This window comes from Gopherus evgoodei, chromosome 3 (genome assembly GCF_007399415.2).
Source record: "Gopherus evgoodei ecotype Sinaloan lineage chromosome 3, rGopEvg1_v1.p, whole genome shotgun sequence".
In the NCBI taxonomy this organism is placed as follows: domain Eukaryota; kingdom Metazoa; phylum Chordata; order Testudines; family Testudinidae; genus Gopherus; species Gopherus evgoodei.
In genome coordinates, this window is record NC_044324.1 from 212,590,789 (window position 1) to 212,734,967 (window position 144,179).

Here is a 144,179-nt window from a genome sequence, read left to right on the forward strand (position 1 = left end):
CTCTTTGTGCAGGAAAAGGCTTCTGTGGCGTGATATGATACACGATGAAAGGGGCGGTGGATGTAAAGCATAAAGAAGAATGGTCTGGATTCAGGGCCAGCAGATGCTGGCTAGATCAGATATTCACATTAAGGACCATCATAGAAGAATGGCGATAGGCATGATGGGGCACTACAGAAGTCCTGGCTATCCACTGCAGCTAAAGGAGCCTCCAGTTGTAACAGCCTTTGTGAATTAATCAGCAGCTCAGAGAATGGGATTGTCCCAGTGCAACGACTCTCCCATTTTAATTAACTTCATGCACACATCATGCATGCACATCTCTCTCTTCATGCACAGAAGAATTTATAGAATAGCAAGTTCGCATCTTCATCAATGTCACTGATTGTTTTTGAAAGGCATTCAACAGTGTGCACAGACAGACAGACGTAGAATATTCTTCAGTGCTACAGAACCCCAGCTAAAGTTGCCAACATCACTAAAGCCATCTTCAGAGATGCAAAGAGCTCTAAAAGGATGATCAACCAGCCATCAGAGTGGTTCAGTGTGGACACTGGCATGAAACTGGACTGCATTTTAACTCCTCCGTTGTTTGACATTGCCATAGACTGGATATTGAAGAAGTGTATTAGGAAAACAAAACAGGTGTAGAGTAGATAAATGGGAAGTGCACATCAGGGTTTAATACAGTTTAATTAATCCACTTTAAATTCACACTTTAGGTAATTTGGATTAATTTTCCTCAATGTCCCTGTGTAGACAAGTTCTTACTCAGGCCTGGTCTACACTTAAAACTAAGGCTCAGAGGTGTAAAATATCCTCACCCCAAGCACTGTAGCTACTGATCTAAGGGCTTGTGTAGCTGTAGCTAGGTCAATGGAAGAAGGCAACTGTTGGTCTAGCTACCATCATTGGGAGGTGGAGTTCCTACAATGCTGGAAAAACCCCTCCTGTTGTTATAGTCTATGTCTATACTATGAGGTTGCAGTCCATAGTTATGCTGCTGTACTGTTGTGTCAACGTGGCTTATAAGTAGTTTCTAGGAGTTACTTCCTACTTACCTCATTGAGATTATGTGGCTGAGATTTGTAGTTGTAGATGAAAGGGTGTGGGGAGATGGGAAGGGAATGTTAGAAGAAGATCATGTGAATTGCTCTAATATTTTTCATAGAGGAGATCGTAACATTAACATGAGTTAGACAAAATATTTTGTTTTTACTAGGCAAAGTGGTGGAACAACTTAAAGTGATAGGCCTAATTTCATGCACTTGACAACTTTTGAAATATTTAGATTTCCATGGTTTTCTTTAAACCCAAGTTTACGGCTGGAAAAAGTGAAATTTCCCCTTGAGGCAAGAACAAAATTTTGCTTCATCGGAGGCTTTTTGGATACTTACAAACTACTGAAAGCTGAGAGTTAGAACAGAAACTGGTACACAACCATATAACTAGAGGGGTTATTGCCAAGGCTGCGATAATAAGCAGCAAACTTTATATGAGGTCTGGGGTAAAATTAAAAAAGCACATAAATGATTTAGAAGCCTATATCTCATTTCCAAAAGTGACTTAGGTGTGTAGGCCCAGATCCACAAATGTTTTTTGGGTGCTATTGTAAATCAGAAGACTCTTGCTTGGCTGCCACTTGAACACATAGGTGCCTAAACTCTCTTATCACTTGAGTTTTTGCAGTAGAAGTTCGCTAGGTACTATGTTCCTGCCTCTGGGCACGTACACTAATGTCTCCCTGTAGGCATCTGGACACCTATATCTGACCTGAATCCCTAAATGCAATCCAGAAACTAAGGGAAGATAGGTAGAGGAGCACCTATCTTGTGTGTGGGGCCTGATCAGATGGGTGTGCTCAGAGCCATCTAACTCCACACAAAACAGCCTAGGGTGGGTTAGGGGGAAGGAGGAGTTGAACGTCCCTTATAATCTGTAGCCTACCAGGAGCTGGAAAAACACTTGTTCAGGTTCCTACCCCCACAACCTGCATCAAGAGAAGAGATATGAAAAGGGGTCTGCCACCTCTGTGGTGAGTGCCCTAACCAATGGGCTATAGTTTCTTTCTCTGTCCCAATTAATATTTAATTTATGCTGGCTTTGTAGATCCCATTCTAAGGCAACTATGTTCCCTGTTCATTGTATAGGGAGCCAAGGCACCTAACTTAGGCTATGTGGGTTACAATAGTGTTCCCGTTATTTTTCTAGACAGTGCAACACTCAGTGTTGCTCTGCCTCAGTCCCTTTGTGGATCTGGGCTTCAGAGTGGGACTCAAGGTCTTAAGTCCCCTAATGGAATTTTCCACCTTGAGTCTCCCCTATAAAATGCATGGGGAGACTTAGGCCTGGTCTACACTACGCGTTTAAACCGATTTTAGCAGCGTTAAACCGATTTAACGCAGTACCCATCCACACTATGAGGCCCTTTATATCGATATAAAGGGCTCTTTAAATCAGTTTCTGTACTCCTCCCCAACAGGAGGAGTAGCACTAAAATCGGTATTACCATATCGGATTAGGATTAGTGTGGCCGCAAATCGACAGTATTGGCCTCCGGGCGCTATCCCACAGTGCACCACTGTGACCGCTCTGGATAGCAATCTGAACTCGGATGCAGTGGCCAGGTAAACAGGAAAAGCCCCGCGAACTTTTGAATTTCATTTCCTGTTTGCCCAGCATGGAGCTCTGATCAGCACGGGTGGCGATGCAGTCCCAAATCCAAAAAGAGATCCAGCATGGACTGTACAGGTGACACTGGATCTGATCGCTGTATGGGAGATAAATCTGTTCTATCAGAGCTCCATTACAGAAGACAAAATGCCAAAGCATTTGAAAATAATCTCCAGGCTACACAGTGCTGCGTGACAAGCGTAACGGAAAGCCAAAGAATCAAATGGATGCTCATGGAGGGAGGGAGGGGGTATTGAGGACTCCAGCTATCCCACAGTCCACAGCAGTCTCCAAAAAATATTCACATTCTTGTCCGGCGTGGTTCAGGGTATAGCTCGACAATTTACTCCCTCTGCCCCCACATGAAAGAAATCGTTTCTTGACTTCTTTGAATGTCACCGTATGTCTACTGAATGCTGCTGGTAGACGTGATGCTGCAGCAGTGAAGAGCAATATCCGCTCCTCTCCCCTCCCTGGTGGCAGATGGTGCAGTAGGACTGCTAGCCGTCCTTGTCATGAGCCCGTGAGTGCTCTTGGCTGGCCTCAGGTGAGGCTGTCCGGGGGCGCCTGGGTAAAAATAGGAATGATTCCCGGTCATTCCCAGTAGATGGTACAGAACGGCTGGAAACCGTCCTCATCATAGCAACTGGGGGCTGAGCTCCATCAGCCCCCTTGCTTTCAGGTCTAAAGAAAAGATTCTGTACTGCCTGGACTATCATAGCAGCGGGATGCTGGGCTCCTCTCCCCCGCACGGCTTAATGTTCTGCTTTGACTGTCATAGCACCGGGAGGCTGCCTCCCCCTCATTTTATCTCACTAACAAGTCACAGTTTCTTATTCCTGCATTCTTTATAATTTCATGACACAAATGGGGGGGACACTGCCACAGTAGCTCAGGAAGGTTGGGGAAGGAGGGAAGCAACGGGTGGGGTTGTTGCAGGGGCACCCCCCCTTGAATGGCATGTAGCTCATCATTTCTGCAGGATCTGACACACAGCAGCTGTGCTCTCTGATACACAGGTTCTCTAGTACACTTGCCCCATATTCTAGGCAGGACTGACTCTATTTTTAGAAACCATAAAGGAGGGATTGACTAGGGGAGTCATTCCCAGTTTTGCCTTTGCGCCCCCGGCCGACCTCAGCCAGGAGCACCCATGATAGCAGCAGACAGTACAGAACGACTGATAACCATCATCTTACTGCCAGTTTACAATGGCAGCAGACAGTACAGAATGACTGATAACTGTCTCTGCAAACGAATGCTGCTGTGCGCTGCAGTAACGCCTCTGTTAGCGGCAACAAGTACACATACGGTGACAGTAACAAAAAGCTGAACGGGCTCCATGGTTGCCATGCTGTGGCATCTGCCAGGGCAATCCAGGGAAAAAGGGCGCGAAATGATTGTCTGATGTTGTTTTCCCAGAGGAAGGAATGAGTGACGACATTTATCCAGAACCACCCGTGACAATGATTTTTGCCCCATCAGCCACTGGGATCTCAACCCAGAATTCTAATGGGCGGGGGAGACTGAGGGAACTATGAGATAGCTACGGGATAGCTACCCACAGTGCAACGCTCCGGAAATCGATGCTAGTCTCGGACCATGGACGCACACTGCCGAATTAATGTGCTTAGTGTGGCCACGTGCACTCGACTTTATACAATCTGTTTTATAAAACCGGTTTATGTAAAATGGGAATAATCCCGTAGTGCAGATGTATCCTTAGGCACCTACGACTGGCATTCAGAAAAGTCAGCACACTACAGGCATAGCTGCCAAAATATAGGTGTCTTGGGGATATTAAGAGTGGAACTTAGGTGCCTAGGGACTTTAGGCTCCTACAGGGGTAGGCAGCAGCTGAGCAGGGGTTTTGAAAATGCCACTGGCACCTAAATGCTGAATTTAGCAACCTAATTGCCATATTAGGCACCTGAGGGTTCAATAGGTGGTTGAATCCTACTGGCTCTCTGAGACTTATGCTCAGAAGTTCCAAAGTTTTTGAAAAATGGGTCTTAGACCCCTAAGTCACTTTGACACTTCTGAAAATGCCACCTCTGGTCTCTTGTTTCCTGGGTCAGAGGAGAATGAATAATTTTCCCTCCAGCGGGGCCTCTGGCCTGAGCAACACAGATGGGCTCCAGAGGCCATTCCATCCAGCCCTACGTGGCCAAGAGGAAGCTGATTCCTGGAGGCCAGGTTGAGGAGGAGCTGTGCCACAGTAGGAATCTCCACAGACACATGGAATGTGGCACTTCAGGAGCTCAAAAAGAGGAGCATGTCAGCTGTTGTGCCACTGGCTGATCCACTGAGGATACCATTTTAGATGTTAGTAACGTGACCAGCTGCTAAGAGAAAGCATGCATCTGTAAGCTCCACCCAGGGGTACTTTACAGCATGGGTATGGACTCCATAAAACAGTGAAATATTAAAGACATGAGGCCTGGTTTACCATCATGTTACTCTGATTTTATGCCTGTGTAACACCACTGAGTCAGGTGGCAGGCCAGAAAGTGGGGACCTGCTTATTCCCTTCTAAGCTTAATTCCTAGCTTAGATCTTATCACGCTGCCACCAACCCAAAATATAGTGTTTGGGTACACTCTCTGTCCCCCAAAACCTTTCCTGGGGAACCCAAGACCCAAGTCCCCTGGGTCTCAAAACAAAGGGAAATAAACCATTCCCCCGCCTTTCTTCCTCCCTATAAGGGTCCGGCGCTGGGGCTCGTCCCTCTCAGGCGCGGTGGGGAGCCAGGGCACCTCCCTACAGGCAGCTGTCCGTGTAGGCCGAACCCCTCAGCAGGGGCTGAGGGAATAGAGGGTCTGTAAACAAGGCAGAATCCCGGCCCTTCAGCAGGGTCGGGTACACACAAAGTTTATAAGCCCAGGCCCTTGGGCAGGGCGGGCAGGAGGGAGTCAGATTCAGGCCTTTCAGCGGGCTGAGCAACCACAAAGTCTATAAGTCCGGCCCTGGGGCAGGGCGGGGCAGTAACCAGTTCAGGCTCAGGCCTGTCAGCAGGCTGAGTGAACACGAAGTCTATAAGCCGGGCCCTGGGGCAGGGCGGGGCAGTAAGCAGTTCAAGCTCAGACTCTCAGGCAGGGGCTGAGCAGCAGTTTAAACTGTAAGTCTATGCAGAAGGCCTCCTCAGGCCAGGGAGAGGGGGAAGTCTGCCACCCTTGGAAGGGTGGCAGGGGGGACTCAGGCCCTCCCACTCCACTGCGTCCCAGCCCAGGGCCCTAGCAGCGGCAAGGGTTCCCTGCAGTCAGTGGGGAATCCTGGCCGAAACACACTGACATTGGTTCAGGGTCCACTGGAGCCAGACTGGGGTCAGCTACCCCCAGGCCACTTCCAGTCTCCCCCTCTCTAGGTACCTGTCCTCCGCTGGCGTTGTCCGTTGGGTCCCAGACCATGGGTTCCTCTGGATACTGGGAGGCGGGAAGCTCCGTCAGCTCCTCCGGGTACCAGGCACGAGGCAGGTCAGGCCAGTGCTCCTCCGGATACCGGGCACGAGGCAGGTCAGGCCAGCGTTCCTCTGGGTAGTGAACACGGGGCAGATTAGGCCAGCGCTCCTCCGGATACCGGGCACGAGGCAGGTCAGGCCGGCGCTCCTCCGGATACCGGGCACGAGGCAGGTCAGGCCGGCGCTCCTCCGGATACCGGGCACGAGGCAGGTCAGGCCGGCGCTCCTCCGGATACCGGGCACGAGGCAGGTCAGGCCGGCGCTCCTCCGGATACCGGGCACGAGGCAGGTCAGGCCGGCGCTCCTCCGGATACCGGGCACGAGGCAGGTCAGGCCGGCGCTCCTCCGGATACCGGGCACGAGGCAGGTCAGGCCGGCGCTCCTCCGGGTAGTGAGCACGGGGCAGGCTGGGCCTGGCGGGAGCTCGGGCACCAGCGTCTGTCCTCTCCAACAGCCTACGGCCAACTGAGCGCTGAGGCTGGGCTTTTATACTTCCTGTCCCGCCCCTTGACTTCCGGGGGGTGGGGACAGGCGGCGGTGACTCCGCCCACTGAGGCACCTGCTCTGGCTCGTCCCTGTCAGGTGCGGCGGGGAGCCAGGGCGCCTCCCTACACTCCCAGATTCTCCCCTCCCTGGGTTCCACTGGGAGATCACTGTGATTCAAACTCCTTGAATCTTAAAACAGAGAGGAAATTCACCTTCCCCCCCTTCTCTCCCCGTCCCAGACTCTCCCTGAGAGAGAGACACTGATCCTAACACAGAGATAAATTAACCTTTCCCTCCCCCTTCTCTCCTTTCCCCCACCAATCCCTGTTCTTACACAAGAATAAAAAAAAATCAATCAGGTTCTTAAAAAGAAAAGCTTTTAATTAAAGAAAGAAAAAAGTGAAAATTATCTCTGTAAACTCAAGATGGAAAAATGTTACAGGGTCTTGCAGCTTCACCTAGACCAGAGGGATTTCCCCTCCCAGCCTAAGTATACAAATTACAGCAAATAGAGTTAAAATCCTTCCAGCAAAATACACATTTGCAATAAAGAAAACAAACAAATGCCTAATCCGCCTGCTATCTAGTACTTACGGTATTGAATAGAAGAGACTTTTTCAGACAGATTGGAGAGCATGTCTGGTCCTTCTCAGACCCCAGAGAGAACAAAAAACAGGACAAAAAGCACAAAACAAAGACTTCCCTCCATCAAGATTTGAAAGTATCTTGTCTCTCGATTGGTCCTTTGGTCAGGTGTCAGCCAGGTTTACTGAGTTCGTTAACCCTTTACAGGTAACAGAGACATTAACCCTTAACTATCTGTTTATGACAGACCAGCTGTGAGGAGAAAGCGGGCATCTGTAAGCTCCACCCAGAGGTACTTTACAGCACGGGTATGGACTCCATAAAGCAGTGAAATATTAAAGACATGAGGCCTGGTTTACTGTCATGTTACTTTGATTTTATGTCTGTGTAACACCACTGAGTCAGATGGCAGGAAGGATCTGGATTCAGGCTATAGCTGTCTAGATAAGGATTTGCTGGGGTGGGGGAAGCTTTCAGGTGTCACAAAGTCAGTGGAGCTGGCTTCTGTTGTAGCATTCCCCCCCTCTCCTCCCCCGCCATGGGATTGGGGATCACGGTAGGGCAGAAAAGGTGGCTGCTGGAGGTGGGCATGGGCGTGATGAGGGCTAATTCTCCTTAGGTTTGCTCTCACTGCAGGGCCAGCTCAGCCTGGCCCAAAGAACCCGGGAGCCATAACTGGCTTCCCAATGCCTCCCTCCCTTCTCATATGCAAAAGGTAATTTAAGGACACAATCCTGCGCTCATGCCATTGGCCTCAACAGGAGCTGGATCAGGCCCTGTCTCTCTACTCTGCCTAAGCCTCTTTGTATAATTGGGGGGAAAAACTAAATGTTTATCCCAGCCTCCCAAGCGAGGCCAGCAGATTCCATCCTCCGATAGCATATCTGATTTCTGCTTGGGTGCCTTAGCATAGAGAAGACTGACCCACTTTTACAGGAAAACAGAGTGTCCACTCAAAACTGAAGCCTCACAGATTTCTGAGGAGGCCTGGTAGGCATAAGGATGGCGATTAAAGGGAAAGCAAGGAGAAGTTAGCAGTTGTAACAACATTGAGGAAGGAGAAAGGACAGTATGACTATCACTGAGGTACAACCTTCCAATGGATGCATCTGATTCCAGTCTGACCATTCCTGCTCTTTCTTCTTGAGCGAAATATATTCTTCTGAAACATTAGCCTGTCTTTGATACTAAAGATCTCTGAAATCAGACCCTTAATTATAGAGGAATAAGAGAGCCTGAATGCTGAGATCACATTAGGAGAAATCAAGCAGGAGAACAGTTCTTTGATTACTGATCTTTCTTAACAGATCCCCTATAACAGCCCTGCACAACATGCGGCCCGCGTGGGCTCACTGTGTGGCCCACAGGGGGTAAGTAGGTGGACTCACTGTGCGGCCCATGGAGGGTGAGTAGGCAAGCGGCGGGTGAGGGAGGGGGGCTGAAGAGGCAAGCGAACAGTGGGGGGGTGAGGAGTCTAGCTGGGGGGAGTGGGGGGGCTGAGGAGGCGAGTGGGTAGGCGGGCAGTGGCGGGGGCTGAGGAGGCGAGCCGCGAGGGGTGGGGGGCTGAGGAGGTGAGTGGGTGGGCAATGGTGTGGGATGAGGAGGCGAACCGGGAGGTGGGAGGCTGAGGAGGCAAGTGAGGAGTCACTGGCTGACCTGCTCTACTGATCTGGTCTGGCTCCCAGCCCCTCTCCAAGGATTGCAGCTGTCTGGAGGTGCCTGCCTTTCACGCCATCCTCATTCACACCTCATTTATTCAACAGGGCAGTTAGGGGAAGATCTTATTCTACTTCTAGCAAAAAGGCATTTTTATTTTACCTTAATTATACTACCTTAGGGGCCTGCTATAACATATTACCCAGGTTCAATACCGCTGTTTTGGTGGGGCAGTGCTGGGGAAGGAGGATTTGTTTTAGCGGGGTTGGTGGTGCTGGGGGGGGTTGTTGTGTTTCAGGGGGGGCTTGGCAGCGCTGGAGGGGTTGGTGGCGCTGGGGGGCGGTTCGGCCCTCAGCTGTTTTCTTTGGAGTAATATGGCCCTCGCCGCTTGACGAGTTGTGCAGGCCTACCCTATAGATTTCCACTAAACATACAGTAGATTCAGCTGCTTGCCCCAGTTCTTGTGAATACAGACCTAGTCAGAATAAGGGATCCCTCCTTGCCATCTTTGTTAGGGGTATGTCATATCCGTTTTCTTAGAACGTTCGTTTCCTTTCATCAGGAAGAATGGTTTTCACAGATACAATCTTTACATGGACAGAGAGGGTCAAACTCTGTGCATTTTCCCTAAATCCAGACTTTCCCTACTTTCAGCAGTACAAAACTACATAATTACAGAACAGCTCAGCTCTGCTTTTAGGGTTGGATGCAATCTCAGCTTTTTCTTTTAAGAATAACTCTCTTTCTCAATATTACGTAGGTGGAATTGTCCTACAGACATTAATGAATATTCAGAGGCCCAGCTCCTCAGCTGGGGTGAATAAAACTGTATAAAAAGTAGTGAGAGAGGAAAATCCAACCCTTAGATGTTGTTCCAGCAATTGGATCTACATGGGCCTGTGTGGAGTGCCACTGGCTTCACAGAGGTGCAGCGTTCCAACTGCAGAGTCAGAGTTTCCTTGTGAATAAATTTATGTCCTTTAGTTATGAAAGTCTCGTTTGTGCCTTACCTGATGACTCTGCTTGTATTGGGCTCTCCCTGCACCCACTGAAGCGTCTCTATCACTCTTGCTCAATCTTGTTGTGGGAAGACCACCTGTGTGGAAGCGAGAACAGTTCAGTGAATTGACCCCATACAGTTCTTGGCTTCTCCGCTAAGATTGCAAATGAGGACAGCTAGTTAGCACCAGATGTAATGTGCTCTCCGATCCATTAGGGATCAGGCTGAGATACCCACCTTCTTCACACATATGCATCAGCATCATCAAACATGCACAGTCTACTGAGGACCATTGCGCCAGCCAGAGTGACTATGGTTGACAGCATTGCACCAAGCATTGTGTAGTTGAGTTCCCAGATTTGTCTCAGCCCTGTGAATCCACAAATTTCTGGGGCAGCGCCATGGGCAGCACCAGGTAGGGTCAAGGTGTACTCCTCTTCATGCATCAATGGAGAGGTTGAGAGCATGGTGTGCTGAGGTGTTTTTGTCCACCCTGTTGATGTGGCTGAAGAGCATGCAGTGCTGCTTTTGAATATAATGAGAGAGTGGAGGAAGGCCAGATCTCTGTGAGAGTGTGTCAATTGGCACAAAGCCAGACCAGTTTATGCCCAGGATTTGGTGCTGACAGCACATGTAGAATACCTCTAGCCGCTCCAAGTCTGTCTAAACCAGGGGTCGGTAATCTTTCAGAAGTGGTGTGCCGAGTCTTTGTTTATTCACTCTAATTTAAGGTTTTGCGTGCCAGTAATACATTTTAACATTTTTAGAAGGTGTTTTTCTATAAGTCTATAATATATAACTAAACTATTGTTGTATTTAAAGTAAATAAGGTTTTAAAAATGTTTAAGAAGCTTTATTTAAAATTAAATGAAAATGCAGAGCCCCCTGACAGGTGGCCAGGACCCGGGCAATGTGAGTGCCACTGAAAATCAGCTCACATGCCGCCTTTGGCACGCGTGCCATAGGTTGCCTACCCCTGGTCTAAACGAGGGTCCAGGTTTCTGACTTGTCTACCAATACAGGTAGTATGCAGGTTTGATAGATCCTGATCTCTGTCTCAATGCAAAATCTGGACTTCAAGCAGGAAACAGTGAGACCTATTCATCAAATAACAACCAGTTTGCTGTGACCTTTTGGACTCTGCCTGCAGCCTAGGTAGATGAACCTGTAATGCTTTCCACAGTACTCAACCCCACCTGGCTCAGCTGTGAGGTTCTGGACCTTGGTCTTCTGCCATGAGACATATATGATATAATTAAGTGAAACCATTAAGATTTGGTCACCATAAGAGCTTACTCCTGAAAGCATAGAAATCCACTGAAAATTCATCTGTTTAATGTGGGCAACTGGAGTAGTGCTGATATTTCAAATCTTTCAGTCCTTGTTTGCTTTGCTTCCCCTACACGTAGGATGTGGCTCTGTTTCTGTCCACACGTGCATGTCCAGTAAAGCAGCAAATGGCAGTGCAGTTTATATGGGATATCAGAAAATAAGGGTATTTTCTAGGGCTGTCGATTAATCTCAGTTAACTCACACAATTAACTCAAAAAATTTAATTGTGATTTAAAAAATTAATTGTGATTAATTACAGTTTTAATCACACTTAAGCAATAGAATACCAATTCAAATTTATTAAATATTTTTGGATATTTCTCTATACTTTCAAATATATTGATTTCAATTACAACACATACAAAATGTACAGTACTCACTTTATATAGTTTTATTACAAATATTTGCACTGTAAAAATGATAAACAAAGGAAATATTTTTAAATTCACATCATACAAGTACCGTAGTGCAATCACTTTATCATGAAAATGCAACTTACAGTTATGTAACAGCACTCAAAAACAAAACAATGTAAAACTTCAGAGCCTACAAGTCTACTCGGTCCTACTTCTTGTTCAGCCAATCACTAAGACAAACAAGATTGTTTACATTTACGGGAGGTAGTGCTGCCGGCTTTTTATTTAACAATGTCACCTGAAAGTGAGAACAGGCATTCGCATGGCACTTTTGTAGCCGGTGTTGCAAGGTATTTACATCCCAGATATGCTGAACATTTGTATGCCTCTTCATGCTTCGGCCACCATTCCAGAGGACATGCTTCCATGCTGATGATGCTTGTTAAAAAAAAAAAAGCATTAATGAAATTTGTGACTGAACTCCTTGGGGGAGAGTTGTATGTCTCCTGCTCTGTTTTACCTGCATTCTGCCATATATTTCATGTTATAGCAATCTTGGATGATGACTCAGCACACGTTGTTTGTTTTAAGAACACTTTTCCTGGTGTTTTGGCAAAACACAAAGAAGATTTCTAAAGATAGCTACAGCACTCAACCCAAGATTTAAGGATCTGAAGTGCTGTTCAAAATCTGTGGGAGATAAGGTGTGGAACATGCTTTCAGAAGTCTTAAAAGAGTAGCACTCCGATGTGGAAACTACAGAACCTGAACCACCAAAAAGGAAAATCAGCCTTCTGCTGGTGGGATGTGATACAGATGATGAAAGTGAACATGCATCAGTTTGCACTGCTTTGGAGCGTTATCAAGCTGAACCCCTCATTAGCATGGACACATGTCCTTTGGAATGGTGGTTGAAGCATGAAGGGACATATGAATCTTTAACACACCTGGCATGTAAATATCTCGCAACACCAGCTAAAACAGTGCCATGTGAACATCTGTTCTCATTTTCAGGTGACATTGTAAACAAGAAGTGGGCAGCCTTATCTCCTGTTTGTCTGAGTGACTGGCTGAACAAGAAGTAGTGGACTGGACTGAGTGGACTTGTAGGCTCTAAAGTTTTACATTGTTTTATTTTTGAATGCAGTTATTTTTTGTACCTAATTCTACATTTGTAAGTTAAACTTTCATGATAAAGAGATTGCACTACAGTATTTGTATGAGGTGAATTGAAAAATACTGTTTCTTTTGTTTTTTTATAGAACAGATATTTGTAATCAAAAATAAATACAAAGTGAGCACTGTAGACTTTGTGTTCTGTGTTGTAATTGAAATCAATATATTAGAAAATGTAGAAAACTTCCACAAATATTTAAATAAATGGCATTCTATTATTGCTTATCAGTGCAATTAATCGTGCGATTAATCACGACTAATTTTTTTAATCGTTTGACGACCCTTGTATTTTCTTAACTGCTATGCTCCAGGAAGGAACAATAAAATAAACAAACTCAGATGAAAATCTAAGAATCCACTTTCTATTAAATAATCACTATTAACATTAGACTAGTGATGTCAAGTTCACCCTGGGTGTAACTCAGCTAACATCAAAAGAATCATTCCAGGAACTAATTTGTCCATGGGATCTAAATGAAGATATAACATGCTCTCACAAGAATGACCATCTTACACACTATGCAGAGAACCAATCTAAACAGACTGTGTTTTGTGCAATAAATATGCAACAGAAGTGTACAATGAGCAAACACGCTGGACAAAACATCAGCTGGTATAAATAGGCATAACTCCATTGATGTCAAGAGAGCTATTGCAATTTAAATCACCTGAGAATCTAGCCAGCTGCTCCTCCATCTCAAATGGGAGATCACAGAATACATTTTATTTAGCACCAACGTGATGCTCTACCCCCACCAATGTGCGAGTCCTTTGCTAATAAAACCGGAGAGAAAGCAACCGGAGTTAGAATTTGTATGAGAAGCCAGGTAACCAAAGATCTAAATCAAATGGCAGTATTAATGTGCTAATTCCTACCTCCTCCCCCATCTCCCTCGCTTTCCCACCCTCCAACGGGCTGCTGGGAGGCTTGTTAACTATTAAACAAGAAACACACAGCAAGATTGTTTGTTTCTGTAGAATGCCCGTCTGATTTAATTACAACATTGTACAAGTTTAGTGAATTTTCCCATCAATGCAAACTCCAAAATGGGATCATGTCATTAAAAAAAGGGCCTATTTGTCAGCTGGGACCTAAGAGTGTTATTGTCCCAAGCGTGTTATCTAATCCTTTGCTGAACATTCCTTTTGATTGTGAGCTACCGCACAGCCTCATTTCCATCAGGAAGCTTTTTTACTATGGCTACCTTAAACATGCCCTTGTTTAGTTTAAGGCCTATAAGTCTTGGGGGCAGATTTTAAAAGGTATTTAGTGGTCTAACCCCCAAAGATTTCAATGAGGCACCTAACTCCCATTGATTTATACAGTATCATCGCCCCCCCCCCCAAATCGAGATCTTTCTATGTTTTCTTTCTCCTGCACTGGCAATCCCTCTGCCTTTTGATACTACTTGACTATTTGATGAGCAGAACTCCTTATTTCAGTTTCCAGTTCATTTAGGTTAGGGAGGTGGCCAAGTACTGACTCTTGTGCATCTGCCCCCACCCCAGAGATTGGGAACTCTTCCCAGTCTGGGAATTAATAATTTGCCACAAGTCTTGTCCCTGATTTGGGGACCAAATTTAGATTTAGATTTTAACTGCTAGTCCATAGCTTGGTTCTCCTCTTTCTCCCTTTCTTCATGTCCCCTGTCCTCTCTCAGCTCCTTAAACAGGTTCCTGTGACCCTCCCCACCCCCCGTTAGTATTTGTTTTATGCATCAGAACCCATGCTGCTGTCCTTATTCTGTAACTTCAAAGGGAGTTTGGTCAGAAAAGGGATACAATTTGCTATTTAGTTTTATTTTATGACTCTTCCTTGTGGATTTACCTTTGATTTTAATCTGCAGTTGATTGGCCTGGTGCTAGCTAGACAAGGACTCTGGAAATATTATGCCCATTTTTAATAACGCTGTAACGAAGGAAACAATTTTTATTTCCTGAACAAATGGGGCCATTGTGAAAGATCTTTGGTTGGTGTGAACCAGCCTAGCACCATTGCAGCGACACCAGCTTATACCAGCTTGGGATCAAGTACCCATGGATCCAGTCCCATGGATCCTTTGAAAGCCAAAGTTCTGGGTGCCCTGAAATATCTGGCAATATATATAAATGTGTCAGTTCATTGGTTGCATTAGCTCTGGGGAGATGGTGAATTTCTGAGTATTCTCTGCTCCAGCTGAAGCTTTAGCTTCCTTTCCTTTAGAAAGATGAGAACAACATGATGACGACGAACTGGCTATATATGAGAATATACTCCATGTTGATCTATGTCACACAGAGGGGTGCACTGGAAAGGACATAAATAAAATCTTCACAGAGCAAGGCAAATATTTCCCCTTCAAGGACCTGGGGGTGAGGGAACCAAAGTCAATTTGCATCCGCATAGGGGTATTTAGAAGGATATTTGTAATTCGCCACATGGGCAGCCACACTGTCTGGTAACCCTTGAGATCATCTGCGGCAATGTACATGACATTAGATAGATGCTCACTGAAGTGAGAAAAAAACTCAGCCTTCCTTTTAAATGCTAATGGTTCCATATGGATGGGAACTAAACTTCTTTTTGCTGGTTGCAGTAACTGATAGTGTTGATAGAGGGAAAGAAATTGTGCACCTTATTGTTAACTCACACTCTAGTCCAGAAAAGCCTGCTTGTTAACAGTGGCCTAATTTTGTATGTAACAAATCTGACTGAAAAGATCTTCAAAGAGCTTTGGCTGGGTTACAACCCCATGAAAATAGTGAAGGATTATTCTGTCCTGGAGTGCCAGGCAATGGTTTATCATTTAAAATGAAATAGTCTAAGAAGGGTGTGAGAGATCTTGTTATTCATATTATCACCTGTTGGCTGAGTAAACACTCAGGGCTTGTCTACATGTGGATGCTCAAGAACGTTAATCTGAATTAACTAAAATATGTGGATTAGTTAAACTGCATTAAACCCATGAGTGGACACTTTCATTCAGAATTAAAGTGGCCTTAATTAATTTTAATTCTGAAAGAGAATGTCAACACAGAAGTTTCATGCAATTTAAGTTATCCACCTTGAATTCACACCTTTAATAATTCTGATTAATTTTTCTATCTCCATGTAGACAAGTCCTAATAGTAAACACCTGTTTTACGATTTGACTGCCAAACTTCTTCTGAGAAAGAAGGAGAAAAACATATTTCCTGAGCTCTGGTCTACACTAGGAAATTAGGTTGGTATAACTATGTTGCTCAGGAATGTGAAAAATCCACATCCTGTAAACCAACCTAATCCCTGCTGTAGATCCATCAACCTAGCTACTGCCTCTCTTGGAGAGGTGGATTATCTTTGTGGATGGGAAAAGCCCTCCTGTTGGCCTAGGTAGGGACTTCACTGAAGTGCTACAGCGGCTCAGATGCAGCGTTTTAAGTGTAGACAAGCCCTGAGATTCAGATGTAGGGCTCCAAGCTAAGACTCACTGGGTTTATATGCACATCTTGTTTTCCTCCAGTAAGTCTTGTTTTCCTCCAGTAAGTCTTCTGTGCAAATGGAAGGTATACTGGCTGCATAGTATTAACCCGAAGATTATTGGTAACATGATGCCAGTGCGGCAGAAAAAGTGAGCTTTGAGTCAAAGTGCATTCAAGTTTTGATCCTATTCAGCTGAATAGCAATGAGACAACGCACCTTTCAGAAAGAGACCACACCCCAAAGAGTGTTAGTGTAAGAAGAGTGATGGACAAAGTTTGGTATTCTGATCCAGAACAGATTTGGATTGGTCTGAATTAAGGCTCAGGTTAGGAGTCAACGGCACCAAAACTATGGGAGCTGTTCTCAGAAGATTTTGGCCCAAAGTGTCAGAAATCTTGTGAGATCAACTCATCTCATGTCACTTCTGTCATCAAAAAGTGTAGGAATCTTGACAGGAAGGTTGAGTGTAAAGTTTCAGGTGCATCCAAGCTAGAAAACTTTCCCGTCTTTTGATTTTGGATCCCAATCAGACACAAATCTCTTAAGGATGGGTTTGGATCTGGGGGTTCAGGAGAGAATGTGAAATATACACTGAAGCCAATAATACTAAATCTTTTAATAAAATCATAATTCAAGAAAAAATATGCACCTGGTAAATAAACCTTTTGGAGCTCTCAGCTGGGCAGTCCCTTCTCTTTCAGACACTAGGCAAGTCCTCCAGTACATATGCACAGGGGTAACAGAAGCTCCCTAAAAGTTGGGGGGGAAGGCACTGGTGCCTGAAACATGGCCCTGAAATCGTACCACCTATTCTTCTCAAGGCCCCATCATCACACCACCCGTTCCCCCTAGGTCGCGTCCCCTGCTCACTCCTCTCCATGCCTCCCCGCTGTCACTTGCCCTTAGGGCCAGTAAAAAGTGGGAGGGCATAGCCCTCTGACCTTTAAAAGTGATGGGGCCATGGCCCCCGGCCCAACCTGCTCCGGCGCCCTTGCATACATACTGAGGTTCTTTATGTATGATTCATACTCAGTTCTAGGAATGAGAACACAGACACCCCACATTTCAAGACTGTGGCTTTTTAAGAAGTCTAATGGAGTTGGCTATTGAAATTCCATGGGAATTGGTTGCCTAGATTTACAGTGTAGAATCCATCTTGGTCTGGAACAAAATTAGGCATCTGGGCCGATGAAGAGGCTACTGTCACATGCTGTTAAGCAATGACATGATATGCTCTGTTGTAGTTGGACATTTTATTGATTTATATTTGAAATTCTGGATGGGAATGTGCAGAGATGATGACATGTCAGGTTCAGATTTAATCTGTGTATTTCTACTTAAACTGTGATATAATTTGAACACCACTGTTTCAGGATTCTGCCTAAAGAGTAAAACTTTTCAAACTGCTACACTCTGGTTTGAATTAGCTCTTGGAAAAAATATTTTTAGCTTTGAAGACTGTGCTATAAAATCTTGAACATCGCATTAACAAACAGACAACAGACATTTAACAAATTGGAAAAAGGTTGGTTCCAAATCCTTTAAAAGATAAATTCATATGTTAAAAAGATTGAAATCTGATTGGCATTAAGTAGAAAGAACCGTACAAATATAGCAGAAAGCAAACTTTAAAAGTCAGTAAATTACAAAGTTTGTAATTAATCTCTATCATTATACTAGTTATTAGGTTTGGTATTCATAAACCAGGGGTCGGCAACCTTTCAGAAGTGGTGTCCCAAGTCTTCATTTATTCGCTCTAATTTAAGGTTTCGCGTGCCAGTAATACATTTTAACATTTTTAGAAGGTCTCTTTCTAGAAGTCTATAATATATAACTAAACTATTGTTGTATGTAAAGTAAATCGGTTTTTAAAATGTTTAAGAAGCTTCATTTAAAATTAAATGAAAATGCAGAGCCCTCCGGACCAGTGGCCAGGACCCAGGCAGTGTGAGTGCCATTATAATCAGCTCGCGTGCTGCCTTTGACACGCATGCCATAGGTTGCCTACCCTGGCATAAACTAAGCACTCTCCTAATACTTTTAAAAGAATAATGGACCAGTTCTGGGATCGATAAATGAAAAGACCAATTCAGATAATACCACCAAGTTTTTACATAGCGCTTTTCACCTGGAGATCTCAGAGCAATTTGCAAAAGAGGTCAGTAGCATTATCCCCATGTAGAGATGGGGAACAAGGGCACAGCAAGGTGAAGTGACTTGCTACCAGGGCCCATCACAGGGCTGGGACTAGAATCCAGCTCTATTGAGTCATAGGGTATGTCTATGCTTAAAATGCTACTGTGGCAGAGCTACAACACTGCAGCTGAATCGTTGTAGCGCATCAGTGTAGAATCACCCATGTTGACGGATGGAAAGGTTTATTTATCAGGTGCATTTTTTTTGGTTGAATTATTAAATGATTCAGTATAACTGACGTAAGTGTATGTATCACATTCTGTCCTGCAGCCCCCGATTCAAACCCATGCTTAGGGGGTTCATGTCCAAAACCAAAAGAAAGGATTTTTCACACCTCTGAGCGATGTAGCGATGCCAGTGTAAGTTCCCAGTGTAAACCAGCCCTAGTTAGCTCTATGCACTAGACAACACTACTGTGAAGAGACTATACACTGTGGCTGCTGGAGTGCGCATCGGGGTAGTCTGAACATTGGGAAATTTTAACCCTGAGCAGGTGGTCCAAGAGCTCTGACAATATCACCTCTATTCTGACTGCCCCAGCTGTAAATAGCAGAACCCTCAGTCTTAGGAATGATCAAAAGACAGCTTCCCCGAGATTAGAGTATCCAGCTACCATGGTGCCCACCAACGCCTGCACTAGTCAGGAGACCCATCTGGTGACCGTAGGGTAATTGTAAAACAGACATTGATCGAGGAAGCTTTGCCTTTGGAATGCATACACTCATCTCATTGGTCAGATGCCAGCTCAGAATAGTCGCTGGAGAGGAATTGTAGAGAAGGGATTTACTTCAGATCAGGAGCTATCACAGCATACCTTAACTGTCAAACAATGTCAGGAAACATCCTTTTACCTGGAGCTTTGCTTGGAACACTGGACACCAGCCCAAACCTCCATTACCTGCAGCTTTTTAGACCACTGGAGATCATACCCAAGCTGCAGGCATGTTACAGTCAGCTGTGATCTGCATATGGAATATAAGATGGGTAAGTTGCTCTCTGTGCTATGGGTGGGGTATGGAGAACCCCCTTTTGTCCTTGTTACAGGCACCAAAGGCAATAACCAGGGACAACACCTGCAGAGAACTCGACTGAATATTCCCCTTCTGCTAAAGATGCAATGAGTGACCAGACACATACGCCTCGGCTTTGTATAAAAGGAGGGTGCCAGCCTACTTTCATGGCTGAATTCAGTCAGGGGGCCTATTTCAGTGGGGGTTTCATGAGAAAGCAGGCTCCACTACCCAAATATTACACCGTTCCCCACCTCTACTCATCCTAATTCCTCAGCCCTAGGCCTGCATGTGTCAGAGAGCCAAGATCAATAGCCATTTATGTCACTGGCATTGCTTGTAGCCGAGTTACCTGTGAGCATCCATCTCCTCAGACTGGCTTCCACGTCTTGATTTTCCAGCTACATCTGGTTGATCTGGCCTCCTGGGGGATGGGGGACTCACTTGCTGGAGAGACATGCATGCAAAGTTTTCCTGAGAAAGGAAGATATTGTCATGCCACTACTGGAGCGAGTAGGTACAGCAGCTACTCCCAATACAGCACCATGCTAAACACACACTATTCTCACCCAGCCACAACAGATAATGTATTAAAACCCCTAGACTTACCCTACTTGCTTCCCAGGCAGGGGGACCCTACTGGAGATGAGGAGGCACTGGAGGCCACACTTCGAGGACCCAGTGACACTGCACAGCTGCTGGCCCGGGGGAAAACATATGATGCGAACTCTCTTGGCCAATTGCCAAAAGGAGAGGGTCTGTTGGTGTGTTAAGGAGATTTTAAGATGATTCCAGCCTGAAAAATCTTAATTGCACAGATTACATTTACCCGTTCATTGCTGGATGACACAAATGAGGAGGATATGATTGCTCTTTATAAATATATCAGAGGGATAAATATTAGGGAGGGAAAGGAATTATTTAAGCTTAGTACCAATGTGGACACAAGAACAAATGGATATAAACTGGACACTAGGAAGTTTAGACTTGAAATTAGACAAAGGTTTCTAACCATTAGAGGAGTGAAGTTCTGGAACAGCCTTTCAAGGGGAGTAGTGGGGGCAAAAGACATATCTGGCTTCAAGACTAAGTTTGATAAGTTTATGGAGGGGGTGGTATGATGGGATAGCCTAATTTTGGCAATTCATTTGGCAACTGATCTTTGATTATCAGCAGGTAAGTATGCCCAGTGGTCTTTGATGGGATGTTAGCTGGGACAGGATCTGAGTTACTACAGATAATTCTTTCCTGGGTGCTGGCCGGTGAGTCTTTCCCACATGTTCAGGATTTAACTGATCGCCATATTTGGGGTAAGGAAGGAATTTTCCTCCAGGGTAGATTGGCAGAAGCCCTGGGGTTTTTTTGCCTTCCTCTGCAGCACAGGGCATGGGTCACTTGCTGGAGGATTCTCTGCAGCGTGAGGTCTTCAAACCACGATTTGAGGACTTCAATAACTCAGACATAGGTTAGGGGTTTGTTATAGGAGTGGGTGGGTGAGATTCTGTGGCCTGCATTGTGCAGGAGGTCAGACTAGATGATCATAATGGTCCCTTCTGACCTTAAAGTCTATGAGTCCACATGGGAGCGGTGTGACCAAGGAGGTGCAACGAATGGTCATTGGTGCCAGTGTCCTTAGGGGTGCACACAGAATCTGCATCAGCCTCTATGGATGCTGGCAGACACTTGCTAGATCAGATGTTTCAGCAAACTCAGCTCAGTCTTTCCCAAATACTGAAGCATTAGAAACAGGTATATGCATGAAGCCATGACACCTGAGCAAAAGGAGGGCTGATTTTATGAAGGGTTATTGAGCTCACTAACATGACGACTTGTATGAGGTTGTGTCACATGACATCATGAACAATCTTTATTGATTATCCATAAAAGTAGGAAGAACTTCTATTAAAAGCTTAAAACTTCTATTAAAAAAACAACTCTAGATCTCCACCTATTCAGATAGAGAAATAAATCTCCCACAAACGTATACTCCTTCAAATGGAATACATTTGATGAATCATATATACCTCTACCCTGATACAACGCTGTCCTCGGGAGCCAAAAAATCTTACTGCGTTACAGGTGAAACCACATTGTATCGAACTTGCTTTGATTCGCCGGAGTGCACAGCCACCACCCCCACCCGGAGCACTGCTTTACTGCATTATATCCTAATTCGTGTTATATTGGGTCACATTATATTGGGGTAGAGGTGTACCAAAAATCTGTGATCATTATACTGGATGTGTTAATTTCCCAATAAATAACCCATCACACGATGACTTTTAAAAATGAAGTTAAGTGCCTTCATTACCAAGAGCTGGCCAAATTCTGATTTCACGCTGGTGTAAAGCTGGAATAACTCCACCCAGGTCACATTGGTAGAAAACTAGCGTGAGAGGCGAGTTTCCTGTGGGAAATTCTGGCCCCACTGAAGCAGATAGGAATTTTGCTATTAATAGCAATGGGGTTAGGATTTCACCCCAAGCGTTCAAAGCTGAATACTTATTCTAATATGCAAGATATGGAGGGAATCAAGGGAAAGCATATAATATTTATATATAAACTGACAACTCTGAAAAATAGAGGGCCTGTCTCCTTAATATGAGAGAGCGAGTGAGCAAAGAGTAATTTTTGAGGGCAGGAGGAATTTTGCTTTAGACAGACAACATTCCCCAATAGGATGAAAAGTGATCAGTCTCTAGCTTAATGAAACTCAGGCCTTGCTGAGAGAAATATAGCATGGGTTGTACCAGCACATGTAATGCTGTTTTCTGAAGTATAGTCTGTGACCATAAACTCTAAGATGGGAGGTCAGAAGTCAGCTATGCCAATTTACACTAGCGGAGGAACTGGCCACAGATGTCCAGGAGTGGAGAGCAAAACTTGATATATTAACTCAGTACGAAAGCACTCCAAGGCTGCAGGCTTTTCCCCATCCTTACAGAGTAGTGTTACGCACACACTCGCCCTACAGGCAAATTGCCTGGAAGCTGCATCTTGCGAATAGGTGGCTTAACAAAGAAACAAAAATCACATTAAATGTAAAAAAACCCAACCCAAGAACATTTTAAATATTTCTGCAGTGCATTTACCCTGATGCACAAACATCTTCTCCCTCGATCCTCTTTAGTGCTTCTCAAGCTCAGAGTGAACAATCATATGACACTATGTACTTCTCCTTGTTCCCCAATATACATGTTCTAAGCTGACCTCTGATGCGATGGAATGTTTTGTAATCAATTCTTAAAGTTATAGCACCACTGGATTTCATTAACTCGCATAACAACAACAAACAACAACAACAAAAAACCTAACAAAACCCAGGACCTCATAACTGATCAGCTTTGTTTTATCCTTAAAGCTGCTTTAACAAGCAGGGAGTAATATATTGCAATTGGTATGCCACAATTTAATTGTTCTGTTCTTAAATCTAATATTGCAGCTGTGGGTTAAGTTTACACCAGAGCTTTCAAGAACATGAAAGTGTGGTACATCTGTGCAACAGAAAGCTAAACATCTCTTGATCTGATGTGTTTACAATGACATTTGATATTGTGGAATGGTTTGGAGTTTGTTAAAGCTACAGAACCATTTTTAATTGGTGTCATACAACAACTATGGTCTGCAAAAATCTCCTCAAACTGCTCAGCCTGATGTGAGACAACTAAAGCTGAGGAGGATAATGTTTTCTCAAGAATCTTTGTAGATTTGTCTGATGCAATGGAAATGGAACTCTGACCATAACTTCTCTTTCCTACTGTGGGCCATATGCTCAATTATTTCAATCAAGCATTTGAAAAAATAAACACCATTTAAATAAAAACACCTGAATTCATCATAATAGCATAAAGAAGGAACACAATAGTTCAACGAATGATATTTAAATCAACTAGGGAAACTTAGTATATTCAGAAATCAAAAAGTCTTCAAGTTAACAGGTGGCAGAACTGTGTATGGTACCCCGGACTTCATATTCTGTATAACGAGCAACTTCAGCATTATTTACTAGTTAGTGCATTTATTAAGCTCATAAGTAGTTTGGGAGACTTGGAAGTGGGCTCATAAATGTCAGCTGCAGTTTGTGAACTGCAAGTATCTGAGTGTTTTGATCAATGGTTTTACAGGAAAGTTAAAGGGTTATTAAAAATGTTTACTACTGCTACATGAAAAGGGAACAAGCCTGCTGAGTAACTTCAGTGGCAATAAGATGCATAAGTCTGCAGCTTGAATGCTGTAGCAGAAAAGAATTTCCACCTTTAATGAAAAGATTCAATCCGCACACAACCTCCGAGTCCACACACTAGGAAGCCAGTTGTGTGTTCTTTCTTCACAATGAACGTATACAACTTTATGGTTGGTTGGTTGGTTGGTTGCAACATTAAGTGACCAAGAACACAGGTTTCTGTCAGAAATATTTAATATGAGTAGGTTTCTGTATAAACGTTTTCTCATGCGCTAGTATGTCCTTCTGACACTTGCTGTCCTTTGAGAACTCAAAATGTGGAAATTAGGTAAGAAGATCCTTATCTGCCATGTCCTCAGGGGCAGTTCACATTGACGAATTAGGTATTATCCAGTCTGACAGCTGAAATTCATGCAAGTTAACATACTACACTGGAATCCATTCAGGTTTCAAATTTATTATTTCAACCAGAATTACGAACTAGCCAAAGCCTCTTCACAAAAAGGCACCAAAGCTGCACAGTGGCAACTTGACCAATGGGACACAGTCTGCTTGCATAAAAAATACCTTAAAAAGCAAATAATTCCATGGGAGTAGATCTGTAGCCATAGTCTCTTGCACATGGAAATTTGATACAGTAAAACGCAACAACAGTGCCTCCCCTCAGTTCAATTAATTGAGAAATAAAAATTGCCCTTAGAAGGGAAGAAATGCATTCATATCTCTTAGGCTTTTTCTCTTTTTTGTAACATCATAATGTTCTTTTCACGGGTGGGAAACTCAATCTTCAAGTTCAAAGCTTGTTTCATCCTATAGTTCAGGACGAGATGACCTGGAATGCCGTGAATATTTCAGTTGCAGAAAATCTCCCAATTCATCAAGGGCATTCAGGACCTGCAAGATCATTACACTGTATCAGTTATCTTAAAACGATTTAAAGCTGTTCTCACTTCTGCTTTACATTTGAACAGCAAGTGACATGAAAACATATGTGGTTTTCACAGTGTAAAATCAAAGAAAAACGAATAAAGCCAAAGGGGTGAATTTTGCTGTCAGCTACACTGGTGAACCTCAGTGAAATCAACTGAGCTACACTAGATTTACATTAGAATCACTGAGAACAGAATTTGGCTCTATGGTAGGCTATGTTGCATTAGCCAATGGCAATATTTATTAGCCGACTGTTTGTAAATTGTGTGTATTTCTCAGACATGCAGGGAGAAAAATACTCCAACTAAGAATTCTCATTTTTACATGAAAAAGGCACATATATAACATAAGACAACATTGCGGTATCTGCATACATATCCCAAAGGCCAGTTTCACCACTGTATAACTCCAGTGGTGGACCAGGCCCAGATGTTTATCAGGGTCATTGTGAATATCTTGAACAAGATGATGTGGTTTGATAGCACATTTTCCAATTTTGCTTGTATTAATATCACAGCTGGCCTCATCCTATAATGTGAGTGGCTGCACATCCTCAACTCCTATTGGATTCAATAGAAAGCAAGGGCATTCAGAATCCCCCTGGAGAAGATCAGAACCCTGCAGCCTCAAACCCATGCTGAAGAGCAGATAATAGGTTGACATCAACTAAAAATATAGCACCTGTCCTTTCAATCCTGTTTCTGTTTACGCAGTAACATATGCTCAAGAATAGAAAAGTTCCTCTCTCCCCCGGTTTAAGAATGTGATAAAATGAGCTAAATAAAGAAGGACCTGCAAAGTAATTCAAAAAAATTACCAACCTTGGAAACTTTCCTATTTATGAGTCTTCCCCCTTATGTATTACTGCCAGTGGTTTAAGCCAATGGTCGTTGTGATGAGAAATGGCACAAGAGCTGTGTGTTTTTATTTTACACTGAATTTACAGCACATTCACGCAGTGGTTGTCCTTAAAAACATTTCAGCTGCCTGAGGTAACTAAACCACACTGAGGGTATGGCTACATTCGGAATTTCAAAGCACTGCCCTGGCAGCGCTGTGGGAGCGCTGCCGTGGCAGCGCTTTGAAGTGTGAGTGTAGTCAGAGCGGCAGCGCTGGGAGAGAGCTCTCCCAGCGCTGCACGTAAACCACATCACTTACGGGTGTAGTGTGCAGCGCTGGGAGCCGCGCTCCCAGCGCTGCTGCCCTGATTACACTAACGCTTTGCAGCGCTGTATCTTGCAGCGCTCAGGGGGGGTGTTTTTTCACACCCCAGTTGCAGCGCTGTAAAGTGTGAGTGTAGCCAAGGCCTAAGGGTATGGCTAGACTTGAAGTCGTACAGCGCTGCCGCGGAAGTGCTCCCGCAGCAGCACTTTGAAGAGCGAGTGTGTCGCAGCGCCAGCTCTCCCAGCACTGCAGGTACTCCACCTCCCCGTGGGGATTAGCTTACAGCACTGGGAGCCGCGCTCCCAGCGCTGGGGCACTGTTCACACTGGCGCTTTGCAACGCTGTAACTTGCTGCTCTCAGGGGGGTGTTTTTTCACACCCCTGAGCGAGAAAGTTGCAGCGCTGTAAAGCGCCAGTGTAGCCAAGACCTAAGAGTGTTTCCTATTCCCCACATAAGGCATAGGGAAGTTTAGATAGTGTTGCAAATACTATGACAACGATACCTAGCTGCAAAGGCAAAACCGGAACTTGTAAAAGGTGACTGCCGGGGAGCGGCATTCCAGGCCCCAATTTGCATACCGCGGTGAGATGAATTGCAAGATCAGTGCTTGAAAATTGTAACTTTCATGTGTTTAATGCTGCTGTTTTAAGGAAAGAAAACTTAAGCGAAATAAAGAGATTAAGCTCTTAATCTCCAGGGTGATTTCACTGTGTATTACTGCAGTTGCGTAATCAAAAGCTTATGCAACTCTGGAACTACAGAGCGAAATAACAGCCTACCTAACTACACCTCGGTAACTAAGCATTGAGATATATATATATCTTAATATATATATTAATTTTAACTCCGTGTTGAGTATTCCATTGTTCCTTATTGTAGTTTTAAGATTAGCAGGAACTTCCTACCGCACATGTGCAAACCAGATTTTTTCAGTTTTGTTTCGAAAATGGTCTAAATTGACCTGGAAACTAGTCTTGAGTATAGGGCTATGGTCTCAGTCCTCCATCTGTGTTTGTATCCATGCGCTCACATCAAGTCCCACTGAGGTCTGCGTGGGCACAGGGGCCAGTTGCAAGGAGTCAGAAGCAGGATCAGGGCTCTTCCCACTTGAAAACACTGAGTGTATAAAATGCATCAGTTTCTGAGAGTGATGCTCATGTAAAAAGAGCCTTAAAATCTGTTGGCAACCAAAAAAGTTCCACCCTTGCCTAACTCAAAAATGGATGACGGTATTTTATCCAAATTTGCTTCCTTACCCTTGGACTGCGAGGAAGATGGAAAATTTCAATCTTAAAAATACTTTTTTTAGAAAGTTATGAACAGATGGAAAGAGAAGTTTATAATGGACATCTCAACGTAAGCGTAACTGCCCTTCTGGAAGCAGTTAAAGATACAGGGATCAAACTGCTCATATTGCACCTTTTAGTCCTCTTATTAGATCCAAATAATTTCAAATATTGGACTGAAACTTCCACATGTATCAATACAAAACCCAAGATGGTGCCATATTTTGCTGCTGCAATGTAACTCACATAAATATGGAATTAAAATAAGGGCATAGAAACCCTTATATGCAATTATTACCACATCATTTAGGGTTTCCTGCCCAAGCAGTTAACTTTAGTCTTGGTGTGCTCCTCATGTAGGTTTTTATTAGTTAATACAGATTTGGCCACTCCTAGGAACAGGGGAATATAATACAGTTAATTGTATAACTTAATATTTTAAATAAAATATGTAATCATAAAGGCTTTAAATATCAAGTGACAAAGATCAAGAAAAACAAATGCAAAATGAATTATTGAGATTCAAAGTAACAGACTTGTAGCTTCTCCCAGCCCCTCTAGCATCTGATGTTAATTTCACCAGGACATCTGCTGTTCTTACCGTGTCTAACATCTCCCGTGTATGTGCAGCTGACACACAAAACCGAGCCCTCGATTCTGCGATAGGAGTAGCTGGAAATCCAACCACAACCACCCCAATATTTTTGGTTAACATGTGCCTTGCAAAAGCCCTGGGAAGGGGGAAAGAAGAAAACAAAAGTGAGTTATTGCCAATAAACTGAGCACAAAGGGAAAACACTCATGTGTCAAAAACAATGCTTAAAAATCCTGGTGCTACTGAAGTCAACAGGAGTTTTACCATCAACTCTGCACTGCCTTGCAGCTTGTGTAGTCATTTTCATCCCTGCAAAGCGACTGTCAAAGACAATCACTGATGTAAGTGAGCAGAGAATTCTGATTAGGATAATTTGCAATCACTGAGCACAGGTGCAAATGTCTATGTAAAGTGTAAGGCAGCAAGAATCAGGCAAATATTTAGACAAACAGATGGTAATAAATAAAAATTAATGCCATTTAGATCAAATTTCATTGAACAAGGCACTGAACATAAAGTAGAATGATGGTCTTGTCGCTGCAGCATGAGACTGGGATTTGGGAGACCTGGGGCTAATTCCTGGCTCTGCCAAAGATTCCCTGAATGAGTAGGTCATTTAACCTCTGTGTGTCATTTCCCCACCTGTTAAATGGGGGGGACAGCTACCTGTTTGGTGTCCCAAGGAGAAAATTGTTCATATTTGTGAGGTAAGTAATGCAGAGGGACATAGATCGGTTCATAACACTTAGCGTGGACTAATTAGCCTCAACTACAACCCATTCTACCAATCTGTGCAAACGGGTAGAGGAGACTGTGGTCACAAATAAACTGATCCAAAGGCGAAGCATGCATGAGCCACTGGGACAGCTACAGAGGGACTCTGACAAAGAACTTCATGAGGGAGTTCCAGAGATGGAGCCTCAATGCTGAGAAGTCTCTGCACCTTGACCAATCCACACTGAACTTCCGGATGGCAAGGGGAGACATCTTGGTTAATCTCCAATGCCTCAAGAGGGAAACAAGATGATTCTGCAACTAAGGATGTCTCCCATTTCCCCCCAGTACCCAGGCCAGCTATTAGGGTTGTGTTCTGGGCTGAGGATTTTCTATAGCTCATGATTATAAGACCTGCTTTCTGCCCATCAGATAGTCCTTGCAAGAGGGTTTGATAAATAGTTAAACTTCAGACTGAAAGGATCCTGGTGTAACTGGGAGACAGGAGCGTTCGCCATTCCCCACAGATCCTGAAGCGCTGATGGAAGGTTGGCCATAGAAGGGCACAAGTTCTCTGTGCAAGAGCTGGCCTGTGTTCACATCGGGATGAGTACGCAACTATCCTGATGGCTTTGCTGTTACCAGGTCTGATGGGCCAGCATAGGACCCATATTTACTGTATCTAAGAAACAAAGGCTCCTCCTGAGAGCTACTTTTGCAAAGACTCCAACTCCCCACATTCTGGGCCTTTGTTGATAAGCTAATAGGTTACTGCCAGTTTCACTTACATAAGTCAATCAAGAGATATCATCACATACCGTAAAATGGTGAAATGTATGTCAGTCTAAGACATGTCAAACAACGAAATATCTTCAAAATAATTACACAATGCACAGCTTTTAAATTATTATAATTTTTGCAAAACATCAATAGAAAGAGAAAGAAGAGTTTTGATTTTTTTAATAGTCTGTACACTCATTTAGTGTATGGAGAAGCTGGCTCCAAATTAAGGCCAGGATTCAATTTAAAGCTGCCAATGGCAAGTTCACCAAAAGGAAGAAATTTCTCACTTGCAACATCTCCAGCAAGTAGCCTGATTGAACAGTTTAAAACGTACCCTCCATATAATGTTAGTGTAGTTTGTTTGCCTACCAGGCACATTTCACCACTTACCCTATTTTACCAGGCATATAAAGGAGCAAGGGGACAACAGGGGAATCATCATTTCCATAAACAATGAAACCCAGTTCGTGCAGTCTCCGCCGGAAGTATCTTGTGTTTTCTCCTAGCTGGTGCACTCTCTGAAGCCCTGAAATGAGACAGTCACGAAATCAGTCAGGGCACAGATCCCAATGGGGCTTCTCTCCAGGAAAAACAAAAACAACAAAAAAAACAGGGACATGTAAGTTCCAGAACCATTTAGCTAACCACGTGATCCTTACGTAGCTATTGGAGCCACAAGAAAAATATTTAGCGAGTCCAACTGTTCAAGCCACGTAAATACAGAGGCACATACTGAACTTATGTAACAGTGCAACTCCACTGATTTCTGCTGAATTACACCTGACCAACATTGGTATGAAATGAAACTCAAACCTACTATATTCAGACACAAATGCTTATAGACAGGAGTATTCTCTCTCTGTCTCACTGGACATCAATTATAGTTCATACAGTTAAAAAGGACATGCTGGATGAAATATACTCATTGGTAGCATTGGTGGTCTGGTATGACAGTATCTGGTATTCATCCATCCAATTCTATTATTGTTCTTCCCTGATTAACAATGTCCTGCTATATCCTTGTGCTGGCAAGATGTGCAAATTCCATTCAAAATAGTTGCAGAGATTTTTCAGTCATAACCTATTTTCACAAGCTCTTGCTCAAGGAAACCCGATTCCACATGTCCCATGTCCGAATCGCACTGTAAATGCACAGACAAGGTTCAGGGTTTCATGGGTTTGCACCTGCACACATGAGCTGACCAAGAACAGAAGTGAAACTAGTAGCCATGGAAGAATGAAAGCAGAATTCATCTTGCTGCATTTGAGTACCATCCCTTCTGGAAGACAGAGATGTGTCCAAAGGCAGAGGCTGCTCACTTCCTACCCCGATATCACCCTCTCTTGTTAGCCTAGAGCTAGTGAAACATTTCTGGCTAAAGCAAACAAAGAACAATTAAAGAGAGGCTAGAAAGTCAGCTTTGTATTTTGTCACCTTTAAAAAAAATATTGTGCCCATCATTCTTTTTAAAACAAGGTTGAAGAAACCATTTTTTTCCACACATGCATCTTGAAGTCTTCTTCTCACCCACCTCACAATAAGTGCACAGGCACAGACTTTCTAATGTGCCAGGGGGTGCCTGACCCCTCGCTCTGCCCCAGACCCTGCCCCACCCCTTCCTCTAATGCTCCTCCCTTACTCCACTTCTTCCCCTTCCCCAGTGTGCCACGCCCTCGCTTCTCCCCCTCTCTCCCAAAGCCTCCTGCATGCTGCGAAACAGCTGACCATGGTGGCTGGGAGTGCGGGGAGGGACGGGGAGGCACTGATCAGCAGGGCCTGCTGGCGGGTGGCAAACACTGGCAGGCAGGGGGAGCTGATAGGGGGCTGCTGGTGGGTGCTCAGCACCCACCATTTTTTCCCCGTGGGTGCTCCGATGCCTATGATTAAGTGTACATATTTATAAGACCAGACAAATAAAAATGCTTTGCAACAGAAAATACAGAGATAGGGAAGGGGAAACCATTTTAAAAAAAATCTGTCAAAATCTTTACTTTGGAAAAAGGCAAACGAGTCCCACACAAATGCAGTTCCACACGCACTGTAACCAGAAAGGGTAAGGAATATCTGATATCAAACTACCTACAAGAGTGTAACATGAAAGCATTACATAAAGTCTTGGGCAGTGGTTAATAGTTCGTAGGAATACAGGAACTGCCAGCCTGGATTAGAGCCCAAAGGTCCATCAAGTCCAGTGTCCCATCTTGGACAGTGTCCAGCACCATTCTGCCGTCAGGTCTGAAGCAGGGTGCCGCGGTTTTTTTTGAAAAGCTATATGTGAAGACAAGGGGAGGAAAGCTGACTTCTAATTAGCCATCTGTCTCACTGCCCCGCCTCCTCTGGGGCAGAGCAACCAATCAGAGCTCAATCACCCTCTCTTCCCCACTCCGCTCCTGTGTGAGCGATGGGTCAGCTCCTTTGCCCCTCCTCTTCCCTCCCATAGCTGCTGGCTGGGGTGGGGAGACGTGGAAGAGCCCCTGGAGCTCGAGGTGTGCTGTGGCAGAGAAAAGGTTGGGAACCACTGCATTGGAGGAAGTTGTAAGAACCCTGCAGCAGACAGATGTGGGGTAATCTGCCCCCCATAGGGTATCAGCCTGGTCTCTAATAGTTAGGGATTGGCTTAAGCCCTTATGCCCAAGCTTTAATATCCCTTCTATGTTTTGCTGCTAGTAGTTATGATAATTCTGGATATTGCTGATATCCATATAAATATCAAATACATTTTTGGATCTCATTAACTTCTGGGCCTCAACAATGTCCTGTGGCAAGGTCAGGGCCATCTGCTTCCCTCTGCTCCAGGGAGGCACAAAAGAGAAAGAGCCAGTACCATGGCACGCTTCCTCCTTTCTCTCAACCCATGGCAGGCAGCTGATCACTAGTTCGGAAGGGGCAGGCTCAACAGCATTCTCTCACTCTCAAGCCACAGGAGAAAGCAACACAAGTTACAGCAAACAGAGCCTGTCCTCTGTGCTCCACTGGGGGAGAAGAGAGTGACAGGACCAGCAGTTGGCTGCCCAAGACAGTTACATAAGCTAAGTCAAGAATTCATCCTATCAGATATTGTCAGAGTTCAAGGATGACTTTTGATCATTGTAGATCATATGAAACTTGTGGAACTCCTTGCCTGAGGAGGTTGTGAAGGCTAGGACTATAACAGTATTTAAAAAAGAACTGGATAAATTCATGGAGGTTAAGTCCATTAGCCTGGATGGGTAAGGAATGGTGTCCCTAGCCTCTGTTTGTCAGAAGGTGGAGATGGATGGCAGGAGAGAGCTCACTTGATCATTACCTGTTAGTTTCAGTTCCTCTGGGGCACCTGGCATTGGCAACTGTCAGTAGACAGGATACTGAGCTAGACGGACCTTTGGTCTGACCCAGTACGGCTGTTCTTATGAAATGATTAAAGACACTTCAACAATATTTAAGATGTATTAATTTTCTTACTAAATGACATCCAGGGATGTCTGCATGACAAGAAATTGCATTAATATAATGTTTTTAGTTGCTTTGGAAAGCACTTTTACTTGTATCAATGTTGAACAGAAAACAGCAATACAGGTCAAACAAGTGTCTTGAAATTCATTCAGACATTTGAAATGTTACACAGTTGCTTTTATTTAATCTCACATATTATAGTCTATTAAAAATGATTTTCTACTCCTATTGTTTTGATGGAAGCCTAAGTTGAATGTATTTTTAAATAAATTGTTCTTTCCCCCGCTGTCAACCTTGTGAATAGATCAAACGCATGCAACATGTAATGCATGTGTAGTTACACTAAGGATGTATATAAGCAGTTCCATCCAATTCTAGAATAGCTATACAAGTCATAACATTATGTATATTACCCACATTAATTTGGAAAGTGAAATCCCCAGCTGATGATCAGTTTACACCCTGAAGCAAGAGGGCTGATAGACCTTGTCATTTTTTTAATGCTAGGTACTGGAACAGATGCTCTTCCAATTCATATAATTGTCCGATCCTTTGAGTCCTTCTGAACTCTGCATTTGTCCCAGTCATGTCCTGTAGCATTGATTATTGTGAAATAATTATATGCTGAATTAGAAAGTATTTCCTCGTATCTGTTCTAAATTTGTTGCCTTTCAATTGAGAGTGTCCATTTGTTTTTGTGTTATGGGAAAGGGGTAAATAGTGTTTAGAATAATAAAATATCAGGGTTGAAGGGACTTCAGGAGGTCACTATACTAGGCTGCTCATTGTTTTACAGACCTCCACCATATGCTCCCAGTCCAGAGGTGAAAGTAAGCGGGTACGGGCCGGTACAGAGGACCGGTAAGAAAAGGAGACTGACTGAGGAAGAGAGAGAGGGAAGCCTGCTCCCTGCATAAGAATAGTTTAAACTCAGCTGTTTCCTGATGGTTCAGTCCCCCGGGCTAGGTTTCTGGCATCCTTGTTAATTTCACTTACAGTAGCTCGGGGGAGGGGGTCGAGGGGAGGGTGTGTTTGACCACGGCAGGAGCAGTCCTTTTCTGCCCCTGGGGATGAGGGGATCTCTCAAATACTAATATATACAACAAATACAAGCATTTGGCTGCACAGCTTAAATCCAGAGTTAATAAAAGCAGGTGGAAGGGGAAAACTCACTGTCACATTGGTTTCTTGTCTCCGCCTTCCCCCTTCTCCAGCCAGGCTCTGCATTCCTTCCCATTCCCCCCGCCAGCAGAGGTTTTCCTCTAGGCTCTAGCCTGCAGTAGGGAGACTGGCTGAGATGCCTGCTGCTGCTGTCTGCAAAGGAACAGTTTAAACTCAGCTGTTCCCTGTGCAGTTCAGTGCCCAGAGTTAGGAGCCGTTTCTGGCATCCTTGTTAATTTCACTCCCAGTTGCTGTTGGGTGCGTGTGACTATGGCAGGGGCAGTTCTTTTCTGCCCCCAGGATGAGGGGATCTCCTAAACCCAATCAAAATCAGGAGCCATTTCCAAGTTCAAATCTATCCCATTCCCTCCCCAGCAGAGGATCATGGTTGTGATGTCCAAACTGCTTGCAGATCCTTTTTGAAATGTTACTGTTTAAAAAAAACAACACAAAAGAACATGGTGGAAAGACATGTCATGATGATTAGAGTTTATTTTGCTAAAGCAACTAAAGAGTCACAGGGAAAGCAAATAGCCTCCACAGACAAAACCACAGAGGGATTGGAGGGGAAAACTGAATATTCAGGGAAATTATTGTGCCTCCTTTGAAAGAAATAGTAGTTTTCATTCCACTCCACCCTCTTTATATATTGATTTAAACACCTGAAATGTCCTTAGGACACCAGGTGCATTCTCAGATCTCTTTCTGTTTTGTCCTGCCTGCAGAGTGCAGAGGCTGAAATTGACAAAACTGTCTCTAAATATCTTGTATATTTCATGAAGGCTATTCCAGTTGTCCTTCATTCACCCCTGACTTCCCCTCCCTCTCCCCGGTTCCCTCCCTGGCTGGCTGGCTGTGCTTCTTGCCTTGGTTACTTACTCCTCGGCAGACCCAGCCCAGCGGCACCTGCTGGCTCTCTGCAGGCAGCAGCCCACAGGGGCCAGTTGCTGGGGTCGCCACTGGTCGGTGGCAGGCTGCAGCTGCATTGTTTGTGACATATTCATACACATACACACAGTCAGAGGTGAAAGTAAGCTGGTCCGGTCCGGCGTACCAGCAAGAGCCAGTACGCTGTGCTGGACCGCATCGACTTCCATGGTGGGAATTGAAAGGACTCTGGGCTGCCCGTGGCTGCAGGCAGCCCTGAGCTCTTTAAATCCCGGCCGCAGCTAAGATTTAAGGGGCTCAGAGTTCCCCGCTGCTGCGCGCAGCCCAGAGCTCTTTGAATCCCGGCCATGGCTCTGGTGGCTGGGCTGGGGCCAGGATTTAAAGGGCTCGGGGCTCCCCTCAGTGGCAGGAGCTCTGGGCCCTTTAAATCCCTGCCCCAGCCCCGCAAAGCTCGGGGTTACCCCTGGCGGCCAGAGCCCTGGGCCTTTTAATTTGCCCCTGAGCCCTGGGGGTCTCCCAGTCACCTCTGCAGCTGGGAGCCCCTGGTTGATTTAAAGACCCTGGGTCTCCCAGCCACAGCTGGTTCCCCAGGGCCTTAAATCTTGAGAGGCCATGTCTCTTCCAGATGAGGCCACGCCCCCTCAGGACTCCAGCAGTACCGGAAGTCCTGTAAGTTACTTTCACCCCGTCCCAGTCTCATTTTTATTCTTTCCAAAGTAAATAATCCCTGTCTTTTTACACTATCCTTTACGCATCTTCTTCTAATACCTCTGATCTTTCTGGTTGCTACTTTTCTTCTGGTGATTCCACTAACTGAGGAGGTGGCTTGATACCATGTTCCAAGATGTATAATACCATTGTAGAAGTATCCATGTGCTTTATTCCCTAAATACTAGTCATACCCCCTGGCATGTTTCTGTCTCGCTTGGCCCCTGTCCTCCACAGCTCGGATGGTAGCAGGCCACCCCCGCCCCCTGGACTCTTCTGCCGGGACAGGGGCTGAGTGAGCTGGAGCCTCCTTCCCCTCATGGCATGCTGGGCTCCTGTCCCTGGCAGCTAAGCCTGGGGAGGGAGTGGGCTGCCACTCACTGCCTCCCAGCCAGGCTCTCTCAGGCAGAAGCGGTTACATCCCACTACCCGCCCAGTTGACAGAAAGAGCGGCGAATGTGCCAAGGGAAGGTGCAGGGAGAGAGGAGACAACTCCTCTCCTCACTGCCCCCAGCAGGCCAATCTAGGGGAGCACTTGACCCTCCATGCCCCCCCCCCCAACGTGTTGCCTCAATGTTTTCTGGAACTGTAACTCCCAGTGTATGGGAGCGGTTTATTTTATCCTGTGCACTGCTTTCCACGTGTCTGTTCTGATTTTCACCTGCCCTTGTCAGAAGCTCTGGGACTTCTCACAACTCTCGCTATTTTTGATTGGGAAGTTGAGTGAAGACCACATAGAATATAAGGGTTGGAAGAGACCTCAGGAGGTCATCTAGTCCAATCCACCTTTCAAAGCAGGACCAAGACTAGCAGAGTAGTACTGGCCTGTGAGGCACTCCAGCATAAGAATCAGATTGTCCTTGGTTCTTGCACAGAGGGAGAGAAGAAGGATGAGTTGTGCAAGGGCAGGGAGCACTGCAGTCACTGGGAGCATACAGAATGCTCCTTCCATTTGGTGCCAGGTGCATGGTCCACCCTAAAGGAGGCAGGGAGGAGACAAGGCCATGGAGCTGTCTGTACCATCAAATGAACAGTGTAGCTGTGTGATAAGGTACAATCCTTCTGGTGCGCCCCATAGGGCAGTGCATCTCCGTATCACACTCAGAGACAGTGGCTTAATGCCACAGTCCAGCCCTTAATCCTTTTCCACTGTAAAAATTGCCCATGTTTTACCGCCTGCATCTTGAACAGCCCATACTGCATGACAGGGCCTCGTCTCACAACTCTCGTTTCCTCAATAGCACTGCATAAAGGACTTTCAGTAACAGCTTCTGGAATGTGTAAACAAGTTATGTCCATGAGTTTCTTTGTTGTATGCAGTGTTGTTGTAGCCATGTCGGTACCAGGATATTAGAAAAACAAGGAGGATGAGATAAAAATAAAAAAATAAAAGAAATTACATCACCCACCTTGTCTCTCCATGAATTCCTTGTGCGATTATTTTGTGGGTGCTTTCAGAGAATACTTTTGCCACACTGATTTCTCCCCATCAATTTATACTCCCCTAAATTCTATATAACACAGTTTTCTCAGCAAGAAATCCCAGGACTCCTGGATTTACCCTTTCTATTTTTATTAAAAGTTGGCACCATAATTGGCCATCCTCCAGTCCTTTGCTTTAATAGTAGCCTACCCTTCAGTTCCTTTAGAACTCTGATGAGTACCATCTGGTCCTGGAGATTTATTGCCATCTAATCAGCTTTTTCATTTTTGATACCTTTATCTCCAACAGTACTTCATCTTTATTACCTGTGAAGGATAACCACAAATACACATTTTCCCCCCATTCCTGTCTTCCTGGTGGGGTGAAGACTGATGCAAAAAAATCCCACTTAGCTTCCTTGTTATCGCCTCCTTTATATCTAGCTAACCCTGGCTTCTTAATTCTGATGTACTTCATATATGTGTAATGTGTTTGGTCAACAGCTTTAGCTCTTTGTGCTTCAAATTTCCTCAGAATCACAATTTTGGCTTTCCTTGTAGTAATGTCACTTGAACTGAATTTGCATTATTAAGAGGATTCCTTTTTTTTTTTTTTTTTTGCCTGAATGAACTTTTACAAACCTGGGACTGAATTGTGGTATCCCATTCACAGGCAGGTGTAATTCATCACGTCCAGAGGGCCTGAACAAAGTTTATGTGCCACTCCAGTTCATTTACTCATATGATCAAGCCCATGGGCTTCACTGGGACTAATTGCATGAGCAAATGCTCACCGATGTAAGTAGAATTTCCATAGTTGGGCTCTTGCTAGTCAACTGTTGCCCTCCTCTTCTCTTGTTTTTGTTCTCAGGAATGCAGACTTTGTGCTTCTAATCAGGGAATTCTTTAGCAGTCTCCATTCGGATTCTATGGATTTTCATCTCCTAACTTTCCCCTTCAGGCTGTATCTAACTTCCTCTTTAAAAAGAAAATAAAATCCTTTTTTCTTGAAAGGTACCACCACAGTACTATCTCCTGGCATGGTCTCCTGCTCAGGTCATGTCAAATTGTATCCTTTTATGTCATTGGGCCACGAGGCAGTTAGAAAAAGGGCCATAGAATGGTGACGAGTATGGTAAGTTAAAAGTGATCTGCAAAATAAAAAAATGGGTTTCTACCCTTTTTGGTTTTAATAAGGTATAAAAAAAGATGTAAAGTGTTTTTATTTTCCAAGGTATTCTTTCCTGCTTGTTTCTTATCTTAGAAAAAAAGCAAGAATATTAAACCTAATCTTCCCACTTTAAACTGGGAGACTCATTGGAGGACTGGAGAACCGGAGTGAACTTCCTCAGCCATCACTTAAAGGGGAGTATTGCTGAATGTTTCAGAAAAAGAGCTTTTCTCGCAAGCCCTTGCCAGGAGTTACAATGAACAAACTCAGTCTATCTCTCACCTATTCCTTATGTGGCCCTGTTATCATGATCATTCCATGTTGATAACATTTAATAAAATAAAACCTAGATGAGCTCATTTATCTCTAAAAGTCTCTTCCCCTCTCATTTGCTCAAGTCCTCCAGCAAAAGCTGGGGAGTAGAGAATCAATATTTATGTTAAAAAAAGAAGTAGTGAAAAATCACTGATGTTTGAAAAACCTTTCAGTCCTTATTTCTACATTACAAGGAAGCAGATTTCTAGCAGATTTTGTTGCTTCCCGTATCTAACAACCTGATTGCACAACCATGTTTCCAGTAAGAGGCCCATATCGCATGCTTCATTACTTCATTTCTGTTTCTATAGATTCTACAGTGAATCCAGCTCTGGCTCATCCAGAATTTTTATTCAGATAGTCTACGAATTCCTTGTGGTTAGTGCCATTGCTCCATTGCTGCGAGTTAACCTTTTTTTTTTTTTATTTCCCCCCAGTAAATACAATAACCCATAGATTATTCTTATGTCACTATAGCTTCAGAAATTCTCATGTCTCCCAATACAAAGTATTTCAACTTCTCTCTTTTGTTTGTGAAGTGTACTTTATTGGTACTCGACATGAATATTTACAGTTTTTACTCTTAATACCTATTTTTATTTACTTCTTTCTGCTGACTCCATCCACGTACTGGATTGCTGTTCCTTGGTTCCCCATTGTCCTCCCTGGTCCAGCCGTGATTACTGTGCTAACCCCTATTACTAGCTAGGTACTGAGCAGATTTGCATTGTCAGACTACACTGTTTCTCAGCACCTGTTATCTTTCATTCTATTCCCTTTTGGTTAATGTGGGTATCACCAAACCTATGCAAGCCCTGTTCCTCTAATCATTTCCTACTGCTTAATACATTCTAGGTTTAACTAAGATCTATTGCTTCATCCCTTTTGTATCTCACCTAGTCAAGTCGCTCTCCTGACAAGCTTCTGGCTAGGAAATTTATAGGGAATCTGGGACTTGCTCTATAGTGATCAGTGTTTTGTTGAACAAATTAAAAGATCCCATAAAACCACTGCATTTGTAACTTCATGCACAAAACTGCCCACGCAGACAACTGGTTAGTTACAGTTTCTACCATTCAGTTTAAAACTTTCTGTGCAAGAAATCTGCTGGGTTAGTAGAGGCCACAAATAGTTTAACCATCTCTCCAGTGCTGCTAAAACAAAAACAGCTGTGCCAGAGCAAGGAAAACAAATGAAACACAAAAGCATCCTACTACAAAGCTTTCCAGTCTCTAATAAAAACAATAGTCGGTGGTATTTCCAAAAGTATTTTTGGTGTAGTAGCTCTCAAAAGAACCAGGAGGAAATATTGAGGGGCTGGGGCGGGGGACCATAGAATAGCTTGACTGAAATCTATAAAATGAAAATTCTCCCTTCATTTGAATATTAAACATGTTATTAGCACCTCTTAATACATAGAGAGAAGTGTGTGTGTGTGTGTGTGTGTGTGTGTCTTAAAGATTAAAAATAACTGTAGTATTTTAACACTACGCAATCTAATTCCTAAGCTCTCAGTCTGTGGCATTTGAAACTACTGACTTTTCAATTAGGGAAAGTTTTCATAGATGCAGATGTTGCTGGGGGATGTAGTTTAAGATGTCTCCTTTCTAGTCAGCTATTTACCATAACGCTGGAAAGAGAGTCTCAGCCATTCAGAATTCCAGGCTTTTCAATATTTATCAAACCATTGTATTGTTGCATAGAGCTGACCAAAAAAAAGAAAAAAGAAACAATTTAAGGTGCAGGTAATATTAGTTCCCTATTAAGGGAAAAATCCCACCTCTGAGCGATGTGGCTATACTGACATAAGTTGGTAGAATACCCTCAGACAAGCCCCTCAAAATAGAATATCCAACCACCCCAAATCTACATCCTTAGACAATTAGTTAAGTGTGGATGGAGGGAGAGTTCTCCTTTGGAGCATGCCCACAGGGCTCAATTCAGGACATTCAAATGCTGATGTAGGAATGCCTTTTAACATCATGATACTGGACAGTGTGACATCCCAGAACATTAGACTGAATGTTAACACTATTTTGTTGGGGGTGGAAAAAGCCTAGGAAAAGATCAGGAAATGCATGAATTCTGAATAGTAAGTTGATCTCTGCGGGAGAGAATACTGGAAGAGGATGGGCAGATGGGTGACCATTTCTCTACCAAGCCTCACCACTTTCCTTTCTGATGTTAAGTTTTTTGGTTAAAGACCATCTACATGCCTCATGCACATTGTCATATGATGTAGTACTGGTCCACTATTACCATATATAATCAGTTATTTATCTTATACGCTACAGTGATAGGTGCAGCAGAAAAACCTCAAGTTTGTAATTATATTTCAGAGCTCCTTTTGTTTTCAGTTTTACACCTCTCTTCACTACTAGATTTAAGGGTAGCTTTCGGTAAAGCACAGGCTTTCATTGAAGGGCCTAATTCCCCTCCCACATACCTGACCCCAATTTCTTCCCCAGGCTTGCTGGCTCTCTTTGCCAGCTGGCTGAATTGAGGAGGCAAAGCCTACTCTTTGCCCATGCCCATTTATTCCCCATCACATGTGGGGGGGGGAGCAATGGTTCTGTGGTGGCTGCCATCCCACCTGCATTGTGACCTGGAATATGGGTAATCAGTGCAAAGGGAGAGGAGGTGCCTAATGTCCTCTCACTGTCTTAAGTGAGCACATAAGGTAGCTCAGAGTTGAGCTCTCTGGGTACAAACCTGCTTTCATTGGAGTCCTGCAATGTTAATGTTGAATTCAATAGTCTAACAGTCTGAGGACTAGATTCTTAGCTGGCATAAATCATTGATTTCAATGGAACTAGGCTGATTTACACAAGCAAATTATCTTACCCCCGACTGCAAAATTATCATTCCTCTCAAGCAAAGTTTCTTTTACTCTTCCAAAGACATTTGTTTTTCACTTCTGAAAGCTTTTAACCAGCAAAGACTTGAGATGTGTCCAACTTCTGCGCAACATTTTACCTTTGAACTCCACATGAAGGTTTTGAACCTTGGAAATTCTTACTCAACATATTGAAACCAGGAACAAGCAACCTGTAGCCTTTAATGTTTATATCTCAGGTGTATATTCACTGAAAGAGGGTTATTTTTCCTGAACCTGTTCCAGAGAGGATAATCCTGCTCTTTGTACTTTTCCTCGGCATACAGTGGGCTAAGCAAGACACAAATCCACCTGCTTTAATCTTCTCCAGCTGTTCTTTTTATGGAGACTTTTCAGATAATTAGTTATCCAATCAAACGTCTACATACCAGTGTCAGACTGTCTCTTCAATCCATGTTCCTGAGATACAGAGCTTTACTCTCCTGCCTTCCTCTAGTAACAACTAGATAGTAAAATGAAAACTTTAATAGGCTGCAAAAAAATTTGGAAAACAATAGCTGTTCTTCTCCCCTAAACAGTTACAGATGGACTGATTTTCTTTCCTTCTCTGGTTCCACTATAGAAGTAACACATATGTACCTCCATGTGCACTAAATCACAAATAAAACACTGTAAAACCAGGGTGCCTAAAGGAAATGAACTCTAAGATAACAGTTCTGTATAAAAACAACTTTGTTATGGATTAGGGAGAAGCAAATGGATTTTCTTCTACACTAACACCATCTATAAATCAAATGATTTGGACTAATACTCCTGCTAAATAAGCCTTTAAGGACGAGAGTCAGTCTAATTTTAACTGTGAATTGCTGTAAAACACTTTTCAGAGAAAAAAGCAATGGTAATTTCAAATAAAGGGCAGAGAAGTGGAGGAATTGTACAAAATGCTGTTGATTTTTTTTATTGGCTAGGTATGCACAGGCACTTACACACAAATATTGATAATGCAGTATCACATATACTAAAAGCACCTTGCATGAAAACAGGGAGAGAGGGACAAGCTCTTGCAGTGCATATTACCAAACACAGGTGATTAATCACAAAGCATGTCAGTCCCTCAGCTGAAAGCCAGCCAGCACACATTGCACTACATCTGTAACATATTAGGTATTACTGAAATGCCAAGGATCTAAATGCATTTAGGAAAGGCAAGTCTCTCTTTTGTGTTCCTCAGACTGATTACCCACTGACAATTGGAGTAATAGGACAGCAGCAAGCTTCTTCTGGAACTGCCAGGGAATTAAAAGCTCTGCTGTCTGTAGAAGGAAGAAGGTACTCTGCCGTGCCATGGAATGCTGTATTATTGCCTATTGTAAAAATGAGGTTTTGCTTACTAAGTGCCAATTGTGAACCCCTTGCTCATGCTGAGTAATTCCTATTTCCTTGACTTCAGTACCACTACTGAAGGGAATAATTGCACACAAGTGTGTGCAAAGGAGTTCATAATCTGACTTCATAAGAATAACGGTGAGATTTATTCCGTGTTAGTCTGTGGATCTCTTTCACAAGCCCTTTCTCTAATGCTTAATTTGAGACTAAAGGGGAGATCATTATTGTGCAAGGGATTATCAAAAGCACCCAGCATTGGCCTCTGTCCAGGTATGCCAGAATGGGGGGAGGGCGGGAGCCATGGCCCCATCACTTTTAAAAGGGAGAGGGCTATTCCTTCCCACTTTTTACCATCTATAAGGGTGAGTGATGGGGGAGAGGGCATGGAGAAGTGCAAGTGAAGTGCGGGGTCAGGGAGGGGAAGGAATCATAGAATATCAGGGTTGGAAGGGACCTCAGGAGGTCATCTAGTCCAACCCCCTGCTCAAAGCAGGACCAAGCCCCAACTAAATCATCCCAGCCAGGGCTTTGTCAAGCCTGACCTTAAAAACCTCTAAGGAAGGAGATTCTACCACCTCTCTAGGTAACCCATTCCAGTACTCCACCACCCTCCTAGTGAAAAAGTTTTTCCTAATGTCCAACCTAAAGCTCCCCCACTGTAACTTGAGACCATTACTCCTTGTTCTGTCATCTGTTACCACTGAGAACAGTCTAGATCCATCCTCTTTGGAACCCTCTTCCAGGTAGTTGAAAGCAGATATCAAATCCCTCCTCATTCTTCTCTTCCGCAGACTAAACAATCCCAGTTCCCTCAGCCTCTTCTCGTAAGTCATGTGCTCCAGCTCCCTAATAATTTTTGCTGCCCTCTGCTAGACTCTTTTCAAATTTTCCACATCCTTCTTGTAGTGTGGAGCTCAAAACTGGACACAGTACTCCAGATGAGGCCTCACCAATGTCAAATAGAGGGGAATGATCACCTCCCTCCCTCTGCTTATATAGCCCAAAATGCTGTTAGCCTTCTTGGCAACAAGGGCACACTGTTGACTCCTATCCAGCTTCTCATCCACTGTAACCCCTAGGTCCTTTTCTGCAGAACTGCTGCCCAGCCATTCAGTTCCTAGTCTGTAGCAGTGCATGGGATTCTTCCGTCCTAAGTGCAGGTTCTTGTTGAACCTCATCAGGTTTCTTTTGGCCCAATCCTCTAATTTGTCTAGGTCCATCTGTATCCTATCTCTGCCCTCCAGCATATCTACCACTCCTCCCAGTTTAGTAGAGGCAGAGTGGGGACAAGTCCTTGGGAGAAGAGGTGGAGGAGGGGCAGAGCCTCAGAGGAAGAGGTGGTACAAGGGTGGGGGTTTGGAGAGAAGGGGCAGTGAGGGGGCAGGGCCTTGGGGGAAAAGGAGGTGTGGGGGCAAGGGGCAGTTGCCCCCACTTCAAGGGAGCTTCTGCCACTCCTGTCTCTGTCCCAGTGGTGGAATGAATGGAGGAAAGCAGGGGTGACTGCACCCCTAGCAGCCATTAAGTGTATGCGTGGCGCCTTTTGAGGCACAGAGAGTGAGTCTGCCCTACACTCACACTGTAGCGGTGGCTCCTGGCCTATGGAGGTAGGCCCAGCTTCCCACTCTGGGTATTGCAGCATGGTGCACGAGGTTGCATAGTGCCCAAACTGAAGTGTTGCCAGGTTGCAATGCCTGGAGGAGGGGGCTGGGCCTAGCCCTGCATGATGGGAGCCGCTTCTGCCAAGTGAATGAAGGGCAGGTTTGCTCTTCAGCTCACCCCCAATGAGCCATCACCCCACCCCCTGCCCTCCAGTGGCAAAACCTCACTCCACCACTGATCTATTCCCACTGATGTGAACAGAAAATCTTCCACTGACTTCAACTGGAGCAGCGTTATGCCAGCGTTGAGTACTTTTGAAAGCCTTACTCTATAAGCCTATTACTCAAGTTACCTTGCTTGTTAGAATCAATAGTCCATTGTTCTCTATGGGCGCAATTCTCCTACATATAGGGTGAGGAGTACCTTACTCTGCAGGTGGCCAGGGCTGGCGCAATCCATTAGGTGACCTAGGCGGTCGTCTAGGGCGCTAATGTTTGGGGGGTGGCGACCGCGGTGGCTGGATCTTCAGCCACCCCAGTCGTCAGCGGTATTTCGGGGGCAGGACCTTCCACAGCCTCTGCTGGGGGTGCCATTTCAGGGGCGGGACCTTCCACCGCCTAGGGTGCCAAAAAAGCTAGCAGTGCTCCTGCAGGTGGCGCCATTGAAATCAGCGCGATTACGTTCAGTGTTTGTTCTGCTTCAGCTTGAGTACGGGCGGCAGAATCCAACTTGCCTCATCATCTGCTGCTGAGAAAATGGCTGTGATGCAAGGCCCTGATCCAGCCAGGCACTTAAGCATTTTAAGCAGATCACACATGGGTAGTCTCATTGCATTTAATGAGAATATTCATAGGCTTAAAATTAAGCATGTCCTAAAGTGTTCTGCTGGATCAAGACCTAAGAGAAGCTATTGCAGTTCATAATAAAAGACAAAAAGAAAATCTTAGGGATTAGAAACTAATGTAGTTCATAATGGCTCCACTTGTGCAAGCTGTTGTGAGTGACTGCCCACACATCAGCTTGCAGCATTAAGGCCTCAGATTTTACAAGAGACACTGACAGCCATATTTAGTTTTACAAAACATTAAAGGCCAGATTTTCAAAAGAGCTCAGCTCCCATTTAGCACTGAGCTGTCAGGAGCTGAGCTCTTTTGAAAATCTGGTGCCAATTGTGGGTGCTGAGCATTTTTGAAAATCTGGTCTTATGTTTTTACAAAACCCAAGACAAATGTAAATGTTTCCAGGGATTCATCACCAATTTTAAAAATAAACCTTTAAAAAACAAAAACATATTCCCCTGCAGGTTTTGCAATCCAAATATGCCAGCTTTGATCTAGTACATGAGAAATCAATTCTGACTACAAACTACTAGTTCCATTTTCAATTTCCAAGCAGAGAGAGAAATTGTGATACAGAGTTAAACCAAAGACCATAAAAGTTATTTGCATTTTAAAAATATCCCATCTGTTTTAATAATCTTAGGTATTGTTTTGTAACATGCATGAGGACAGTAGCTTCTTAAGAATATATTTAAAATTTGACAGAGTTCCATAAAAGCATATAGTAAGGAATGCTACTTTATTGTTAATTAATTACCATATATTAAATAGAAAAAATATGACTTTTTAAATGCTTTATTAGCAAGTTACATCACTACATTGTATTCTTCGTCAGTATGGAAACTGCTTTTGTTTGTTAGCAGTCTTAAATCTGTCCACTTTGTGGTTCTGTTTTTTTACCTATCAAATTTAAGTGTAAAAATATGCTCGTGATGGTCTCAGTAAAAAAAGAAAAGGTCCAAGGTCACAGCTGGAAGGGGCTAGCATGGCTTTCTCAGACCTAATCCTAGCCGAGAAGCTCTGTCAGTGCCTTTACAGGCAAGTACACATAGTATAAGCTATCATTAAAAATCAGACAAAGTCCAAGTATTCTGAGCCAAGTGCAGGCTCATCTAGGGGCTAAAACTGCTAAGGCAGCTGTTGAGTTTCCTGAGGTATCTCCAGTGGTGTAATGAGAATCCATGAAGAGAAGGTATAAAGAATATATATATAATCCAAACTAAAAAGTGAATGTCATGGGAACTTCTGCTTCCCATATCTCATATGAATGAAAAAGGGTATATTTGAGATGAAAAGGCAATGCAAATTAAAAAGGGATAAAATGACTTACAAACAAACAAACAAAAAACACCGCAAACTATCCTATAGAATAGTATAGAATGCTGCATGGTATTAGTGAGGGATATAGTTACAGCTGTGAAAGGTTCATACAGGGATTAGACACTTGTATTCTATTAACAATTGTATTATATGAACGACAACAGAACATTTGCAGTTACTCTATCTAGGATAAAAATTGCAAATGCTATGAGTCTTCAAGCTTTAGTGCCTGAACTGACATACACTCAGGGAGAGGTTTCCTCCTCTTCAACTAAGGCCATGTCTACATCTAAAATTTTGCAGCGCTGGTTGTTACAGCTGTATTAGTACAGCTGTATAGGGCCAGCGCTGCAGAGTGGCCACACTTACAGCAACCAGAGCTGCAAGTGGTGTTAGATGTGGCCACACTGCAGCGCTGTTGGACGGCTTCAAGGGGGGTTCGGGGAACGCGAGAGCAAACCAGGAAAGGAGACCAGCTTCGCTGCGGTTTGCTCTCGCGTTCCCCGAACCACCCTGCAAACCGCAGGGAAGGAGACCTGCTTGCTCGGGGGTTCGGGGAACACGAGAGCAAACCGGGAAAGGAGACCAGCTTCGCCGTGGTTTGCTCTCGCGTTCCCCGAACCACCCTGCAAACCGCAGGGAAGGAGACCTGCTTGCTCGAGGGTTCGGGGAACGAGAGAGCAAACCGGGAAAGGAGACCAGCTTGATTACCAGAGGCTTCCTCAGGTATGCTGGGATACCTGCTTATTCCACGGAGGTCAAGAATAGCGCTGGTAAGTGTCTATACTTGATTACCAGCGCTGGATCACCAGCGCTGGATCCTCTACACCCGAGACAAAACGGGAGTACGGCCAGCGCTGCAAACAGGGAGTTGCAGCGCTGGTGGTGCCCTGCAGATGTGTACACCTCCTAAGTTGCAGCGCTGTAACTCCCTCACCAGCGCTGCAACTTTCTGATGTAGACAAGCCCTAAGAATGCTATAATACTGCACAAAAGGCCAGAGGCATTACGGAATTTTTCACCATTTTCTGAATCCCCTGACATAGGCCGTTGTGGAGGCAGAATACTTAACTAGATGTACCATTAATTAGAGTGAGCCTGGCATTTCCTGGTTTCGATTTGCTCAGTTAACAAGAGAAAACAAGGCAGAATGAAGGGTATGCAGTAATGTACTCATGGATTCTGTAAAATTGTTACAGGCCATCTAGCGTACATAAGATAGTCAAGAGATATTGGTGACATGATCATTAAATGATGTGTAATGGCTTCAGGACTCTATCACAAATTCTGCCAGGTATTCATTTGTAGATACATTTTGGGGGAGACCTTGTATTTCCTGCACCTCGTTTTAGTTATGTAATGTGGGAGTTTTTGAATGATAAAATGGAACATTCCACTGAAAGTAAAACACATTTTGCCAGTGGATTCACAGTTATTTGCTAACAGTAGAGGAATGGTGAGACTCAGGACTCCTGGGTTCTATTCCATGTTCTGAGAGGAGTATACCGTACTGTACTCCTGTCCCACCCAAGCCTGAAATCTTCTGCTCCTGCCCCTCCAATATATCCATGTCCCAGTTTTAGACCTTCCCCTCCCAATCCAAACTGCAACCCCTTCTTAGTCCCAATCTTCCCCTTTATCCCAATGTCCTTCAACTCCATCCCCTTATCTCAGTCCACTACCTTCCCACCAAACTCTAACAAGTCTCTACAGAACATGTGAAATGGAGATGTTTCAGATACTCACGTTTGGGTGGATTTTCACAAAGATGGCAAAAGGCCATCAGGATGACTTTGTGTCAAGTTTCAAAGCATGGAAGTGTTAGAGCCACTCAATGAAACATCTATACATTGTTTTGCCTGTGTTAAATATTCTTATGTTTCCCTAACTTTATTGAGAGAAACAACAGAACTTTTTTTGTTGAAATAAATAAATAAATAAATTTGGCTATAGGCAGACACCTGGCATCCATGGAAAATTTCAGCCTGAAAGGTTGAAGTTTGGCAAAGTTATAAAAAACTGAAAACAGGAGCTTATCATCGAAACTGTTGGGGAACACAGACTGCAGATATTGATACCTGCAATGCCTTTAATTAATTATATTAAATATATATATAAACAAGGAGTCCTTGTGGCGCCTTAGACTAACAAATTTATTTGGGCATAAGATTTCATGGGCTAGAGTCCACTTCATCACCACTACTGCACACATGTATCTACTCATACCCTCCAGTCATGCATCCGTTAATTAGGTCTTGGAAATTCAAACCTTGTTTTCCTTTTCAACCAAGCATAATCATGCTAAAGCAAAATAACTGCAGAAAAAACAACAGCAAATCGATCATTTTGATACATGAGAAGGTAAACACAAACACTGGCTGCATTTCTGGGCTTTGATTACATCCAATGTGTAAGCACATTTCTCTTGCTCTACTCCTAGTCAGATATTTACCAGATCAAGGCAGAGTTACTTTAACAACTAATGGAAGGCAGGGTGGAAGCCGTATAACTAACTTGGGAAATGTAGAACAAAACTGAGCAAAGCACTAGAAAATATACTACAGGGAATAACCTGGAAGTTGTAAGGGACTGACTAAATGATCAAATAGGTCTTACCCTGTCTGATTTCTGCACATCTATCATTCTAGGATCCAAAGATGAAGACAACTGTAAGAACGGGACAAATTTACTCATTTTCCACTAAGGTATTTCACTGTCTCTCTCTTTGTTAAGTTAACATGGAATAACTCACCAAGACTTATTTTCTTTCCTTTTCAAAATATTTAATACATGTGCTGGCAGTTTTCCTAGATATCTGAGAGTCAGCACCTCTCCACCTACAGGAATATCTGTTGGAGGGGAAACACTTTGTGAGGCTCTCCTTATAGAGATCCCCCCAAACGATTCTGTGGGGAATGGGAGCAGCTTTACTCCCATGCAATGAATTCCATTCTCACAATCCAACAGACCCTCAGGAAGAGGCCATCCCTCCTCACTCGCTCTGGGGTTCCAGACTCATCTCTGTTCCATGATAACACACAATTCATTGCAACTTGCCTACTGGGGCCTCCTCTGCCACTGGGACCTACCCTGAAATGGAGGTTTCCCCAGTACAGAGGAGTCTGTGAAAAAAGTAATATGGTCTGCAGCCATGTTATCTTTCCTGGGTAATCGTCACAGGGCTCTTGGAAGACCCACACCCAACTTTACCCATTCCTCATGAAGACCCCATTCTTCATAGAGTTTTCTGTGTGGTCCTTAATTTGGGGTTGGGAAGAGAAATGTGTGCATAGAGGTGGATTACTTAACCTTCTGCATGGGAAAGATAAACTCCATATGTCGATGGTTTCTTCTATTTTGGGATTTAGGGATGCCATTTTGTCTGAGTTGAGACTTTCCTGTCATGTGGCATATTGCCCCACAAGGATCATTCAAAAGTTAACAGCTGCTATTTTATATTATATCAGTGCACAAGGGCCCTGCTGTGATAGGTGCTAAGCGAACATCTAGGAAGATTCAGCCAGAGCACGCGCTCTCTCTCCCTCTCTTTCTTTTTACATTCTGAACCACAATCTCTGTTCCTGATGCCAATGCAGCATCAAAGCCTGATGACCTGATGCCCAATACATTTGTATTCTTTACAAGGCAAATTAAAATAAATTGCCAGAGTTAACAGATATGCGAAGCAACTCAGTTCATGTAAAAATACATTGTGTTACTAAACTACATTGCTGCTGACAGAACTTTTTCTGAAACTCTAATCCTCCAAATCACCTAAGGGTGGCCAGCTTTAAAGGCCCTCTCTTGAACCCAGATCTCCTATCCGAGTGCCCTACACTGTACAGAGAATCATGTTACCCCAAAGCCATTTGTAAACAGCTCTGAAAGGCTGAGATTAGAAATGCTCTACAGATATAATGCTTTACATACTATGGGTCTTAGGCCCTAAAGACATAACTCTTGAAAAGGGTTAGTACAATATTGCCCTCTGTTGGCGAGCATTTTTATAAACCTGATTCAGAGGATTATATAATGTGTCAGGACCATATGAATGTACAGGAGGTAAAATACAAGGAGTACATCAGAGTGAGTCTCTTATATCAGATTTTACTATCCCCAATCCATATCTTTCAAATCGGAGAGTATAACAACTTCTTTAATCCAGTTTGGATTATTTGCCTAAATGACTATATCCTTTCCCCAGCCTGCAGGCATCCCAATGGAATATTTCTAGATTCCAAGTAACCTTAATTTTTGCTAGTGCACTGAAGTGAATTTTGGTATTTTGGGCCAGATTCTCCATTCCTTCTTTTTTTGCACTGGCACCTTGCAAATGCTGGCCTGGACCAGAGGACCCATTGGCCCCTGGTGAAAATCTAAGTAGCCCCAGGCCTGCTCTAAATTGTACTGGTTTGCAACAGTGCTCTATGCGCCATTGCATCAGTAAAAAATAGTTGGAATGCAGTCTGATGTGGCCATGCCTCCATCACTCTCCATCCCCTGCTTGCCTCCAGGGCTGGTGCAACCATTTGGGCAACCTAGGCGGTCGCCTAGGGCGCTAGGATTTGGGGGGCGGCATTTTCTTCGGCAGTGACCGCGGCGGCCGGATCTTCGGCCGCCCCAGTCGCCACTGGCATTTAGGCGGAGGGAACTGGGGCAGGGGAGCGCGGGGAGGGCCACTGAAGCAAGTAAGGGAGGGGGGCGGCACGCAGGGGAACTCCCCGCCCCAGCTCACCCCTGCCCTGCCTCCTCCCCAAGCACACCGTGGCTGCTTCACTTCTCCTGCCTCCCAGGCCTGTGGCGCCAATCAGCTTAGGCGCCGCAAGCCTGGAAGGAAGAAGAAGTGAAGCAGCCACGGTGTGCTCGGGCTGCTTGTGCTCGTAGCAGGGGTGAGCTGGGGCAGGGGGTTGCCTTAGGGAGGAGGGTGGGGAGCTGTCGCGGGGGGCGCCTCAGGGAGGAGGTGGGGAGCTGCCGTGGGGTGGGGCGCAAGGTGGAAGTATCGCCTAGGGTGCGAAACATCCTTGCACTGGCTCTGTTTGCCCCACAACCCAGGACTATGAGGGAGGGCTACCAGCAAGTCATTGAGTAGCTCTTCTCTAGGCAGGGACACCTACTACAAGAAGATTCTACCTTCTTTATGCTGCTGAACCAGCATAAATGAGCTGCTGTTTGGGACACAGTCTGGCTCTTCAAGTGTATATGTTATACACAAAATTGCAAAATCCACATTATTCTCCCTGAACACCTCCAGAAAATTAAAATGCATTGGTACATCAGCTATTACCCCTGGGTTAGGATAAATGTAAGTCCTAGGAGCTTGGATATATGTCAGTAACATACTGCTTTAGTAGCAGATTGCTACATAACACAGTTGTTCTATAGTTTATGTAGTGTACATTATATAGAGACTCTGATCCTTGGCTACATTAAAGTAGATCCCCTATCACAGAAGGAATACAAATAAGACTTATCTTCCATAAATGACATCAACACACTTTTACTGCAGTTTCTCCAGAACTTGGGGACAAAGCATTATTTGAAAACAAATTTAACTTCAGGACACTGCAGTCTAGTTACAAACTGAAGTGTGACATTAATGTCATAATTTTAGTAGTACCATCATGTACAGTGTCACACCTGGGTAGACAGCCTATGGCATGGTTTCAACTGTTTGCTGTTTCAAACATTTACATTCATCAAGAACCTCATACAGCAACCCCTCTATTGAGACAAGGCTGAGCTTGAAACTCCAGGAATGGTCTCTAAGTAGTATTTTTATTGCAATATCTAAGCCCAACAAGATGATTAATGAGAGATCCTCAGCTTTAACTCTGAACTCATGCTGTGAAGTCAATCATAAGATTTAAAGAGTTTATATCCTTTTCATATACATTTTTTGGAAGCTATGTGGCCTAGTGGCTAGAAAAGGCAATTGAGAGCAAGGACTCCAGAGGGGCACTTCCATCTCTGCCACTGTCTTGCTCTGTGACCTCAAACATATCACCTAACCATAGGGTGACCGGACAGCAAATGTGAAAAATCGGGACAGGGGTGGGGGGTAATAGGAGCCTATATAAGAAAAAGACCCAAAAATTGGAACCGTACGTATACAATCGGGACATCTGGTCACCCTACCTAACCACTGCGTGCCTCAGTTTACTCAACAGCAAAACAGACATCTTCTTGCAGGAGTGTTGTGAAGCTTAGTTTGATAATGGTTTCCAGTATACTCTGAGGTCATTGATGAAACTGTGCATAAGTATGTAGAAGTATGATTAAAAACACCCAGGGGCATGCCAGGATGGATATGATAGACAGTGCAATTTGAATGCATTTACACTGCAGCTTTTACCATACTTTTCTACTGCCTTTGGGACCTTTGTTGTTGGAAGATATTTTTTGCTCCCTGTCAGTAAATGCTAAGATTATAAATAAAATGTGTGTAGTTAATAAAAGGGGTCTTACCTTGGGTTGTTCCGTCTAGTCCCATGACACATTTCATCGCCCGGATGATCTGCTCTGCTACAGGTGGACACATAGATGTGGCGTAAATAGCACTGTGGGAGTGAGTTCGTAAAAAATCCACAAGTTCCTTAAACAAGTGAAACAAAATTTGAATTAACTTTGAGTTGTCAGGAGAGCAGAACAGGGTCTTAACTACTGATACAGGTGAAATCATACGGCAATCAAGGATATTTGACCAAGACATTTCATGACTGATTTATTTTCTTAATTGTTATTAAAAATCTATGGTCTGAAGAAATACAGGTGATACTTGGCAAACGTAAATCCTTTAAAATCTGAGCTATGCACCCACAGCTGAAACAAAGCTACAAACGAGAATACTACCTGGCTTATATGATGAGAATCTTTACAGAAGTGGAGTGGAGCGGGGAGAGAGGAACCTGGCCTCACTGAGGGACTAATGAACAAGCTGCATTTAAGGGTACGTCTTTACTACCCGCCGTATCGGCGGGTAGCAATCGATTGCTCGGGGATCGATATATCGCGTCTCATCTAGACGCGATATATCGATCCCCGAACGCGCTTATATCGATTCCGTAACTCCACCAACCCGAATGGAGTTGCAGAATCGACAGGGGGAGCCGCGGACATCGATCCCGCACCCTGAGAACGGTGAGTAATTCTATCTTAGATACTTCGACTTCAGCTACGTTATTCATGTAGCTGAAGTTGCGTATCTAAGATCGATTTTCCCCCGTAGTGTAGACCAGCCCTAAAATACAGAATTGTCCCACCTTTCAGAAGGATGAATGTGATGTGCCAATGGCAAATAGTGCAGTTTGTCTCCCATTGGATTTAGCAGAAGAAAAGTAACCTAACTAGTGTCTGTATTCAACTTCACGATAGTCTTATTAGTTTGTCTTTAATATAAGGCTGAACAGGGCCGGCGCTTCCATTAGGTGACCCTAGGCGGTCGCCTAAGGCACCAGGATTTGGGGGGTGGCATTTTGTGCGCTCCCCACAGGGCGCACAGGAGCTTCCAGTTCCGCTCCTGTTGCGCCGCCAAAGAAGGACCTTTTGCCGACGTGCCGCGGAAAACAGCGACAGGCAATTGAGCAGCTCAATGACTGCCACTGTCGCCTGCGGCATTTCGATGGAGGGTCCTTCTTCGGCAGCACGATGGGAATGGAACCGGAAGCTCCCGCGCACCCGGTGGGGAGCGCACAAAATGCCGCCCCCAAAATTCTGTCTAGGGCGCCTGAAACCCTGGCACCACTCTTGAGGCTGAACCCTACCTAGTAGTTCCACCAAAATCCACGGCAACTCTCTATTGCGACGTGCTTCCCCACTTTAACGCACTCCTTAGTCCTTGACACATGCTTCTGCATAAGCTTAAAATGAAAACAGGCCCCAATCGTGCAATTGGATCCACCACCAGCCTGAACCCCAGCACCTGTGCAGATCACTACAGACTTAAATGGGACTCGATGTGGGCATGGGGATTTGTGCTAGTGGCTCCGAGTGCAATTCTTAGGCCCTGATGCTGCAGTGACACCTCCCCTGCTACTTACCTGAGCCAAAGGATTTTATACAAACTAGGAAAAGTCATAGGTAGGTGGGCCTAGTTACAGGACATAAAGCTTTAAGGCCTTGTGTGCACAGGAAAGTTTTACCAGTTGTACTGATATAGTTTACAGGTATAGTTATACCTAGCGTGACCACCTGTCCTGATTTTATAGGGACAGTTCCAATTTTTGGGTCTTTTTCTTATGTAGGCTCCTATTACCCCCCACCCCCGTCCCGATTTTTCACAATTGCTGTCTGGTCACCCTAGTTATACCAGCATAATCCCAAACTGGGCATGCAAATCTGTACATTGAAGTATATCTAGCCAAGCTCAGAGCTGGCTGAATATCCCCAAGACAATGAACAGCAGCATTATTTGTAAAGCTCTCCATCTAGGTTTGGGAAAAAAGTACCAATAGAACAGCAAATTACCTAATATGAATGTCAAACAAAAATAAGAAAACTGAGTATTTTACCCATTCCAACGTGCAGAATAGCTGAACAGTTCAATCATTCATTTGGGATCCAGACAGGAGCCGTGCATTCTCTCTAATAGCACTAGTAAATGGCAGATTGTATGGAAAGGCAGCTATATATGCCATGCACAGATAGGAAGCCATTTGTTTTGGTGTCAAACAGAGACTAGAAGTTTTGTATTTACCTTCTTGCCAGCTATGTATCCTCCAGCTGCTCCAAAGCTTTTGGTGAAGGTACCCATCAATACATCGACATCTTCAGGGTTCATTCCAAAATATTCCACGACTCCCCGGCCGGTGGGTCCCACAGCACCAATGCTGTGAGCTTCATCCAAGTAGAGGTAGGCTTTGTATCTCTTCTTCAAGGCGACTATCTCTGGCAGGCGCACAATGGAACCTTCCATGCTAGAGAATGAGAATTGCTAGTGAACCTTTTAATCCTCTGCTCTCTTTAAATATTAGCACTCTGGTACACATTATGGACCACAGGGTTACCCTGATACCAAAAAGGGCCTCTTTAAAGCTCAAACCAAATTCGTAGCTCAAAGAAAAACTGGGAAGTCTTTATGCCCATTGCTGAGCAGGCAGTCACTCACATGAGCAGTCCCAGTGACTTCCTTGGTCTTTTGCAACTTATCAGCCCTACTTCTGCATGCAGAAAAGAGAAGGGAAGGGTTCAAATGATATGCTGGACTTTATCCATCTTAGTGCATATAATTCATTACAACCCCCCCCCACAATTAGAAGGTATTTGCAACTCTGGCCCCCACTTATGTCTATATGCCACTCTGACAACATTTACAGGTTGTAAAGGCAACAAATCCAGACAGAATTCCCCCAGTGCAGAAGTCTAGGGTAGCACAGGTGGGAGCCAGGGACAGAAAGATTTATATAGATTAGCTTTAGAGCATCCCACAGGCACGTGTGGGGGAGGCTCCCTAACTTAGGGTAGACTTGGCTCTTGGAGAAGGAACAATCTGGGAGGCACAAAGGCGACTTAAAGTGATCTTTGATCCTTCGCTCCTAGTCTGTTTCTTTCAGGGGACATACATACAATCTAGCACTGTACAGGAAAAGATCCTTAATATTTTATGTTTTTTCTCTTTAAGAGAAGAGCAGAATTCAATATGCTGCATTGATACATTAACAGCATCTTGAGACTCCTAGGGAAAAAAAGGATAAGAAACCCAGTGCACTCTCAGTAGTTACCTCAAAAGGGTAGGTGAACAGCAGGAATTACCCTGCAAGACGAACTCCCCAGGAGACAAATTAGAAATCCTCTTTAATGCAAGGCAGTTTAGTTATCCATACCTTTGCTGCAGACACTATTATGCCTTGAAAACCTGGGTGAGATTACTAAGGAAGCTTATCACCAGATACCTTCAGATGCATTCAATAGTTTGTTTTTACAGTGAGTTAAACTTGTTCTCTTGCACTAGCTGTGGTGAGGGGAAAAAACATCTGAAAAGTGCTAACATATTTCATACCAAAAGCAAAGGTGCTGTGTGCCAAGCAAAACCTACATTCTGTGGGGAGGCCCCCTGCTCAGGTGGGTCAAATTGGAAATCTTGAGGCAGCTCCAGCTAAACTGAAAAATGGAGCCTGTTCCTGAATTAAATGTGCAAATGAGTAATACAGTCAGTATGGCCTCCCGGCATTATTTATCTCGATATCAGTTTCCAACTGTTTTATGCTACCCTCACAGATTTTAGTATTTGCAATATGTAGCTGCATTGTACAAGTTACAAGGGAGAAAATGGAGGTTTGGCAGTCAAGTAGGCGACAACAGGCTTTTGGCACAGGGGAGGCTTTTCATGATTTTGGCCTCTTTTCTTTCCCTCACTCTCATGGGCAGGGTTGTAGGTAACTTGAAAGTTTTGGGAGGGCTTGAACCTCTGCTCCCTAAATCTAGTTAACTCTTGACAATGAGAAGCCATTCCTCTCCCAATACCTGGCACTACAACCAATACATAATAATAATACAATGGACTTTGCATTACTTCCATGTTTCAGCTAAAACATCCAGCAATGTCATAGTATATTCACATAGCCCATGTTGATCAATGAGGGCAAATTACACCACTGTCTGAGTTATTGTTTCAGGGGGTCTGCAGATGCAGGAAGACTTTCTGCATTTGTTTACATTTGGAAGTTTATTTCCACAGCTAGAAGGGCTAAAATCTTAATTTACAGCAAAATCATGTGATTGCTCAATCCTGGAATACAGAGAGCTTAGTTAAATTCCCTCTCCTGATATATGACTGCCAGGAGATTTTAAATGTGAAGATAATTTGATGGAATTGTTTTCACACAGTATGACCTAATGATGTAAGTAGGAGTTAATTGTTTTTAGTCTAAATAGGGTAGTGAAACGAAGAACCTATTAGTGTTCTTGAAAGATGCTGGCTTCCTGGGATGGTGGCCAGAGGCTACCAGAACAACAAAAGGCCCAGTTCTTCCACAGAATGACCAAAACACAGGCAGCTTTACTGCAGGTTTCCCTGCATGCTGCCCTGCTAATGAGCCTCAACCATCCCTTGGTGGGACCAGCTCTAGAGACAAGAGACCAGTTTGGTTTCTGTGCCCATTCTGTCCTTGGCCTCTCTGCTGACCTTTGGTGATTGCGGAAGAAGGCTTGCAATGGGGACACATCTCTACTTAGAACTAGACTGAGACTAAACTCATTTAACATAGGCCACGGAGCAGCCCTTATGGAAGGTAAAACTTCCAGTAAATATTACCCTGGGCCGGAGTTAAACCAGGGACTTAAAGCTGAAATGAAATGTGTCTGTTTGTTTCATTTTGGTAGTGTCATTCTTACAAAACACTCAGGGCATTTCACAGCTCTGGAAGTCTGAAAGGAGGGAGCTTATGGAAGCTTTAACATCTTTTTGGAGCGGGGAGGGGGTTAAATTGTGTCATTGTGGCCTGACTGAGCAGTAGCATTAAGCTATGCCATCCACTGAGCAATTCAGGGAGGGATTGTGTATGGGGCCTATTCATTTAGTATGGTGCAGGCTGCTCCTCCTCACTCAACTGGTCTTTTCCTCTGTGAGGTAATGAGAAGGAAGTGAGTGAGGCCTTGATTCTGCTTCCTTCCTGTTCCTTTTGGGGCAGTGTGTGCCTTAGGAGAGTGCAAGGACTACAGCAGTGACAGAGGCCCTTACTTCAGCTTCGCAATCTCGTTGGGGAAGCAATCTGTGCACTCCAATTTCCCGCCTCTCTCTCAGGGCGTTCCCACCAGAATCTGGCCCCAAATTAATCTACGAAGCTGAACAATGGGTGCATGCTGTCACAGTCAGGGAAACAAGATTGGGGACAGAAGTCCGACATCGCTGTATTAGTGCCTCAAACCCAGCCCAACTGGAATTAGAGTTCAGACCTGGCCTGGTGAAGTTTTGTATGGTCCTTTCGGCCTATAACTTCTGAAGCTGTTTTCCCTCTGTCTGCAGCCCTCTGCTGTTTGCTCCACAGTGCATTGTAGGGCCAGCCTCCCGCACAAAAACAACCGTGACCTGTTCACAACACTGATGTCTCCTGACCCAGTTACAACAGTTCAGATCTGTACTGCAGACAGGATCTTAACTGTGTTCTGCACCAGGGCTGAAGTGTCGGTTACATACAAGGTTTTAGCTCTGCTGCATAAGTTGGTCACAACATGATTATGTCCCAGTTGCTCTACAATGCCAATGAAGTTTTAACAAGGCCATGAGACAAAAGTGTTAGAAAGAGATCCCCTGGCAAGGTTTGTACAGGACACAAATGATGTCGTTTCTGAATCACTGAGTTTAGGTCCTGATTCAAATCCTATCATAGTTAATGGGATTCTTTCCACTGGCTTCCATAAGCTTTGGAGCCTGAGAGATGGAAGATACATATCACTGTAGGTCAACTAATCCTCTTTGTCTGGTAATGCAGGTTTACTCTATACAGCACACTGACAGCATTTTATCCAGTTTCATTTTAGAATTCTCAGGCAACTGGACTTCTATCATTTTTCTTGGTAGACTGAGGCCTTTTCCATAGCCTTATTCATTGCACTGTCAAGAAGATTGATTTTGCTGATATTCAGACAGCCATTTCCCCTTCTTAATTTCATCACACAACTCCTAGATATGCCAGCGTGTAATACCCTTCCAATCTCTGCAGATTTACTCTAACCCTTCCAGTATTTGAAGACTTATCATATCCCTTTCTTCAGTCATTGCTCAGATTACATATAAATCTTTCCTTATAAGTCAATCCCTTTGGCCCCTTGATCATGTCTGTCATGGGTCTTTAAACTCCTTTCCTCTGATCTGATATACAACTAGATACACACAGTGTACTCATGTTGATCTTGATCTTCCAAAATACACACATTAAATCTTAATCTTTGCTTTTACCATTATTTTCTTTGGTAAACTTTGTCATAGTGTGGCATTTAGGAGACTTGACACAGACTTCTCTATTTTGTGGTTTACAGCAACAGTTTAAAAAGCCAAATAAATTACAGTATTTTGAAATGTTAGGAAGCAGCCATTGATTGATTAACCCCCTTTTGCTGGTCTCTTGCCAGTGACGTAAAATGTTACCCCTTTGGACTAAGGGGCTGGCAATCACCTAATAGCAGGATATAAAAAATTGCCCTAATAGGCTGCCTATAGTACTGGCACTGAATCACAAAAAAACCCTCAAGTATACATGAAAATGCTCTGGATAGTATCCAAGCGATCAGAGAAATACGACCAAGTCAAATTAAAATGAAAATGGAAAAAACCATCGGTTTTGACCATTGTATGTTGCCCCTCAATTGTTACCTTGGGCCTTGGCCCATCTGACTCATAAGTAAATATGTTACTAGGTAGTGAAAACCTACCAGAAACTGAGCAAGAATGCAGTAATTGACTGATCCTGAACCGAAAACAGTAGAAGCCAAGGAAAACACTAGCTAGAATTTAGATAATAGAGACATGATTTAGCAAGTCAATTTAATTCCTGCCATGGACCCTGCCAAAACTTATTCATGCTTTTGTACTGAGGATTGATGGCCATGTGGTCTCTCTCAGCTTGGACTGAATATGGAATAAATTTACTCTCAAACTAGTCCAAGTTATAAGCCAGCTTTCATTAATAGTTACATTTACCTGTGCTGAGCTTTCCTTTTCTGAATGTTAAATACATTTTAAAAACTGAAATGTTTTTTCACTGTTTATTTGACACCCAGCTTGGGTCCTTTATAACCTGTGGGCCAAATTCTGCATTTACTTATCCCCATGCAACTCAGTGGGCTATGGTTCTGAAACACCACTCTGATTTTTCAACACCACGCTGGCTCGCAGTAGCTCTTTTCAATTTTTGCCAGTTTGGTAAATCAAGGTTCATGTGCGGTGTTGATGAGTAGATAACTCTTTCACATACCCTTAACATACCAGTGAGCTTGCAGGAGTGAAAATGAAGGCAGAATTTGACCCTTAATGTTGATCTCATCAGTGTCATATATTGCCATCTTAAAAAAAAAAAAAAAAGGTGGAACGTTACATCCATGTAAAAAGATGCCAAGCCGAACTTGTAAATCAAGATACTTTAACTTGCATTATGGATCTTACCAAGTGATTTTAATTCTATATAATAGTTAGCAATGATGCTCTATTTCTTTAGAGACTCATTCAAGAAAGCAGCATATGACCTTACCAAGAAGGATACTTTAAAGAATTCTTCCCTCCTCCTCACTACTCTGTGTAAGAATGCTAATTTACCAACTGTCAAAACTAAAAAGAACTAAATCTAGCCTACTCAGGTAGTGGAAAGTCTTACTGCTACTTCAAAATCAGAGTCCAGGAAAGGAAAGGTCAGAATATTACCAATATACTGGATTGGTTTTGGTCTGCTAATCTGTACCTAGCAATATTAAATATATGGAGGCTACTTCCCTGTAACTGGATGTTCTTTGAGATGTGTGGTCCCTATCTATATTCCACGTGTGGGGATGCATGCACACCATGAGTCTGAATCTAAAGGTTTTTAGTAAAGAATATCCATTGGTCTGCACAAGCACAATTGTTCTCCTGGTACACAAGGGCAGTGCGGGCCAATATCTCTCCAATTCCTATATTACCAGGAATCCTTCATGATTTGCAGCAGAGGGCATGGAGGGTGGATAGTGAAATGCAGATAGGGACCCACACATCTCAAAGAACCTCTGATTACAGGTAAGTAACCTCCATTTCTTCTTCGAGTGATGGTCCCTATGTATATTCCATCCATGGGAGATTAGTAAACTGTAATCAAATGAGAGGTATGTGTGAGGATGCAGATGGTATGGATGTCTAGTCTTGCTATCCCCACAGCTGCACCTGCAGTAGAAGCCTGCAAAAATGCATAGTGTCATGTAAAGGCATGTATGGATTTCTAGGTAGCTGCCCCGTATATATCTGTAAGGATATATCTTACAGAGATGCTACAGAAGTTGGGGGGAATGTCAGCTAATTGGTAACAAAGGATGATGCAGCTTGGTGTCCATTTACAGAATCTCTGAGCAGATAGACCTTAACCTCTTGATCCCTCTGCTACGGTGACGATATGTTTAGGAGTTTTTCTGTTTGTTTTGCTTTCTAGATAAAATGTCTAGACCAGTGGTTCCCAAACTTGTTCTGCTGCTTGTTTAGGGAAAGCCCCTGGCAGCTTGGGCTGGTTTGTTTACCTGCCGCATGCACGGGTTTGGCCGATCGCAGCCCCCAGTGGCCGTGGTTTGCTGCTCCAAGCCAATGGGAGCTGCAGGAAGAGGTGCGGGCCGAGGGACGTACTGGCCGCCGCTTCCAGCAGCTCCCATTGGGGGGAGCAGCGAACCACGGCCACTGGGAGCCGCAACCGGCTGAACCTGGGGACGCAGCAGGTAAACAAACCAGCCCAGCCTGCCAGGGGCTGTCCCTGCACAAGTAGTGGAACAAGTTTGGGAACCACTGGTCTAGAAAGTTAAGCTGTCACTTCTCATCAGAAGCATGAGTTTCTGGAAAAAATACTGGGTAAGTGAATGGTTTGATTCATGTGAAACTCCAAAATTATTTTGGGAATGGATTTTGGGTGGAGGCGAAGAAAGACCATCTCTTTATGAAAGATAGTATATGCCAGGAGTGCTCTCAGCTTGCTCACCCTCCTGGGATAGAGAGTAGGAAGACAACTTTACCGAGAGATGCAACATTGAACCGGTTGCTAATGGTTCAGAGCGAGGTTTGGTGAGAAGTGAAAGGATGAGATTGAGACCCCATTGTGATGTTGGTCTCCCCACTGGTGGGGAAGCTTTAACAAGTCCTTTTAGGAATCTATTCATTGCAGGATGAGTAAAGATAGTATGGTTCTCAACTGAGGGATGAAAGGTGCTGATTGCTGCAAGATGGATCCATATGGAACTGATTGAGAGGCCCAATGCCTAGGGGCAAGTAGGTATTCCAGAATAACAAGAATCCTAGAGGACTCTGGAGATAGCTGGTGTAGTCATGACCAAAAGGAGAAATGCTTCCATTTGGCCAAGTAGCATCTCCTAGTAGAATCCTTCCTGCTTTGAGAATGGAGTGAACTGCCACTGAATACCTGTGCTCTATGTCAGATGCCCATCCAAATAGCAGGCCTGCAGGTGTAGTGATCCTTGAGAGTGCCTGATTGTACATTGTGTTGCAACAGCAGATCCGGATGCTGTAGGGGGGAGGGGGACCTGGCAGGGGGCAGGGAAGGTGGAAATCCACAGGAGGTCTCAGAACTGTATCTGCTAGTTGGGTGTAGTGAGGATGACCTGAGCCCTGTTGTGACAGATCTCTTGCAGAATTTGTGGTATTGGTAGGGTGAGAGGGAAGGCACACCTGAGGCGGTCTGCACAGGTAGCAGCTGGGCGTTGCCCTTCAGACCACGGCCATAGCTGCTCTGGAGCAGTATGGGGTAGTTTCTTGTTCCCTTGCAAGAAAGAAATCCCAAGATGGTGTTCCCCACTCGGTGAAGATTTCATTCAGAACAGAATTGCAATTCTCCCATTCATGGCCCGTGGAAAAGTGTCTGCTGAGGCTGTCTGCTAGAGAGTTGTGTGCACTTGGTAGTTATATTGCTGAGAGGGTTATATGGTTTATAATATGCCAGTTCCAGAGGATGACTGTCTACACTGAGGGGAGGGAGGAGATCTTGTTCCCATCCTTTCCCCCATTTATTTATGTAGAAGACAGCTGCTCATACTATCTGACACAACCTGGGTATGTGTGGATTGGAGGAGTGGAGGGAATGCATTGCGGGCCCAATAGATTGCCCTTAATTCCAGTAAATTGATATGGATTCTAGCCTCCCCTGGGATCCAGATGCCTTGTGCAGTGTGATTGTCAATATGGGCTCCCCAGCTTAAGAAAGAAACATCTGTGATGATAGTTGCCTCAGGTGTGTGTGTGTGTGAGGAAAGGAACTCCCAGTTGAACTTTCTCTGGATTTGTCCACCAGGCAAGAGAGGCCATAACTTTAGCTAGAATTGCTACTCTAGCACTGAGGTTATCTTTGGTGAGTAAATGGACTGAAGTCAGGTTTGTAAGCAGTGGAGAAGCCTGGTGAATGGTGTTACGTGGCCGCATAAGGCCATATGGCTTAGGAGGGAAAGAGAGGTTCTGACCATAGTCTGAGATGTGAGGGTGATCTATTTTATCAAATCACCCCTGGTATGGAAGCTTTCCAACAGGAAATAGACCCTTGCTGTAGTCAAGTCCAGAGTTGCACCTATGAAACCTATGGACCTCGTGAGAGTCAATGCAGAGTTTTTGTGGCTGACACAGGTTCCCAGGGAAGATAGTAGCTGGAGCAGGAATAGAGCACCAACTGGAATTTCCCACTGGATCTTCCTGTCTGGAGCCATTCATCAAGATATGAAAAGAAAATAAACCTGTGTCTTCTCATCCAAGCCATTACCATTGACAGGACTTTTGTAGAGACCCTGAGTGCAATAGCTAGTCCAAATGGGAGAACTCTGAATTGGAAGTGGTCTTTCTCAATAAGAAATATGAGGATTCTTCAGTGGGACAGGTGAATGTCTATGTGAAAGTAAGCATCTTTCATGTCGAGGGCCACAAACTATGTACCCCCTGTTCCAGGAAGGGAATTATTGATGCTAATGTGACCATATGGAATTTTACTTTTTGGAAGAATACATTTTGTTGGTGTAAATCATGAATTTGTCTCCAACCACCAGACTTCTTGGGGATCAAGACTTACAGGAGTAGAATCCCTTCCCTTGATGTTAGTGTGGCACTCATTCTATGGCTTCTTTCTGGAAGGAGAGACTTTACCTCATGGTGAAGAACTTCCTTGTGAGAGTGGGTTCCTGAGAAGGTGAGAGGTATTGTAGTGGAGAGATGAAATAAACTCAGTTGTTTAGCCGTGGTCTTGTTATTGCCCCTCAGTTGTGAGCGAAGTGCGTAAGGCAGCATAAGGCATGGCAACATAAGAGTTTCGGGGGGCAATAAGGCATGGCATCAACGTCGGTATGCATTCCTTCAGCATACCATCCAAATAACCCCTTGGACAGTGGGTGGGGTGGGGTAGCCATCACAGAGGTGGAAGAAGCCATGTATCTGGGTCTTTGCATACTGCCTTTTGTGTGATGGTTCATAAGGGCACTGGCAATTGAATGCTTGAGGTGAAGGTCTGGACTTGCAGGTTTGCTTCTGATGTTTCCTCTTCAGAGCAGGAGTGTAAATGCCCAGTGACTGGAGGGTTATCCAAGAGACTGTAGAAATGGTCTTTTCAGTAAAGAGTTTAGACGCATCAAAGAAAAGTTCCTTAATGGTTTTCTGGTCTCCTCTGGAGGAATCCAGAGATAGCAGCCACAATTCGTGCCTCATGATTATAGCTTGTGGCAATGGCTCTAGAAAGGGAGTGTCAGCTGCTTCTATTGCCACTTGGAGTGATGTATTGGCCATCAGCCCGCCTTCATCAATGAGGGCTTGGAACTGGGCCCTGTCTTCCTAAGGAAGTTGTCTTTAAAGTGTAGACATTTTGACTAATTCAAGAGATCATATTTTGCTAACAGCACCTAGTAGCTAGCAACTCTGAAGTGGACACTAGCTGATGAAAATATTTTCCTTCCCAAAAGGTGGAGGCATTTAGTCCCCTTGCAGTTGGGGTAATCATAGGGTGCTTTGTCCTGGACCTTTCTGTAGCCGCTTGTGCCATGAAAGCGTTGGGTACTAGATGAATGAATAAAAACTCTGCTCCTTTATCTGGCACAAAATATCATTTTTCGACCCCCTTCAAGGTAGGGGCAAAGGAGGCAGGGGTATGCTACATGGATCTCGCAGGTTGGCCTTTCTAGGGTGACCCATCCGGAGGGCTGGATGATATCCAGTAGGCCATTCTGCGTGTCCTGGACCTCCTCAACAGGTATCTGAAACTCAGTGGCTACTCTCTATAACTGCTCCTGGTACTGCTTGTGGTCACTGGGCAAGGAAGGGGATGATGGAGCAACTTCCTCCTCAGGTGAAGAGAATGACACACCCATCTGAACTGGCAGAACCAGTGGATCCAGCTCAGCTTCTTCCTCCACAAACTTGGATGGAGCTGGTTATTACTTGTTGGGAGAAGAGGGTCGGTCAGTGTGATTCTTGCACAGATCCAGTACATCTGTTATGCGGATCCCATTAGGCTAGTAGGAAGGATTGAGTGATGGGGGAGATCCCCAAGACATAGGGTACTAATGGTTCTCTGAATAGCCATAACCTGAAGAAAGTGGATGGTTCCAAAACCTCCTGTGGTTTCTGTCTGGAGCCTCAGATTTGTTTGACAAAATAATAGATTCCTGCTCTACTGGCGGTGCCATCTGTACCAGTGGTAGGATGCTCTGAGTTGTGGATGCAGTAGGGGGCGATCCTCTTCTTCTCAAAGTGATTTTTTGGGGCATAGGGATGTCTCTAAGCAGGACTGGGCCTGGTAGGAATATTCTACTGTGCGGTAAAGATTTTGGTTCTTCCTGATGTTTGGGGAGCCTCTGAGGAGGGGACTAGCGGATTCAGGGCCCGCAATGGGGTATTCAGAGAATGCCACATGGAGTGAGCTGAAACCATTGAATGGGGTCCCAGCATGGAGCTCTCAGACAGGCCTGGTGGGTACTGATCTTATGGTCTGGTGGATGAAGCCAGAATCAGTACTGTCGGATCCTTTTTCCTTTGCCTTCTTGAATGTCAGGTTTATGTGGAACTAACTCCTTGTGATCCATGTGATCCTTGTGATCCAAATGAGGCCTCATGACCTGCTCCATGAGGTGTTTCAGCAGGTGGAGCGCTTGTTTTTCACTAGTTTGGAGAGGGAAGGAACAGCAGATAATGCCTTTGGGTGAGGCAATAAAGGGCGTGCTGGTGGTCTTTTGCTGACAGAGAAGGAACAGGGGCAGGAGACACAATTCTCTTGGGACGCTTGGCATAGTTCCTCTTTACATGGAGAAGCTTCCCAGGGCATGGAGAACTAAGCTCACTATACTTACTATAAAACAACACTACATTAAACTTAAAAAAAAATCACAAACTATTTACAAATTGTTTTACTGATATTAAAATAGGAAGATTGAAGCAGAATTTTTATTCAGGCCATGAGGTGGTAAGAAGGAACTCAAGAGATGTTGGTTTGCCCTGCTCTTTATATCCTTACTTCAGAGCATGAGGAGAACCACCACACATGTGCGGACCAATGGACCCGGCTTACTGAAGTTCTCTAGACTCAGACACATGGTACGCGTGCATAGTCATGCATACAACACACATAGGGACCATCACTCAAGAAGAACCAGTCCTTCATGGACAGGTCAGCTCTCATCCAATATTGCGTCTAGCCAGTTATGCAATGATATATCACGGTGGCAATGCTGTAGGGATTCCTTCTTGACCCAGTACAGAACTGGCTTGCTATCTGAAGCATGAGCTTCGATTTCTTATTTGCCTACCTCATAAATATACAATAAAGATTTTAAAACTAGCTAATGTTTGGACTAGTTTCTGATGAGATGCTCTAAGAAAGCTAAGTATTATTACTACTTTTACTCTATGCTTTTTGCTTGCACAGATACAAAGGCTATTAGTGGAAATAAATGATCCAGCACTTAAAACAAAAAAACAAGAGATCCCAGGTACAGTATTTGACTCCATGTCCTCCTATGCAGACTTTCTTTGACAAACACTTAGCAGGCCCACACCGAGGTTAGGATTTTTAGTGGAGACTAAGGGAGATAGGTGCCCAAATCCCACTGAAAGTCAGTGGCTGCTGGGTGTCTAACTCCTATAGGCTGCTTTGAATTGGAGCTTTTGAATCAAACTCTCTCTCTGAAGTTTTACATGCTGTGATTGTGCATAACAAGAGAAAGTCACGTGGCTCTTCTGCTTTCTTCAGAAAGAAAATTCTCTGTGAATACTAGCTGCAGATCTAAGGAAAACTATTGCCCAGTGTCCCATTAAATTGGAGATTGATTAAGTGACAAATGCCAGAGCCAGTTGACATTATGGGTCTGTGCAACTGCTCACTTTAACCAATGCATCCATGACACAAAGGTGCCTTCACTTTCCCTTGTTGGTGCACATCCAAAGTAAAGGATTTAAAAACTGAACAAAGTACAGCAGCTAACGGGTTTTCTGTAGGCCATGTGACTGGCAGGCGTATTTGTCATTAAAATGTTGGTGGTCCACTTAATTTCTGCACGATCAAAGTCCTTAAAACGTAACTTTCTTTCAGCTGCACAGAGCTATGTTTATTTGCAGCTTTGTTCTGTTTATTCTGGTTAAAGGGAGATATTCAGCCTGCTTTGGATCAGCTGGTCTGCTGTTAAACTGTTCAGTCCTGAGTGACTAGTGTTTAGATGAGGGCTGACTTGTTCTCTGCAGCAACGTGCACAAGTTATGCAAAAAGAACATGCTGATGACTATGAATTTATGACGACATGAAAAAAGAAAAGGCATCACTATTAGAGCTGTGCAAGTAACTGATTTTTTTTTTTTGTGATTTGCTTGTGATCTGAAAAATTAAAAAAAAATCGTTTTGGGTCAACTTGAAACTGAATTTTTTCAGAAGTTCTGGAAAAACAAAAAGATCAAAAAATGTGTTTCAAGGTGTTTTGGCATTTTTAACTGTTTTTCTTTTCTAAAAAATAAACGCAAATCAACTCCCTTGTAAATCTAGTCAGAAAAAGCAAAACATTTCATTTCAGAAATGGCATAATGAACCATTTTAATATTTAAAATTTTTTTCCTCTCTTTTTTTCCCACTGAAACAATTTGCCAAAATTGACACAAATTTGTGAAATGTTGCGGTCAACCTGAATCTGCATTTTTCGGTGAAAAATTTGTCGGTCAAAATTTTTTGCCTAGTTCTAATCCTAATGAAAAAAAATCTTGCTCAGAATGACTAGCATTAATAAGTCAAAAACCATAAATTGCTGCAGTGGTGTATTTCAGTGATGGATAATGTGATCCTTGTGTGTAACTTTCAATATTGGTTTGTAAATCACTTTGGCATCCTTTGGGCTGAAAGGATGCTATATAAAAAAAAACAACTCTGCTATATAATTGCAAGGTGTTATTAGTATGCATCATACTAGACAGACTTCCAAAGTTGACTCGATTATGCATTGCCCTCTTATATTGGGATATGGATACCACTACTGTATAATACTTTAAATCCCAATTTTGTACCCACAACCTGAGTGCAACTCCATTGGACATTGATTACTGGAGATATGTTAGTTTCACTAAGGCTGAATTTGGTCCTAAATGTTTATACTCAATTGTTTGGGTATAAAACGGGCATGCAAAATGTATACAGTACCAGTACCTGTACCTTTTTTCAATTCATCAACACGTAACAGAACTCTAGAAAGCTGTTCCATTTAATCACCTTGAGGCAGATTGTCAACTGCTGTAAATTGTCACAGCTCCATTGACTTAAGTGAAGCTACAACAATTACACCAGCTGAAGATCTGCCCTTTGCATTTATATAACATACCCCACCCCAAAGGAAAGTGCTTTGCAAACCAATATTCAAAATCACATACAGGGACCATACTGGAGTTGCTTCTATTTACACTAGGGTTTAGACTGACCTTCAGGATTTATATATAAAACACCGAAACCGTCTTTACTGCCTTATTACTGTTAATATTGCAGGCCAACAATTTTTAGCAAGGCCACTGAAGATCCTACTTGAGCTGTGAAGCAATTAAAAAAATACACTGAATTTCTCAGGCAATCTCAGTGTTACGCCTATTAAATTCCTTTATAATACAAAGTACTCACATTTGTAAATGCCTACATACCTGTAAATGCCCTCTACTAGGATGAGAATTTTTTTCCATGCTCTCCGACTTCGAGGCTGCCCATATGCTACTGCATCCCTCAGTAATTTCTCTAGGCTCTGCATGTCTTTATTTAAAAATAAAAGAAAGGAAGAAAACAAAGTATTAACACAAGGGGCGTTAAAAGGAAGTTTTATTTTTTTTTTTAAATAAGAAATCAACAGTTAGAGAAATGTCTTCTAAATGCACACTTCAGTTGCACAAAGGCTACAGGCCTAATATTGGATTTAATTTGCCTGATTTTAATCTTGTGATAATATGACCAGAAGAGCTTTCTGCAACTATGCACCTCAACAGGGAAAAACTTTTCTTTTAACCATTAGAAACTCTCAGCTTCTCTATTTAAAAATAAAACTGAAACACTTGTGTCAGTTCCTGATTTTAACTGTCTATAATTTTTTAGTTGCACTGAAGAAATACACAGCATCCTGAACTTCACAGAAGATTTTCAAACGAGTCTAAGGGATATAAGAGCACAATCCCTACTGAAAGTCCGTGACACACGAAAATTTCCCCCTACAAGTGCAAGCTTGTTGTAATAAAATCTATGGGCTAGATCCTTAATTAGTATAAATCACCTTAGCTTCCTTGACTTCTATGGAGGACATTGATGGACACAAACTGAAAATCTAGTCTTACAGTTTTCTGATTATTACAATTCAGGACAAAAGAGGAGATTAAGTAGACAGATTATAATTCGTATGTATTTTGCTTCCCTCCATCAGCACCTTCCCCTTTCACTAAGGGCACGTCTACACTTACAGTGCTGCAGCTGACTGATGCTCTATGCTGATGAAAAAGAGCTCTCCCGTCAGCATAAAAGCCCACCCCTGGGAGTGGCAGAAGCTACGTTGGCAGGAATGGTGAGTACAAAAGAAAAAGAAAAGACTGTACAAAGATTAGGGCAGTACCAAAATGTGGCTCCCAACTGACAATTGACTGAAAACTGACCAATATTTGGGTTTGGATGAAACCTCTTTGAAGCTGATTACTTCCTGCAGTTTGTGAGAACCTGGAAGTACACATTCCAAAATGCCTCAAGACAGTACCCTGCATGGCATTTGGAAATGTGCAGTCCCAATTTCCTGACTGCTGCCAGAACTAGGATTGAGTTGGTGGTGGATACATGAGGGATGGGTCTATGTCTACTTCATTTGGCTGAACCCTTCTCTCTACCACTCTACTGTGGTTTAGATGTGGGTCCATATTCCTGGATCAGATCACCTTCAAGTTTGGGTGGGAAATTTGATTTCAGATTGTGAATGGTGATCTGATTTGCATTTCATAGGTGGCCTTTACCACTAAGAGAGGAGTCAGCCAGAATGTTAGATCTGAATACCTTTGAATTTGGGTGTTTGAAACACAGAGCTAGATCTCAATTCTGCAACTCAGGCTCAATGCTCTGTCTCATGTTGACCAAGCATTCTGGAGTGCTTGATGCCCATGAGCACAATGCAATTTGCAGTGCCTTAGAATTCAGTGACCACTGTAGAAGCACTGGTTGGCACTAGAGCATTAGGGCCCTGTGCTCTCCATTAAAGTGATTTGATAGTTTTACACCCATGAAAACAGTCCTGTGTGTCTGTGTTTGCAGGTTGGTGGCTAGGAGAAGACAATGATACCTTACAAACACTGCTGGCATGTTTTGTATGAACTAATTCCACATTTTCTGCAATAAAACTTGAATGCAGTGTTATTCTTTTAGCATTACGACATCTAATCTTGATCTTTATATTTCTAAGAAAATACAACCCTCCACTTTATGAAGATGCACTTCAGTCAATACCAACATATTTGAAACTATGCAGAGTAAATGAACTGTGTTTGTGCACCTTGTCCTTACACCAGGTTAGATTGGGGACCTTACTCAGTACCTTACTACGTGAATAGTCCCGTTGACTTGATAGCAAAAGGTATTATCCAGCGTCATTAACTATATTCCTCTTTAGCCCTTAGCAAAAAGTAGGTGCTTCCCTACAGGGCCGCCCGGGGGGGGGGGAAAGGGGCAATTTGCCCCAGGCCCCGGGCTCCGCAGGGGCCCCCACGAGAGTTTTTTGGGGCCCCTGGAGCGCGGTCCTTCACTCGCTCGGGGGCCCCAGAAAACTCTTGCGGGGCCGGGCCCCAGAGCTTCTTCCGCTCCCGGTCTTCGCTGGTGGGGGAGTCCTTCCGCTCCAGGGCAGAAAGACCCCCAGCCATCGCATTACCGCCGAAGTGGGACGTGCCGCCGAAGTGCAACCCGGTCTTCGGCGGTAATTCAGCCGCGGGGGGCCCTTCCGTTCAGGGACCCGCCACCGAAGTGCCCCGAAGACCCACGGCGGGGCCCCCCTGCCACTGAATTACCACCGAAGAGCGGGCTGCACTTCAGCGGCGGGTCCCGCTTCGGCGGTAATTCGCCGGCGGGGGGCCCCTGCCGCGGGTCTTCGGGGCACTTCAGCGGAGGGTCCCAGAATGGAAGGGCCCCCCGCCGCTGAACAGGGCCGGCTCTAGACATTTCGCCACGTGGGGGACCCCCTACCACTTGCTGGTCCCACGGCTCCAGTGGAGCTCCCGCAGGCATGGCTGCGGAGGGTCTGCTGGTCCCGCAGCTCCAGTGGACCTCCCGCAGGCGTGCCTGCGGATGCTCCACCGGAGCCGCGGGACCAGCGGACCCTCCGCAGGCACGCCTGCAGGAGGTCCACCGGAGCCGCCTGCCGCTGATGGCCCCAGGCCCCCGAAATCCTCTGGGCGGCCCTGCTTCCTCTTGAACTGAGCTGAGTGGTTTGTCAATTTATAAGGTAAGATATACTTATTATAAACTGCAACTTTTTTTAAATGGCTATTCAAGAGGAGTTAGAGAATACCAAATTACATTCTGAATGTAGCTGTGTCATTAGTACCCTCTTTTGCCATTACAAAAGATCTCTGCGTTTCCCCTCTATGCAGCCAATCACTGGCTGTATTTGCTGCCCTCTAAATGGAGGTTAGAGATAATACAAGGTTCTTCAACAGAAAGAGCAAGAGATTAATGAAACAAATTGACATAGTGTTAGGAGAGGAGTAGGAGTCAGATGGATCTGGGAAAAGATTATTCAGCCCTCCAGCCTTCGCTTCTGCAAGCCCCCAAAATATTAATTGCTTCACTTAAAAAACAACACCTTTCATTAGTCAGTGGTGGTTAGAAAAGGCAGAACAATAAAATAATACTCCAACAATGAGAGTAACTGTTGCTGGTGCAACCTGATGTTAGTTTCTCAGGAATATTCCTGTCCTACCGCTTTGAACCAATATGTTGTCCCATCTGCAAAGCCCAGGGCATCTGTATAGACTGAACACATCTGCTACTGCAAATATTCAAGGAAGAAAAAACCTGGTGTTTCCCTTTGTCGATTTGTGGCTCTGTCTCTGGGCACTGGCCATTTCACTACCATGTCTCCAACATGACCAATCCCTTCTTCCATAATTTCTAGGATGATTCCAGTACAATGCTGCTCCATGGCACAAAGAAAGATTGCAGTCTCCCTACATGGAATGTCCCTTGGCTTGCATTCTAACACAGCAAAACTAGGTTATTTTGAGTCTTGCATACCAGTGGAGAGAGTTCCAAATTTGCCACTTAGGGTGCAGGCAAATTGTGGCAACGATTGCTCACCCGGCTGAGTTCTGAGATTGTGATTGTCGCCCCGTGGGGAATAATGCAATGTAGACAGCACAGTTGGCCACTAGATGGCAATCAAGTAAATAAATTCTCCTGCTGTTTAAACTGATTTGCTTAGCAGCTATTCAGAGCACTCATTTGCAGCCTCACCAGAACAGCCAAGTGCTTTGCATATTTAGTGAGTGGAAGTTCTTCTTTTTTGCATTCTGCCTTATCCTATATCCAAACAAACCAAATCATTTAAGCTGAGGGGGGAGCAAAAACCCTTTCTCTAGGCTGGTGTCCGAATACCATTAGTATTTGTAAGGTAAAAGGACTCCAGGGAAGTGGGGCCAATAGAATATGTAAGTGGCTGCATGACATCAGCCTGACAATAAGGGGGGAGATTTTCAAAGACACAGAGGGGAACTTAGGCACCCAGTTCTCAAAGAAAATCAACGTGGGTTGGCCTGATGCCTCTTTGTGCTTTTGAAAATCTCCCCCAGAGTCTACAGGTTCTTTTGGTTTAGGAACTTACACTGTTAAACTGGACTACTGCTGGAATCTGTCTTAGGAAAAGGCTGTTTGCCCAAGCTCATGAGTTGGAGTTAAGGTTGGAAGGTCTGGTTGTCCTAACACCCACGGAGTTCGAGGGGGAGTGTGGAGAAGAGGGTTAGCAATCACTTGGGTGTGTCAACACTAGTGAAGAGGTAGATTGCAGAGTTAGGGGAGAACCTTTCTAAACCCTTGATTCTGCCAACCCTCACACACGTGTTCAACTTTGCTCAACACATGTGAGTAATCCTGCTCAAGTTAAAGTTAAGCACTAGTGTAAATGCTTGCAGAATCAGGGCTTAATCTATCTACCCCACACCTGTGACTGAGGTTGTAAGTCTACTTCATGGTGTGGGAGATGGTGAAGAAAAAAAAGCATTTAGATGCCCTGTATTTTAGAATGTTTGTTTACTGCATTATAGCATTGAAGGAGCTTATGTTTTAATCTTCTTATGCCTGCAAGCCTTTAGCCCATAAAGGTGTTACATGTGCAAATGAACTTAATTTCCCCCTTTCCCCCCTTCCTCTGCATCTCTTTAGGACATGGTGATCCAGAATGGGGTGAAGTCTAATACTGTCACCTTCAAAAACAGAACAGTTGCCACACTGACTCTGGTTCCCCACACTGATTCATGCTAAAGTTGATATTGGCTTTGGGTGCCCGAGATTGGAACTTTATAGAGATCAGAGCCTTTTGGGGGCATGTGCCCACCCCTATGACCTCACCTGTGGATGTGTAAAATTTCTGTTAGTATCAACTATTATAACTCTGAATATTCTTGTTATTCATTGCAATGGAACATGTCCCCCTCAACTTTTCATTACCTGGTTGATACACTGGAGCTACTGCTGGTGTGCTAGTAGTACTGGTAAGAACCCAGATAAAGACAAGGCTCCATTCAATGGTTTCTGGAGATTTTAACAAAGCCCTGGCTGGGATGATTTAGTTGGTGTTGGCCCTGCTTTGAGCAGGGGATTTGAATAGATGACCTCTTGAGGTCTCTTCCAACCCTAATCTTCTCTGACTCTATGATCAATTAAACCTGCTATAGGGCTGGACCAGAGGGACCACCAGTGGTCTAGGGTAGATACAAGTTGCGAGTATGTCTGTCTGAAAATAAGTTTGTAAATTAAAATATAATATTGAGGGGGAAAGGATTGCGTAGCATCAGCCAAAAGTTTGCAAGTTGCCCACACGTGTCTTATAAAGCATTTTCATCCAGCTAGATTTGGAGTCTCTCTCTCCCTCTCTCGTAGTGACATTTAGATTTCACTTTGCTCCATCTGAGTTTTGAAAGCATTTTATACTTCTTTAATTGTGGAATTAGAGGGAAACCATGGATTTGTCAAAAGACAGGATCTTCTGGATGCCTTCTACTATTTTACCTAGGGGAGGAGGGGGATCAACGTCCTAGCTTGCTGCCCTATTTGTACAATGCTAATCTTGATGGATAGGGTGGTTATGGAACACACCTTGCACATGTTTTCCCTATAGTAATTCAAGAAGTATGTGGCCCAGAAAACTTGCTGTTGATTCATGAAAGGGTAGTGTCAGTATTCCCCCTCATTTTAATAACCATTTCCAGCCGCCAACAAAACCATAACAGCAACACACTGTTTGCACCTTGCCCTTCTCTCCAATGTATCTTGTATACATATACAATCAAAGACGTCAGAGTGAAAGTAAATGAGATCTAAACAGTTTAATCAAGGCTGTTACGTTCCACGTAAAAGGAGAATGAACTAGACAGTAGGGAGCAGTCACTTTCTCCAACCTTCCTCATTCACATGTAGGCACTCTTTGGAAATGTCATTCACAAGGCTGCCAACCAATTTGGTTTTGTTCTGGCAACAAACAATACAGAAAGAATGTTTTCATCACTAGTTGAGTATTCTGTGGCAGTGGCACAAAGGTCTTTGACTTTTCATACCATGTTTACAATGCTGTAATACCAGGTTAAACACTATGCTGGTGTAAACTGGCTCAGCTCCAGTGGAACGGTGTCAGTTTATATCAGCAGAGAATTTGACTCCATTCTCATGTTTAATAAGTGACTTTTTTAGAGTGCCGTATTACAACCCATTGCTGTTTGCCTTCCTGGCTGACCTTATCTTTAGAGCTCTCCCAACTTCATAGCTGGATTCAATTCTACTCTTTGACCCTTGGCTTCCATGAATGGATTATTGTTCCAGCTATCCAGCAGAAAGTCCTTGACATGGTGACATCCTCCAACTGAAGGCAACTACCAGACCCCTTTCAGAGAGCTGTTTGCTCCCCTCATTAGCCATGACACAAACTAGTTCCCATTCCCTGCAGGTAATGAGTATCACCTACCTCCTGCTGAGGTTGTGGGATAGTGATTTTTTTTTTAAAAGGACAAAAATACTTTATAATGTTAGAGTCAAATTAATGCTCATTAAACACTCTGCATAGACTGTACTGGATGCAGAGTTTTCCTTTTATCCACAGAGCCGATACAGCACAGGGAGGCTTCCCCATACACCCAGCAATGTGACTTGGATAACAGGTAGATCAATTGACTATTTCCACTAAGTGTGAGAATGAAAACACATGTCTAACATTTGGCTTACGTGTGGCCAAGGAGCTTAGCAGTTCAAACATCAAGGCCCTGACCCAGCAAAGCACTTAAGCATGTGCATAACTGTAAACAAATGAGGAGTCTCATTAAAGTCAATCGGACTATTCATATACTTAAAGCTATGCACCTGCTTAAGTGCTGTGCAGTATTGAAGCTGAGGGCTGATATATCCAGACAAACTGGAACAATAGGTTCAAATATCTGAAAAAGACAGTGTCTGAGGCGGTTCAATGAAGAACCATTAAATTACTAAAGGCTTGTCTATACTTAAAATATTATAGCTCCACAACTGTGCTGCTGTAGCGGTTCACTGTAGACACTACCTACACCAAAGGGAGAGTTTGTCCCATCAGTGTATGTAATCCATCTCCCAAGAGGTGGTAGTTAAGTAGACTGAAGAATTCTTCTTTGGACCTGCCACTGTCTACACTGAGGGTTAGGTCAGTATATCTACATCTCTCAGGGGTGTGGATTTTTTTATACCCGAGAGACATAGCTAAACTGATGTAAATTCCTAGTGTAGACTAGTATAGCATGGATCTTTTGGGCAAGGCATTCCCTATATACACATTACAAATGTAAGGATGTTGGGGTAGCCAGCTACAATGCTACTGTCCTCGGACACAGTCCATTTTGCAACGTAAAGAGCACCTAAACATATTTTTTAAATGAAGTCAAAGCCCAGAACATACTGTTTTTAAAATTCACTTAAGTTGCATTTACAAAGCAAACCACAACTTGCTACAAGACAACTGCAATGGGTTTACAGTGTAGACGGGGCCTTCACAAAGGGGATTCTGTCTGTCCCGCTGGATGTGTGTCAATTAGCTGTCCAGCCATGCTGCATTTTGGTAACGTGTCACATGTACAGCTCTGAAAACCACTTGGGATCTTTTAGGATGAAAAAGTATTCCATGTGTGTAAAACTACCATTAGTAGTTATTGGGTGAGGAAAGTAAGTTGGTAGGCAGGTTCTGGATTTGATTTATGAAATCTGTTCATAAGAACACTCCAAAACAGTAGCTTTATGGCAAGGGTATTTATCTATATGGCTTCCTATATGGGAGTGGGTTGGGGGTTGAAAATCAGAAACTTAAAGTTTACAGAGTTTTACAAAATGTTCATACCGTTTCACAGTGAAAAGGGTTCTCTAGGTAGAATTCATGTTAAGATCCAGGCAGAATGGGGTTAACTCAGAAATTATATCTAATGCTCCAAAAGGTTCCCACCGTTTCATAATGATAAGCGTTGTCTTACTGTAATACTGGTTAAGGCGATAAGACTCAAAATGGTTAAATGAGTCAGCTTTTAAATAAAACTAGACTGGCTTTGGCAAATCAAATCCCTAATCTAGGGAACAATGAGTTACACAGAAAGAATCTGATGAGCTTCCAGTGGTGTTTGCTGAGGTGCTAAAGGGAATTACCTAATTTTCCATCTGCAGTTTGGTGTTTGTGGGACTAGTTAGTTATTGCTGTTAGTTTTGCTCCACATTCTTTACAGAGAATATCAGCTCTGGTTTATCATAAACCCCCAATGGCAGGCTGATTAGATGTTAGCTCACTGGGGTAAAGGAGGAGAATGTGTATGATGGCTCCTTGACAAGTGATCAGGCATGGAAGGAGTATTAATTTATCAACATATGGGTCAAAAATCAATGTGATGTCTTCAACATTCTTTTAGGAACTGTAATCTGAATCACATTCCCTGAATGGATATCTTCTTTCAAGTGCTATGGGAAATAGCACAAAATAATCAGGGGGTGAATATGGAGATGGTGTTGGTGGGGGAGTTGAGAGCCCTTGGGTTTTGGTGGTTAGAGGTCATCCTTCAAAATGTCATGCAGCAAAAAAAGTGTGACTGGGATAAGTTACTGAATAGAGCACAGTGCAATCTAAGGAAGAGGTCAGAGATCAGGAGAGACACAAATTTAAAAATACTGCCTAGTATGTCTAAATCTCTAAGGTCGGATCACTGAATGTTAGTAAGCGCATCAGATCGTAAATTTATAAATAGTTACTGTTGTAAAAACATTTTGAATCAGGCTTATTCATAAATGGTGCTTAATGAGGTCATGGAATTGCTTCTTGGCCAAATAAAATGACGCTAATATTGATACTGTATCTTATAATTATAGTGCACCTTTCATCATACGTTTTTATAAACATATACATAATTAAATGACTTCAATCACCTCTGGGAGGCAGTAAAGTAGTAACTGATTACACAGTACCTGTACATGGCATGATACAGAACTATGGAAAATAGAACTGAAATTGAAGGGAGTATTTAGGTAGACAATATGCAGTGATCGTGCGATAATCTTTACAATAGGGGTTTGCAAGTATAGCAAGTACCACAAATGCCACAGTGTCAGCAGCATTAATGAAGTAAAAGGCAATGTTGTCAATGTTTTAAAAGACCACGTAACAGGATGACTGGCCCTTTAAGGGGAGATGGGTCCAACCCCATCTGTGACACACTTATCTCAGCTGCCCAAGTGGAGAAAATGAGCCAAGTCACCTGATAGGCAAGTCATGTAGGGGAGAAATGCAACAGAAGCCTATGGATAGTCAAAGAGAGAGAAGGAAATACTCACACAGAAAGCCCAGGGAATTGATGCTCAACAGAAAGCAGGGAGAGGTTGAAATGAGCAGAAGGACTGCATGAACTGCTCCACATAGAAAGACTCTCCCTAGCTCCTACGCAGAAGGCCTGGGGATGCATGCCTACAGGGAGCAGAAGCTAGCTAGGGAAGCTAGAGTGTGGCGGGCAAGTCTGCTACAGCAAAATCTCAGCAAGGAAGGGATAGGCCTAAGAGCCCTACACCAAGGACTGTGAGCCAGCTAGGATGTTGGATGGGAGTTCTCAGGGCCGTCCTTAGGATTTATGGTGCCCTAGGCGGGATTATTAAACTGGTGCCCCAGTGCCTGTCTTGCTCTTAGCAACACGAACATAAGCTTACAGTATTGGAAAACGTGCCACATGCATGTTACTAAAACCAGTTTAACTTAATTAAGCACACTGTAATGCTGATGAACTAGCACTAAAAAGTAGCACTATAGAAGTAATTCTGATTTGACAGAATGATGCAAATAATATATTTTTTAGATTTGTCAACATTTTATTGGAAATGTATATGAAAAGGTATTGAAACAAGGATTAGTTTTTAATTAAAAGCAATCTTTCTGGCTTTTTTGGCTGCAAAATCAGTAATAATGTCATCGTATGACAAAGACAAAGTGATGTCTTGTTCGATTGCAAGAATAGCAAGACCAGTCAAGTGTTCCTGACTCATTGTAGAGTGGAGATAGTTTTTAATGAGCTTTAGTTTTGAGAAACTCCGTTATCCTGATGCTACTGTTACAGGAATTGTCAGTAGAATATGAGTGGCAAGTTTGCTGGTATGAATAAACTGTACAATGTCCATCATCAATTTTGCATGTGGCAACAACGCAATTCTTTGCACAGTTCAAGTCCATTTAAATCAAAATGATCACCATGCTTCAGGAGGCTCTCTAGGTCAGGGGTCCCCAACGTGGTGCCCACGGGCGCCATGGCGCCCACAGGGGCCTTTCAGTGCACCTGCGTACGGCCGGAGGACGAGCATCTGCCAAAATGTCACTGAAATTCGGCAGCATTTTGGCGCCGATGCCTCTGGATGACACTGCTTGCCGTCGAATTTCAACAGCATTTCAGCGGATGCTCGTCCGCCACCATGGTCCTTTGTCTGGCGCCTGCCAGACAAAAAAGGTTGGGGACCACTGCTCTAGGTTCCTGCACTTTGTCATTAGTGGCTCTTGTTTTCCTATTTCGTTGAATTTAGTCCTGCTCAGCCCGTTGCCAGCTGAGTGAATGGAACCCAGGCCGACAGCGGGTTGAGTGGCTCAGCCGGGGTCTCAGCCTCCGGCCTGCTCAGCCCGCTGGCAGCCTGGGGTTCCTTGGGGGTCTCCAGGCCAGCAGCGGGTGCTTAGTGGGGCTGGCAGCCGGGACCCCAGGTGCCAATGGGGCAGCAGCCGGAACCCCAGAGCAGCGATGGGCTGAGTCGATCAGCCCACCGCTGTGTGTCATCAAAAATCAGCTCATGTGCCACCTTTGGCACATGTGCCGTAGGTTGCCGACCCCTGCTCTATACACTAGTAAGGAGATGAGCATATTACAGTTGTTGGAGGGCTCTATTCAGGACTGGCGCTAGGGTTTCTCGCGCCCTAGGTGCATGGCCATTTCGCCGCCCCCCGCGCTGATCCCGTGGCTCCGGTGGAGCTGCCGCAGGCATTCCTGCGGAGGGTCCGTTGGTCCGTGGCTCCGGTGGAGCTGCCGCAGTCATGCCTGCGGGCGGTCCACCGGAGCCATGGGAGCAGCCAAGCATCCACAGGCATGACTGCGGCAGCTCCACTGGAGCCGCAGACCAGCGGACCCTCTGCAGGCATGCCTGTGGCAGGTCAACCGGAGTCGCCTGCTTCCCCCCCAGCAAAATGCCGCCCCCTCAATAATCTTGGTGTCCTAGGCAATTGCCTAGGCTGCCTAAATGGTAGCGCTGGCCCTGACTCTATTTAGCAGTAACAGGGCTATAGGAAAGTCAGTCAACATTTTTTGTTTCTCTGATGAAAACTGGCCCACTCCCTTCCCCATACCAAACTTATCACAAATAATTGTCAACAACTTAAGTTTCTGTTTTTGGCTAAGATATTGATTTTTTTTAAAAAAAAAATCTATTGAAATTGAATTCAGGATTGTTAGCAAGCATTTTTGGCAAACAAATTTGCTCAAAGACAATCAAAATGGCAACACAGTACTGCCTTCATGCTTGGCTCACCCCCCAGCCTGCTAGTTCAACAGCTGCAGTAGAAGAGGAGATAGGTGGAAAACTGGAGGACCCCAAAATCCACCTCTTGGGGTGCAGAGTGGCAACAGCAGCAGCAAACCCTCAGGTCCAATCACACACCAATGGGCACCACCGCCAGCCCAACAGACCATGGTAAAGTTAGCACAGCATCTGATCTCAGGGACGGGACACCCATGGCGCCACAGCAGCTCATCCTGCCCTGTGCAGCTCCCCCCGGATGAGATGGATCACTGCCAGTCCGGGGGAGAGATGCGCTGCCCAGCTAGGGGAGCGCATCTCTCTCCCGGACTGGCAGTGATCCAGATGTTCTGATTTTATAGGGTCAATCCCGATATTTGGGGCTGTGTCTTATATAGGCACCAATTACCCCCATCTAGGGTGACCAGACAGCAAGTGTGAAAAATCAGGAATGGAGGTGGGGGGCAATAGAAGCCTAAATAAGAAAAAGACCCAAAAATTGAGACTGTCCCTATAAAAGTGAGACATCTGTTCACCCTACCCCAACCCCCTGTCCTGATTTTTTGCACATGCTATCTGGCTATCCTCAGCCCAGCCATGTGTGACCATTCCAATCCTGGCTGCCGCAAGGAAGTGAGTTACTTTCACTGTCATTCCTCAGCAGGTAGGCAGCCAGCCTCACCTCCCCCTCAGCATCTCATCCAACACAGCCCTGACAGCCCTCACACTGGGGGAAAGAGTCACATTCACAGGTGAGTTCCTTCCCCCACCTCTTCCCAGAGACTTCCCAGCATCCAATCCCCTTCCTCAGACTGTGCTGCATTCGGCTCTCTCTAGGACTCAGCAGCCCTGCTCTTACATTTTCCACTGCTTCCCGTTTGTCTGGGCTCCCGGCAGGGTGGTGCCCCCAGACCTAGTGGTGCCCTAGGTGGCTGCCTGTTCTGCCTAGGGCTAAGGACGGCCCTGGGAGTTCTTATGTCTCCTTGTGAACTTTGTTAATAAATCTAGGACACAAGAAGGGGCGTTACTTGACACATGAAAGCCTATGTTGAAGTTACCGAGGAGTGGTTAGCCTGAAGCTATACCAGTAGGTGGTGCTGGTACAGACCGCTATGCAACAACAGAGTTATAATGTAGCATTAGTATCAGTCTTGTCCTAAAATCCTATTCTGGTGAAGTCAGTATGTGGGCAGATGCTTATATCCCAGCTTTCTGAATACTTGAAAAAACCTGCCAGAAATTTGGGGTGGGGTTTTCAAAAGTGCTCTGCATTAGCTTAACTCTGCTCTCACTGACTTCAGTGGTAACAGGGTTAGGCCAGTGCTGAACGCTTCTGAAACACCTTAGTCTTTTGTACTGCTATTCTGTTGCAATTGTAAATAAATCTTTCTAGCACCGTACAGAATCTCAGCAACACGCCAAGCCAAAAGGGGGGTTATGAGGAGAAATATTTTTGAAAATTAAGCTCCAACATGGCTAACCAGGGCACTGGTCATGGTCATGGTCTTTTGTCAACTGCAAACTGTCATTGTATGCATTTCATTTTTCTCTCTCCAAAACCAGAAATCATATACAGCTTTGAGAGACTAATCCCCTGCCCCTTATAAAATATTCTCAGATAGGTGATGGCAAAACTTGTAAAAGGAAAAATCAGTTTCACACATACAGAATGGAAAGAGACTGTCTAGGAAGGAGTAGGGCAGAAAGGAATATAGGGGTTATAGTGGACCACAAGCTAAATATGAGTCAACAGTGTGATGCTGTTGCAAAAAAAGCAAACGTGATTCTGGGATGCATTAACAGGTGTGTTGTGAGCAAACATGAGAAGTCATTCTTCTGCTCTACTCTGTGCTGGTTAGGCCTCAACTGGAGTATTGTGTCCAGTTCTGGGCACCGCATTTCAAGAACGATGTGGAGAAATTGGAGAGGGTCCAGAAAAGAGCAGCAAGAATGATTAAAGGTCTTGAGAACATGACCTATGAAGGAAGGCTGAAAGAATTGGGTTTGTTTAGTTTGGAAAAGAGAAGACTGAGAGGGGACATGATCGCAGTTTCAGGTATCTAAAAGGGTGTCATCAGGAGGAGGGAGAAAACTTGTTCACCTTAGCCTCTAGGGATAGAACAAGAAGCAATGGGCTTAAACTGCAGCAAGGGAGGTTTAAGTTAGACATTAGGAAAAACTTCCTAACTGTCAGGGTGGTTAAACACTGGAATAAATTGCCTAGGAAGGTTGTGGAATCTCCATCTCTAGAGATATTTAAGAGTAGGTTAGATAAATAATAATAAAATAATAATAATTGGAGATATACCAGTCTCCTAGAACTGGAAGAGACCTTGAAAGGTCATCAAGTCCACCCCTCTGCCTTCACTAGCAGGACCAATTTTTGTCCCAGACCACTAAGTGGCCCCCTCAAGGATTGAATGCACAACCCTGGGTTTAGCAGGCCAATGCTCAAACCACTGAGCTATCCATCCCCCCAGATGGTCTAGATAGCGTTTGGTCCTGCCATGAGGGCAGGGGACTGGACTCAATGACCTCTCGAGGTCCCTTCCAGTCCTAGAATCTATAAGCAGGCCTGGCTGGCTGGAACATCTCTGCCACCAAACATCTCCAGCATCAGTACTCACTGTTGTGTTTGAAGATTCTGATGGTAGCACCAGAAAGTCTTGCACCAAGAACAAGAGATGTGTGGTTCAACTCATCACTTAAAATGAGACAACCCTATGGAGAAGGATCACAATAAGTATCCACATATAAACCTTTAGAATATTCACAAGTTAATGCGAGTGTATAAATCACATAAGACCAACCAAAAACTGCAATGCTTAAATGTGACTTGGAAAATTTCTTAAGGCTAGGGGTATTTGGTCCCAATATTCTGCTTCAGAAACTAATATAAATCTTGGGGACAGATCCTGAATATTCCAAGGTGATGAAAGGAGGCCAGATATTGTCTCTAAGTAGCCAGCGGTGAATTACCCTGGTGGAGGGGAGCTTCTTTCTGCTTTAAACCCAGTGAACCTGGCACTGGCATTTACTGCTTCCTTTCCTCAGTGAGCTGTGGGCAGAGTGCAGCTCCACTGATCTTCCTTTGCTGTAAGATCCCTTAAGGACCATATGTCAGTGAGGTAAGTAAGTAACATTCTGGAGCTGGAGCTAGCACACTGGTCTTACAGAGTCAGGAGCTGTAACTGGCTTGTTGCATGACACCTGTGTTGTATCGGAGTGGTGCTTGGGCATGGGGGGAGATCTGTTTGTGTCTTTCACTCGCACACACTTCATCTTTAGTAACTTTTACAGTCACTAATTCCAGTAGTTAAAAACTTATTTTCCTTTCAAAAATCCTTAGTGAAATGCGTGAAAAACTAACGTTGCATCATCTGTTATATTAGCAAAAGCCATATTCAAACTGGAGCCTTCTCTTGCCCCTGCTTTAATCCTAAGCATTATTCTATGGTCTTTTGTTACCTAAGCACAATGCAATGCATCATTTTGCAAATATTTATTTTGCAAATACAGGTTAACTAAGTAGAGGTGGAGAAATATTTCACACATGGATGGTCTGAAATCTACCTTGAGCTATGCATGCAGAACTTACTCCGAAATTAATAGGAATTGTGCATATGTATTTGGAGGTCAGGATGAAGCTACTACATTAAATTATGGAGATAAATTAAATGAGAAGTTTCCATAATATAGGGCAATAATTCAACGTCAAGAACAGTCACTTACTCTGCTGTAACTGTGGTTCTTCAAGATGTTGTAGTCAGTCAATGTGGATCTCAATCCCCATGCACACGAGCTCTGAATTTTTGGCTTGGCAGGGACAAGCAGGGCCGCACATTCAGCCCCCTCATTGTTCTGTGCAAAAGCATAAAGGGTGGAGTGGCGCAGACACTTGCCCTCAGTTCCCTCTCAACATAAAGCCTATGTCAGCTGAGAACTCCAAAAGGGGTGGAGGGCAGGTCATGAGATCCACACGGACTACAACAGCTTGAAAAACCCCATTTAACATAGGGTAAGTAACCATTCTTTCTTCTTCGAGTATGTGTGGATCCCACTGTAGCAGAAGGCAAGCAATTTCTTCTACCAAAAGGAGGGCATGAGAAGCATTAGCTGCATCACTTGAATAGGGATTGGAGTACAGCTCTCCCAAATTTCATATCTGATCTGGTAGCCAAGTCCAGCAACATCTGATCTGGCTGCCAAGTGAATGGGTTTCTCTATGTAGCAGTCAGAACTGCATTGGCCAGTAGGGGCTAAAATGATGAGACTCATCTGGTCCCAGCTTACTTTGACGATCACTCTGGGATTGTTGAGAAGGTGTAAAAGCGACCTTGGGTTCATTGTAGAAGGGAGACATCTGGTAAAGGTCCTGGAATAGAAGTTCGAGCACTTTGCAATGTCTTGGATGGCGAACAAATCTCTCAATGGAGTGCCACACTGGAGAAATATTGAGTTGACGGTGGGTCTAATTTCGTTCCAATCTATGCCAGATGCATCCGTAACAATGGTCTGGCAAAAGATTCCAAGCTCATGCACACGAGATGCATGCGCACACACAATGGGATCCACTCTGACACGTACTTGAAGAAGACTACTAGAGATTCTGCTCCTTCCTTCCCATACAGTACCTCTGAGTATCCCAAAACTGCAACATGAAGCTCAGATTCTACAAATAAGGAACATCATTTTCCCATCATTGTGTCCCTGCACTGTACCCCACATTTCCCTCCACTAGATTGTTGGAGAAATATATTTTATTGAAATTTATATCTTTTCAAAAAAAAAAATCTTTTTCACAAATATGACTTATTTTATCCTAGGACATAGTTCTCTCCCTTCTCAGGTGCTCCAGGCACTTTGCTTTCAAACTCATGCTTCACAAGGCCCTTATCATTAATGTTCAAACATATACTACACTCTGGGATAGCAACAATCAGCTCCAAGAAGGATGCAATCTGTTGTTTCACAATCATGTCTAACTCAACTGAGGTTACAAATTTCCCCAACTAACAGCCCAAACATACTGTGGTTCATCAAGCCATTATTGGACCAACCTTTTGTAAGATAGTCTAAACTTTGTGCTTATGTTTATTGATAGCTTTCTTGCAGTGTTGGTCTCAGATTTATGTAATGTCAATATTCAGCCTCTCACAAAACATTTCTCATTTCCCAAAACGTAGCCCAATTCTCTTCTCATATCAGTTTTATGCTCGTGTGGCTCCACCAACATCAATGGATTTACACCTAAGTAAGCAGGAGGAGAATCTGTTCCACTATTTAATTCTTACAACAGCTCTCTGAGATGGGAGGCAAAAACTATTCACATTTTACAGAAGGGTAAACGGAGGGAAAGAGCCTAAGTACTTACACTGGTACATAAAAAACAAGGGTAGTAAGTGTCTTAGCAACACCCAGTAGTGACTGACAGAAAGTGTGATGAAATGGTGAACCCGAGGTGAAGAAGAGCATTAGTGTCAGAACTCAGAAGTTCCTGGTATCTAATCTTGTGTTCAGACCAAGCCTCACCATTTATTGCGTGTTTGAAGTAGTGTAACTGTTGGCAAAACAATTAGCATGCAATAGTCATACTCACCTTCCCAACTAGTGATGGAATATTCATAGAGTTAGTAGCAAAGCCCATGCCAAACACCATAGCCGCTTCCACATCAAGAAACTGGGCCACCAGGTTCTCTAGTTCTACGTGTTTGTCAAGGTTACCTGGATTAAGAATTATAAGCCATTTTAACATCTCATTACAATATAAAATGTATATAATTCAAAAGGAAGGAAAATAGAAAGCAAGAAAGATCTGGAAATATGCAGTTAATTTACATGGATGCGTCAGATCTGACAAAGATTTTCTATTTATATCTTGCACACCTGAGACAAAATGTAAAACAGAAGATTCAGACAAATTATAATTCAGCCAAAGAGGTGACCGACATCAATTGTTAAAGTAGCACAACACTTTTCTTGACAGTGTCCTATTTTCACATTCTAATAACTTTCTGAAATATTTATCACTTGGTCTTTATATTTTCCATGCTGTCTTTTTTAAAAAAAAAATCACCTTCAGAAAGAAAATTGTCCTTATTTTTGAGTTTTGTAAAACAGGAAACAAATGGACAACACCCTCCCCAACTTTTCCCACTATTAAAAAAAAGAGGGGGTAATTCTAACCATATTTTGGTAGCGAGAGATGAAGAAAAATGCTTGTCCTTCATCTTTTTCCATTTTGAAAGCTGTGAAGTGGCAAAAAACCTCTTCTGCCACTAATATTTAACTGAATAGCACGAACTCACCCCTTCACAATCCATTCATCTCAATTAGGTGTGAAAGGTCTCTTAGCAGGAAAACAGCCTTTATTATTATTTTGTATTGGTATAAGGATAGTGCCTCTAGGGATCCCAATCCAATATCAGGACCCAACTGTGCTACATGCTGTACAAACAAATAAAAATGAACATTTCTGCTCCAGGCCTAGTGTGACCCAGACGAAAAGGGACCCTGGTGGCTCCAGTCAGCACAACCAACCAGGCCATTAAAAGTCTGGTCGGTGGTGCTGCAGAGCTAAGGCAGGCTTCCTACCTGTCCTGGCACTGCACTGTGCTCCGGAAGTGGCCAGCAGCTCCAGCTCCTAGTCAGAGGTGGGAAGGGGCATGGTGCTCCGCACGCTGCCCCTGCCCCTGCCCCAAGCACCAGTTCACACTCCCCTTGGCCGGGTCCGCCTAGGAGCAGCACCGAGTCAGGACAGGTAGGAAGCCTGCCTTAGCCGCCCCTCTCTGCTGCGCCACTGACCAGGAGCTGCTGGAGGTAATCCTGTGCCCCAACTCCAAGACCCAACCTGCTGCCCCAGCCCTGAGCCCCCACCAAACCTAGAGCTCCCTCCTGCACCCTAAACCCCTCATCTCCCACCCCACCCTAGAGCCTGCACCCCGAGACAGAGGCCTCACCTCCTGCACCCCAACCCCCTTCCTCAACCCACAGCCCCCTCCCACACCGTGAACCCCTTATCCGCAGCCCCACTCCACAGCCCCTACCTTCCAACCAGAGCCCTCACCCCCTCCCATACCTCAACCTGCTACCCCGGTCCGGAGCCCCATCCCATACCTTGAACCCCTCATTCTAGCCCCACCCTGGAGCCTGCACCCCAAGTTAGAGCCCTCACCCCCTTCCAGCCCATTAAAAGTGAGTGAGGGTGGGAGACAGCAAATCACTGAGGGAGGGGGAATGTAGTGGCCTTGGGGAAGTGGCGGGAAAGTGGGTGCGGGAAAGGGTCAGGGCTAAGGTTTTCGGTTTTGTGCAATTAGAAAGTTGGCAACTCTACTCCAAACAGATCATATTCTTAGGATGATATCAAAAACAATAGGGAACAGACAAAAGAGTGTGGGGGAGGGGGATGGCAGGCTAAGATATGAAGCAACTTTGCATAAAAAACTAGTATTCTCAACTTGCTATCTGCCTAGCCGCTAGTGTGATAGCGTTCTGTAGGCACCATGGCAGAAATAAGTCTTAAGCAGCAATTTGATGGCAGAAGAGAGCTATTTTTATGGGTTTTGACAGTGTTTCCCCCAGGAATATGGTTAGGAAGCATAGGATAAAGTGTGACAATGCCGAAGGAACAAGTGGACCCATGCATGATAATGGCTTGTGTCACCAGAAGAGCAGAGGTGGAGTTGGTGTCATGACAGAAGAGTAGGTCTGGTAGGTGAGGCAGAGCTAAATGATGAAGGGAACTGAAGGTGAAGACAAGATTTTGTTTCATCTGGTGGAGACAGGTGAACAAATGGAGGGCTAATGAAAGCGGTGCGCCAGAAAGGTGATCTTACCTGTCATAATTAAAAACCAACCATAAAATGGCCTCATTATGGTTCCAGCAGCAATTAAAACTCAGATGGTTGTACTGAGGTAGTGTTTTCTATTCCTGTTTTTCTGTTCACGTATATACAGTAGCTTAAAGGAACATCATAAACTTAAAAAAATGCATATCTGCTGAAAAAAATTGTATGTCCATCTTTCCCAATCTGGTCAGTTGTCCTAACAGTAGTTCTTTCAGGTATGTTTTTGTCACTCTTAGATGGAACAGAAAAGGGCAGCATCTCTGGTATTTCTTTAACCTGTCTTTGTTGACTTTGCTAGGATGATAGACTGAACAATTTGAGATTCATCCATTACTATTTGTGAATGACAAATCCCAGCAATGGAAGCTAGGTACCAATAAAATGCAGTCACTCTATAGAACGATTGGATATAAATCCAAACCGCAGATCAGAACCATCCCTGAATTTGGTGAGTTTTGTTTTGCAAAACCCAAACCTGACTGACAAGGATTTACAACACCAGCCCTGGCTTTGCACATCTCTAATTATGATTAAACTACCGTAGGTGGTGGGTGAGGTGTTACGAAAGAAGTATGATGCATAGACCAGATCTTATCAATGAAAGGCTAGTGACAAAATCATACGGGGGTGGGAGGAACAGAGCTGATTCAGATTCAGCCTATCTAAGCTTCTTGGGTTTTAAAGCGAGAGGATGTTAAATGTATTAAAACCAGTCATTTAAGTATGTAGTCATATAGGAGGATTCCCCCAGCATGGGAAGGTCCCCATCTCCAGGTGCATACAACCAGCTACACCAGTTATACTTACCCTCACCCACTGGAATGGGGTTTGGCCAGCGTTCTGGCAATTCCCAGCTAGTGGAACTGTTGCTCCCAGAAGGTGCAAGTTATAGCAACCCTAAGACTGTTCTGTTTTGCTGGGGTTAGACTGGTCCCATGATCAGCACAAAGTCACCTTGATGTTACACTTCCCCTACATCCCACCAGACTCTGCATTGATTGCAGCCCAGCCTGACTGGAGAACTGGGGCCACAGAGCTGTCCCAATCAGGTGGCATAAACGGTCTACTTAATAAAAGGAGAAAAAACAGCCTCAGCAAATTGGAAAGGAAAACCCAAATAATTCCCTCCCATCCCTCTTCCCAGCTGTGAAGCAGTTATAGGATAGTGCGGGTTTGTTAGGTTGGTGTTTGAAAAAGACAAGGATATTATGGGAAATTCTGATAATCAAAGATTGTTATAAAAAATTGTGACTTTCATATTTTCAGCCTTCCACACCCACCAAATTAAGTCACCTTTACGTTAATGTCATCCCTCAGCTCACCTGGGTGTAGGGCATGTGAAGTGTACACTTCTACAGCATGTTGCCCAGGCTGACAAAATCCAGGCCCGGTGATTAAAAGTCACTGACAACTTATGAAATATTTAAACAAAGTTAAAAGTCCTTCTCCTTTCCATTATCTGTGTTAGCACAATGCTGTAATGTCTGATTTGCAAACCCTGGTGGGCAATATTTAATTTGTTTTTTAAATTAAATTATTTCCACTGGATTTAAAAAAAATAGTATGGAAAATTTTCTGTTACCATTGAATTTAATAAAAGCTGATTTTAAAACAAACAAATCCCTTAAATCTGGGGCCAAAATTGAACTGACGGAGTCCTAATAATCCTGACATTCCAATACAAGTCATAGGCCTAAATTTTCAAAAGTCAGTGGTACTTATGAGATTTCAACCTGAGTCACATGAAATAGTCCTGATTTTCAGACTTACCCACTCTCTGAAAATCAGGCCCTTTTTAAAGGCGGACACCCACAAATTGAGACACCCTAAATCATTAGTCACATCCGAAACTTCATGTCATAAATACTACAATCATTTCTAAGGGCTGGTCTACATCTACACTGGTGGGGGGGAGGAAGAAAGGGAGAGTTCAAACTAAGATATGCAACTTCAGCTATGCTATTTGCGTAGCTGAAGTTGAAGTATCTTAGTTTGACTTACCTGGCCGTCCTCACGGCGGCGAGTCGACTGCTGCGACACCCCTATCGACTGTGCTTACTCCTCCTGCCGAGGTGGAGTATGGGCATCGATTAGCGGATTGATTTATCGCGTCCAGACGAGGCGTGATAAATCGATCCCTGATACATTGAACACTATCCGCCGATCCGGCGGGTAGTATCGACATACCCTAAGAGTACAACTAAGTTCACATTAGCTTTAGTTTCTTATCACTATATCATCTTCAAGGCAGTAACCATCTCATCCTGTGTTTGTAGAACACCTGGGGCTATAGGACTTGATCCTGATTAGGACCTCTGGACACAATTTTAATATAAAAAATAAAATAAAAATAGTAACACAACCACCACCTCCTGCCAGAACATGCTGCTAAAATGTGACATGCAGCCCTAAAGCCTGAAAAAAGTAAAGCGCTATTGTAATTTAAATGTGGACATGGAAATTCAGATTTTCCCTGAACAATCAAAGAAATTAAAAGACCAATTAAATAATAATAAAAAACAGAACAAAATGACAACTGATTTTTGGTTGAGCACCAAAATTTAAACTCTCCCCACAACCCCCTCTGATACAACTCACACTCAACTTATTCTGTGTGTGCTAAATCTAGTCCTTTGCTCTTAGACTGAGTAGCAAGGGGAGAATTTCAAAAGGGGCTGGGAAAGAAATCCTGCATGGCTGCTACAGAGCCCTAATGATGCAGTAGACACTACTGCTTCTGGGTGCCACCTCCACAGGGTACAATGGCGAGTAGATCCATACATCAATAGAACCACCAAGTGTTTAAGTACAGAGTCCCCTGAGAGCTAAACTTTGTAGTGGGCAGGGGTGCAGATTCTTATTCAGGATGCACAGCTTTTTAAAACAGGAGGAAAATTCATGTTCAGATTGAAGGTCCCAAAAGCTTCCCATAGATTCAAAGATCCCAAAGCTGGTAGAGACCATTGTAATGATCTAGTCTGACATCCTATATAACACATATATAACATCCTATATATAACACAGGCCATAAAACTTCTCCAAGATAAGTGATAGAGTATATCATTTAGAAAAACTTCCAATCTTGATTCAAAAATGGTCAGTGACAGAGAATTCACCACAACCCTTGGTAAATTGGTCCAGTGGTTAGTTACTCTTACTGTTAAAATGTATGCCTTATTTCCAGTCTGAATTTTCTAGCTTCAACTCCCAGCCATTGGATTGTGTTATACCTTTTGCTGCTAGATTGAAGAGCCTATTTTTAAATATTTGTGCCCCAGGTAGATACTTATAGACTGTAATCAAGTCACCCCCTAATCTTCCCTGTGCCAAACTAAACAGATTGATCTCTTTGATTCTATCATTATAAGGCAGGGTTTCTAATCCTTTAATCATTCTCATGGCTTGTCTCTGAACCCCCTCCAGTTTCTCAACATCCTTCTTCAATTGTGGGCATCAGACCTGGACACAGCATTCCAGCCCGCCCCACTCTTCTGAAAACGTGAATGTGCTACTGGCCACAAAAAGGTTGGGGACCACTGAAGTAGACCATCATGGCAAACTTGGGTGTCAATCTACCCTGTACTAGCCTGCTCTGGATTAACTGTCCTTTTCCACCCTGCTAACGTGCATTAACAGTTCGTGAGAGTGCTTTGATCTAGTCCTCTTTGAATCAGGAGTAGCTCAAAGCGCATTAACAAACTGTTAACACATGACAGCAGGGTGGACAGGGACAGTTAGACTGTGGCAGGCTAGTGTAGGGTAGCTTCACACCCCAGTCATGGTCTAATTGTGTAGACAAGCCCTAAGTACTGTCTTTGGCAATATTCTGCCTTGATTCGAATTTCTTTTGTAAAATGCAGATGTCATTTTAAATATATAAATGGAAACATTAAAATTTCCATGTTAATCTATTTCCAAAGCCAAGCACCTGAAAAATACTCGCATTCTGATTCAGCAGCATCTTACATCTACCAGACACTCTTCACTACACAAGGCTGTGCAGATTCACGCCCAAGGTTTTATTATATTGTAGATTTTTATTTGGCATTTGTTTTTAAAATAATCATTTTACTTCTTCATTCTCCTCTCTCTTCACTACACTGCTCCAAGAAATGAAATATTCCCTTCATACCCAGACCTATCAATGCTTAGAAAGAACACTTATTAATAAGGCCCTGAACATACGAAGCACTTACAAATGTGTGTAACTTCAAAGGCACTATTTGTGCTCAGACATACTCACATGCTTATGGGCTTTCTTGGTCTGGGACTATAAAGAGTCTATAGCTTTAGCTATTATACCTCAATTTCCTAATACTTCAAGTACGTAAGTTCAGCCCAAATAAGTAGTTTTGAAAAAAAAGCTTCTTGCCCGGTCTTATTATGATGATGATAAAAAAAATAATATTTCACACAAAAAGTCAAACCAAAATAATACTCATCCCAAGCTTGTGAGTAAATAATTCAAGTTCTGTAAAGTTGCTTTAGTATTAACTAGCACAGAGTTAAAGCAGCATACAGATATAACACCAAATGATCTAAACCCATCCTTATACCTTCTCTTCCTACTTTTTTTTAACCCATTACCTCCTTCTGCTCACTGTAACTCTCCCTCTGAAAAACTACATTTTTGAGTAAAATATGAATTCAAGAGAGCTGGAATCCCTTTTAATTCTTACTTATTAAAAATAGCTAGAATCCATACAATCAAGTGCCTTATCTTCCCAGCCACCAGCATTTCCAACAGGAAAGAAATCGAAGATCATGTCACTATAGGACTGACTACAAGCTGTCACACTTTTAAATCCAAACTCTATGCATTTCCAATCGTTTTAGATGTGTGGAAGTCTACTGCAATAGGTTCCTTGGAGAAAAAAAGAAGAGAAACGTTTATAATTTAGGCCCTGATCCTGCAAAGACTTATGCAATTGCCTAACCTTACACACTGAGAGTAGTCCTAGTGTGACATCAATGGTGCATACAGTTAAGCATGTGTGTAAGTCTTTGCATCACTGGGGCCTAAAGAGCTTGTTATAACAATTTATTAAGTGCTGTAGATAAGCATTGTAGGCTATGCTAACAGTATAGGGCAGGGATCTGCAACCTTTGGCATGCTGCCTATCAGCGAAAGCCACTGGCAGGCCGGGCTGGTTTGTTTACCTGCAGTGTCCGCAGGTTCAGCCGATTGCAGCTCCCACTGGCCTCGGTTCTCTGTTCCAGGGCAATGGGGGCTGTGGGAAGTGGTATGGGCCGAGGGATGTGCTGGCTGCTGCTTCCCTCAGCCCCCATTGGCCTAGAATGGCAAATTGCAGCCAGTGGGAGCTGTGATTGGCCAAACCTGTGGATGCTGCAGGTAAACAAACCATCTACGCCCACCAGCCGATTTCCCTGACGGGCTGCATGCCAAAGGATGCCGATCCCTGGTATAGGGACAGTAGAGTGAGTGCAGCCTAGGGGCTGTTGATCAAGGTGTCCACTGTGTGACCTTTGTGTATCTGCACATGTGCAGATGGGACTCCTGGATGTAGAAGCACGGGTCTCAAAGTCCTGTTATGGTTATGATTCATGTGAAGAGTACTAGACTTACTTTGCCCTGCAACAGTTACTAGTTTACCTAGCAACAGTTCCTAATTTGTTAAGCTGTTTACCTGTCAATAACTTCATCATGTTCGTAGTGATTGTAAATCAGGTTGTTAATATATATACACTGTATATACTGTTACCAGTTCTTTGGCATTATCTGGCTAGGTATTTTCTGCTAGCTAGGTTCTGCCACTGTGAGGATGCCCAACAAACAGAGTTACAGTGTTTATGATTTCATTTCCATAATAAAAGCTATTGTTTAAATACTAACCAAAGACTCTGGAATGAGATATCTGAAACCAGGCGGGTAGCAGGAGGAACCCACCAAGGAGCCGTATTGCTTGGGAAGGGAAAGGCCTAGTACTGCCACCAACAAGCATGTTTTCCCCCTGCAGTCAGAAAATGAAATTGACAAGACTCTTGTAGGTGGAGAGCCATCATTTTGATTTTCCCAGTGGAAAATTGAAATTTGTCAGAAAAATTGATATTTTCCCACAATTTTTTTTGATTTTTTGCAAATAAATGAAATAAATAAAAAAGGCATTTTCCACTGAAAAATTATTCTGATAGAAAATTCCTTACCATTTCATAATCAGCAGGGACATTGAGCAGATCAAGAGAGTTCAGGTTCCCACGAACACACACTGCTAGTCAGGTTTCATAAAATTCTGTCCAATTTTTTTAGTATGATAACTATGACCATTAACAGAGATCTCCAGAGGAGATAACAACAACAACTGATACTAAAAGCTCTGGAGACTTGCAAGTTATACTATGTAAAGTTATGCAAGTTACTCAAATTAGTCAAAACAGCTTTGAAAAGACACTACAAACTCTCTTGCAATCACCAGTAGCTGACAGCAGAAATGTGTAAGGCTAGCATGCCTTAGTTCTATATTTTTGCACTACCCGCATCATACATAAAAGAGTTCCAGAAGACTATTCCTCCACAAGGAAAGAGCTTCTGAACAGCAATGCAATTTGAGTTGATTTCAGATGGAGACAGATGCACCTTTCTTGGATGGCAAGCTAGCATATGGGACAAAAATTGACTCAAGCTTTTTAACAATTACATAGTATTGAAAATTAATATTCCTTTTAATAGCCAAGCAAGAAATAGTTAACAAGCATACAATCTTACAAATATCCAGTTTCATCATGGCATCTATAAAACAACCCATTTAGCAACAGAAACCATAGCAGCAATTTAGCAGTTTACTCCACTTACCCATTTCCTGCCTGGTACTGCATACTCCTGTCCCATAGTTCTGTAATACATCTGCCACAGTTTTCAAAGCATTAGCTTCTGTTTCTGCAAAGCCGAGGTAGTTATAAGAGCCCATGTTGATTACATCCTTGATAGTTCTTCCAGTAAACCTACAATTAAAGCAGATTTTAAAGAAAGAGGCAATAAATAAATATTTATCCATCAAGTTTGGTTCTATTGCCATATTCCAATTTGGGAAATTACATTCTCTATACTTATAGTGCTACTGATAATTTCCAATTGTTTTCTACTTAACTGGGTCAAAAGAGGAGGTCACTTACTGTTACTGGAGGTTCTTCGAGATGTGTGGTCACTATCTGAGTTCCATATGTGGGTGCTCATGTGCGCCATGTGCCTGAATCTGGAAGGTTTTTCCAAGCAGTATCTGTTGGCCCGCACATGTGCAGTATGTCTCCTCGTGCTCCTGACCAGAGGTATAAGGGACAGTGTGGGTCGATACCACTCCCGTTCCTACTCTTACTGCAATGTGGTCAAGTCACAAGCAGAGGGGATGGAGGACAAGTAGTGGAACACAGATAGGGACCACATATCTCAAAGAACCTCCAGTTACAGTAAGTAACCTCCTACTCTTCTTGTTCTTCGAATGATTCCACATGTGGGTGACTTGTGATCAGTGTGATGGTGGATGCAAGGAGGCTACTGGCAGAGCCATTTGCAATACTGCTAATCCCACAGCTTTGTTCACAGCTATTGCATGATCGAGGACATAGCGCATTGTGAATGTGTGTATGGAATAACATGCTGCGTCTTTGCAGATGTTTTGTCACAGAATGTCCGCTAACGAAGCGGAGGAAGTGATTTGTGCCCATGTAGAACTGTAATGCCCCTGAGAGCAAGCTGTAATGCTCCCAGGAGAGGGGAGGTTTGATATATCTTGTAGCATTCCAGTATGCAGCATGAGACCCACTTGGAGATCCTCTGTGAGGATATGGTTTGGCCCCTTGATATTTTTGCTGGGCTACGAAGAGTGATGGAGACTTTTGAAAGAGTTAGTTCTTTGTAAGTAGAACACCAGGGCCTGACTGATATCAAGGGAGTGTAGTCTCTTGTCTGTAGCGGAGACATATGGTTTGGGGCAGAACACAGGCAAATGGATGGATTGGTTGAGATGGAATTCTGACACAATCTTAGGGAGAAATTTGGGGTGTAGCCTCAAGAAAACTTTGTCCTTATGGAATACCGTGTAGGGAGGGCCAGCCGTCATGGCTGCTAGTTTACTGATCCTTTGGACCCAACTTGGAATGCCACTTTTATGAAAAGGTGGGCCATGATATAGGTTCGAAAGGTAGTCTCATGAGGCCTGAGAAGACGAGGCTAAAGGTCCCCATGAGGTGTGGGTGTGGTGAATGGTTGGAAGGTTTTGAGCAGGTCTTTCATGAATCGTATCATTGTAGGGTATGTAAAGATGGAGCATCTGTCCACCGGGGGAAGGAAGGCCACCAAGATGTACATCAATAAAGCTGAGAGCCAAACCTAATGTTTTTAGGGAAAGGAAGTAATCTAGGACGACCAGAATGGTCACCCTGTCTGTTCAGTGGTGGTGGCAGCAGACCCACTCCAGGAAGTGAAACCACTTTGCTTGATAGCATGTTTTGGTTGATTCTTTTCTGCTCTGGTTAAGGATCTGCTGGACTGGTGTGGATCTGCTCTCTGTCAGATGCTCATCCAAACACCAGGGTGTGAGATGAAGATGCCCAGGCAGGGGTGTTTGAATCTGCCCTGATATTGTATGAGAAGATCTGGGGATAACCAGAGCCTGATTGGTGCATGGGTGAAGAGCTTCATGAGATCTGTGAACCAGAATGGTCAGGGACGGTAGGGTGCTGTGAGGATGATGGTGGCTCTGTCCCGACGCACCAGAGAACCTGAAGCAACAGGGGAATGGGGGGTGGACTATATTGGGGGTGACCCATCCATGGGAGCAGGAGAGCATTGCTCTGAGAGTCCTCTTCCCACAGTGCCCCTAGAGCAATACAGGGAGAGCTTCCAATCTGCATACGACTTGAAGAGATCCCAGTTGGGGGTACCCCACCATGTGTAGAGGTTGGTCAGTCCTGTAGTTCCCGTTCGGGATCAGTATGGGAAGTCCTGCTCAGTGTGTCTGCCAGGGAATTCTGGATGCCCAGGAGATACACAGCTTTTAAGGTCATCTGGTTTCTATTGCACAAATTCTACAGTCTGACCAACTCTGAGCAGAGGGAATGAGATCCAGCCCCTCCTTGTTTGTTGATGTATGCCACTTTGGCAATGTTGTCTGAAAGGATTTGTATGTGGAGAGCACGTAAGAGGGGAAGAAAGGCTTTGAAAGTTAGGTAGACTGCCCTGAGCTCCAGGACATGTGTGTGATTCCTGGATTCCCATGGTGTCCACCTGCCCTGCATTATTTGATGGTCCAGGTGGGCATCCCGACCCATAAGAGAGATGTCCGTCATGATGATGGCCTTAGGAGTGGGAGAGCTGTAGGGGGTCCCACTCATGACCTTGGATGGACTGGATCACCAAGCAAGAGGGATCAGAATGTCCGAGGGGACAATGACTCTGGATATGATGTGGTCCCTCTTTGGCTTATAGGTCAGGAGGAGCAGAGTCTGTAAGCACTGCATTTGGAGTCTCGCGAAGGGCATCATGTAGGTACAGGCTGTATTGTGCCCCAAAGGAAGATGCACTGGTGGACTGTTGTGTGGGGCTTGTGGCAGATGTAGGCATTTAGGGAGCTCATTGTGGCAAAGCCTTCTCCCAGGAGGAAGGCCCATGCAGCAACCAAGTCCAGTCTCATCTCTATAAAATTATACTCTGTGTAGGTGACAAAACGGACTTGTCTTCATTCATGTAGATTCCTAGGGAAGCCAAAAATCTTTGAAGAGATTGGGTCATGGAAACAACTTCTGTCATCATTGTCCGACTAGGAGCAAATTGTCTAGGTAAGGGAATACGGTGTGACCCTGGCATCTCATTTGAGCCGCTATGATTGTGAGTACTATGACAAAGTTCTGTCCTTGACTCTGTGGGTCCTGCTTTTCCTGGAGGATGTTTGCTAGCCTCAGAGGCTCCCTGTGACCCTCCACGTAGCCCTTCTTTCTCTAGAGGCAAGGGTCACAGCTTACTGAGCCATTTTCATCATAAGCCAACAACGGAGGTGAGGAGAAGCAATCCTCCCTCGCACAGTCTCTGTTGTCTCCCAGCATCAGTGATTAATTGGGGGGGCAGGGGGAGAGAGCATGGGCCCACCCTCTACTCCGGGCTCTAGCCCAGAGACTCTAAAATTAGCAGCTATGGTTGCTGGACTTTTTGGAAATAGGATATGTACAATTCCCTGGGCCACTTCCCCACAGCAGCTCCCACTCAATATCTCCTTCACCGTTACCTAAGGGCCTCCTTCCTTACACCTGATATGGATTTGTACTGCTTCGTTCCTCCAACAGCGCAGCTCCCTCCTATAGGTCCTGACACCCGTGCCTCACTGACTAACTGGAAGGCTTTTAACTAGTTCCAGCCAGCCCTTGATTGGCTTCAGGTGTCCCAATCAATCTAGCTATCTCCACTGCCTTCTAGAGGGATCTTAATTGGTCCCAGGTGTCTTGATTAACCTGGAGCAACTGCCATTTGGTTACCATGGTACCAGGGATTTGTTTAGCGTGGGGCTAAATATACCCGTTCCTCACTACTTTAATGTAGCCATCTGGCCTTGCCCCATCACAATACCTTTGTAAAGATCTGTGGCACCCACTATGCTGAAGGGAAGAAAACAAAATTGGAAATGTCAATGTCCCACCTTGAAACAAAAGAATTTCCTGTGGAACAGATGGATGTCTATATTGAGATATGCAGCTCTCATGTCAAGCTCCCTCGTGGAGAGAGGAAATTGATGCCAATATGATAATGCAGAATTTCAGCTTCCTGGGGTCCTGGATTTCCTCCAGTGGGATCTGTAAAGCAGTAGCCACTCGCTGCAGGAGTTCAGATATTCGTGTTGATCATCCTGTGGAGAAAGCAGCAGAGGGATGACAGCTTTATCCAGTGATAAGGAATAAGGAGACTCCAATCTAAATCAGCGGTACTGGTTCCACATCTTCCTCCTCATAAACCGACAGTTGGTTGATGCACAGGGAAGGAATGATAAGGAACAGTCAGGATCGATTTGTTGAGAACAAATCGTATCAAACCAACCTGATAGCTTTCTTTGACAGGCTAACAAGCCTTGTGGATGAGGAGGTAGCAGTAGACATGGTCTATGCTGAGTTTAATAAAGCTTGATACTGTCTTGCATGACCCAGATGCAATCTAGATAGAGCTACTATAAGGTGGGTGCAAAACTGGTTGGAAAACCACTCCCAGAGAGTAGTTATCAGTGGTTCACAGTCATACTGGAAGGGCATAATGAGTGGGGTCCCGCAGAGATCAGTTCTGGGTCCAGTTCTGTTCAATATCTTCATCAATGATTTAGATAATGGCATAGAAAGTACACTCTTATAAGGTTTGCGGACAATACCAAGATGGGATGGATTGCAAGAACTTTGGAGAATAGGATCAAAATTCAAAGTGATCTGTACAAACTGGAGAAATGGTCTGAAGTAAATAGGATGAAATTCAATGAGCACAAATGCAAAGTACTCCATTTAGGAAGGAACAGTCAGTTGCACACATACAAAATGGGAAATGACTGCCCAGGAATGAGTACTGAGGAAAGGGATCTGGGGGTTATAGTGGACCATAAACTAAATATGAATCAACAGTGTAACACTGTGGCAAAAAAAGCAAACATCATTTTGGGATGTATTAGCAGGAGTGTTGTAAGTGAGACAAGAACTAATTCTTCTGCTCCTCTGCTAATTAGCCCTCAACGGGAGTACTGTGTCCAGTTCTGGGCGCCACATTTCAGGAAAGATGTGGACAAATTGGAGCAAGTCCAGAGAAGTGCAACAAAAATTATTAAAAGGTCCAGAAAACATGACCTATGAAGATTGAAAAAATTGGGTTTGTTTAGTCTGGAAAAGAGAGGACTGAGAGGGGACATGATAACAGTTTTCAAATACATAAAAGGAGAAGATCCAAGGAGGAGGGAGAAAAATTATTCTTCTTAATCTCGGATAGGATAAGCAGCAATGGGTTTAAATTGCAGGAAGAGCGGTTTAGGTTGGACATTAGGAAAAACTTTCTAACTGTCAAGGTGGCGAAGCACTGGAATAAATTGCCTAGGGAGGTTGTGGAATCTCCATCATGGGAGATTTTTAAGAGCAGGTTAGACAAACACCTGTCAGGCATGGTCTAGATAATATGTAGTCCTGCCATGAGTTCAGGGGACTGGACTGGATGACCTCTCGAGGTCCCTTCCAGTCCTATGATAGGACTCTTGTGACAGTTCTGGGCATCTGTAGTATGAGTCACAGGTGGGCCCAAAAGGAAGTGGTACCAGGCTTCCTAGGAGGGGGTTATAGGCAGATGGGTAGGCATGCCTTGGCTTCCTGTCTGGGTTCTTGCGGTGCAGAGGTGAAACTTTCTGGACTATATCTTGGGACTCCTCAGAGCTGGATGATGATTTTGATGGAAGTGGTGGGCCCATTGGTACAGGAGGGCTCAGGTCCGATGAAAGGGGAAGGGGCCTTTCCTGAAGCAGAAAGAGCAGTACATCCCCTGGCACAGGGATGTCTCGGAGAATGGACGAGCTTGAGAGACGTGGAGACTGTGGGTATGGCAAGAACACCTCCTCTGGAGATAAGAATATCTTTGTATGTCTGAGTGTCTGCGGGGTGCCCATGGAGACTTCGGAGGGACCCGATTCCATAGTCGGGCCTCTTCTGTCTGCATGTTGTCGAGGTGTCACCGCTGGAGTATCCAAAGCCGCGCTCATAGACGGGCACTCTAAGAGTCCTTGTATCAGTCCTTGTACTGGCATTACTGATGGGTCCTGCTTTTCCTTTGCCTTATCGTTCAGATGGGATTGGTTCCGCGGGGTCCGGACATGACATCTCACCTGACTTGACATAACTTGAGGAGGGAATGCATCTCTTATGAACAGTACTCTGCATGGTTCTGCGTTTGTGCCCATGAGAGTGTTTTTTGCTCTCATGGTGGGACTTGTCCTTACTTTTCAGTGTGGCAGTTACACACTATGGCTTGTGCTTGGAGTGGCACTACCGGGTTGTGGAGGCTGCTGTACGGGGGGAGTCTCTGTAGTCAGGATCTAAGTGCATCCAGGACCTCATCATCTCTTTCATCAGGAACTTGCAGAGATGGAGCTCACAGGCCTTTCTGGTTCTGGCTGGGAAGGTAGATGGTACTCTTCACCAAGATGTGTGCTTCTCCCAGGCAGTATAGACACCATCACTGATAAAAAAGACAAAGAGGGCAGGAGATGCAGTTCTTGAAGCCTGGGATCTTAGACATAATCCATCAGTGTTGGGGGGTTGTGCCCCCTGACTGGCGAGTGGTTCTACTAAACTACAAACTATACCACAACTATATCAACTATATCAACTATCCTAACTAAGATATAAGAGTAAAATTAAGTCTAAATTATTTACAGTAGAGAAAGGCAAGTCTCTCATCTGCTAAGAGTGAAGGAGGATCAGGGGTTCCAACTCAGGCCATGTGGGAATAAGAGGGAACTGGAGTGGCATTGCCTAGTACTGCCCCGTATACCTTCAGTCAGGGCATGAGGAGATGTACCACGCATGTGCGGGTCAACAGACAGTGCGTGTGCACCCATGTGTGGAATACACACAAGGCTCATCACTCGAAGAAGAACTGTTTGCTTACACACAATGTTTGCCACAATGTTCCATCCTACAGGTGACTTCATTTCAGGGTCGAGTGAAACAATGCCTGTATATATTGTTTCAAAATTGCCTTAGGATCGTTCAGGAGGAACAATGTACATTTGACATATGCTTATCTGCTTCCAGACTCTGTTGGACCGTCAAAGGCATGGCTTCCATTAAGTTGTATTAAGAGAGCCATTACCAGAGGAACAACCGTGCATCATACATTGGAAAAAATAAGGACACATTTCAATAATTTGAAAAATAATCCATAAAACCCACATGCTGCAACACTCTCAATATCTTTCTAATTTGTGCATTTACTTTTTCAAAATATTTCAGCAACCACAGTATAAACAGAGACACTACATACACTTTCACTCTAGTGCTTTTCTACCTCAATTTCAATAGAATGACGTTGAGTGTATATAAAACCTTAGGTTCCAAGCTTGAAACTCAATACCAAAGAATCGGTGCACAGTGCTCGATCTTCAGCTGCTGTAGAGCCACTGAGTTTAATGGCTGAAGTGTTAAATGCTGTTGTTTGCCCTTTGTAGATGGATCAGAAATTATTTTTGTAACACCAGTAACCTACATTTAAAGCAGATTTTAGAGAAGGGGGCAATATATAAAACAAACAAATAAATATTTACCCATCAAGTTTTGTTCTGTTGCCATATTCTAACTTGAGAAATTACATTCTGCATACTTATATTCCCATTATAGTTTTCTATTTCCCTGATTAAAAAACAATTGCTTGCTACCTGTAGCCTGACCCACCTAAACGTCCAGTTGAAATCATCTGTAACACGTTCCATCAGGTCAAACTGTGGCCCTGGGACGCTGCAGATTGGACGATTCCAATTATCTCGTATTCTCATGTAGAGGTTTCTTGTGTAAAAGTTCTCAAAATCTTGATAAAGTGGCACAAAATCCTGGTTTGAAAACATGTACATGGTTACTTTTCTAGGAAAATCACCATCTTATGTACTTTATTTATTTAAATTAAAAAGACAGACTAATTCATTAAGAAACTGGTAGTAGTATACCTCTACCTCAATATAACGCTGTCCTCGGGAGCCCAAAAATCTTACCACGTTATAGGTAAAACCACGTTATATTGAACTTGCTTTGATCTGCCTGAGTGCGCAGCCTCGCCCCCTCGGAGCACTGCTTTAACGTATAATATCCGAATTCGTGTTCTATTGGGTCACGTTATATCGAGGTAGAGGTGTACAAACCTCACGTTCCTGTGCCATATTTAAACTCCCACATTTGCAGGTTTGCTTAGTTACCTAGATTACCATGTATGGCCCATTTATTTCTGCCTGGCAAGTAGAAGAGAACTCATGAAAGGGTCCAATCTTCTGAAAGCTCATACCAGGAGGAGTCATCATGCCAGATACACACTATGAAAGTTATTTTGAAATAGAGAGTTTCATTATAATGCAGAGCTGCTAGCAAATGTGGGATAAAAAGTCCATCATAATTCATAAGAAAACAGGTTCATTAGATATAACCTGAAAACCTACAGTGATTTATCTGGATATTTTCAGCCTAGACTAGAAGTTCCCACTTCAGTTTATACATGCCTTCTTCTTGTAGGGCATTGACTTTCATTGACAAATACTTAACCATGGATTATATATATGTTGCATCACAAATCATACTAGTTAGCAAATATATACACATGAAATATGAGAATTAGCAGAATACACAATGATGTGGTAAAAAGGTTTTATTGGAAAGTTTAGGATCATCATTATTCACAAGTGGCCAAATCACAGAGGACATATCAAAAGTGTGATAATGAAGTCTTTATATCCTGCTACTTCATTATATAGCTTATGCTGCTTTAAAAAAAAAAAACCTATAAAACCAAAAACACCCCGCCTCCTATTTTAGGAACAGTACCATCTTCCAGATTTTTTGAATGGAGTTGGTATTCTTTTTTGTATCATTCCTCCTGTGGCTCCAGGTCCCTTGACTCAAACTACAGAGGGCTCAGAAGGAAAAGGAAATTATAAACCAATCAATTTTAGAATCCATACAAATGATTATAAAATAGCTTTTCTGTGTATCACAATGCCATGACTTTAGGGTCCCATATCTTGGGCCTACCAGGGAAAGAAGCAATTCTTGGGTGTCTCATTGGAACATGAGGATCCCTCACTTATTTTTAGCCCTGATTGTGCATAGGACTTTGAGTGGTAAACCTGCCACCAGTTCAAAAATGAACCGGTCAGTCCTGGCCCTCAGACCAATGTAATTTTGGATTGGGGACAGATGAAGAAGGAAACGTTTGTGAGGTATATGGCCCATATTTGAAAGCTGCTCAGCGATTGTTAGAAATAGTGCCCCCATGGGAATTGCAGGGATCAAGCATGAATTGATCATCTATAGCTGCTTGGGATCATTCATGCTTCCACTTCCTCTGGCAGGTCTGCTTTAAATTGTCTGGATCAGTATCAAACAGACTGGTATTCGATACTGATATGGTCAATTTAAAGCAGGCCTGCCTGAGGAGATCGAAGCATGCATCTAAGGCAAACTGTTTTTGTTTTGTAGTTGGAGCAGAGGAATCGGACTAATTTATGATCTACTTGGCACACACACACTCTGGGATGGGAATCTGCCATAATACTCTCTGTGGAGTAGTGAGAGGGCAGCACGACAATGGTCTCCATTTTAAAAGGGGATAGTATCATAATATTGTCATTATTGTATGCTGTATATCAACAGGACTCCAGTGTATTCCCAAAAACTCTTCAGGGGCATCATTTATGCATGTGTTACTGTAATGGAATTAGGGCAACAGCAATCCCCAAATTATCCAGGAATAGTGCTCCAGTTTCCAACAATTGTTACAAATCAGGGTTTTATATTTTGGTATCACAGTTTATTTTCTGCTTGATGGTTACCCATGTGTGAACTTCATTTGTACTTACCGTCTCCTGTGTTTATAGGAAGAAAACAAGTCACTTTCTTAAAATAGCAGTCTGCAAAGAGTGTTATAAATAACATATTCTTAGGTTAAAAATGTTAATGACTAAGCTAAAGAATACCACATGCCTGAGCTTTGTTCTTTCAAGACATATTTTAGCTTTTAAGCAAATAAAAAGCTCTTGATTCTGTAAATTGCCACCTCCCTCTCCTTTTACTATTATGGGCTGTTACTAAGAAAATTTCCTTTTGGACGGACAGAAAAGGAAATCCAGCTCCTGGAGAGGCCAGATGGGTTTGTTAGTGTAATGAGAAAAGATAAGAAACAGAGCTCAAGTGTTGCTGGGTGTGCCAAGAAATAAATATATGAGCGTACACTTGGAGACTGCCTCGATTCCTGTCTCGAGGCAAGGTCAAGCAACCAGTCAGGAGGGACAAGGGGGTTGGGGCAAGGGAAGCATAAGACACTAAATGCCAAAGAAAAGCCTCACCTTGGCCAGAACACAGCCTTACTCTTTACTTTTCCAATGGGATACAAAAGAGGTGGTACCAAAGTGCCCAGACTCACGACCCACCAAAATGGAACATGACCATAAATTGTAAGGGGTGGGACCAGGGGCATATGTAACCCACAGCCCCCCTGGGTGTGGTGTTCTGTCCCATCTGGTGGCACCGAGACCACTAAGAGAGAGAGTTAAATGAGTCTGCTCTAGAGCCTTAGCTAAGAGCCAGTTGGCTTTTAGCTCATGCAGTAGAAACTCATGCTTTAAGCTCCAGAGGTCCCCAGTTCAATCCTGCCTGCTAATAACCAGGGTCTGCTGGCATTACAAGTAGGCAGACTCATTTTATCTCTCTCTTTAAGTGGTCTCAGTACCACCAGATGGGACAGAACACCACACCCAGGAGGCGTGTGGGTTACACATGCATTACAGATAGGGTGACCAGATGCCTCGATTTTACAGGGACAGTCCTGATTTTTGGGTCTTTTTCTTATATAGGCTCCTATTACCCCCCCACCCAGTCCCGATTTTTCACATTTGCTGTCTGGTCACCCTAATTACAGGTATAATTAAGCCTGGAAAGGAGGAGGAGGTGGGAAAAACAGAGACAGAAAAGGTTCTGTGGCGTACAGAGTTAAGGATATGCTTGCTTGCTTAACCCCAATAAACATCTAATTGTCTGCACATCAGATTTCTGCTCTTCTGCTTTCCATCTGCATGACAGGAACCAGGAGAGAGCGAAGGGAAAGCCCTTAACACAATACACAAACTTTTTTCATACATACTTTTTGTTCTTCTCTTTCTGCAGCAAGGTTACATCTTTCTAGTCCACAGGCTCTCAAAAAATCTCGCACATAGCCAAATATTGTTCCAACGCCAAAGCCCAAATAAGTCAAAACAGCAACATACATTGGTGCTTGTTCAAAGTGTTCATTAAATGGCCTTTTGTAGAGACCTCCATTTGATATGCCATTTTTCTGAAAATGCAAAATAAGAATTTGTGATTAAAACATTTCAACTGGCCTTAAAACCAAAAATAATTTGCTTCAAGACCTCAGTTTTTTAGACGCAATCTCTTCCTATAGAGTAGCAGAGGTATATCATCATAGCTTTAGACTCATTAAATACCCTAAATTTAAGGAGGATTACTTCTTATGCTGTAGTCATCGTTATAGGTTCTAGGAATAAGATAAGCAATAACAGGGGGTAACCTGGGCTTGTTCCTTGAGTTAGCTTACAAAATTGAGATTGCAGGACATGCCAGTGTTGAAATCAAGGGCTGTTATTTGTGTCCATTTAATAAAATTCAATTTTTCCTATGTATAGAAAAGATACTTCCACTGGATACTGATTGAAGGCTTTGCAGGCACCAAGAGAAAAGCATAGATCCACTTAAAAAAAATAGCGGAAAGGGCAAAAATCAATAATGGTGCTAATGCTGCTGATGCTCAATTTTATTTATGAAAATGTTATAATTTTTACTTGAAAGAGAGAGAGAGAGAGAGAGAGAATGAATTCTAGCTATACACACATATGCATATATTTTATATACACACACACGCAATGATTTGCTCTTGAGGAATTTGTCTCTACCTCATATTGGGATTGTAAGGTTACAATCCAATCCTTTGTTTATAAATGTAACAAATTTTGGGTCACAAGTCACTGAATTACTAAACATCCAAGATGAAGGTTTGACAGGCTAAATCAATACTAATCAAAATTGATGTAGAAACATGATCAGAAATATGGATCTTATCAATACCTACAGCATCTATCTGTGTTGCTAAGAGTATGGAAATTCAGAAGGATATTTAGCATGTAGTGTGGCAGTGTGACCTCCCTTCCAGCCAGAAGGGGAGGAACCACCCTCCGTGCACAAGTGGGCGGAACCAGGCCTGACTCGCTCCTCCCACCGGAAGTACATCACTGGGACAGGAAGTATAAAGGGCAGGGCTGCCCGCTCAGTTGGGGCCAAGACACCAAAGGAGGCAGCCCAACCCTGCTCGCTCCCAGACGCTGATCTGTTGCTGAACCCAGTGATGCCCTGCCCACTGGGGAGCCCGTTCCTGCCACGGACCTGCTGGGATTGCTACAGGCAACCTACCCAGAGGAGATGGAGGATGCCTGTTGTTCCACGTACACTCCAAGGGGAGGGGAGGAAGTGGCCCAAAGACAACTGACCTTAGATGGCTGCAGCTTTGCCTGAGGCATGGCAAACGTGTTACAGTTGGGATCCCCACTGACCCAGTGGCAGACCACTCCACCACTGTTAGGGCCCTGGGTTGGGATTCAGTGGAGTAGGGTAGGCCCAGACCCTACCAGCCACCCCACCCCTGGGGTGGCAGCCTCCCCTCACCAGGCCCAGTGGCCTGTGCCCATCGGTTGTCTGCTGGAGCCAGGATGTCCTACCCCTGGGGTTTCCCCTGGCTCTGCTACAAGAGCCCAGAACTGATTGACTACTGGGTTTGCTCAGTCTCTGCCTCCATAGGCCAGCGCTAATTGACTGGTGGGGTTGCTCTGCCCTGGGCCAAAGGGCTTGGAGTTACTTAATGCCAGTGTTGGCCCGAGCCCCTGCCCCAAGGGCCTCGAGGCCATAGACTAAGGTGGGTGCAGCCCCTGCTTGAAATGTCCAAAGGCCCTAGACGGTTGGCTGCACAACCCGTTAAAGTGGTCAGGACACTAATGTCTACGCTGATTCCCCTGATTCGAGGCGGTGGCCCCGATGACGAAGTGAGGCAGTGTAGCCTCCCTCCAACCCAGAGGGAGAGGGACAAATGCCCACCACTAAAAGCCTCAAAAATGTTTAGTGAACTGGAAGAATAAAAAAAACACGAACATAAAGCATATTCCCGCTCTGTCAGGTTTAAACGGTGCAAAGTGTTCTGCATTCTTCAATGTATGTAAAGTGTTTATTGTATCAGTCTTTGAGATGGGTTATTTGTTCCTCATCCCAGGATTACACATTGCCAATATTGTCTTATTCAGAACTGGATCATTTACTGCGTTGCAGTTCTCAACAGTAATCAAACAGAATCAGGTCTGTAGTTCTCTTATGATGGTTGAAGGTATTGTACCATGGTACCATCCACTCCAGTGTGGTCACATAAGTGAGTCAGCTGCACATTGTGATTAACTGTGTGAAAATTAAAGGACAAGTACTGAGGTTTGGCCTCCAACCATGAAGGTCAGCCTTTGCAACACCAGTGGAGATCTCCATGCCATGTCTTGACATTGATAAAGGCTACCACAAACTAAGGGGGCTACATGATGTGCACAGAAGATCTAAGTGAAAACATATTTCTATTATTGTCATCTTATATCCCAGAGCAGGGACACAAGGATAGCAGCTTTGAAGGAGCCATCTTCTCCTTCACCCACAGCTGTGGGATTATATTTAAAACAGTAGTGTGACAGTTCAGATCCAATGTCATGCAGCTTTTCACATCTCCAATTCTTTTCCTCTGTGCTGCAACTCCACTGCTTCATACTAGTCTGGGTCCCTCCAAAGTTGACCCATCTCCAAGCTGGCCTGAACACAATCACAAAATATGAAAGAGAAAACATCTAGGAGAAATGATCTAGTAGGAAATGGGAATATTCAGCCACTGGTAGAGAACACATTGACTAAAGCGCCAACCCAGAGGAGAAATGACCCAGGGTAGTCTTTCCTCAGTGGGGGTGAGGTCTTAGTGGCAATTTGTTTCTAATTTGCCTCCATCACAACACCTTTCACTAATTTAATAAAGAATTCTGCCCCCAAGCAAGTCCACTGTTGCTTCCAGGAGATCAGAGCTGTGAAGAAATGAAAAAGTTCCTGTCTCTTCTACTTATCTTGTGCAGTGTGCACTCCGAGTGAGAGATTGTTTTATAGACAGGTGTACCTCAGAGAGCCCAAGCAGTCTTGTCACAAGAAATCTGGTCCTTTTATCTGACTAGAGAGCTCCTACCCAGAGAGATTACATGCTCTGTAGTGGAGAACAACTTCAGGCAATCCACTGGGCAGCAGAGGCCCTATACGATCCATTCCTTGGAATCCCATTCATGCTGGTCAAACAAGCTCTGTTCAAATGGCTACATGCCATGAAGGGCTCTAACTGAGACATTACTTGAAATCAATAGGGCTGTGATGCCAGGTAGTTAAGCTGGACATCAGCCAGGAACATTGTCTTCTCCAAGTTCTTATGGCCTTCTGTTCCAAGGGTCACTGTGGTGGTTGGGGTTGGGATGGAATGTAAAACACTCAAATGGCAGGTAAGTATCTTCAGAGGCATCTCCAGCCACTTGGGCAGTGATGGGAGATTCCGACAGTGAGAGGCAAAGATTTTTCAGCATTCCTCAGATCTGCAGGTCCCCTGCTCTCTCATCCGGAATCCTCGACTTTCGTTTTCATTGTCCCCAACCCAAATGTCAGTCAGAGGCAGTCCTAATCTTTTCTCATGATACAGGAGTAGTGGCTCCTACAGAGCCCACTGTACTGTGGGCCCATGCACCACTAGTAATATTGGGGTTGGATTTATCTCGCCTGGCTTGTATCACACACATACACAAACAAAAGTTCATGGCTAAAAATTCAGGCCAGGTCCTCAGCTGTTGTAAATCAGCCTACCTCCTTTAAAGTCATGGAGCTAGTCTGATTTACATTAGCTGAGGATCTGGCCCTCATTCAATAGTTTCACACTATTCTTTGCTGCGAGTATAGTCTCAAACAAACATTACAATACAGGCATTAGACAAGCGCAGAGTTATGAAACCTTTTCTGCAATGTACGAACACAGCAAGGCTTGTAGAATTAGAAAGCTGTCAACATGGGCTTGTCTACATGGTGCGGCAAATCATGCCAGAGGGGAGTGATTTGTAAAGTGCATTAACGTGCTGTGCTCTAGCTGCCCCGTGTAGTTCCTGCTGGTGCACTCTAAATGATACTTCGTTCATGTAAATGTAGTCCTGTTTGAAACTGGGTACCTTTTAGAGTGTGCCAGCAGGGTCTACCAGGGGCTTTTAGAGCAGATGATGTTAGTGCTCTTTGCAAATCATATCCAGGGATGAAAGTAACTTACAGGACTTACCGGTACTGCCGGAGTCCTGAGGGGGGCATGGCCTCATCCGGAAGAGGCATGGCCTCTCAAGATTTAAAGGCCCTGGGGAGCCAGCTGTGGCTGGGAGACCCAGAGCCTTTAAATCAACCAGGGGCACCCAGCTGCAGAGTGGCTAGGAGTCCCCCAGGGCTCAGGGGCAACTTAAAGGGCCCAGGGCTCTGGCTGCCAGGGGGAACCCCGAGCTTTGCAGGGCCGGGGTAAGGATTTAAAGGGCCCAGAGCTCCTGCCACTCAGGGAAGCCCGGAGCTCTTTAAATCCTGGCCCCAGCCCGGCCACCAGAGCCGTGGCTGGGATTCAAAGGGCTCTGGGCTGCCTGCAGCGACAAGGAGTTCTGAACCCTTTAAATCCCAGCCCCAGCCCTGCTGCCGGAGCTGCGTCTGGGATTCAAAAGGCTCTGGGCTGCCTGCAGTGGCAGGGATCTCTGAGCCCTTTATATCTCAGCCGCGGCCAGGATTCAAAGGGCTCTGGGCTGCCCGCCCGCAGTGGCAGGGATCTCTGAGCCCTTTATATCTCAGCCGTGGCTGGGATTGAAAGGGCTCTGGGCTGCCCGCAGCCGTGGGCAGCCCAGAGCCCTTTCAATCCCCACTGTGGAATTCAATGCGGTCCAGCATGGCGTACTGGCTCTTGCTGGTACGCCGTACTGGACCGTACCGGCTTACTTTCACCTCTGATCACATCCCTTTGCAGTGCACTTTGCTGATGCCGGAGACAAGCCTTAATCCCTTCCTGCCTACTTTCATTTTGCATTTCTCACTTTATTTACCCATGCCTCACACAGCAGAGCAAAGTTCACATGATTCCCTCTCAGAGTAAGAACTGCTGGACTCTAACAATTACTTCTCTCCCACTCACTCCAAACAACAGCCTCAACTGCAGGTGTCTGCAGAATCACTTGACGCTAGGCCCATTCCTCATATGTTTTGAAACTTGTGATGCTTATTAAAGACAGAGAACATATTGTTGTGTAACTTTAAAAAAATCTCACTGGTGATTACATGAGAATCACAAAACTCTTGGTGTTTGCAAGCCGTTTCAAAATGACAGAGGTAAAAGAGCTGCATTCACAACTCCCCTACAGCAAACCTGAATTTCCCCCCACAAGTCTTGGGTAATTCATGGGAGCAGCTAAGCTATATATAAAAAAACCTTTCTAAAGTAAGAAACTTATACGACACAGTACTTCAGAGGCAAGCAAGCATCCACAATAAATGCAATCTCTCCTTTTCCTTCCATTTCAATTGCATTTTTCCAAATATTTTTATTGGATCGCAATGCATTTTTAGTGGCATGTGCCCTACCTATAAGAACACTTAAAAAAAGGAGAGACATCACATTTTGTCAGTATTTCTGCCTTTCGCAGACAGTATGCTATCTTGTTATGAACAGGTTTTATAAACCAGGGTTGTCATTTTATTTTGGATTAAAAACAATGCCCAAGAACCACCACCATCTTTAATACCAGAGAAGCTAATTCTCACACTATTGCAAGCGTTGCCTTTTCAACACTTCTGCCCCAGACCAAGCTGAAACCCGCTATATTGGCTAAGGATTAGCCTGCCCTTGGAAGACTAGATATTTTCAATTAATCTGTGCAAGGGATCTCTGTCATCTCTGCCAAGGCATTTTAATGCCACCCATAAATGCTACCAGTAGTATCCAGTCTACTAGTCAAATAGCCATTCGTTAGATTCACAAAGGCATGTACGTGTGGCAACACTGAACTTTGACATGTCTCTCTTTCAGCGACCTATAAAATCACTGCCATTCATGAAGCCTGAGATAAGCACTTAAGCTCTCTATACAATAAATGAGACAAGATAAGCACCTAAAGACTGGGATTCACAAAAGTCAGCATGCTACGGAGTTCCCAACTTAACTTAGCCAGTGGGAGATGCCAGCATGTCCTAAGCATTGCCCCCTGAAGGAATTCGTTGCCTATGTCTGGGATGGAGGGAGACACCTTAAGTGACACACAGTTAACAAAGGACAGGCATCACCAATCTTATAGGGCTTCATCAGCTTGGGTGAAGATAATAGACACAGATTACTTAAAGACAGCATCACTACGTAATTGAACCCTTTAAATAGTTTCTGTGCAACATCAATGTTAGTAATTCAACAAAGAAAGAGCAAAGCTACTGCACTGATGTTGGAACACATAAAATAATGGTTAAAGGAGGATTATTTTAGTCACAAAGTGGATTATGGCCTGGATTTGCTAATGCAAATCATTTTTCCTTAATTGATGCTAGACCTCCTGCATGGCTGTTGGCAGGTAGCTATACATGGAAAGATAATACAGTATTCATCTTACAAGCAAGGCATCATCATTTCAATGTTATGCTTTTGGACTTTGAAATGTTCCCAGCACATTTTATAATCTAATGAACGTTGTATTGGCATACCTGGTTTGAAAATTTCCTCTCATTTGTCTATTTGGTTGTAGGTTCTACAATGTTTGGTCAGCATTTGCAGAAGCAATGGGACCTCCTCTCCTCATACTGAAGGAAACAGGGCTGGTTATCACAACTCTAGTGTCATTTATGTAGATGAGAAAAAGAGCTCTCTGCAAACCATGTCTTGTTTAGAAGGGATACAATCTGATCCAAAAAGAGATGAAATACTCTAATTTCCCTCAACTGACAGATATAATGTAGATCTGCTAATTGCTAGGATCTGTTGGTTATTACAGGAAATTGATCAAAGACTATGTGAATCTGGTTGATCTATTTTTAGCTTTCAGTAGGGAGAACACAAAATTCAAGAGGGATCTGCAACATCAAGAAATATTTGATGAAAACAATAAATCACATGATTTCTATGTCTGTTCAGAATTTCACAGGTTTCAAGAAGTCATTCCAAATGCACAGACACCTATGACAGTGCATTCCTATGGTAGAAGGCTGATGAGAGAACAGTGATTATTACTGATGTAATCCAAATGCTATATGAGAGTGAGCTTTCTCAGTCAGAGGCAGAATACCTGGGGCTCAGATAGACATTTCCTCCCTAGCACTGAAGGAAAACATTTATAGCTCATCACTGTCTGAAGTGACTGATGATAGTTCTGTTCTGTAAGGAAAACCATCAAGATGCAGATTGAGTCTCAAGGAATTTGATGTGGATCTACTTAAATTTTCTAGGACAAAGGCCGCACCCAATACCTTCCCTAGAAACCTATTCCTTGATATCCTTAAGAAATAGTTTAGTTCCACAACAAGTAGGGATTGTAGGTCTGAATCTTACATGATCAGGCATTATCCTCCTTGAAAACAAAAGAAAACAAAAAACCTGAAATAACTTCAATCAGAAGACCCAATGAGTAAAACTGTTATTGACACAGCTCCACATGCTTCCATTGATCTCCACTAGTACTGCTTAAAAGATGAGGTATCTTTTACTGTAATGACATGGAATCATTTCTGATACAATTACCCAAGATGTCAGTTTAAATCAGATATGCCAGACTCTTTAACAGGAATACCATTAATAAGGCTATACACAACCGTGGGATCAACGCTGCTGCAATTGATGCACCTGGGGTTGATTTAGCAGGTCTAGTGAAGACCCGCTAAACCGATGGCAGAACGCTCTCTGGTTGACTCTAGTACTCCACTGGGAATGAGAGAAGTAAGTTAAGTTGATGGGAGAGCATCTACCATTGACCCAGGATGGTGTCGTCACTGCAGTAAGTCGACCTAAGCTACGTCAACTCTAGCTGCGTTATCATCATAGCTGGAGTAGTGTCATTTAGGTCAACTTCCCGCAGTAGTCTAGACATAGCCTAAATTAGGGATGATCATAGAACTGTTGTATCTACAAGTAGCCAAAACAAGAGTTACAGCAGCAGGTATTTTGACTAGGAACAAGAAAGTATCATTGACTCATGTCCTAGACAGCGAAGCTCAGTCAATAAAAAACAGATTCATATATGGTCACAGTATGTCTACAGTGCCCTTGACTGTAAGAGAACGGTCCCTGCTGAATGCTCAGAGAAAAAATATACCTAATAGAGAAATAGCCTATATAGACTAAGGGTAAAATTTTCAGAAGTGCCCAAGTGACTTAGGAGCCGAAAACATACATCAATACAGCAAAAAAAAGACCCGTGGCAGTGAGTATCGGAGCCTAGATCAACTGACTTGGTCTCGCACAGCAGGGCTGAATATAAGAGTGTAGATGTTCAGACTTGGGCTGGAGCCCAGGATTTCAAACCTCTTAAGGGAGACGATTTTGAGTCTGGGCTTCAGCCCAAACATCTAGATGGCTATTTTAGTCCTGCAGCATGAGCACTGTGAGCCTGAGTCAGGTTCTGAGACTCATTGCTGAGGGTTTTAATGAGATTTAGGAGCCTACCTCTCTTCAATAATTTTGAAAAATGTTACCCTAAGTGAACATTATTAATTGTTTGCTCTGGCGCATCAAGTTTCTGCAAGCAACTCTTCCTCTGAACGTCCCACAAGGACAAATTTCATACGGGAATACCCTTTGCTAGTGAACTTTAAATCAAACTACAGCCAAACTTCTGGACACACAGTACAAACTCATGAAAGCATATGCCTTCTGAGAAATCAGACAGAAAAGTGTGAATAGTACTTACACAGGGAATTGTCATATTAATCGGGACCTGTCATTTCTACAAATTGCTTTAGATTTCAACACTTTTCCATAGTCCTGCACAAATGATAATCCAGCATATCTACTATATGGTAGAATTATTCCAGATCCACTTAATTCAGTCTTGAGAAGTGTCCTGAACATGAACCATTCTACTTAATACTATGAACCTAGAGATGAATGACTATCATGCTAGAAATGTCTTGGACCAGTTCCAAATACAAAAGGTATCATTAGAATATGTATCCAGGAGAGAAGCTGTTTTGAGTGTAAATAACTCAGTATGAGGTATAACTTATTTCAACTCCAACACAGCTATGGTTGTACTGCAGCTCCCTTTCATGCCGTCACAAGTATTCTGCAGGACTGATTAAATTGAATAGTTACTTGAGTGAAGATGCTACTGTCTACAGAAAATGCTCGAGTATATAATACTGAATTTGGGACTTGGCACTTCTCCCAGTAAAATACATGGGAGTTTTGCCACCAACCCCATTGGGTGGAGGAGCAACCTCCTACTCTCTTACAACACTTTGCAATCTTCACAATGAGAGATTTGAGATTTTCCAGCCAGGAATAAGATAGCTGTATCTGTCAGAACAAGTGCCTTCGCTCTGTTGAAATGTACAGCTGAATTCAGACATGGAGACTCTATACTAAATTCATCAAAGTAACTGAGGAGGTAGCTCATGGAGCCTGTCCCCAAGCTTCTACCTAGTGCTTGCTAGTTAGAGTGGCCTTTCCCTCTCCTTGCATGGATTGCATCCTGGATTCTTTTTTGTGACACATTGTGCCTCCACCCAAGATGGTTCTTCACTGGACTGGAACACATGGGGTGCTGTGCTTTGGGAAAATGAATGATGCTGCTAATGGGCATGGGAGTATAAAAGCCAGCACAGAATGAAACTATGAAGTACATCAACAGAAACCCCAGCAAAGAAATGACACATCCAAAACTAACAATGCAACAAAGAGGGACTTTACTGGGAGCAGGAATATAGGACCTGGAAAGGAAAGGGTTAACTAATAAGTACTACAGCATCAACAAATCAATCAGTTTCCCACCTCACCACACTCACAATTCTTCCTGATCCCCAGCTGCCTCCTGGCTCCATTCCAGGCAGATAGTACATGAAGTATGATCTGCAGACAAGTGCACAAAGATCATTTGCCCCCACCCACCTATGGGGCCCCTCCCTTTGCTCTTCTCCTTCCTCACAAGGCCCTGTCTCCTGGCCTGGCAAGAAGGTAAAAGGCCATGGTAAGGGCTGTGCAGGGAGCCCAGGATACTGTGGAGAGCCCTGGATCCTCCACCTGTCCTGGGACACGGAGTGGGGGCTGCTCTTGGGCATCCCAGCCCTCTGACCAAGACATGTGCAGGGTCTGGGGCTCCCCACAGCTCTTACCATAACCTAGGGCAGTAGTGAACATTTGGAGGGGCATGGCAGGGTCCAGCATTGCTTTGCCTCCAGCTCTGCTCCAGCCCCAACCCAGCCCTGCCCACAGCCCCAGCTGTGACTCTGCTCCTGGCCACACCCCTACTCACCGCCCCGGCCCCATTCTTGGCCCCAGCTCATTTGTCTTGTTTGCTCCTGCCAGTTGATCACCAGTTGGCAAGAGCAAATGGGACAAATGCCCAGTCTTGCCAAAAAAGAGCTTGGGGTGGGGGTGAGTGGCAGGGCTCAGGCCAGCCCTATGTGGGAGAGGAAGGGGGCATCATCGAGTGGCTCAGTCAGACCTGCACTGGGGAGGGGAGAGGGCCAGCTCTGTGCGGGGGGAGGGAAGAGGGGCTTGGACCAGTTCCAGGGGGGAGGGGGAAGTGAGGGGTTCGATCCAGTCCGGCACAAGGCAGGGAGGGGGGCCCTCACTCCAGTACAGCCGGGGAAGGGAGAGGGCCCTCAGCTCAGCACAAGGGAGGGCCCTCAGTCTGGCATGGTGCGGTGTTCGAGTGATCAATTCAGCCAGCTCTCCCTAGGGATGGGAAGAATATTGCTCATGTTTCCACAGGCTTCTGGCTGGGCTGGAGCAGGGGCCTCAGAGGGAAAAGTTCCAGCCACTCCTATGGGGCCCTCGGGCATGGGCTCTTTTGGCCCATGCAGTAACCTGCCACTGTCTCTGAGTCAGGCTGATGGGCTGATCAGCTCTGGCTCATTACTGGCCCAGCAAACTGCTTGTCCAGGTTATCCCATGCAGAACCCTCCAATTTAAAAAAAAAAAGAAAAAAAAAAGGCTCCAAAGTTGATCCTGGCAATTACAGGCTGGTAAGCCTGACTTCAGTACCGGGCAAATTGGTTGAAACTATAGTAAAGAAACAAATTGTTAGATACAAAGATGAACATAAATTGTTGGGGGAAAGACAACATGGTTTTTGTAAAGGGAAATCATACATCACCCATCTGCTAGAATTCTTTGAGGGGGTCAACAAGCATGTAGACAAGGGGATCCAGTGGATAAAGGGTACTTAGATTTTCAGGAAGCCTTTGACAAGGTCCCTCACCAAAGGCTCTTAAGCAAAGTAAGCTGTCATGGGATAAGAGGGAAGGTTCTCTTGTGGATTGGTAACTGGTTAAAAGATAGGAAACAAAGGGTAGGAATAAATGCTCAGTTTTCAGAATGGAGAGAGGCGAATAGTGGTGTCCCCCAGGGGTCTGTACTGGGACCAGTCGCATTCAACATATTCATAAATGATCTTGAAAAAGGGGTAAACAGTGAGGTGGCAAAATTTGCAGATGATTCAAAACTACTCAAGATAGTTAAGTCCCAAGCAGACAGCAAAGACACTGAACAATAGTGACCAGTGGCGCTGGAACAGAGAAGGGAAAGTGGGGACTTGATACCAGTCAGCTCTGTGTTCTTGGAGAACCAGGGTGCAGTATCCAGCCTGACTCATGAAAGACACCCCTTGTCCCAGGTGACCAGATGTCCCGATTTTATAGGGACAGTCCCGATTTTTGGAGCTTTTTCTTAACATAGGCTCCTATTAACCCCTCCCCCCTGTCCTGATTTTTCCCGCTTGCTGTCTGGTCACCCTACCTCATGCCCAGCCTCTGCTGCCTTAAACAAAACCCATCAGAGGAAAAAACTTGCAGAGAGCAGTGAAGGATGTTGGGAGACACACCTAGACCCCTCCTGACAAGGGTGACAAGATTAAGACATCTCCATTAGCATACAGAATGAAGAACAGAGACAACTCCCCATGCCTCATCTGCATGAAAGATGGGACAGGGAGACATCTCAATTTGCATACAAAATGGATAACAGAGAACCGCACTGAACTCTGGGACCAGAAAAGCAGGGACACACTGCATCTTGGGAATCTCTGCTCCAGATGTTAATGAACTTATGCCTGCACATACCCAGCTCAACAGTTATCAGACCCCAATTCTAGTAATGAATCCTTGACTGATATCCAAAATTCTGAAGCAGCCTAGTTGCATTATGAGCTCCCTGGAAGAAAACACCATCTATAGCCAAGAGTGATCAGCTCCTATTGTCTAGCCTAAAGAAAACCCTTGAGTCATCAGTTTACCTATAAACAAATCTAGTGTTCTCCCTTGAACCATGGTATTTTCTCAGCAAAAATCCCTACTCACCCTCTAGTCAGGGTTCTGATGCTTAGATCCAAACTATGCGTCAGTTCTACTGGGACTCCATCTTCTCCTGACTGATTGTGCTGGAGGCTCTGCCTGTCTCCAGCACTCAGGACCATGACCTACCACCATCACCTGGGAACCCTGACCAGTTCAAGCCACATGGAGTGGTGAGAACTCCCTCTTTCTCTCCCTGTTTTCCATTCTCTGTTATGTTGGTTTAGCCCTCCTTGTGTAGCTATCACTATTATTCAATAAATAACTTTTATGATTAAGTTGGTTGCTTCTCTCTCTCTCTGAATTTTACTCTTGTGTTCTTAGCTTCCCCCATTCAGTGTGCAGCAATGCTTCTTTTACCTAAGCTAAAGATCCCTGCAGCATCCAAAATACTGTGGGGGTTTGCTCATCAAGTAGGTTACTTTCAGTACAATTGTGATGTGAGAGTGGGGATAGGGATGTGCTGAATAAGGGTAACAGCCTGAAAGTGCTGCTTGACCCAGTTCATCGAGCCCAGGGGCATATAAGGAGAGGCGGCTTGAAAGTGCAGCTTCCTCCAGCCCAGTGAGTCCAGAGACATAAGAGGTCAGCTTGACAGTGCGATTTGACCCGGTCCACTCAGACTTGCTCTGTTAATGTGTGTTTGTGTGTGTGTGTGTTCATCTGGTTCTGCGGCTGCAGGAACCCAGCCCTGTGGATCCTAGGGACTTGCAGAAGGGAGAAGTAGACCTTCATATGAAAACACAAGTGACACAAGCAGTACATTGATAGAATTACAGAACTCCCCACCCACCCCCAGAAGAATAACTTGAATAAACGAGCATATCCCAAAGTAACGGGCAAATCTGGTAACAGGCCTCGCCTGTTCACTTTTCACAAGAGTGGACCCCTCCTCATTCCCCTCTTCTTCCCCCCCGAGGCTCCACCTCCTTGCCAGGCCAGTGTGGAGCTCAGCCGGGGAGCCCAGGAAATTATTGGAGCCATGGCAGACCTTCTACCTGCCCGCAATGCAGGGGGTGGAGGGGGCTGAGATCCCCGCCATGCCCCTGCCCCCCAGGCTCTTCGCCCTCCTGGCAGGTGGAGGGTCCTCGACTCCATGCCAGCTCCCCACAGCTGCCCACACAGCTCTCCCCCAGGAGGGGCGCCAGGGTTTTTGGCGCCCTAGGTGGGGGTCCTTCCGAGCTCCCGGTCGTTGGCAGCAATTCTGCGGCGGGGGGGTCCTTCCGCGGCTCCGGTCTTCGGGGCACTTTGGCAGTGGGTCCCAGAGCGAGTGAAGGATCCTCCGCCGAATTGCCACCGAGGGTGGCAAAATGCTGCCACCCCAAATCCTAGTGCCCTAGGCGACTGCCTAGATCACCTAAATGGAAAAGCCAGCCCTGCTTTCCCCGACCCGGCTCTGGTGCGTGCGTGTGCGCGTGTGCCTCAGAGCCTCAGGCTGGCCATAGTAGAAGCCAGGCAGGCAGTTGTGAGGAACCATGGCTCAGATCTTCCACCTGTCCTGGGTGAGGGGTCTGGGGGGGCAGGGACACAGGCCGGGGGCTGCTCGGGTCCCCCACCCAGGGCAGGTGGAGGATCCGCTGTGGCTCCCCACAGCTTCATGCCCGGCTTTTATCAAGGCTGGGCTGGTGCTCCGAGCCCGCCTCCCTGTCCAGCTAAAGCCAGGTCAGGGAGAGCCGCGCTGGCAGCTGTGAGGAGCCTAGATCCCTCCACCTGCTCTGGTGAGTCTGTGCTACAGCTCCGGAGCCCTGCAGAGATACAAAATTTGTATCTGCATCCAGCTCCTATGTGCAAAAATGGTCCATAGATACCCGCAGATTTGCAGGGCTCTATAGATGGACCTTTGTTCTGACTCAGGGCTTGTCTACATCAGAAAGTTGCAGCGCTGGTGAGGGAGTTACAGCGCTGCAACTTTGAAGGTGTACAGATCTGCAGGGCACCACCAGCGCTGCAACTCCCTGTTTGCAGCGCTGGCCGTACTCCCGTTTTGTCTCGGGTGTAGAGGATCCAGCGCTGGTGATCCAGCGCTGGTAATCCAATGTAGACAGTTACCAGCGCTTTTCTTGACCTCCGTGGAAGGAGGAAGCCTCTGGTAATCAAGCTGGTTTCCTTTCCCGGTTTGCTCTCTCGGTCCCGGAGCCACCCAGCAAACCGCAGGGAAGGAGACCTGCTTGCTCGGGGTTCCGGGACCGAGAGAGCAAACCGGGAAAGGAGACCAGCTTCGCCGCGGTTTGCTCTCGCGTTCCCGGAGCCACCCTGCAAACCGCAGGGAAGGAGACCTGCTTGCTCGGGGTTCCGGGACCGTGAGAGCAAACCGGGAACGCCGCGGTTTGCTCTCTCGGTCCCGGAGCCACCCAGCAAACCGCAGGGATGGAGACCTGCTTGCTCGGGGTTCCGGGACCGAGAGAGCAAACCGCGGCGAAGCTGGTTTCCTTTCCCGGTTTGCTCTCTCGGTCCCGGAACCCCGAGCAAGCAGGTCTCCTTCCCTGCGGTTTGCTGGGTGGCTCCGGGACCGAGAGAGCAAACCGCGGCGTTCCCGGTTTGCTCTCTCGGTCCCGGAACCCCCCTTGAAGCCGCCCAACAGCGCTGCAGTGTGGCCACATCTAACACCACTTGCAGCGCTGGTTGCTGTAAGTGTGGCCACTCTGCAGCGCTGGCCCTATACAGCTGTACTAATACAGCTGTAACAACCAGCGCTGCAAAATTTTAGATGTAGACATGGCCTCAGTATGGCCGTTCTTATTCACCTTAATGGGAGTTTTTAGTTCATTCTGACTCCAAGCATGCTGAGAAATGGAGTCCGATGGTTCTGGTACCCATTACTGTTTTAGTCCATAGAGTAGGACCCCCTAGAGGCTCAATGCATTGTTCCTGAAGCTGGTAGACTAAGTAGGGGCTACCCTGACATTATGTCACTTGAACTTTTATTTGATGAATTTCCACTTTTAGAAACAGAAAAGATAAAAATTATTTTGGCATCAACCTTCATTTGTGATAGAATGACCTTATTATTGATGAGTCAGTGGAAATCCTAAAATTACAGAGGACGAGCAATCAGTTCAGAATCTGTTAAAAACTGAATATTTGAGGAGAACACAACATAAAGAAACATTGATCTCTGCCTTTGTGGAAGAGTAGTGGCATCATAACTCTTGTACCAGCTAAAACAAACTCCTACATTCCGTGCTGGAGGAATCCAAAAAACCCTACAACCCTCTATATCTACTAACAAAGACCCAGCAGGAATACTGCTGCGAATTGTAGCTATGTAATGCACTTTATTAGCCAAAAAGTAGGCAACTGAAACAAGAAAAAAAAATAGGTTTAGGAGAATTTACAGAACCTGTTTGATCTTCTAAATAATGCTATCTTACAGAATCATTTGCCTGCCAGAACCCTGCTTGTTACAGACATCGGCCTAAAATAAGATAAGATAACCAGGTTCATAAAGGTTATTACTCTCTGTGCTGTTTAGAACAAAATAAAGAGGAACCAATCCTGTCATTTTAAAATAGCAAGCATCTTTCTTTCCACTCAGTGGTCATTTGCAGTCTATTTCAGTCCTCATCCTCAGCAGCATTTTATCCTGGGAGCAATGTACCTCACATACAACATCACTGGGCTGGGTTCATTGCTATTATTTCCTCAAAGAAGTCTATTGTGTTACTACCAAAAGATTAAGAAGCTGCAAAATGAGTATCCGAAGGCCAGCATTGCAAATGACACCTCTTTTCAAGAGTATTATTAAGTCATCATAGTATAAGAAACACTTTGAAGAGGAAAGAGTTTGCATGCAAAAATCATATAGATTGCACCAGTAGCATTTATCAGGAGCATCTGCTATGTAGCCACCTTCATCAGATGAGATAGGAAATATTTGCCACCAAACAAACAGGGCCATTTCAGAAGAGGTTTCATTCCACAGAATGATGAAAGTTTGCCTTCTAGAAGGAGGACCAGAAATTATGTTTTTGAATGCAGAAGGCTGGAAGGGTAGAAGATATCTTCTTTCTTAATACTGTCTGAGTATAAATTGTATAGGCCAAAAGACAACAGTTGGTGGGGGAGAGGGGGAAGAAGCAGATTAAGCCCTATCACTCAAAAGGACTTCAGCTTGTTCAGTTCCGTGATGTGTGATATTGACATTATTATTCTCAGTTCAGAAAGTGTCTCCCAGAAATTCTGTCATTCAGGAAATTGTTATATCAGTTTTATGAGACATGCAATCTATGAAAAGTTGACATTTGATTTGGCAAGTTGCAGAATGTGACTGAATGGACAGACACTTTATGATGCTCTAATTCAGTGTTACTAAATGGGGACAGTCTGAATTCTCGACAAAGCCATGGCATGATCCACTAATTCAGTTACATGCAAGTTGCCAAGACGGCTAATGGCATCTTGGGCTGTATAAGTAGGAGCACTGCCAGCAGATCAAGGGACATGATCGTCCCCTCTATTAGGTATTGGTGAGGCATCATCTGGAGTACTTCTGTCCAGTATTGTCTAGTTTTGGGCCCCACACTACAAGGAGCACGTGGAAAAATTGGAAAGAATCCAGCAAAGGGCAACAAAAATGATTAGGGTGCTAGAGCACATGATTTATGAGGAGAAGCTGAGGGAACTGGGATTATTTAGTCTGCAGAAGAGAAGCATGAGGAGGGATTTGATAGCTGCTTTCAACTACCTGAAAGGGGGTTCCAAAGAGGGTGGATCCAGACTATTCACAGTGGTAGCAGATGACAGAACAAGGAGTAATGGTCTCAAGTTGCAGTGGGGGAAGTTTAGGTTGGATATTAGTAAAAACTTTTTCACTAGGAAGGTGGTGAAGCACTGGAATGGGTCAGCTAGGGAGGTGGTGGAATCTCCTTCCTTAGAGGTTTTTAAGGTCAGGCTTGACAAAGCCCTGGCTGGGATGATTCAGGATCCTTTGTCTCTCCAATGTTTAGTAACATATCATATCTGCTGTGCTTATATTTTCTCGAATAGAAAACAATTTATACTAATTATTCATCATAACATCAAGTACAACCAGAGTATTTCTGGCCCACAAATTATATAGAATTGCTCTGTGAACTGCTGAGCTCTTACCTTTTTGGTCCTGCTCTGAGCAAGGGGTTGGACTAGATGACCTCCTGATGTCCCTTCCAACCTTGATATTCTATGAAGTTAAGTCATTCTGACTCAGCAAAACACTTCACTTGGCCAGAGAATGCAGTAGTATAAAATGCAGCTCCTTACAGTGCTTTTTCCTCGAGGAGAAACTTTTACAGATTAAAAAAAATGATCCTACACAACAGGCTGGAATGGTTGAATCATCAGTGGATTCCAGGGCTTCACCCATGGTATTATGCATAGGCCTGAAACAGAGCCAAGATTCTGCACTGATGACAGGTAGAAAAATAGTTTAATGGTAACAGATGCATATGCTTTTCCAGGATGGATGTATCTCTGGAGTTCCTGGGGCATGGCAAATAGACATCACAATCTTCAATCTTGACAATTTAAAATTACAGAAGCCTTCTCAAGGTAGCATTTGTCACTGACAGAGTAAATAGCAATTTTGAGGAAAGTTAGCAGCAGCGCTTAATGCACCAGGAACATATATAGACTCACAGACCTCAACTATTCCCTTCACGTTGTCAATCTCATTTTTATGTTGGCATCAAAATAATTGGAACATCATTTTAGGGATCTGAGAGTCATGCATAGACTAAACAAAGCAGGAGTCACTGCAAAGCACCAATGATCATGGATTGTAATGCTCTACAATGACAACTGAGTAGGTTACTTTATTCTGGCCATCTTTAGTAATTTACTAGGACTCAAGATTCCACAGTGTTTATTGTGCAGTGCTACATAAATCCAGGAGTGTGAGCTTTGCTCCAGTTGTATTATCCAAAACACATAGCAAAAACTAGACTGGAAAAATCCACTCACCCATATGAGTATGAATCTTTTCTGGGCAAGTGCCATCAATTTTTGTGTGCTAGGACAGGGCTAATGGCACCAAAACATGAAATGCTGTCGAGAGCTCAGACAAATTCATTTATTGGGGATAAGGTCACTTAGCAGGGCAGAGCATTTTGAGAAAACTAACCCAAAATAGTAATTATGGGTTGCCTCAGCTATTCACATATGTATTGGTCATAGAGTATGTCACAATGGCACAAAGTTTAGAGAAGCATTTGCTCAACACCTTCAACAATTGCTTGTTGGAACAGCTAGTTCTGAAACACACAATAGGACCAAATTAAGAGCCACCTCTCATAAGTAAGAGACAGGAATTTGTTGAAACAGTACTGATAGTTGGGCAATTAAGTAACAACGCCTATAGCACAATTAAAGTTCATCATCCATGGAGGACACATCATACCAAGAACTATTTTAAGAAAAACCACCCTGGATACGTATCAGTGGTCCATTTAATATCCTGTCATCAGTAGTGGCCACTATCAGCTGTTTCAGACAGAGGTGCAAGAAATCCTGCTGTAGGTGGTTACTATAACAGCACTGGATATTCTTGTTCTCCATATAAATGTTTAATCATCAATGTTATCCTTTGTAAAGAGTTCCACAGGTTAATTTTGCATTTGTTAGACAATTTTTAAAAAACCTTTATATTAAGTCAAAGTTACAATAAAATATTAATATACTACATCATATATTACTTATTAAGGAACAAGTTAATAGTCCAAGAACCTGGTAAAGTTTCTGGCTTTCTGAATTTTTCACCTTTCAATTTCAATGGATGGCCTCCTGGTTTTATACTATGTGAAAGGGGTGAACAGAAATTAATTTCCTATACTGTTAATGATTTTGTATACATCTATTATGGCCTCTCTCTAAGTTAAACAGTTCCAATCTTTTCAATTGCTCTTTATCTAAGAGGGTTTTTTTCCACACCTCTAGACAGTCTTGTCACCTGTCTCCGAACCCCCTCCACTTCTGCTATGCCTTTTTTTGAGATGGGTTGACTAGGATTAATTGCTTTATCTCAGGCGATAATATAATTCCTTTTGCACTTTAGCATTTTATTTGCTTTTTTGATCGCTGCTGCACATTGGGCAGAGAACTTCATTGAGCTATCCATAAGGCAAAATTTGGAGATGATACAAAATTACTTAGGTTAGTTGAGATTACCGTAAACTGTAGAGAACTCTATTGGGATGTAATAAAGCTATGATAGGAGAATGAGCATGGCAAATGAAATTCATTGTTGACAAAAGCAAGGTAATACACATTGGAAGAAATAATTTGAACTCCTTATGATGCTTAGATTTTAAGGCCACAAGGGACCATCATGATCATCTAGTCTGACCTCCAGCACGTCATAGGCCACAGAACTTCACCCATCCACTCCTGCAATAGGCCTATAACCTCTGGCTGTGTTACTGAAGTCCTCAAATCTTGATTTAAAAGCTTCAAGTTACAGAAAAACCACCGTTTACTCTAGTTCAAACTAGCAAGTGAGCTATGCCCCCTGCTACAGAGGAAGACAAAAAAATTCTAGGGTCTCAATACACACTGTTGGGTCCTAAATGAATTGTAATCACTAAGGAATTTTTTTTTTTAAAGGCCTGGGTATTATTGTAAACAGCTCAGTTAAAACACCTGCTCAATACACAATGGTAGTCAAGAAAAGCAAACAAAATATTAAGATATTTTCTATCCAATTCTTTATATAGTATAAGAAAATTCCTGTATTAGAAGGTTAAACCATTAGGGGTTGCTTGCACTTTCTTTTCAGTCATATAATATGAGTAGGCCAGAATCAGGATAGGCAGAATTTTGGTGTAATACAATATAGCAGTACTTATATTACAATGCTAGCAGTTACATTTTTTGTGCAACTTCACTTTTTTGTACAAGTTTTGCTTCTTATTAATCATCATTTGAAACTTGTGTAGCAGAGGTACAACTTTGCATCCTAGTGGAAAACAGTTTCACATATTTTTTCTTCAGTTGAGGTTCATAAAGATTTGTTTGCTTAACTGACTTCAACAAAGTTCTTGTGGTCACTAAACTTTTTCTTAGATACAATAGTTAACAAGAAGATAATGTTAAGGGTAAGTTACAACACCATAGTAAATTCTGGTCTCATAGCTTCTCTGAAGACCTCATTCCTCTGAACCAACATATCAGGAAAATAGAACATGTAGTTAAATATAATCCTAATGCACGTTGGTAAATAGTTTATCTTGGTAGAAGCAGACAAAGAGTGTGAAATTAATTTTGAATGAGAGAGAATGTTGAGTTAAGACTCTACTATGGACTTGGAAAGCGGTCAGTGAACCTTCGGAGAAATCTAAGGCACAAAGTCTGATATTTTCTTTTATGCTTTATTGTTTGGTGATCTCCTAATGGAGAAATTCTATATAACTGAATAGGGATCAAATCTATAGGCTTCTTTAAATATTATTCTAACACCTTTGTGGCGAGGCACCTCCTTCACTTTGCCAGCCTCAGCTTTTCTTCTTGTGACTGTGGGGGCCTGGAGTAAATTAGTCCAACTCCGGTTTTTTTTTTTTTTTTTTCAATTTTTCACTTTGGTTTATTTTTCAACATTTACAAGAGGGGCCTCAGGGTAGGCTGAGTAGTTCTCTTAAGCAAAAAACCCAAACTCACAACACAAAGGAAATATATTTCCCTGCTCCCTCCCCAGGGCGTTGACTTATTACGCTGACTTCTGGATGCTAAGCTCACCCCTAAACAGAAGTAAACTTTATTATTTCCCCTATAGGGAGGAGAAGAATCTTCCACTTAAAAGAAACCTTTACAGCTTGTTTTTCATCCCTCCTCCTCTCTCATCAGAATAGGCAATTTTAAAGGCCATCAGCAGCCCTTAATTGCACTCAAGTGTGTCTGAATAACCTGAGGTAACCTCTTTTCATAGAGAAAAGGGCCTTCATTATTATAGGATTGATCTACCTGCCTTTCACAACTCTGATTTGTGACACCTTATAGAAATAATGATATCCCGTCAATAGTTACTTTTTGATTTTAAAACAAAATCCTGCAGAATTTTATGGTGCGGATATAATTCTGTATTAAATTTTGAAGGGTGCTCCAAAGGAACGATAGAAAGTTAGCTTTTATGAAATAAAAAAAAAAAAAAAAAAAAAAAAAAGGACTTTAACATGCTGATGTCTTTGAAACATACAGACAATACATCTTACTCCCATTTCACAAGGCCCCTCCGTGACTCAAGAGTCAGAATTCCAGAGCTGCACTGGTTTGTGGGGGAGATGCACAGTGGGGCCAGAAAGCTGTCACCCTGTGGTTCTCATGCAGATTTTCTGGTGTATTCAGCTACTACCCAAAACCTAGACCCCTAGATTTATTTAAAGTTACTGGACCATAAAAGCTCAGTGAAAATCATTAAGTTTTCCAGAAATTATTACCTCAGGTGGGATGGTTTAGGCAGGCATGGAGTGGGCCAGGAGTAGAACTTCACAACCCCACAGACCCTAGAGATCCACTGGGGAGCAGCATTAACTCCTAAAAGGATAACTGCATGGATAGCCAGAGACCAGCTGGAATGAAAGTAGCTGGCCCCAACTTCATCCTCTCCTGCCTCCAAATGCTATGGATCTCAATTCCTGCTATGCACTCACAGAGGGACTTCTGCAGGATACCACAGAGGGCTCATTAGTTCTACAGAAGAGGCACTACCTACTCCATGAGCGGAGTTTTCTATATTTGTGGAGACAGGGAGAATGATCTGGGCCTTACTAACTTCTGCTTGTGTCCATTTATTTGTAATACTTGAGTGAAAAACAATATTTATTAGCCATGACTAACCTCGAAGTAATTCACACAAAGTAATTCTTGCACTATGTCTCAATACTTCAAATTACTGTCCAAAGTTAGGTAAATCACAAGTAACTATTTTATGCAATCAATTAAGTAAAAATTGCTAAGTGACTATTTTGAGTTCAGTGCCAATGAATATGCTTTTAATAAGCTGCTCCAATAATTATGCAGGTTTCTACAACTACAAGAGTGACACTGGCATTCTCTTGCATACACCTCCAGCAATTACTACATTTAAAGAGACTAAACTTGAGTAAATATTCTGGGCAGGGCTACTCCACGGTAAACCTAGACTCCAGAGATGGAAATGAATTGGGCCACCACCCCAACATGTGCCCTGATTCATCTGGAGACCCCTTCCCAATCCATGGTCCCATGTCTGTGCAGAGCCCATGGCTTAAGGGTGGGGGAGAAGGTGGAGAGCTCTGTAAAAGCAGCTGCACAGCTGAAACCTAAGAGGCAGGTGTGTGCAAGGAGAGAAAGAGGAGGTGGAAGGAGAGGCTAGCTGAAGCATGTTGCTTTGGCCCATCCATGACACCCTTTTAAATATCCAGCATGAAGCAGAGTCTCTTGCACCTGCTATTGAATCCTTTACCAATTTTAGTGGTTTTCAATCCCATTTCTCCTCTTCTTCTACCCCAAAAATGCAGTTGCTGCACCTGGTGCTGTAAAAGAGGAAACTAACTTACTAAATAAAAGTTAAACAATGACCCTGACAACACACAACATGTTATTAAATGCACAAATAGGTTTATATTTAACACGTTAATTCTCTTTTATACATTAAAAAAAACCACAACTTTACAAGCCATAGCTTTAGTGCAAAGAGTTCTTACTTTGAGCATAACCAGCAGGAGCAATTTTCTTCTTATAAAAAGAACTTAACTTTTCAAATATACCTAGAGTAGCAAGCTGGCTGCCTCTCTGTAATTTTCTTTTAAATGAAATCTTCAGACGCGTAAAATGAAAGTCTGCTGTCCTAATTCTACTTGCTACTATTACTCAGGCTTTTCCCAGTGTCTCATCCCAGGAACTGTTTATTTGCCTATAGACTAAAATTTAGCATAACAGCTGTAGAAACTGCAGGGAAAATCATTGCTATTATGTTGATGTAATAAAATGAGTGGGTTATTAAGTTGTTTTTCTCAAATATCATTGATCTGGGCAGGGGAAGATTGGTTTTAGGGTCCATTCAATAAAAGACTGTCATTTTCAGGTCCTCCCCCCCCCCGCCACCTTCATCGAGGATCCTAAATTGAACTAAGATTCTTTCAAATGCCAATCTTGAGAGCTCTTCTTATCCAAAAATTATGAGATGACCAGTGAGTAAAGGTCAAAGATAAATCAACATTCACAGTATCTAGGTTGAAAGGGAACGTGCGAGATAAAGGACATAACACCAGGAGGAAGAATAGCCTCTTTTTGGATTAAATTCATACCAGTTCCAATGTGAGCTTTAACAACTATCCTTTCAGGTTAAAGCAACACAGAGGAAAGCTGATCTAATATAATATACTGCTGGAAGATTACAAATATGGGAACGGACTGATCAATTTTATAAAATTGGTCAGGTCTTTGTTGTGTTCTTCTTAGGAGTGTGTAGGAGGAAGATGAGAGGAAACAATAGATGAGTCTCTCTGACCCTACTGTAGGGTGTTAATGGGAGTATGATGGAACACCAGTCCCTTCTAGATACTTCTTAACATTCTAGGCACTTTGAGCTTGGAGTAAAGCACTGTGGGCTTTACAAATTTTAGCTCTTGGTGAGTTCCCACTAAACACACAAATACCACAATGATGGGCAACCACATAAGAACCTGAGAGACTTTCATAGTTTCTAAAGCCAGAAGGGACAATTACGATCACCCAGTGTGACCCCCTATATGACACAGACCAGAGAACTACCCCAAAATAATTCCTAGAGCAGATCTTTTAGAAAAGCATCCAGTCTTCATTTAAAAATGGTCAGTGATGGAAGATCCACCTCAACCCTTGGTAAATGGTTCCAGTGGTTAGTTACTCTCACTATTAAAAATGCACACCTTATTTCCAGTCTGAATATGTAGAGCTTCAATTTTCAGCCATTGGATCATGTTATACCTTTCTCTGCTAGTCTGAAGAGCCCATTATTAAATATTTGTTCCCCATCTAGATACTTATAGACTGTAACCAGGTCACCCCTTAATCTTCTCTCTCTTAAACTAGATAGATTGAGATCCTTGAGTCTACCATTATAAGGCAAGTTTTCTAATCTTTTACTCATTCTCATGGCTCTTCTCTAATCATTCTCCATTTATCAACATCCTTCTTGGATTGTGGGCACCAGAACCGGATACAGTATTCCACCAATGCCAAATACAGAGGTAAAATAATTTCTCTACACCTACTCGAGATTCCTCTGTTTATGCAGCCAAGGATCACATTAGCTTTTTTGGCCACAGTGTTACACTGGAAAGCTTATGTTCAGCTGTATATCCACCACAACCCCCAAATCTTTTTCAGAGTCACCGCTTCCCAGGATAGAGTCCCCCTTCCTGAATGTATAGTCTCCATTCTTTGTTCCTAGATGTACATATTTACATTTAGCTGTATTAAAATGCACGTTTGCTTGTGCAATTTACCAAGCGATCCAGAATGTTCTGAGTAAGTGACCTAATATCTTAATTATTATCCCCCAATTTTTGTGTCATCTGCAAATTATATCATTGATGATTTTATGTTTTCTCCCAGGCCATTGATAAAAATGTTAAATAGTGTAGGGCCAAGAACTGATCCCTGTAAACTCCACCATAAACAGACCCGCTTGATGACAATTCCCCTTTTACAGTTACGTTTGGAGACCTATTAATGAGCCAGTTTCTAATTGATTAAACTTTTCACCCCAGTTCCATTGTCAGTTTTTCTTCCCCAAGTATTTGTGACTTTTTCTCGAATAATAGGACCTCCAAATAAGAATATCATTCAAAACTTGTGGTGTTTCCCCATTATTATGAGTAACAGAAAAACAGCTGAGCAAAACCAAATGAACAATAATCACTTCAGACTTGACATGATGCAAGTTCTCAGTGAGGAGAGATATTTTGGAAGTTTGAGAAAATTTGTCTTTAAAAGTTGGACTAAATGTTTCCTGCTGAGTGTACATAGTACTTTCAAAATCAGACCATCAAGTCTTTAGAAAGGTGCTGAATACCTGCAGCTCACATTGACTTCACTCTGAAGGGCTGGAACTCTGTTTCTTTGAAAATCAAGCCTTTGAGACTCTAAGGAAGCATCACCCAATATATCATAGTTACTCAAGAGGTAAGAAGTCCCTGCAAGAAGCCATGGGGAAGGAGAACAGGGAAGGTTGCCATGGTTCTGCTTGGCTCAGTAAGGCAGAGCAGAACCTTTCTGCACTAAGGTCACACAGGAAACAGGTTGCTGGACAATAGCCCACATGGATCTGGTGAAGAAGTAGGGAAGTGGTTCTCAAAGAGGGGTCTGGAGCTCCCCGAGTGGCTGGGAGCAGGTTTCAGGGGGTCCACCAAGCATGACTAGCATTAGACTCGCTAGGGCTCAGGTCAGAAAGTCAAAGCCCCACCATACAGGACTGTATCCCAGGGCCCAGAGCCCTGCAATTGGGCTGAAGCTGAAGCCTGAGCAACTTAGCTTTGTGGGGCCCCCTGTAATGTGGTGCCCTGGGCAATTGCTCTGCTTGCTGCCTCCTAACCCCAACCCTGGCTTTTATATGCAGGCAAACAGTTGTGGCACAGTTGGGTTGTGGAGTTTTTATAGCACGTTGAGGGGGCCTCAGAAAGAAAAAGGTTGAGAACCCCTGCAGTAGGGGATCTCCAGCCTGTTTCTTCTGGTGAGCGTGTCTCCAGGTCTCACCCCAGCTGATTTATTTGAGGCACTGGTGCAGTTACACAAACCTGTTAGTACCTCAATTAATTGCATAGTCCAGGAAGTGCACAATTAGTCAGATGCCCTGGGGAATAACATTTGAATTATAGCAATACCCAGAGGCCCCAAACAAAATCAGGAGTACCATTGTGGTAGGTGCTGTAGAAATACATGAGATACAGTCCCTGCCCTGTAAACATTACAGTCTAAACAGACGAAAAGTAGGACTTTTGACTTTAGCAAAGCCTTTGATATGGTCTCCCACAGTATTCTTGCCAGCAAGTTAAAAAAGTATGGATTGGATGAATGGACTGTAAGGCGGATGGAAAGCTGGCTAGATTATTGGGCTCAATGGGTAGTGGGCTCAGCAGCTCGATGTCTAGTTGGTAGCCAGTATCAAGTGGAGTGCCCCAGGGGTTGGTCATGGGGCTCGTTTTGTTCAACATCTTCATTGATGATCTGGATGATGGATGGATTTCACCCTCAGCAAGTTGTGGATGACACTAAACTGGAGGGAGAAGTAAATACACTGGAGGCAGGTGCGGCTCTAGGCATTTTGCCACATCAAGCACGGCAGGCAGGCAGCCTTCGGTGGCATGCCTGCTGAGGATCCGCTGATCCCGCGGCTTCGGCAGACCTCCTGCAGGCACACCGAAGCCGCGGGACCAGCGGACCCTCCTCAGGCATGCTGCCAAAGGCAGCCTGCCTGTCATGTTGCGGCAACTGGCAGAGCTCCCCCAGTGGCTTGCCATCCCAAGCACGCGCTGGGCGTGCTGGTGCCTGGAGCCGTCCCTGACTGGAGGGTAGGGATATGGCCCAGAGTGACCCAGATGAATTGGAGGATTGGGCCAAAAGAAATCTGATGAGGTTCAACAAGGACAAGTACCGAGTCCTGCACTTAGGACAGAAGAATCCCATGCACTGTTACAGGCTGGGGACAGACTAGCTAAGCGGCAGTTCTGCAGAAAAGGTCTTATGAGAAGAAGCTGAGGGAACAAGGCTTATTTAGTCTGCAGAAGGGAAGAGTGTGTGTGTGTGTGTGTGTGTGTGGGATTTGATAGCAGCCTTTAATGTCCTGAAAGATAAGTTCCAAAAAGCATGGAGCTCAGCTGTTCTCAGTGGTGACAGATGACAGAACAAGGAGCAATGGTCTCAAGTTGCAGTGGGGTAGGTCTAGGTTGGATATTAGGAAAAACTGTTTCAGTAGGAGGGTGGTGAAGCACTGGAATGGGTTACCTAGGGAGGTGGTGGAATCTCCATCCTTAGAGGTTTTTAAGGCCCAGCTTGACACAGCCCTGGCTGGGATGATTTAGTGAGGCTGGTCCTGCTTTGAGCAGCGGGTTGGACTAGATGACCTCCTGAGGTCTCTTTGAACCCTAATCTTCAATGATTCTACGACAAAGGAAGAGTTGGGGATCTGAGTTCAGAGAGATGCAGTGATTGTACATTGAAACAAGGTTCTTGGGTGGTTCTTATAAAAATCGGATGGGTGTCTCAAAGAAGAACATATACGAGTTGCTTTTTATAACAGCACCAGTGCAGTTCTTAACTCTCCAAGCAACTTCTATTCATTTTTTAATTTGACTTATTTGTTTGAATTAGCAATTCTAACATTGTATCAAGGATTGTTTTTCTTTAAAATAATGCAGATATTGCCTCTGCATTTAAATAAATAAAATTGGTTGTCTTGTTTCATTCTAGAACCTTTTTTAAGACCTCTTTTAATTAACAATGGTTATATAGAGGGAAAAGCTTAACTGAGTAGCTTGCTAGACTGGTTCCAGCTGCCCATAAACAGAACTTCGGATCTCCACCCTTGCTTCCTAAGTTCACCCCAGACATCATGACCTTCTGTTATTTCAAAGTGAGAGAGTTACCTGACTAATAGACTTTGTCAGGAAAACCTTTTTTTATTTTTTCCCCCGATGTATAAGAGCCCTCTGTTCGATTTGGAAAGAAATGATAAACTTGACATAATTCTTGAATATCAAGGAAGCATATTAAGATAGATCACAACACGTATATCAGTAGACTTGTACACAAAGACCAACCTAATCAAGTCTCACAGTTGATTGTCACAGGTTTATTCTCAGCATTCTCAGAATGGGAGCCTGGTAACAAGATGGGAGCAACAACCATCGACTGGTAAGGATGTTTTTTTTCTATTTTGCTGACTACATTTATTAAAACGATGAAATATTTCTTTTTTGAGTATTACAATTTTATTTATATGAATATTTTGGAAGACAATTTGTCCACATGCTTTTGTTTGTTTGTCTGGACCATGTGCTAACCTCTACATAACTCACATCACTCACTGTTCACATCTCTGTCTGTAGTTTGGTAACCTAATTCTTTTTAAAGAATCCAGACTGTTATGGTTAGAAATTGAAGCCTCCAAGCGTAGTCACTCTTGGAGGCACTTCACTGGCTCCCCATTGTGCTAGGCATCATGATTAAGCTTCTCATCTTTGCTTTCAAGGCTCAACATCAAGCATCTTACCTATACCTCTGACTGGCCAACTTCCACCTCACCCTACCTCCTTTTGTCTCCTTACAAAAACATCTCTGTGCCTTCTTGTATGCTCTTTATGCTTAGCAGACCCTGCCAAAAATCTCTCTGTCAAGCTTCCATCCTTGATTCATTCAATTCACTCCTAAAAATCTCACTTCTGCAGCATTGCCTACAAAAAATAAGGTTGCGTACACTTTACCAAAATGGCCATCTCAACCACCAAATTACAGGAATACCTATACTGATCAGTTACATTGCCATACATCCATGACTTGTGTCCTTCACCTTTTCCCCTTTCTGGTGAAAGCTATAGTTTCATTTGTCTGTCAAGTCCATAATTTAGGGTCCAAAAAGAACAAACGAATGGCCACACTGGGTCAGACCAAGGGTCTGTCTAGCCCAGTGTCCTGTCTTCTGACAGCGGCCAATGCCAGGTGTCCCAGAGGGAATGAACAGAATAGGTAATCAAGTGATCCATCCCCTGATGCTCATTCCCAGCTTCTGGCAAACAGAGGCTAGGGACACCATCCCTGTCCAATAGCCATCGATGGACCTATCCTCCATGAACTTATCTAGTTTCTTTTTTAACCCATACATACACGAGTAGCTTTACTCACATGAACAATCCCCTTGGCTTCCTCCTTCCCTCCTACTATAGTGCTTCTATTCTCTCACTGCTTCTGACCCTTCCTCGTCCAATATCACAGGTCTTCTCACCTCTACCACCTCCCTTGCTTTCTTCTTCAGCGGTGCCATTTCAGAAAAATTCAGTGGGCGCAGAGGTGGGGGGGAATTTGTATCAGCATCCCTGCTTCTGCCTCCTGCTGATGCCAAAGCTGCTTGGGGTGGGGGGGGGGAGGGAAAGAAGGACTGAAAGTGGGTTGTCTCAACAATGCTCAGCTTAGGGCAGAGATTGGGGTGAGCTTGCTCAGATCCAGCTCTGGATGCTCTCGGTGCTTCCTGTCCAGCCAGTGGGGTGAGGAGGGTGGTGCTGACAAGACAGCAGTTAGGGACCCTAGCCCAGCCCAATCTACAGTGGCCCTCCAGATCTGAGGGAGTCACCACAGCACTGACTGGTGCGGAGCTATGAAAATCTAGAGGGAAAGGAGAGCAAACTAGGTGCGGGGGGGCACTGCCCCTTTTCCTCCCAGCAAATGATGCCCCTGTCCCCTTTCCTGATGAAATCTGTATTAATCTTTGCTCTCCCTAAAAGCCATCGTCTCTTCCCTTCTTCCCGTCCTTTCTAGCCCCTTCTCTTCCCACTAGCTCTATTTCCACTCAGTTCTCCATCTCCAAAACTCTGCAGTCTACCACCTCTTCTAGTCCCTTGCCCTCTCCCACTGCCACATGGGCAATCTATGTGACTCACTTTCTCTCTTCTCACTCTTCCTTCTCCTTTGCCCTCCAGCTTTACAAACACCCACACCTACTATCTTAATCACTCTCCTACCTAGTTCTCACTAAGCATTTTGTTTTCCCAAGCAGCTCCACCTCATCACTACTTTTCCTTTCAAAACTGTTCACTCCTCAGGATAATCAGACTAATTTATCTGAGTTAGCAGCTGCTCTAAACCTTTCTTTTCCTCCCTCATTAGTAAGCTATCTTCTAAGTGAAGGTTCTTCTTTCTAAGCTGTTGACTATTAAAGACTCTAGTAAACTTGAGAGGATAGGGAGGATCAGTTTTCAAGATCACTGGTACCTGATCTGATTGATTTCTTGCATGCACTATTATTTGAATTATTAAAAATTGCACCAGAAAAAAGCAATTGTAGGTCTTTGTTTAAATGTATGCTTTAGCCTTTGTAGATGTGAAATAGGTATCTAAATTGAGTTACTCCAGTTATTATAATCTGACTGCTTTAGGAGATATACCTACAGTATCTGGTTGCAGAATAATCTGATTATGATTAAGGTTCCTCCCTTCCCCTCTTAAGTAATCAAAGTTAATTAAAAAAGAGATCACTCGTTTGCTACACTGACTAAGGGATAGGGTCAGATTTTCAGAACTTCTTAATACTCACAACTGGGGTTAGATTTCCAAAAGAGTTCATCTTCTATTTAGAGAAAATCCCCCACCTTTTAAATTAATGTCTAGCATCCTACTTAATTCTCTTTTAAACCACAAAGTGTTTTGATATTTTTGTCTTTTTGAGGCTCACAGTTTTCATGGTTACTTTATCATTAAAGTGATTTTGCTTTATGGACCTTGTTTTGGACATTCTTATTGAATGACCTATGCTGGAATGATAAATATAAAAACATTGGGAAGTTACTGTTTTAAGAATCAAGCCTTCAGTTATTTCAAAGGATCTGTGAATTAAGAAAACTGTAGATTGCACAAAAAAAATAACTGCTTCTTCTAGCTTGAGATGAACTGAGCTCTAAAGCCATTAGGGCTTTATATATTAAATAAAATAATGAACAGAAGTAGAACGAGAATTTTTCTTCTTTCCTAAGGTGTAGTAAGTAATATTAGCTGGTTTTGCTTTTATTATAAATTCCAAGTAGGTTCCAGAAGGTTAATAGCAATGCTTGGGATTATGAGTAGTCAATGTTCTGATTTGTAAGTCTGATTCGAACAGTAGTACTTTGCATATATAATTTTTCAGTAACCCAAAGATTTTCCTTCCTCCTAACTACATATCCCATCCCTCCTCCTCCTGGCAATACACTGTATCAAATATGCTATGTCAAATGTCCTTCTTTGCTTCACTACATGGTTAGTTAGGTGTGCAAGATACACCCTCCATCTCCGGAGGCCATGCAAGGCTCAACATATTAGTAAGGGGCCAATAAGATAGATGAGTTGAACAAAGTGGCAGGAAGAGAAAGAATAGCAAGCAATGAGGTCCAAGGACAAATTCATGGTGAGGACAACTCCTGAGCCTCAGCTACTGAGAAGCAAGGTAGGTAAAAATCAATTAAAATTGGAATTTAAATATATTTTAAAAGAATAAATATATTTTAAAATAAATTTGAAAATATGACAACCTATGTTAAGAACTAAACTTACTATCAACTATTAAAATAATTTAAATTAACTAATTAAAATAGTTATTTAGTAATATGTTTGCCTCCAAAGTCTTAAAGAAAGACAAACCACTGAAATGGTGAAAGGCGCTGGATAAGAACCGACCACCAGAATTTGTGGAAGTGCTAACCCAGCTTTTGACAACAGTTGCCTCTTCTGCAAGTGCAGAAGTAATATTTTATTCATTATTCAACTAGTTCAGTTCAATGACTATTTCATTCAAGGTTACGAAACTGATTGGGAGTTGAAAAAGCAGGAAGCTTGTTTTCCTCTTCCAATCGATGAATAAAAGTTAGGTGCGAGAGGAAGAGATCAACTCGTTTTAAACTCTCAAAGGACATGGTGACCATAAACAATCACTTCAATTTGCTTACTATAGATAACACTTCTTTTGTTTAATGAATCAGTGAGTTTTAAAAGCAATATGTTTTAAGAAGACAAAGTAAGTTTATCATGTATCCAGCACATTTGAGGTAGTTTTATTTATTTTTTGTGCATTTTTAATTGAATTCCAATTTCCATCCAAATAGAGCTCGACACAAATCACGAATAAAAAATTAATCTAGTAAATAAAAAATACGTCAGTCACTGTTTTCTAACATAGTAAAAACAAGTAAAAATTAAGCATTTGAACAAATGTATGTTAAGCCACATAATTGCTTAAATAAATGTATACAGATACTGTATATCCTCCTGGCTAGCAAAAAGAAGTGCCAAAGGCTATATTTAGTTGCAAATCAACATGTTTTAAAGGTTTCCAACCAGTGACAATCCATCTTTCTTTTGGAAAACAACTAAAAAGCACAAATGCTAAACAACATTAAAATTGAGGATTTAAATCATGGTTTCCTGCTTCCTGATTTAAATCATGATTAAAATCAGTTTGATTTAAATCAATTCACCCTGCTCAAAAGTAGCAGCGTGCTTGGATTTCTATTAGCTTTTTTGCTAGTCTCTTCATCTGTAAATTCTGTGTATATTGGTATGTAAAGTGCTTAGTACACTTTAGACACTACACAAGTTATTCTAGGGCCCATTAACCTAGGCTCCACACACAGCTGTGTAACTCCCTTCTACCTACAGTGATAAGAATCAGCTCTGGGAATGAATGGCACATAAAGGTGAACTTTGGCCCCAACAATTCAGTACGTCCAAATAAAAGAAGTTATTCCATCTATTGATCCCATGGTGAGCTTTCTTGATGAGGTTATCATTTCAGACTTGGGATCCAGGAACTCCTCGCTCTGGTCAGTTTTGTGTGCAGAGAAGCTGCGAGTGGGGTGTATGAGGAGAAAAAAAGACAGCGGTCAAATTAGGTTTTGGGGGAGGAGTGGTGGTACTCTACAAAAGTACCAGGATTTTTTTTGCTAAAGCAGTTGATAGTTAAAGTAGCTGTTAACAGATCTGATATTCAAATTGGCAACAGCCTTCAGAGGACCTTTTCAGCACTTATTACTTCTGCATTCTGAAATCAGTGGGAATTCTGCTTGACTAAAGAGTAAAGGTTGATTCTCAGGTGCGGCGGAACCACAACTCCCAAGGCAGCCTCCTCTGAAGATTAAGCTCTGAGTAGAGAATGCGGAATCTGGCCTTCAGAGTTACTATTTTACTTAACTTGCCAGTCTGGCTCGCCTTTGAGTTCTCTGCAAACATAAGGGCTAGAATTTTCTTTAAAATGAAAGCTTTAGTTTTGCAAACATTGATGGAATCAATACAGAAGTGTTGCTATGGTGACTCACATCTCAATCGCTCAGCCGAACCCCGGAAAGAGTTAAGAAAAAGGGGCTTAATTTCCATGTGCAGTGAGGGGGTGTGGCCTCCTTTCAAGACTGACAGGGAAGAACCCATGCCTGGGCGGAGCCAGGAAAACCTATGCCTGCCCCCCTTGGAAGCAGAGGGATGGGATAGGAAGTATAAAAGGTGGGCCCTGCAGCTCAGTTGGGCTGGAGCGGCTGGAGGAGAGAGATGCCTTTCACCTGCTGCAGGGGCTCAAGTCAGACAAAGACTGCTACAGTACTGAGGGCCTGAAGGAGCTGCCAGAGCTGCTAGCTGCCAGGAATGGCAAGCTGCTGCTGGGTCTGCCGTTAGCAGTGTACACCAGAGAGATGGAGGATGACCCCGAGCCACAGATGCGCCTTAAGTAGCCCAGGGACACTAGACTATTATCTGGTTGTGTTGTTGCCTGAATCCAGGTCAACGTGTTTCAGCTGGATCCCTGCTGACCCAGTGGTGGAACACTCAGCCACTGTCAGGGCCCTGGGCTGAGGCATGGTGGAGTAGGGTAGGCCTGGGTTCCCCTACTCCCCATATGCAACCCCACCTCTGGGGTGGCAGCCTCTCCACTCTAGGCCAAGAGTCCTGAGTTTGTCTCCTGTCTGCCAGAGCCAAGGTGTCAGACTGTCTGTTTGCTGCTCTGCCCTGCCTGAGAGCCAAAGCCCTAGACTGTTTGGGGCTCCGCCGTGCCTGAGGGCTTGAGATCCAAAGACTGATTACTGCCCAGCCCAGGTCAGAAGGCCTGGGCACCAGAGACAGCTAATTTCTCCTTTTCCAGACTGCTTTTCTAGGAACGAGGTCGCAAGGGGGTGTGGCCTCCCTCCCGAGATTCACAGGGAGGGAAGGCCAGGCACTCCTACATCATGGTTCACACTTTGTGAATTCTTTAACATTTTAAAATGAAGGTAGTTTTTGTGAAGAGAGCTGGATCAACAGGCCTGGAAATGAAAATCCTCTAACATCTTCAGAACAGTGATAGTCCATATGTTCTGAAACTGCCTTACTGGTGTGCTTCAATCATGACTTGGAGGGACCATTTCTTGTGGTTAGATCTACATACCCATTCAGTGCCTGTCCTGTATGACAAGACTCCTAACTATGGCTCTGACTGGAATGCCATTATTTTAGTCATGTGGATGCCTGTCAAACAGGAAATGGCCTGAACCATCCACTGAGTTCATAAGGGTTACACAGCAATCAGATGGTGACAATGACTTTGCTGCTGTTGACCTGATTTGCATTTGAACCAGTGACCTATAGATCAAAAAGTTCTATGTTGATTAATTTAGAAGTGAATAAATTAGTTGGAAGCAATGATCAGTAATCATTGGGTTGCTTAGAACAAATAAATTGGGCTCAAATTTTGCTTTCCCCCTTGCAATGTATAGGAAAAGACTCTTCAGATTTAAAAATAAAAAACAGTCCACACGCAACATACACATCTTTTCTACTGGCTCTGCAGCAGCAATTAATTAGAATGACAGCTGTGCCAATTACATTCTACGGTATAAATCACTGGTACTTGCTAGTGAGTATGCTCCTGATGAATCATAAGGGCTGATACACACACTTAAGGATGCTATGTGCTTTACGGGAAGTGCATAGAAAATGGGTCCCTGCTTGAGAGCTCTACAATCTAAATGATGAGCTTCACAGGGGAGTGAGGATGAAAAATATGCCAGAAAAGAATGAAGAAGATGAGTTAAAAATAATTGAGGTTATTACTCCATTTAAGCATATATGCATGTATATGTACACACACATATGTGCACCATCTTGCATTGGAAAAACTAGTAGCTTTCTTTTTAATGGTACACAAACCAAGAGTTTCTAAAGTGAACACGTTTTCTACATGAAGTTGCAGAAGGTACAACTAGATGTCAACCTGTTGGCTTGCACATGATTATAAAGAAAGACATTAAATTTTCTAATAGAAGATAATTAGTTAAAAAAAATCTATTTAAACTACAGAAGAAATTGAATAAAAACCTGAAGCTAGCCCTATGTCATTTATTTATTATGTAATTAAAAATATATCTATATTCATGGGCAGAAGAACCTAAATGTAGGGGAGTCATGAATTTCATGAACTTCTCTTGATATGTATGTGGGCATTCCCACATAAATGGAAACTTTGCTGTCCTTATAAGGATAAAGTATTCCATGTTGTCCAAGGGCCATGTCATTAAAATGCAAAGTGAAAGAGAAGACTGGCTAAGCAGATCCTGTAAGCAGTAGGAACATCCTTCATTATAAGAACCTGCAGGACTAGAAGCTAGGACCATGAATGCTCTGGCTTGCTGACCCCTTCACGCAGTCATTAGAGACTTAGGCTAGGCAGTCCTGGGAGGATCCTGTAAAGCCAGGCTTAGCAGAAAGTACTGCCCCAAAGGGTCTGATTGGCAGATCCTGCCCCCGCAGACCATTGATTGACTGAAATCAGTATATAAACCAGGAAGCCATGATGGGGAGCTGTCTGAGCAACAACACAAACTGCCTGCTTTTGCTTCAGACCCTGCTGATGCTAGCTCTTAGACTCCAGCTTCCAACAATGGTTCATCCTTGACTTTGCTCTCCGATTGCTGTCTGTAACCCCATGCCTGACCCAATCTCCTGGTAACCTGATCCTGCCTGACGCCTAAATCTTGGTTTGCCATCTGGACTGTCTTGGAATCTGACCTCCTGGCATCTGACCTGGCCTGTCTCCTGCTCTGATCACTAGGTCAGACTGCCCATGCCCTTGTCATGACAATTTGCTCAGACAGCCTTTATTTCGTCTCCCCACTCACCAAATCTATCCAACTCCTCCACTGATGATGGAAGGGCCAGGCTGTCCTCCAACCAGTGGCTTCTTGGGGGCCTGGGACCTGCCTGGGCACCACCCGAGCTCCAGGCTCCAGAACCACCCTATCTTCCCTCAGGTAGAACCAGACCTGGGAACTGCATTTCCAGTTGCTGCAGGTCTTGGGGCAGGAGCAGCAGATTGCACCACAACCAGCAATGATAGATAGATTCTAGGGCTTCTGCCAACTTTATAGATGCTGAGGAAGCCAAAACCCTCCAAATCCATCTCCAGCTGAGACCCACACCAGACCTGGTGGAGACAATTGATGGGTTGCCCTTATCATCAGGGCTGGTGAATCAATAGACCATCCCCATAGAGGCCGGTAGTGGAAGGGCATCAAGAACCAATATGTTTTGATGCAATCCTCTCCCCATTTTTCCTGATAATTCTTGGCATTCCTTGGTTGGAGGGGCATGACCCATGTATCTCCTGGTGGCAGAGGAGCATTAGCTTCTCTTCTGAATATTGTCAGAAAGTATGCCTCCAGTGAAGGCACCAGCCCCCAAGTGACCTTCACCCAGGGCCCCAGGATTGGATGAGACTCTCAGAGGTGGAACCCTGAACAGCATGGGCTAGCCAGGCAGGAGCAGCTCCAGGCCAGAACCTCAGCCTAGCTGACAAATACTGTGACTACCTGGATGTGTTAAAAAAAGAAACATGCAGACTCACTACCCCCACGCAGAGACTGTAACTGTCCAATAGACCGACAGCTTGGGGCAAAGGAGCCCTATGGATGGATATGCTCCATATCTGAACCAGAACTGGAAGCGCTATATGTATATATCCAGAAAAACCTCACCAAGGGCTTCGTTCGATTATCTGCCTCTCCAGCTCCTCTTTGTGAAGGAGGACAGGTCACTATGCCTCTGTGTAGATTATCACGCATTGAGCCAAGTGACTGTTCATAACTGGTACCCCTTGCCCCTCATTCCAGAATTGTGGACTGCCTGTGGACTGCCAAGATCTTCATGGGACAATCAATCTAGTGTGCAGAAGTCCTGAGGATTAATAGAAGACTGTTTTTCGTACATGATACCACCACTTTCATCATGCCATTTGGCCAAACCAACGCCCCTGCAACATTCCAACATTTTGTAAACAATGTGTTCAGGGACATCCTGGGCCAGTGCATGATTATCTACCTCAATGATACATTGGTATTTTCTGAGAACCCTGAGCAGTTCTACCATTATGTCTGGTCTGTCCTGGGGAGATTATGGAAGCATGGTTGGTAAGCCAAACTGAACAAGTGTACCTTCAACCAGGTTACCATTTAATTTTTGGGGTACATCACACCAGAGGGAATTCAGATGGACCTGCAGAAGGTGGAAGCCATTTGCAACAGGAAAGCATGCCAGACCCTCTGGGAACTCCAGTGCTTCCTGTGCTTTGCAAATTTCTATAGGAGATTCATCAATGTCTCTGAACTAATAACTCCCCTGAATTCCCTCCTTTGCAAAATCATGCAATTCACTTGGTTCCCTGAAGCCCAGCTTGGTTTTGGTCACCTGAAAGCTGCCTGCACCATGGCCTTGATTCTGGAACACCCTCACTCAACCATAGTGGAAGCAGATGCATCCAA

At 43.9% G+C, this 144,179-nt stretch overlaps 1 protein-coding gene across 1 annotated transcript; it reads right to left on the bottom strand.

The window, feature by feature from the left end:
• Positions 1-24,120: 24,120 nt before the first annotated feature.
• On the bottom strand, positions 24,121-106,379 carry SPTLC3 (serine palmitoyltransferase long chain base subunit 3). The gene is made up of 11 exons (XM_030554311.1): positions 106,220-106,379; positions 102,772-102,926; positions 95,174-95,322; positions 86,115-86,239; positions 83,143-83,236; positions 68,905-69,010; positions 54,796-55,015; positions 52,569-52,695; positions 29,416-29,551; positions 27,535-27,664; positions 24,121-24,446 (listed from the first exon to the last, which is right to left on the bottom strand). The coding sequence occupies exons 1-11, from the start codon at positions 106,343-106,345 to the stop codon at positions 24,363-24,365; spliced, it is 1,452 nt and encodes a 483-aa protein (XP_030410171.1). The 5' UTR covers positions 106,346-106,379; the 3' UTR covers positions 24,121-24,362.
• Positions 106,380-144,179: the final 37,800 nt, after the last annotated feature.

Bases quoted from the DNA above. Each gene is read 5' to 3' on its own strand.
- SPTLC3 (XM_030554311.1), bottom strand. From the start codon at position 106,345: ATGTATGTTGCTGTTTTGACTTATTTGGGCTTTGGCGTTGGAACAATA. The intron at 55,016-68,904 runs GTATGTAGGCAT...CTCATTCTCTAG, and splicing joins CTAGTAGAGGGCATTTACAG to CATGGAAGGTTCCATTGTGC. The intron at 24,447-27,534 runs GTAAGAACAGCA...ATGATCTTGCAG, and splicing joins CACGGGAGATGTTAGACACG to GTCCTGAATGCCCTTGATGA.